The sequence below is a fragment of the Lepidochelys olivacea genome (assembly GCF_965140295.1).
Source record: "Lepidochelys olivacea isolate rLepOli2 genome assembly, chromosome: 11".
NCBI classification, from domain to species: domain Eukaryota; kingdom Metazoa; phylum Chordata; order Testudines; family Cheloniidae; genus Lepidochelys; species Lepidochelys olivacea.
The window spans coordinates 43,436,268-43,580,446 of record NC_140421.1 but is presented as its reverse complement, the minus strand read 5'-3'; the positions used below and the strand labels follow the sequence as shown (position 1 = coordinate 43,580,446).

General features: G+C 41.7%; 1 protein-coding gene across 3 annotated transcripts; it reads left to right on the top strand.

The window, feature by feature from the left end:
* Positions 1-39,099: 39,099 nt before the first annotated feature.
* On the top strand, positions 39,100-124,166 carry LNPK (lunapark, ER junction formation factor). Of its 3 annotated transcripts, none has more exons than XM_084643987.1 (13): positions 39,100-39,189; positions 44,494-44,583; positions 49,253-49,294; positions 50,915-51,102; positions 55,847-55,905; positions 61,507-61,547; positions 71,790-71,873; positions 71,956-72,007; positions 78,603-78,827; positions 99,929-100,034; positions 100,802-100,872; positions 102,531-102,701; positions 123,177-124,166. In XM_084643987.1, the coding sequence occupies exons 2-13, from the start codon at positions 44,557-44,559 to the stop codon at positions 123,374-123,376; spliced, it is 1,266 nt and encodes a 421-aa protein (XP_084500113.1). In that variant the 5' UTR covers positions 39,100-39,189; positions 44,494-44,556; the 3' UTR covers positions 123,377-124,166. The 3 variants fall into 3 exon arrangements, with proteins under 3 accessions (XP_084500113.1, XP_084500112.1, XP_084500114.1); XM_084643986.1 differs by having other exon boundaries at positions 49,250-49,294; XM_084643988.1 differs by lacking the exon at positions 78,603-78,827 and having other exon boundaries at positions 49,250-49,294.
* The last annotated feature ends 20,013 nt before the right edge of the window (positions 124,167-144,179 follow it).

The following is a 144,179-nucleotide window of genomic DNA, read 5'->3' as shown; positions in this document are numbered from 1 at the left end:
ATGGACCATATCTCAGGGGTCTCTGGTGTCCATCCATGCCAGGCCGGGGGGTGCTGGTAAAACACCCTGAGCAACAGAAGCTAGGCCAGTACTCTGCTCACTGCAACTCCAATTAGTTGCCCTGCTGCACACATGACTTTGGGACCTGCTTTCAACCGATAGATTCGGATGGGCTGGAGAGAGTTAAAAGGCTAATTAATTCATTAGCCCAGATGGTACAAAAGACAAAGGAAGGAAGCATGAAGTAGAGGAACAAAGTGAGTGAGTGTGGGTAGTAGAGTTAGAGCCAGAACCATGATGGACCATGTGATGGGTATATTCCCCACACTGACTCCTAAGAAGCTAAATTAGGCCAGGTGAGCCTAACTGACCAATTAAGCAGCTGGTAGGGGAGAGATATAGGCTACAAGGAGGTTGCTAATTAGACTCAGGCACAGCTGGGCAGGAATGGGAAGGACCTGTAAAAAGCCCAGGAGCTGAGGGCTTTGTATTACTGTTGGAATGAGGCTATGTAGTCTATAAGAGTAGTGGAAAAGGACACCTATGCCCTATTCTGAGGACTTGAGTGGTGCTTGTGCAAGGCTTCTAGACTCCTATGGACTTCGCTGGGCTTTGGTTGAGGCCTGAGAGAGAAGTGTAAACTGCATCACTATTCGCTTCTTCTAATACAGCACTGGTTGCCCTCTCAGAGGGTGCTATGCATTTCATTCAGTTGCTCAAGAGAGGTGCTGGGAGGTAGAGAACAAAATGTGAGAGTTAAATAAAATTAACAATAGGCCCGCTCTCAACAATAGACTTGATTGTCCTGAATAAAGCTCTTGTTTTCTAGCCACTTAAGAAAAACTATCTGTATTTTAGAACAATTCAAATCCTTAACAGCTCTTAGAAATGTGTCTTGGGAAACTTTGAACAATATTTTCTTCAGAGATGATTCAGGTGAATAACATTGTCTCCTGATTTTTTTTTAAATTTTATTTATTTTTATTTATTTATTTATTTATTACTAGGAATCTTTGCCCAAAAATAGGAGATTTGGGGCTAGATCCACAGTTGGATGTAGGCAGCTGTAGCAGGGTGGACTTACTCCTACCTACTTTATAGCTTCTTGGAAATGGTCTGGTAAAACACTTCATGCACTTTATTTACAGTGTTCTTGTTCCACTACCTTTACAGACTATGGAGCCTCATCCCAACAGTAGCATAGAGCCCTCCTGAAGAGGGGTAAGTTTCACCTAAGAGAGAAGCATTCTGTCTCTACAGCACCTGCTTTTCACACGTTAAGGAACCAAGACCACTTTTGTGGTCACATAATGGGGAAAGATATGGTATAAATGCGATGTGCCCAATTAGATGGGCTCCACTGAAATAATTTTTCAGTACAATTGGCAAAAAGGTGTGTGGCTTTTTGTCTCTTTGGGGGAAAAAACTCAGGCATGTTACTGAAGGAAGCAGGCACTGGTCTTTTATCCTTTACAATCTGGTATTTACAGGTGAAGCTGTTGGCTGTCTAATTGCAATTTACAGAAACAACATACAATCTCATTTAATCTCTCTGAGTAGTTGCCATATTTAGTTTCCTAAGGGATAGTCTATATTTACCTGAACTGAATTCTAACTCAGGGTGTGGGGGGAAAAGAGAGATGTGATCTGCATTCAAAAATATTCCAAAAGCAGTGAAAACAAACTACTGTACACTTGTGTGAATATTTAGCCCCTGGTAAATGTGTATAAAAGGTGGTTCAAGTTGGGGCCAGCATCAGTTACATTTGAAACCAGCAATTGTTTTATATCTAGAAATGGCCTCGCCATTACTTTAAGCTTCAGGGACAAATCCTAACCTCCTTTTCATCCATCACAGTCCCACTGAAGTGGTGGCATGTAAGTGAAAGGGCTGTAAGTTGGAACAGATTATTTTGGTCCTTTGTTTTTAACCACATAGAGGTAAAATGTTCAATGTGACATGTTGCACTGTCAAGGCAGCAAAATTTACAGTGCATTTGCATTCTAAGTTATTGCTGCCCTAAAAAGCAGTAACTCTCCCTCTATAGCTTTAACAGACCTGGGAGATGATATGGCAGTAAGCCAATAGTGAAGCAGGACCAGGCGTTATAATGACAGTGCTCCCTGGTAGCATGTATGACTGTGTATGGGCTGAGATTCACAGGACAGGGTTATTGTATTGGTAGTATTCCATGCTTTTGCAAGATGGCCATTTTTGGATGCATATCCTTAATCTTCAAAACCACTGGTTCTTGCCTACTTCTCAATACTCTGCTAATCTTTCTAAGTCCACCAGCTTTAAAAAACTCTTTAAAATATCAGAATTAATCTTTCACCTCCTAATGATAGTGAGATGCTGCTTTGCCAAATTCAGGGAAAGGGAAATTTCCCCACACCATATGATGGGTTACAAGAATTGGAGATTCACTTGCTATCTTGGACAGGCTCATGGATGATTAAAAATAGGCTCCAGTGAATGTACATGTTTTGGCTCCCCTGTTTACAATATAAACAAGGCAACCCTACAAAAACAACTGGCACCAGACAAAGGTAGCTGTTCCTCTTAATTATATTTCATGTACATTCTTCTGTGGAAAGAGCATGGTGTGGGCTCAATGTATTTGGCAACTGCAGCCTCAGAATCCACCCGTTATCCACTCCTCCCACAGAACTGTGCTCAAGAACCTGCAGTCTTGGTGTTTAAAATATTGGTTTTCTAGTTCTCAGGGCTCTAAAGACAACTTTGAAAACCAGAAGTGAATACCAATTACAAACAAAGCATTGTTGTTTTCCAGAATCTGCAGACAGACTGGACAACAGCTCTAAGAGGAGTGAACCGGAGTGAGAGGATCCATCTCAGTGGGGTGTTAACTTGGCTACCTAATAACAATTTAAATATCAACACTAATGACTACTTCGCTCCTGCTCATTTTAACAGCTTTATCCCACAACCCCAATCTGCCTCTCAAGGTGCCAAAAGCCCTTACTTAGCCAAAACTTCCAGCTGCCCCAAAAGACAATTTCCATGGCGCACTTGTGTTATCAATACAAAATCTTTTGCATATTGAAAACTAAAATATAGGGTCCCTGTAAAATAAATCACGTTGTATATAAATGTGACTATCATTGGAGTTACTGTACAGAGTATACTATTCATTCAGTTAATTAAAACGCTATGTTTTTAATTTAAATGAAGCTGCTACAGAGTCCAGGGACAGTGCCACTTTTTTTCTTGTGGGACAGCTCTATATCTCATTGGAACGATGGGAGGATCTCATTCTCTAAATTCCCCTGAGCCATCCTAAGGTGCACATGTGAGGGAAACAGGTACATGAAACCAATGGCCCAGTTCTCAAATCTGTTACATAAGTTTTTACAATGGAAATCAATAGAGTTCTATTGCTGTTATGACCCTGGTGCACCAGAGTGGAGAATCAAGCCCTGAGTATTTCTAGCTTTGCAAAAGTGAAGTTATTAATTAGTACTGATAACACTTCAAAGCAGTTCATTTTCTCAATTTTGGGAAATATTTCCTTCAAAGTGTGTGTGTGTGTGTGTGTGTGAAAATTTATACCAGGTCTTAGCTCAGCTTGTGGAGCCCATGGTTGCCTCACTGGTAGGTGTGGAAAGCAGATGCACATTTTTAAAAGTATTTTGCACAGTAGGATTCATTAAGTTCTTGGTTTGCTTCCTGTCTGTCTTCCTGTATAATTTTATTTCATGCTTCTTAAGTGACTTCATTGCCAATTGAGAACTCCTGGATCATACTAGGGCTGTGTTTTGTTGCCTTTCTGGATGTTTCCTCATTTTCCTGTAATCCTCATTTGATCATAATTTATTCATTGTTAGTCACTTAACAATAACCAATGCACATTTGTTGCAGGCTATGGAAGCTCATTCACTGACTGAGATTGGATGATGTAGGGTTATGTATGCTTCAGTACATAGACACAATGGGATGGGGAATTATGCTAGAATTCTCTCCATTTCCTTTCTCCTGTGGGTTTGTTTGATCATTAACATGACTTTAATTCAATCTTTAGATGATTCTCCTTTTATCTACTCTTTACATAAGTCAGCATTACAACAAAGGTCCCTGTATTGTTGTTTTTAACACAGTAGCATCCTTTCAGAGTTATGTCAGCATTTTGTCAGCATTCCCTTTCATAATACTCTCATCAGCCCAGCTTCATGTACTGTTGATCTTCTCATTTTCAGGCGACATTAATCCCCGTGGGGCCAAAAACTTCTGCTGAAAGGACCAATAGCTGTGTTTAACTCACTTTGTTATAAAAATTAAAATTGGAACATTGTTCAATTCCCTTTCAGGGTTTCTTTTTACAATGCAAAGTGCTACTGAAGGCTTGGTTGGCACCTGGAGGTGAGGGAGGAAGGACAATTTAAATCTCACTTTCATCTCCAACTATCTCTTTTCATGCTCCACATTATCTCTGTCTCCCCCTATTTCATTTTCCCCATTTAACATGAAGGGTGTAGTGAATCTTAGTTTTGTTTTTCAGTTATGACATCTCAGATGTGTGTGTTTTTTAGAAGTTGGTTCACAAGTGTGAAGTCATCAAGGAGGCTCATGCTATGTATCAGCTGCTGGCTTTGGGCTGCTGCTTATCTACAGGCCAAAAACAATCAGTGGATGAAACTGGGATTCAAATGACTACATCTATAATCATCTAATAAAACTAAAATGTACCTTAATTTCAAATACAATACATAGTATGTGTCTATGTACTCAGCAACATAGTATTTTCCTCCCAAGTATTTTCAAATAGTAAAAATCTATCTCTCTGTTCCATTCCTCTGCTATCATAGTGTTTAAGTCAATGTTCTATATTGAAGGGCAGTAGAAAAGCACAGTGAGGGCAATCTTCACACAATATTTCCCTTGTTTTTTTTCCCCCCCTGTTACAGAATATTTGGCTTAATAAAAGCATGAACAATTCCATCTGTATCACTTTTCCAGAAGTGCAGAAGGTCCAGTGCAACTTTATGCATTAGGCATTCACTCTGTTGACCATAATATGAGGATTCTTAATGGCACACACAATTTTAACGTACATATTTCCTTTTGATTAATCTCCATAACACATTGGTACACCCATATGGAACTGACAGTTGTCTTTATGCATAACATATAAAATAACACTTGCAAGAAGAACATAGCAAAACAATGTCCTTTTTGTGAACAGGGGCCTAACTATAAACTTTATTGCTTTACCAGAAATACATTATTAAATACGTCTCTGAAGCCTGGCTTTGATCCTGTTCCTCTCTTCCCTGGAATTGTTAGATCCTGTTTCTGTATCCATTGTGCAGGACAGTTTCGTAAGTACTATTTATGTCAACCCACAAATTTTAAAATTAGGGTTCTTGTGATTTTTATCATGCTATAAGCCCTTTCCAATGTAAACCCAAGAAACTTGACAGTTTAAAGCTAAAATAAAATCAATTTAGGCTGTTAATAAAGCTTAAACTGTTGATATAAAATCCTTTTCAGGATTTAATATAAAAATGTGTTAAAAGAGATCAAGGATAGAACATAGTTCTTGGGAGGACAACAACAGATGAGAGATCTCAAAGAACATGAAAAGATTGGAGAAGGCAGAATGTGGTGTCAGGTTCTAGCACAGCAAAGATTTATGGAACTATCTACTCAGAGCTAGTTCCAATCTCCTCTAGAGGTACTGGGATGAAATTGGCCTGCTGCAACTCCATTGCACCTGGTATGAATATCATCCTGGAGACATTCCTGGAAGGAACCTGTTGGTGGGTCACTCTTCCCAGCACAAAGGCAGTGGAAAAGAGCGAAGGCAGTTCATAGTTGTAGAAATGGGTGAAAAATTAATTCTGTGTGTCTTATTCCAGTAATCTCACTACTTTTTCTGTTTATGAAATGTCTACCAACAGATTATATTTTTTTTCATTTTCTGTTTAAATTCAAATATTTTTGGCTAAGAATGATTTTGTCTTTTGCTTGTTTGTGACCATTTAATTGTCAAATTCTACATTCCAAATCCCTAACTCTATATTTGAACACTTAAATAAAAGTGGCTTGACTTTCAGAGGTGCTCAGCATCTGAAGCTCCATATCAGTGGTCAACACTTTTGAAAATAAGGCAATGTATATGCTTAAACTTAGTTCCCGTGCTTTAATTTTTTTAATATTTTGCCATCGGCCACATGGTATGTTTCTGTTCCCTGACTGAGTGTGCCTGTTAGAACCATGGTTCTTGTACTATTACTGACATTTATAAATTTTTTTGAAATTCATAGTCATGTATTGCATGGGGAACCCGATTCTGACACTTAGAGTAGGTCTACGCTTTGAGCTGGGGGTGTAATTCTCAGCACAGGGAGACATACCAGCACTAGCTGTGGTTGAGCTAATGGGCTAAAAATAAAGCATAGTCAGAGTGCTGGGAGGGGCTAGCTGCCCAAGTAGGTACTTAGCATCTCAGATGGTATGTATTGTTGTATTAACTTAGATGGAATAAATGGGCCAAAGATGTTAACCCAGTCACTGTCCAACATTAAACAGTGTTAAACAAGGTCTGGGATAAGAACTGGAATAAATTGCCTAAGAAAGTTGTGGAATCTCCATCACTTAAGAGCAGGTTAGACAAACATCTGTCAGGGATGAGTCCTGCCATGAGTGCGGGGGATTGGACTAGATGACATCTCAAGATCCTTTCCAGTCCTATGATTCTATGATTTGGTATATGGAGATTTCAGCTTGCTTAGTACCATGGCAAACATGCCCTTAAAAATCTTTTAAACTTTTTATTACAGAAAAAAAGAAAAAACAGTGAAAACATCTGAAACGTAAGTATTAAGTAAGGCATTTTAAAAACATTTTTGTTTCCCTTTCTTTTTACCTGGAAAATTTTTTTTAGAAGGAACCCCCCATCTTATTTGATAGTCTTTTCAATGGTATCAAATATAGTAACTATTCTTTGGGTAAAAGACAAGAATTTAGTTGAGATGAGCTGAAGCTGCTGCTGCTAACATCTGATCCCGTTTAATCCCAGACAGTGTATGGGATTCAGCTGGAGCTGGTAGAGGTGATGATGTCCTCAGGATCCCTCTCTCTGGCCTGGTCTAGTCAGAATCAGGATGACACAGGCTCAGGGTCCCAGAATATGGTGAGAGACCAGCCATGAAGGTAAAGCTCACTTCAATAGCCTCTCTGTATTTACTTCTCCCTCGAAGTCTTTCTTTAAGGACCCAAAAGGGGAGTGATGGGTAGAATAGCCCATCCCCTCATTATTTTGTCCACCTTTTGGGCCTAATATCCTACACACCTATTTTGGTTCATTAATTTGGGGACCTGCATCATCTGTTTTTTAACAAGCATAATCTCAACTGTTCTTGCATTATATCATTATATATTTTTGTTTGGACTAATCCAGCCCTTCTGTCTTGCACCTGTTTGTAACATTGTTTATTGAAAATAAATTGACCTATTTTTCATGGTAATTTCCTAAGAAGGCAAAAGTTAGACTAATTGCCACAACAGTAGTTGGGGTGGTTAGCCCCTCCTGTTAGTTATCATGGTAACATGTTAGTGTTACCATGGCTACACTGTATTTTTAGTGCACTAGCTAGATCAGAGCTAGCCTTGATATGTCTCCTTGAACTGGGAATTAGATCTCCAGCTGGAAGTGTAGCCATAGCCTTAGGCTTTCTGCAGATATTCTGCAATGTTTAGTTAAAATTTCCCATTTTTATGCTAGGATAGTCAAGAACGCAAACAGAAGAGGGCCTGTGAATGCCATCAAAGAGAATTCATTTAAACATTAGAATACCTGCAGAATTCCCACCACATACACACCAGATACTTGCCCACCTCTAGTATCTTGCTTCTCTCTTTGGAGACAGCAGGCCTTGGGGGGTGTGTGTGTGCGTGCGTGCGTGTGTGCACACGTGCGCAGGGGATCGAGACTTGAGCTCGGAGAGAGAGCAGGATCATGTGTGTGGAAACTGGATAACTCCTGAAGCACCATAGAGCTGGGCCTTCCAGATTGGGGTTTGGGAGGTGGGATCAGGAAGCAGTGCACCTTTACGTGCAGAAATCAAGGCTTAGAAGGAATAGGGAGGAAAGCATATGCTGCTTGTAGTCTGCTATTCTCTTTTGAAATGAGATGGATCCCTTCTAACAAATTTCCCAATCCTATAAAATCATCATTTGCTTTCCACTGTTGCATAGGAAGACTCTTTTTGAATGTGAGCCTGATTCTGTAATGAATTAAATTCAGAACAACAGTATTTGATGCAACTAATAAGAAAATCATCCTTCTGTTTTTGGTTTCAAAGTTCAGGATCTATAATGTGATAGAATACTGCTGCTTTTAATTTACTTGGGAGGGGTACTTTTTAAAAAACGGTGTGAAAGAACAACTCAGAAAGCAGTTCTTTGACAAGTCATCATAACGTATTAACAGCTCTGGCGTGAATATGGAAAGGCTGTATTGCACTGTCACACAAACCAGAACCACCAATGGAGCTAGCTGCTGATCTTGCTGGAGTCATGACACTAGTGACGAAGACATGAAAATGATTAATGAATGATGAAAATTCATTCACTTCTTCTCCACAGAAAATCTTGATTTGTACATGAATACTACTACTATTCTGTTTTCAAATGAATTATAAATTCATTATAGGTCATGTAGATTGCCCGATAGTTAAGGTTGCCCAACACTTCCCATTATAAGACCCTGTTTTCAGGGGGTTGTGATATTGCCAAACTGAAACCATAAAGGGTGAAATTTCCTGTCAGGTATCTGCCTGAGGCTGACTTCTCTTTTTTTTTTTAAAAAAAAAAGTTTCAGCTTTAAAGAAATAGTCATTTCCAAGGATGAGATTAGTGAAATATATTTGCCCATGTTAAAAATAATCTTACAACAGTTTTGTTGAGAGGCTCTTGTGTCTACATGCTCTGGAGCAACAGCTTGAAATTTGGTAGGGGAGTCACCCTAGGGTCAGACATGTGATTCTTGTCATTCCTGTGAAAATCCATCCAAATTTGACCAGGTTATAAACTTCTGAACAATCTCAGTTCCCACTTGGCAGCTAAATTCATGGAAGATTCCATCTGCACTGAGCATGCTCCATCATCACTTCACAACTCCTGTGTGCTCAGTGGACTCTGCATATGCCATCCCCATATGGTGACAGCATGTTTCAGACCATTTCAGGGCTGATAGGATTTTCCATGCAGTATATTATTCCTCCCAGCAGCTGGGGACCACTGTGGTTCCAGCCACTGAAACTGAGAACAGGGATACTGTCTTTCCTGTGCTCTCAGTACTTCTCCTGTTGGTGACCAGCAGGCTGTGAGGAGGAGAAAGTGGGCACAGACTTCTTGTTCTTGTGTCTTTCCATCACAATCATAGTTTTTCCAGTGTTGGGCACATGACATGGCCTGGTTTATAGAACTGGCAAGATTTTCCATGGTCAACCCTTTCCTCCAGGAGTCGGTAGACCAACAGATGTTCTACGCTTTGTGTGTCACTGCAGTCACATATATTTGGGTCATTGGAATAGCCCCACATCTGCATATTGACGTTTGACCTGCCAACTCTTGTTTGGAGATGATTTAAATATCTTCAACTCTATCAATCTTTCTCTGCACCTCTGGAAAGGCATTTGGCAGTATCAATGTGCATTTTGTTGTCCTCATTTAATTTTTTGAGCTGTGTGCACCACATTTCCAGTTGTGCAGAAATCAGTAATTTTTTAAAAATGGTTGTTGCAGTTAGGAAGCTCTTCTGCAATTTCAGGCACTAACTGCTGCAGTGTGGCTATGTAACAGACATTTGGTATCTTTATCTTTGGTATCTTTCGTAAGCATTCCATTTAGCATGTGACTGCTCTCCTAATAGTCAGTGGAGTTAGTCTGGCAAGCACATAAAAGCTGTTCACATTTGTTGGTTTTAGAGATCCTGTGATATAGAGGTTAGCTGTCATTCAGCATAGGGTCCAGCTGCTTTGCATGAGCTAATCTTTCCCAAACTAGACATGTGTATTTGGCCATTAAATAGCAAAGTGCAAGGGCGGTGGCTTTTAGTACTGCTGAGTTGGTTCCCCGTTTTGAATTTGCAAGCTTCCTGAGTATGTTGTTCTGGATGCTAATTTTGCTTTTTGTCTTCTCCACATGTACCTTGAAGGAGAGAGTGTGGTCTAGCATCCAAGGTAGACAGGATTTCAATACTGGACAAGTGACACCCCATTCCAGGTGATGTTGAGTTGTCTATTGGTCTCACAATTCCAAAGTTGGAAGAGACTCAGTTGCATTTTGGCTGGGTTTGCGCAACAGTGATTCTTGGTGTAATAGACTGAGAGCCCAGAGAGCACTGATATTAATGTAGTTTTGATCTGGAAGAGATCCTTGGCTTGGGCAGGAAAGCATATATTATTAGCATAGATAAAACTTCTTTTGCTGAGATGGGACTAAGTAATCATTAGCGTAGATGTTGAAGATTATTGGCAACCGTATGCTCCCTTATGGTAGACTGTTTTTCTGTTGCTGTCATTGGCTCTGCTTCCTGCATAGTTCACTGTAAAAATGTAAGTTCTCTAGTAGAGATTGCATCAGTCATGTAAGGTGATGATCTTTCATCACGTTGTATATTTTAGTGAGGAGCCTTCAGTGATTCGCTGTGTCAAACACTGCTAATAGGTCAACTAATATGGTGCCTGTTCCCACACACTTTTCAAAGCCATTTTTGAAGTATTGAGTGATGTTCAGCACTTGACCAGTGCATGATTTGCCTTGGCAGAATCCAGTTTGCTCTGGGATTAAGTGCTTTTCGGCGGCTTAGAATGAGATGCTCCTATGGTTTGTAGAGGTGACATAGTAGTGATTATAGGTCTCAAGTTCTTCGGCTCCATTGTGACCTTCTGTGCCTTCAGGAGTGTCACAACATGTGCTTGGTGCCAGATCTTGGGTACTTTGTACGTGGTTGAACATGTCTTAAACAACTTGACTACTTTGGTCCCAAATGTTTGATTTGTTCAGTATGAATTTAGACTGGGAGCTTTGCCATTCTTGAGGGTGTTAGTTCTAGAAATTAATTTGGTCATTGGTATTGTGCCCACAAATTATGTTTTCTTGCTGCTTAAGCCTTGTCTTGGGTTGTTTGTTCAGTTCCCTGCCATTTTCTAGAAGTTGGTGTGTGACCTGGTCTGCAGTAATGTAGTGTTGCTCTGCCTTCCTTGGGTCATTGTTAAGCTTCCAGACCATTATTCGTGCTTTCGTGCTGCTGTGGGTTATGTCCACACTCTGAATGAGATTCTGCCATGACTTCTGTTTTTCCGCCTTTACTGCAGAGACCAATTCTTTGCCAGCTGCAATGGTATACTCAGCAAATAGGTCTGCTTCAAATTTCTGCTTGTATCTTGCATACTGATCTGATAACTTGGATGTTTGCCCTGGTACATAGTTTGTTCTGCAGCCTCATGGAATATGCTTCTTCGAGACAGTGCATGCTACATTGAGAAACTCATCATAATTTTCTGTTGTTGGTTTGTTCTTTTTTACAACGGCATCAAGGTCATTGGTGAAGCCCTTCCATTCTGCTTTCTTAAAATTGAAATGGTGCTGGAATGGTACTGAGTTCGGTGTTATGGCTGCATTGATCTGGATGGCAATGGGTCAGAGTTGTGAATGTGGAATTGGACCCAAAGTTTGTGACCTGAATCAGCTGTGGTGGTGTTGACAAATGCCAGATCAGGGTTGTAGCCCAGTTTCCATCAGCTGCCGCTAAAAGAACTGCGGAGGGAGGTTGTGAGTTAAACTCAAATGATGTGCATCTGACCATGAATCAGATCAGTAGCTGTCATAGTAATGCCAGAAGTATGGGAGGGATTTAATTGATTCTTTCTCTCCCTATATAATTATGCACAATCAGATTTAAACAGGCCTTGCATTGCTGAAACCTTCTACTTTAAGAGGCACCCTCTTAATTCCAGCAATGCATCTCCTGATTGTCACCAATTGTTTCACTTCATATCCAAAGTTCAGCATCATCTCAGAATCTGAGAACTGGGTTTGCAGTGTCAAGCTGACTAATTTTTCTGACCAATTCCAAAACCTTTAGCTGTAGATTTTCATTATAAGCTTCCATTCAGTCCGTACACACTTCTCTTTTGACTGCTACCTTTGTTGTCTTCATCCACTCCATGCCTTCCTGATATGGCTGGAGCAACTTACCACTTAATGTACATCAAGATCCCTCCTTACTTCAATACTTTTCTGAAGACCCACCTTCTACAATTGCATGTTTCTGTGTTTGTTTTGTGCTGTACTTTATAAAGGCACCATAGTGCCTTTATATTTAAAGTCCCCAGAGTAGGGACTTGGTGTTTGTCTCACTTTATCTATTGTAGAATGTCACTTACATCAATGGCAGAATATAAATAATAATAATTACCACTGATCTTTTTGGATCATTAGGGAGATGGAACAAGCCATGTAATTCTATTTAATTAATCCCTTTTACATACAATTTTAATGCCTTGGGGAAGCTGCTGTTGGGGTTATTTCATTTAATCCCCTGGGCAATCCGACTCTTTGTATAATATGAAGCTTGCCTTAGGAGCCCTGGTTTTCAGAATGTTCAGCTCTTTTTCATTGTCTCCATATCCTTCCTCCGAGCACACCAACCTGGCCTTGTTGCAGGGCATTTTGTCTTCCACTTCTGAGATTCTCCTCTGGTTCTTCTGTACTATACTGGCAAATTTGCCAACTGTTGAGGAAATTGTACCACTTTTGGGATCTAGGACCTCTACAGCCACTGCCACTGCAAGAAGAGCCGTGCTTTTGAGGCCTAATCCTGAGAGATGCTGAGCTGTACCTGGAAGTTTCCATGACTTCAGTGGGAATTCCTGGGGTGAAATCCTGGCCCTATTTAACTCAATGGCAAAATTCCCATTGATTTCTGTGGGGCCAGGATTTCTCTCTTAATGTTTAGCACCAGGTTCCATTGCCACAACTAGTTTTTCACACTCGTTCTCCTGTAGCGAGTCTCTTTCAAGGCATGTTTGTTTTAGAACCTTGTTTCTTTGGAGTTCATATTTCTTTATCCATGCTGTTGTGCTAAAACATCTCTTGGGTAGGGATTTCAGTCTAACACTCTAAAAGTGGTTTCAGGCAGATGTTCAATTTGTTATAAGAAAAAGCCAGGTAATGTCCAAGACCGCGACACTGCAATCCTATCTTATGAATGTCATCTTTGCATTTGTTTCAGCTTCTGTTTCAAGGGAACAAAAGTTGGGCTTGTGTATTCTAATGGGGACACGTCTCATTTGGTACAAAGAAAATAACAAAGAGTTCAGACTCTTTAGAACCAAACAAGAGAGAAGCCAGATTTTAGTTCAGAGGAAATAACCTATCAAGTTATATGTTAAGATATAAAGTTCAGAGTCAAGGGGGAATGGTAACATGGAATGTCGTATTGTCAGTCACAACACTACTATAGCTAGTTTAATGTGTGAAAAAAGGAAGGCATATGGAAAACTATAAAGGTAGCTATTTTAAAATCAAATGATTGAGTTATTTCTGGAGAATTAAAATACAAATATATATATACTTTTTCCTGTTACCCAGATGGACATTTATAAATAGTAGGCTGGATTCAGGCTCACTCATTCATGTTAATTTTCATTAGTTTTCTGGTTCCTCTTAATTTCTTAGCATTTGCATATATATGAAAGTTAGTAAAAACAAAATGCTAAAGGTAACTTGGGAATGGAAAGAGGAACAGACTGTTCAACTGAGGATATGTATAATGTAGGTAAAACATAAGTTTTAATGTTAACAGCATACAGAATCTGCACATAAACTTGTCTTCTTCCTCGTAGAATTATGAGCATCTTGCGTGATAATGAGCATTAACTAGTGAAATATATGTACAAAGCTTGAGGCTAAATACTTCTGGAAGGGCCATAGTTTTCTCATATTAGATGAGAAAGTAAGTCTTGCATTGGACATTTTTATTGTACTCATAGCTGGCTCCCAAAATTAAGGTGAAGAGCAAAACTGAACTAGGCATCACTATGGGAGCCTTCAATGAATGAAAAGTTTTATAAAGAGGGAGATTTTCTTGTTTTTTAAAAAAAAGCCTATATGTCTGTGATTTATCCTAGATAATTCACCTTGGAACTCATAGTAAAGCCTTGATCTTGTAAAAGTATTTTTTTCCTTTTTGGGGGAGGAGGGGTCGGGAATAAAGAACCCTTTGGCTTAATTTGAGTTTGGGCATTTCAAAGCAGGTATTTGCAAACTCAGAGAAAAAGATCTTTTCATTAATCCATGATTTTGGAAACAGTCACACTAACCCACAACCACATACAAATACTAAAATCCTAATGGGACTTTTTTTTTACTAAGCCTGTAACAGTTTACATTCACCTAATGGCCTTAGGTTATGAGCAAACTACTCAATTAGAGAATTTAGGCTGGTTGCCCACATATTTTAGAGCAAATTATCCCTTCACAAATGCAGAACCCTCTATATAAAATGCCTAAACAGTATTTCCTGTCAAAAAAGGGGGGAGGAATACTGTTCCCTAAATTCTCACATTAAGCCTACTAAGTAAGTGTGTGTGTGTTTTTATGCTAGTGTAGTGATTTCATGGAGCAATATTTGTTTTTGTCTCTCATACCAGATACTTTTTCTGGCATGTGCTTTAACCTTTAAAACAGCTGAAAATGTTAATGAAATATTTTTAAATAACTTTTTTTTTAAGTAACTCCCCCCGCTACTGATTCTTGAAGAGCAGAGTTCTCTTGAAGGCGTGGTATCCTGACAGCTCTTTGATAACAGATCTTCTGCTTGTGAGGGCTCTCTGAATTCAGAGTTATCATTTAACACGTACTATTTCTTTCTCTGCTTCTTTCATTTAAAAGAGGGATTGATGCTTCCAATCTATAAACACCCATTAAAAGTTCCCCACCCTATTATGCTAGGCTGCTAGTCTTAATTGTCTGCAGCTGGGTGGATCATTTCATTCTGATTTCAAAGGCAGAGATTTTCAAAATGCAAGCCAGCCTGTTATGAACTCCTCATAGCATACTGTCTTCTATAAAAGAAGGCATGTGACTGTCTTTGTACACTGAAAGAATCCTTATCATGCATCTTTAATAGCTAAGGGGCAAATCCAGCTCTGGCTCACTGTGGGTGAGGCATGCTCTGGGTACAATGGAATCAGTATTGTTTTCCTGTGATGGATGGTGGAACCTGCACATTGTGAAGCCCACTTCTGTGGTGGCAGAAACCTCCACCAAAGATTTGGTGGCAGACTGAGGGCATGGCTGTTGGATTCACAGCTACATGGATTCACTGGCCATTCCCTTTACTAAGAGGACTGTGATGGGGTGTCCACCCCACTTAGGACTGACAGGTGTTAAGATGGCCAGGTCGGCCAATTAACTCCACAGGCTGCTGCTGGAAAGAGGGAGGAGTATTTGTAAGCTGCAGAGGCGTGCAGGCTGCAGTCATTCCCTGGGAGGAGGGTTGGGAGCTGGTACACTCAGAGAGAGAGAGAGAGTGAGAAGGGGAAACAGAGTGGTAGGAAGCAGTCCAGGGAAGGAAGAGTGAAGGCTGGGAGAGGAAAGCCCAGAACTGCTGAGCTGAGGGTCCCTGGACTGGCACCTGGAGAGGAGGGTGGGCCCAGGTTCCCCTACCAAAGGCATGGCATAGACCTGAGGCAGTGAATGGGAAAACTGCCTAGGACAGCTGACAGAAAGACTTTGATATATCCTGGAAGGGGGAATGCTGAGTGACCTAGCTGGAGGGCTAAGTCACAAAGAAGACGCTGCAGTTCCTGGAGCGAGAGGGGGCTGCAGGTTAGAGAATCAGAGTGGCGATGGTATACCAACTGTGGAAGGGGGCATCTGCCTCTAGAGCTAATCCCCAGAGTGACCTGGAGGAGGCATGACAGGGCCACACATCCTGTGTACACTGCTGCAGCAGTGGCAGTTGTGCAGTGGCCCTTCTACAACTCTGTGGCTTGGAGGCAGGGATGAGAATTCCCCCACTCACCAGCCCATGTGGGGCTTTACCACCCCACTCACCAAAGTGTTTTACTTAGTATTGGCACAGGATTGAGGCTTTTCCCTTTAGCACAGCCTTTATTATAGGAGCCTCTGAACACACAGCTCCCACTGAAGTCATAGAGCTGTGTGCACTTATCTGAAGAAAACATTTAGGTCTAAAGGCGAAAGTTTACAAATTCTTTCTTTGCCTAGTCTCTTGGCCCCTGTTTTTCATCTCCAAGCATTCTTGTCAAATGCACCTTCTAAGCTGACACCAACCTTCTTCATGTCTGCCTCCACATCTCAAACCACTTTTTCTTGGCCTTTCTCATTGTCTTTGTCATGTGACTACTAGTTCTTGTACTCGTTGGCCAACATATCCCACATGTTATTGTCTCACATGACCCAACCGTCTCCATTGATACTTCCTCAGCTATTCCATGACGGGGGGTTTCTATAATTTCATTGTCTTGGCTATCAGCTCTTGTCTTACCCAGTGTCCACCTGAGCTTTCACATTTTGGTGGTAGTTCTTATCGCTCTTCCTCACTAGCCAGCATTCTGACTCCTTTGGCATGGCTGCCTAATGATAATCTTATACCCTTTTAGTTCACATGGCATATACTTACTGCAGAGAATTCCTGTCAACTCCCTCTGTTTACACCAAGCACTCTTCATGTGGATCCTAATATGCTCATACACATTACCATCATGTCTCAACACTGAAACAAATTACTGTATTTAAACTGTTGCACAGACTTTATACCATTTCATTTTACTGGCTTCTTTTTGTCCCTCTCAATGAAGCATTGTATGTTTTCCATCTTTTGTTGAATGATTTGTAAGCCGTTTTCTTTTAATGCAGGCCTCCATTGTTCTAGGTCACTTTACAGATTCTCTCTCTCTTCATGGCATAAAATGTCATAGGTGAAAAGCATGCTTCATGGACTCTCTTCCCTAATCTCCTGAGTCAAGGTATCCATTACAGTTACAAATAGGAAAGGGTTTAAGGCTGATCATTAATGTAGACAACCCTCACAGTGAATGACTCACTGTAGCCACAGCTGGTTCTCACTACTGTGGTGTTACCCTCCATGATAGCTCGAACATATATCTCTGGTATGTTGCATGACTGCAGGCATCGCCATTATGTTTATCTAGGAACTCTGTCCTAAACCTTATCCAAATCCACGAACATGAAGTGCAATTCTTTGTGTTTTTTCCTGTACTTCTCCTGCAATGTTCAGGCCAGAAACACTGCATTACTCACCTTCCTGGAATAAACCCAAATTGGTTGTGGCATACTTGATTTTTCAGCTCCTCTTAAAGTCTTTTCTCAATAATTCTTTCCACTCATTTCAACATGTTACTCAGTAACTTGATGGGTCAGTAATTACTACATTCTGGCACATCTCCTTTACGCTTGAAGACCGGGACCAGTGTGCTCTTTTGCCACTCATCAGGCATTTTTCTAGTATGGAGAATTAGTCTCATGACCTGTGATGGAGCAAAAAATATGTTAAAATATAAGACTAGATTAAATAGAAAATAACCTTTGTTTTCTTGTAGGTTTTGATTGAAGTAATGTGCCCTCGGGGGACACTTAAAATAAGAGTGTGGCTGTTTTATGGATCAGTTCAAGAAGGGTGTTCCATGTGCAGGGATAAAGGGCTTGCTCTTGTTCTAGTTGAAATTAATGGAAGGTCTCTCACGATTTCATCTGGTAGAAGAAGGAGCAGGCACTAAGAAGAGAATTCATACCATTACTGGAAAGAGAAGGGCAGACAATCAGGATTTTCCCAGATGTGGGCCACCAAATACAAGCAATGGAGTATGGTTTTTCTTCTATTAATTAATAGAATAATAACTTTTCTAATTAAAAACTGGGGTGATATCTATCAAGTACTCTGCAAAAGTAAGCAAAATACCAAAGGAAAATTTATCTATTTTAGGACCCAGGAGCTGCTAAGAAACTCTTGGATAAGCTGAATAAAAACAAATGTCTGATCTCTGTGTGATAGAATTTGATTAAGGATATTGGCCTTATACTACAGTCTTCAATTTGACAGCCCCTACTAAAGCTAAAATTGAATTTCATATGCAAAGCTTATATGGTTATGCTATAGCATTGTCTTCCTTAGAGACATCTGAATTTTGTTTAACTTAAAGATAAACAAGTTAAATGCTGATCTGTGTGACTAAGACAGTTATATGATAAAATTACATTATAAAGATAGTGAATTTTGGGATATATGTTACTTAAAGTCTAATACTCTGGATTTATGCTGTTTTTTGTTCAATGTTCTGTCCTTTTCATATGAAGTTCTGTGTTTCTGGCCAATTTATGTCCAGACTTATCTAATAAAAAAGTTTGTAGGAATGCATTTATAGATTGTTAGGAATATATGTGGTGGTTGTACTTTTCCTAGCGATAACATATTTTTATTGTTTTTGAATTTATAATAAAAACATTATTAATAGCAAAGAAACAATTGGCATAAATTGAGACAAATTCTGCTAATTCATATAATTGACAAGGAGACACAAGCCACGATTTTAGAAAATGTCTGGTGATTATGGGTGCCTTAATTTTGGGATGTCCAACTTTGGACACTTTAAAGAGGCTTGTTTTTCAAAAGTTCTGTGTTCAATAACTTCTGAGATTCAGGATATTTTAAGGTCTGTCTCAAATTGGGCACTCAAAATCATGAGTCACTTTTGAAAATCTTGGCCACAGAGAATTTCTGGGTTTGGTAAATGAGTAAGCAGACACACACAATAAGTAAGAATTCCTATTACAAAATCAACATTAATTTATTTATATAATGCTTAGTATTAATTTGTATATCTTCGTAATATATTTATTATTTTATTTATTATAGAAGTGTCTAGGAGTCCTAGACATGGATCAGGGATCCCATTGTGTTAGGTTCTGTACATGCACAGAACAAAAAGATGGTCCCTGCCCCAAAAACGTACAATCTTAGTATAAGCAGGAGTGAAAGTAACATAAAATTCTTACCGGTACGGGGACCTGGAGCATTCCCCTGGAAGGGGTGGGGCTGGGGGGCTCAGCCTCCCCCAGCCAGCCCATTGGTGCTCCCTGGCGTGTGCTGCCCAGGGCTCCAGCAGTGATTTAAAAGGCCTGGGGCTCCAGCCACTGCTGTGGTAGCGGTGGCGACAGCCTGGAGCCCTGGGCCCTTTTAAATTGCCAGCCCCAGGGCAGCTGTCCCTTTTACTCCCTCTTTCTCCCCGTGTCGGCAGTCCTGTGGGTAGGGAACCTACCGGCAGGGCTGCCGACATGCTGGGGATGGGGATGGTGGTGGCGGCAAAAGGGGCAGTGATGTTAACGTGCTGCTGCGGCAAAGGACCCTCCTTAAAGTGCTGCCTCGGCGGCTCTTTAAAGTCGCTGTGTAAGGCCGGTACTGATATCTTACTAGTAGGCTGTACCGGCCCACTTTCATCCCGAGTATAAGACAAGAGTTTACAGACAGACGGGGGAGCACAAGGAAACAATGAGACAATATTGGTCTGTTAATATTGTGTATAATATTGATGTTTTAGTCTTGAGACCTCACTAGTGCACTCTGGTATTAGATCTTTGCTAAGAAATCAGAGACTACCACCTTTTGTGTTGAAGCTATGGTGTATGTTGATTAGCTGAGTGAGAATTAGTGAGGTTCTGTTGTATGCGAGCTTTTAATTTTCAGAATTAATACACATCTACACTTGGAATTGACAGAAATGTGTATATGTAGAACAAGATTATTCACAAAGATCTGAAATCACAGAGAGCTGTGCACATGTATCACAAGACAATTTGTTTCTCTGGTGTGAAAGAAATACCACCATACAATGTTAACAAATATTACTTTATAAAGTAACTCAGACTTAACAAAAATACATATTTTGTCCTAATGCAAAATACATATTTTGTCCTTAAACTTTGCCATTACCTTCTGTCTGTCTATGTTATTACCTTTCCTGGTAATTTCCCTTATTCTCAGTGGGACTCAATCTCTTGTAAAAATGAGTCAGTTGTTCATTTCAATTGCAGCATTCTGGCTTATCTTGCCTAAGGAACTGACAGTTCATCTAAGACTTTACTCTTTCCCATCTGCCTTATACTCCATCTTTCATTCATTAGCACCTTCATGTTGGTTTTATCTTTCACGAGCCCACCCTGTTGGTTGGTTGGTTGGTAATTTATAAATCAGGCAGCAAGGGAGCACAAGGGTGCTATATTTATACCATGGAAACAGAATTCATTGCATATAAATGGTATCCTAACTTCTGCTAATCTAAACCTAACCATCCTAGGTTACAGCATCATATATTGCTAGACCATGTAGGCCCCCCACATATTTTAAAGCATTCACGGATTAGAAGTCTTAAATCATGTTAAGTTTCTTTGAGTAACCAAAGTAGTCTTGAACTGACCCTCAGTTCTAATATTTGAAATCTGTATTTTGTAGACAGACCAGGGTTCAGGTGAAAAACGTTGATATGGGAAATTCCTCTTTTTATCTATCCTCTACCCATATTTAATAAAATAGTTTTGTTTTAAAAAGGGGGAGGAGTGTTGGCTTTAGCAGTCCTTCAACTCAGGCTCTGATTCACAGGCACATATTAAATATTTATATGTTAAGAGCTCAGTCTTGGAGGCCCTCCGCACGTGGAACTCCTGTCGACATCACTGAAAGTACCACATGTGAAGGAACTGCAAGACTGGGCCCTAAATTATCTGCAACTTTAAATAGTAACAGTTGTGATACAGAACAGCCAACAGTTGAAACCAGTTCTAACCGTCAGCATGCTTTTGAGTTTCATAATCCCTAAGAAAGCTTATTTTATGTCATTGTATGTGAAAAGACAAACAGAAGCTATTCATCTAAATATAAATACAAAGCAATCAGTTACTGTTCTTCAGCTTTCAAAATGTAAATTTGCTTTTAAGGGGAGTTCTAATATTTATCATCTTTTACTGAGTGAAGTACATTGATACAATTACATGTGGCTCTTATTACGCAAATTGCTTTATAAGCCTGCTATTTAACATGATCATATGAATTACGAACTGTGCTTTTATTTCTTTTATAATCTTTGTAGTTCTTGCTATTACTTTTACATGTCTATGTCTGGCATTATGCAGCTTTGAAACTGTGCCAAAAACATTTATTGTCCTATTTCTGGCATTCTGGTATTGCATGGCTCCATTTGGTTTCCAACCAGAACAAAGCTTATTAGCAGATCCAGTTCTCAGTATTTTGCTGAAAACAATTTTATATGTAAGTTTAGAACTGTGTTTTAAAGTAACCTTTTGTACTCTATGAAACAAGTATGAAATGCACAGAATGTTAATGTTTCTCTACCTACCTTTCTAGTCTTGAACAGTTTATCAAAAGCTAACAGTAAAATATATACAACTAATTAGGACTTTTCTCATTGCCTATCTTCTCCAGCTTAACTAATAAGGCATTAAAATGCATTCAGGGTGAAAAAATTGATATCTGGTTTCTACACTTGTCTGTACCCTATACACACAGGTAGCAATCCTGAATGGGAGTTACACACCCAGTAGCAGGGAGAATTGGCTCTCAAGCATCATATTTACTTGGATCCAAATCCTGTTGTCCTTAATGAAGTACAAATCCTATTGAGGCCAGCAGGAGTTTTCTCATTTAAGGACAATTTAGCCCTTAGTTTACCAATCAACCCAGTATATGCAGGGTCAGATTGACCCATAGGCTAATAAGGCTAAAGCCTATTTTTAGCCCTCCTATTTTTAGGCCCTACTGTAGGCCCTCCATTCCATATTGAAGTAACAGCTGAGCAATGGTAGTGGAACCATCAGAAATTTTTTGTCTCATTAGATATTGCTTTGTACAAATTAATCCATCAAGATTGTGAATTCAATTTATGGTGGTTGTGATTTTGTCTTTGTGGGCTAAGTAAGTGTGGGCCCAAGAAATATTTAACTTTGTACAAAATAGGCCTACACTGGACAATAGCAACCATGGCGAAGAAAGGAGGATGGAAGAAATTGAAGGAGGCCAAAGAAAGACTGCAAAGACAAGATGTAGCGCTGAAAGGTACTCCTTCTCTCAACGTTTTTTCCTCCTACTTTTATTTTAAGTCTGGTGATAAGGAAGTCCAGGCAAATGCCAGCCCAAGTGAACCTGCTGCACCTGTGCCTGATGAAAAGGAGCAGCCTCATGTGACTTCTCTAGCTGCAGTCTCACCCCACTCCTCTGAAGACTTTCCCAGTAATAGTAATACAAAAATATCCTTCTCCGTTGATCCAGGCGAGTGGGACATGACTTCTCAAGATCTCATTGCATATTGGATTGAGAAGGTTCCCACAGAAATGCCAGAATTTAGATGCTGACTTTTCATTGACAAAGCGAGAGTACACCAATCCGAATCGTTATCTGATCAAATCAATGTTTGAATATGTGAAGCCTAACAAACAGATTGGCATGCGAGAATGGCTCATCTATTCACCTTGTAAGAAGAAAGTGTACTGTTTTTATTGCCATCTGTTTTCTGATTCCAAAAAGTGGAGAATGTTCTGCAGAGGCTTCAATGATTCAATGGCAGAATGCTGCAAACGTTACTAATCATGCGATGAGTGAGCAGCATACATTGTCAGTTAGCAGCTACCATGCCCAAAAGAAAGTTAGTGGCAGAATTGATACCCAAATGGAAAACCAGTTTTTGGAAGCTCATGCTTATTGGAAGAACATTCTCCAATGCGTAGTTGAAACCATCATTTTTCTTGCTGAGTGTGGTCTGCCATTTCGTGGCTTAGATGAGACTGTTGGATTGAAACACAATGGCAATTAGCTTGGCAAATATGAGTAGCAAATATTCAGGGATTCAGACAAATAAGAGTGCAATGCTTTGGTCGATTACATACCACATGCTGCGCACTCACTCAACTTTGTTGACTAGTCTGCTGTGGATTGTTGTGTTGAAGCAGTTTCTTTTTTCAGATTTGTCCAAGAATTGTACCTTTTTTTTTTCTCTGCATCAACCAGTCATTGGATGATTCTTCGAGATTCACTACCAAAGGGATTCCCACTGCCCAAATCACGCTCAGGGACACGGTGGAGTGCCAATGCTGAAGCTGTGAATACCATTGTTTTGGGATACCCCAACATCTTTGAAGTGCTAGAAAGCATCAGGGATTGCTGGGATGAGTTTCATGCTCTTGCAGTGGAGTCGTGTGCGCTGGTCTAGGGAGAGAGGAAGAGACAGGTGTCTTTCCCAAGTCTGTCGAAAAGGCATTAAGTGCCAGACACAGAGGGGGGCTTTGGCCTGAGGAGAATGGGTTCTGTCACATAAAGTCCAAATGCATCCTGGGGGAGTGCCACACTAGCAGCCTCACGGCACCACATCCAGGTTCAGGAAGAAGTCACTGAACTTATAGATGTTGTAACTGTAAAGTCCATTGCACTTTAGAAACTGCTGCATTGAACATTACTCACATCATTTCCTTACAGTGCTTACATCATGAAATGTCCTTAATATCCAAAGAAAAGGTTTTTGTTGTAAATAAATTGTATATATGTTGAAGTGAATTGCAGTGGTTATGGGTTAAAAGGGTAATGAGTAAGGATAGGAGTATCCTGGAGTTAGGGGCACCCTTGTTCCTTTCCAAGTTGCCCAGGGAGAGATTGAGGTAAACAGCCAAGAACCCCTGGGCTCATTCTACCTGTGTGATCTGAATCCTGTTTACACAGTACCAGGAGGGAAAATCAAGGTGGGCAGGTACTGGGGTGAAGTGAATCAGGGCAGGGATTCGGATCCTTTTATCACTCAGTTCAGCTGGGGCACTGTATGCATAGAAAAATTTCCCTACCATGGTGGGACAAATCCTGTGCTTACACCAGCACAGCAAAATTAAAAGAACTAATGGGAATCACCTTTTTTTATTTTGCCTTAGGCAAATAGACTTTAATGAGACCTAAGCACCTGCTTAAGTGTTGTGGAATAGGGGTACTTTGCTGAATCAGGGTCCAAGTTCTGATGGAAGAATAAACATATTATTAGTAATGGAGCTTGTCTAAACATAGAAGTAACTCTGGAATAAGCTAAGGTGTGGATTTAAAGTAGAATAGTTATTCTGGAATAACTCCACTTGTAAACAATCCCATACAGTAGGAAGTAAAAAGAATATAGCTGATTTTTACATACCATGTGGAACTCCAGCACAAGCAGTAAGAAGAATCATGAAAAGTTAATTTGAAAACTGGGCAAATTTGATTTGGTATTTGACAGTTCAACGTTGCATTTTAAAAAATGTTCTATCATTTTTCAACCCCTGGGGGTGGGGGTCTCCATGTGCTGCCCCCGCCCTGAGCTCTGACTCTGAAGCTCCGATTGGGCAGGAACCGAGGCCAATGGGAGCAGTGCCTGCGGGCAGTGGCATGCGGAGACCTGCTGACCCCGCTCCCATACCTAGGAGCCACTGCCAGAGGGGTGTGTGCAGGTCACTTTGGAAGCCGCACTGCCAAAAGTAAGTGCTGCCCCCCTCCCGCACCCCAACCTCCTGCCCCAGCCCAGAGAATCATAGAATCATAGAATATCAGGGTTGGAAGGGACCCCAGAAGGTCATCTAGTCCAACCCCCTGCTCAAAGCAGGACCAATTCCCAGTTAAATCATCCCAGCCAGGGCTTTGTCAAGCCTGACCTTAAAAACCTCTAAGGAAGGAGATTCTACCACCTCCCTAGGTAACGCATTCCAGTGTTTCACCACCCTCCTAGTGAAATACCTGCATCCCTCACCCAAACTTCCTCCCAGAGCCTGAACCCCTCACCCTCACCCACTCCCACACCACAACCCCCTGCCCCATCCCAGAGCCCGCACCCAAACTTCCTCCCAGAGCCTACCTCCTGCACCAATCCAAGGTATCTCACTTTATTTTCATTTATTTCCCATTACTTATAATGTAGGAGGAGGATGAAGAAAAAAAGAATCAAAAACAGGGGGAGAGGGGAGATAAGAGAGAATGTTCTTTTTCTTGGCTGGGTCCCCAAAAATGAAGCTGCACACAGGACCCTGCTAACTCCAAATCTGCCACTGAGTTTGCCCTTGTTTCAGGGTGTGAGGTCTTAGCTCCCCAGTTCACTCTGAGCAAGGGAGCTCTGCCAGGAGAGCCCTGCATGGGGCTTTTTTTTTAATCCCACTCCCGTCCCGCCCCACAATACCCATTCCCACTCGCTCCCGCATTGTTTCTTGCATTTTTATCCCGTCCTTGCCAGCAAAAACCTTTGATCCTGCAAGTACCACAAGAGAGACAGATTTCCCCAGACTAAAAACAAACCCCAAACCAAAAAACGTCAGTTAAATGGTATATAAACAGAATTCAGATGTGGTTTTTATCACTAAAAGCATACAACAAATCTTGCTTAAACTATGTAAAAAAATACTTAACTCCTATTATAATTGACATCAAATCTCATTCTATCCCTTGCTTAAATTTAAGTATTAAAAGTTTTAAAGTATTTTCCCCACAAATTACTGGAGTCCATTAATTTTGCCCACCCAATCCTGCTTGCAACAAAATACATTTTACCAGGTCCTGCTATTATGACAGTGGGTCCTGCGGGACCTGCAGGATCCCAGTCCCACTGCAGGGCTCTGTCTGCCGGTCCCACTCCAGCCTCCCAGCCTTTCTGAAAAGACCTCCCTCTAGATTGCTTCTTAGCCCCAGTCCTTAAGCTCAAGCTCCTTCTTTCCTGGGGGCAGGGACTCAATTTTTGCTGTGGCACAACTATTGCCAAACATATTAAACAGATAAATGTTTGTTTTATGATTGATTTTTTTCCTTTTAAATAGCTATATTTTATAATGGTTTTGCAGCTTGTTCACCATAATGAAGTCAAACAATTTTATACTGTAAGTGGTTATATTTCATCTTTTAATAGACTGCAAGTCTTGTTTTGGATTCTACTATATAAGATACCCTTTCTAAAAATAATATAATGCTGCTTTCCTTTGGAAGAGGGATGAATAAACTTTATAGATGTGTAAGGAACATATCAAAGGAACCCTTGGATCATCTAGACCAAGTCCCTGTTTTAGATCCAGTAAAAACAGTGAGAAGCTTTCAAGGTAGGGAATATGGGGGGAGAAAATGAATGTGTGGTGGAGTTGCCATCTTTTGCTACTTGTGCAGAACCTTGGATCTGGGTTGGATTTAACTACTCACCTAGAGGTGTCAGATTCTATAACAATTATAGACTCCAGCTGGAATCTGTGTTAAAACTCCCTGTGGCTGCAGTGGGAGCAGGACTGGGTCCTCTTGAGATGTCCAGTCCCACAGCTAATGTCCTTGTCTGACAAGACCAGAATTACTAGTTATCATTTAAGTATCAACAGTGTGATCATGCTGTATAAGACCCTGAAGGAAACATGATCCCTGCCCTGATGAGCATATAATTTAAATTGAACATAATTGGCTTGACACAGATCTGATTTATGCTGGCTTCTGTTAACAGCGGAATGTCTGCCCAGATGAAGCTGTAGCAGCACAAGGTATGCTCAACACCAGGTCCTTTGCTTTGCGGACCCTGTTCTAATGCAGTTCCAAAAGTAAAGTATTAACTCAGTTAGAGGGGTATGAACCGTGCCTCTGAAAATTTTGGGAAGCTTTCACCACTGGGCTCCTATGCATTATCAGAAGTGAAAGCTGCCCTCCCCTTGTGGAAGCCCAGGTAATGAGTGGCAGTGTGACACCTGTTGGCACAAGGAAGCATAAAATCCAGTACTCCAGGTGTGGTCCAAGAAATGCAGCATACAGTAGCATGTAAGTGTCAAATTGCTCTTTCATTGGTTAGTGTCTCATCAGATTGTCCATGTTCTGTTCTTCATCAAAACTTACTCTGCTTCTGAATGAGTTAAATCTATATGGCCTTCCCTAGTTGGAGAAAGAAAAGTCTAAAAGGCTCTACTTTTAAGAGGTTGCTCAAATTTTTTTGGCAGCTTAATTAAAACCATCAAGTGAACATCCCAGTTAGCAACGCTAAGCTTCTCTTAACCAAATGGCATTTTTCTAAGGACATATGGGACCATATATATATTTAGAAAACAAATTATGCTGTTTAATACATACATTGCTGATGCATATATGCTTTATGAATGGAGGGAAATGCTCCTTGATGAAGAAGGGGAAGAACATAGTTCAACTCTTAAGTTACTGGGGAAAAATTCTTCCAAAGAAGTTGTCCTAAAGGCTGCAGATAATTTTAAGTTTATTTCATCTTTTGCTACTTCAAAATGTTTTTGTTGAAAAAAGCTTCTTTTAAAACATAAGTTATTGTTTGTTCAGTACTCTGGAGAGAGTTATAAGTATGACGTATTCTTCATAGGGCCCTACGAAATTAATGGTCCATTTTGGTTAATTTCACAGTCAGAGAGGATTTTAAAAATCATAAATTTCATGATTTCAACTATTTAAATCTGAAATTCCATGGTGGTGTAATTGTAGGGGTCCTGACCCAAAAAGGAGTTGGGGTGTGTGTGTCCAGGCTAATTCCCCATTCTGGCACTTCAAGTGCAGAAAGTGGGGGGGTCGCAAGGATTCTAAAAATTAATACTGGCCACTCCAGGCTTGTATTAAACTCTCAAGGTTACAGCTATTCTCTGACCTTGGATTGATAGATGCTGCCACCACCCAAGTACAGAACCCCTTTGAGAGCCCAGGAAGGCGCATTTGGGAATTTCTTCCTGTAGGGTACCCTCAAGCCCTTTCACTCCCCTGGAGGGAAGAGCTGAGAAAGAAAACAAAAGGAAATCAGCTATTGCCACCGGGTAATTAAACAACATATGCACAAACCTCTTAAGACCCAAAAATCCAATTCTGTTCTTAAAAAAGGTAAATTTTATTAATAAAACAGAAGAAAATACATTTGGGAACTCAGACTATAGCTAGATTTTAAAAGAGCAACTACAAGGACTAAGCACCAAGAATAGCTTTCTTGAGGTCCATCTTAAAGGTTACAAGCAAAACAGAAGCACCTGGGGTTAGCACAAAGGAGTCCATAAGCCATAAAGAAATAAAAAGAGATGAATCTAATCGCATCTTCCTAGACCTTTCCTGATTTACTTACATATCTGGGGTTTCAAATGAGTAGTTTCTAGGTATGATACTGAGGAATTTTTCATACCTGGCCCAAAGCTTCTTACAGCATAGCTGTTGCCTTGTTTGCCTCTCCCCGGGAGAATAACCACAGACAGACAAAAGGGGAGCCTTTGTTCAAGTTTTAAAAGTTCTAGCCTAGTTCTAGCCATTGGCTCTTTTGGCCAGGTGCCCACTCACTCTCTTTTACCTATACATAGCAATGACACTTTTTAACCCCTTACAGGTAGAGCAATTAGAGAACAGCTACTAAGAGGGATTTTATAGCTGCTGTCTGGCTGGGTGTCTGTAAAAGGGAGCTCCTCACCCTTCATTTATCACAGGGTGTGTCAAGGTGTGTCAGGAAGTTTTTTGAAAGCGTAGAGGACAATTTCCTGGCGCAAGTGCTAGAGGAGCCAACTAGGGGGGGCGCTTTTCTTGACCTGCTGCTCACAAACCGGGTAGAATTAGTGGGGGAAGCAAAAGTGGATGGGAATCTGGGAGGCAGTGACCATGAGTTGGTTGAGTTCAGGATCCTGACGCAGGTAAGAAAGGTAAGCAGCAGGATACGGACCCTGGACTTCAGGAAAGCAGACTTCGACTCCCTCAGGGAACGGATGGCCAGGATCCCCTGGGGGACTAACTTGAAGGGGAAAGGAGTCCAGGAGAGCTGGCTGTATTTCAAGGAATCCCTGTTGAGGTTACAGGGACAAACCATCCCAATGAGTCGAAAGAATAGTAAATATGGCAGGCGACCAGCTTGGCTTAATGGTGAAATCCTAGCGGATCTTAAACATAAAAAAGAAGCTTACAAGAAGTGTAAGGTTGGACATATGACCAGGGAAGAGTATAAAAATATTGCTCGGGCATGTAGGAATGATATCAGGAGGGCCAAATCGCACCTGGAGCTGCAGCTAGCGAGAGATGTCAAGAGTAACAAGAAGGGTTTCTTCAGGTATGTTGGCAACAAGAAGAAAGTCAAGGAAAGTGTGGGCCCCTTACTGAATGAGGGAGGCAACCTAGTGACAGAGGATGTGGAAAAAGCTAATGTGCTCAATGCTTTTTTTGCCTCTGTCTTCACTAACAAGGTCAGCTCCCAGACTGCTGCGCTGGGCATCACAAAATGGGGAAGAGATGGCCAGCCCTCTGTGGAGATAGAGGTGGTTAGGGACTATTTAGAAAAGCTGGATGAGCACAAGTCCATGGGGCCGGACGAGTTGCATCCGAGAGTGCTGAAGGAATTGGCGGCTGTGATTGCAGAGCCATTGGCCATTATCTTTGAAAACTCGTGGCGAACCGGGGAAGTCTCGGATGACTGGAAAAAGGCTAATGTAGTGCCAATCTTTAAAAAAGGGAAGAAGGAGGATCCTGGGAACTACAGGCCAGTCAGCCTCACCTCAGTCCCTGGAAAAATCATGGAGCAGGTCCTCAAAGAATCAATCCTGATGCACTTGCATGAGAGGAAAGTGATCAGGAGCAGCCAGCATGGATTCACCAAGGGAAGGTCATGCCTGACTAATCTAATCGCTTTTTATGATGAGATTACTGGTCTGTGGATGAAGGGAAAGCAGTGGATGTATTGTTTCTTGACTTTAGCAAAGCTTTTGACACGGTCTCCCACAGTATTCTTGTCAGCAAGTTAAGGAAGTATGGGCTGGATGAATGCACTATAAGGTGGGTAGAAAGCTGGCTAGATTGTCGGGCTCAACGGGAAGTGATCAATGGCTCCATGTCTAGTTGGCAGCCGGTGTCAAGTGGAGTGCCCCAAGGGTCGGTCCTGGGGCCGGTTTTGTTCAATATCTTCATAAATGATCTGGAGGATGGTGTGGATTGCACTCTCAGCAAATTTGCGGATGATACTAAACTTGGAGGAGTGGTAGATACGCTGGAGGGGAGGGATAGGATACAGAGGGACCTAGACAAATTGGAGGATTGGGCCAAAAGAAATCTGATGAGGTTCAATAAGGATAAGTGCAGGGTCCTGCACTTAGGATGAAAGAATCCAATGCACCGCTACAGACTAGGGACCGAATGGCTAGGCAGCAGTTCTGTGGAAAAGGACCTAGGGGTGACAGTGGACGAGAAGCTGGATATGAGTCAGCAGTGTGCCCTTGTTGCCAAGAAGGCCAATGGCATTTTGGGATGTATAAGTAGGGGCATAGCGAGCAGATCGAGGGACGTGATCGTTCCCCTCTATTCGACATTGGTGAGGCCTCATCTGGAGTACTGTGTCCAGTTCTGGGCCCCACACTACAAGAAGGATGTGGCTAAATTGGAGAGAGTCCAGCGAAGGGCAACAAAAATGATTAGGGGTCTGGAACACATGACTTATGAGGAGAGGCTGAGGGAACTGGGATTGTTTAGCCTGCAGAAGAGAAGAATGAGGGGGGATTTGATAGCTGCTTTCAACTACCTGAAAGGGGGTTCCAAAGAGGATGGATCTAGACTGTTCTCAGTGGTAGCAGATGACAGAACGAGGAGTAATGGTCTCAAGTTGCAGTGGGGGAGGTTTAGATTGGATATTAGGAAAAACTTTTTCACTAAGAGGGTGGTGAAACACTGGAATGCGTTACCTAGGGAGGTGGTAGAATCTCCTTCCTTAGAGGTTTTTAAGGTCAGGCTTGACAAAGCCCTGGCTGGGATGATTTAACTAGGAATTGGTCCTGCTTCGAGCAGGGGGTTGGATTAGATGACCTTCAGGGGTCCCTTCCAACCCTGATATTCTATGATTCTATGGTTCCTTTCCCACTCTGAACTCTAGGGTACAGATGTGGGGACCTGCATGAAAACCTCCTAAGCTTACTTTTACCAGCTTAGGTTAAAACTTTCCCAAGGTACAAACTATTTTACCCTTTGCCCTTGGACTTTCGCTGCCACCACCAAATGTTTAACCAGTTACTGGGAAAGAGTTGTTTGGAAACATCTTTCCCCCCAAAATTCTCCCAACCCTTGCACCCCACTTCCTGGGGAAGGTTTGGTAAAAATCCTCACCAATTTGCATAGGTGACCACGGACCCAAACCGTTGGATCTTAAGAACAATGAACAAGCATTCAGTTTCTGAAAAGAAGAATTTTAATAGAAGTAAAAAGAATCACTTCTGTAAAATCAGGATGGTAAATACCTTACAGGATAATTAGATTCAAAACATAGAGAATCCCTCTAGGCAAAACCTTAAGTTACAAAAAGACACACAGACAGGAATATCCATTCCTTTCAGCACAGCTTATTTCCTCAGCCATTTAAAGAAATCATAATCTAACACATACCTAGCTAGATTACTTACTAAATTCTAAGACTCCATTCCTGTTCTGTCCCCGGCAAAAGCATCACACAGACAGACCAAGACCCTTTGTTTTCTCCCTGCCCCCAGCTTTTGAAAGCATCTTGTCTCCTCATTGGTCATTTTGGTCAGGTGCCAGTGAGGTTATCCTAGCTTCTTAACCCTTTATAGGTGAAAGGGTTTTGCCTGTGGCCAGGAGGGATTTTGAAGGTGTTTACCCTTCCCTTTATATTTATGACTGGGCGGGATCGCAAGTTATTGTAGGGGGGTTTGTGGTATTGCTACCCTTACTTCTGCGCTGCTGTTGGTGGTGGCGCTGCCTTCAGAGCTGGGCAGCTGGAGAGTGGTTGCTGGCTGGGAGCCCAGCTCTGAAGGCAGAGCTGCCATCAATAGCAGTGCGGAAGTAAGGGTGGTATGATATGGTATTGCCACCCTTACTTCTGCACTCCTGCTGGTGGGGCACCAGCTTCAGAGCTGCTCTTAGGCTACCAGCCAGCACTCTCCAGCCACCAACCTCTGAAGGCAGTGCAGAAGTTAGGGTAGCAATACCACGGCCATAGGCGCTGACTCCGTGAGTGCTCCGGGTCTGGAGCACCCAGGAGAAAAAAATGGTGGGTGCTGAGCAGCCACCGGCAGCCCCCCTACCAGAACTTCCCCCTCCCCACAGTGCCTCCTTCCCACCAGTAGGCCCCACAGATCAGAGTCTCCCCCTCCCTCCTAGAACCTGCTACGGATCAACTGTTTTGTGTAACACTGGGGGATAGGGAGAGGAACTAGGGCGCAGCATGCTCAGGCGCAGGAGCAGGGTGGGGAAGGGGTGGAGTGGGGGACGGGCCTGGGTGGAGCCAGGGGGAGTGCTCTCCCTGGCAGATTAAAAACTCAGTGCCTATGACCGTGGCCCCCCTAAAATAACCTAATGACCCCCCTGCAACTCCTTTTTGGGTCAGAACCCCCAATTTGAGAAATGCTGTTCTTCCTCATGAAATCTGTATAGTATAGGGTAAAAGCCCACAAAAGACCAGATTTAATAGTGGGAGACCAGGTTTCATGGTCCATGACATGTTTTTCATGACCACGAATTTGATAGGGCCCTAATTATTTATGATGCAAATTGAATAAACATGCAAATAAATATACACTAGCATTAGGGTGGTTACACAGCATTAGGTAAGTACAGATCGAAACAATTCCACTCTGGTAAGAAGCTATATTCAGTGAGGTATTTATTTAGATATACAAAATTTAAATACTTTGTAGGGGGCAGTTTTAAATCAGACTAATTAATATTTTACTCTGGTTGGATTCAGATTATAATTCCGTATTTGGTTGTATTAGCTTCACGAGAAGTATAACACTGCTTTTTTTTCTTTAAGATGTAATCTCACAGAAAGACAAATCAAGACTTATTGTACACTAGAGGAAAGAGAATGCTGTGTACTATCAGCTAGCAGATACACACTTAAAGTATTGCTTAATTTTGCATGTGAAAGACTCAGCTTTGCACCTACAAATTAATTAGATGTATAATTTTATGCCTCTGATTAGAACTTCATTGGCAAGAACTGCTTAAAAACCAATAACACAATATGGCCCTAGGTCCATGGTTCTCAAACATTTTAGTACTGTGGCTCCCTTCTAGATATTTTAAAACTTGGTGGCTCCCCACAGACAAATATAATTTTTTTACTTCCCCAGGACACTAGATTCAAGAGAGAGACTAGGGTTCGGAAGGTTGAACAAATTTATTCAATTACATGGACTTTAATTATATCATCTGATCTAACCCAGGTTTTTAAAACTACAGTTTGAACATGTGAATTGTTTTGGTATGTTTGGACGTAGCCTTAGAGTTTAATGAGAAAAATGGGCCTGTTTCGAACTGCATGATTGCACATTTGGTGGAATCTCTGATGGCACCAAATGTAAGCCATTTTCCAAGTTTAATGGATTTCTAGGTTTTCTTTTCAGAGAAATTATTGCTGAAAACCCAGAACCACAGAAATAACTGGAAGCAAACGAAAGCAGCACTTTCTTATGTTCCTGAGTTCTCCAGAGTTTCCTTTAACAGAAATCTAGAATTCCTGGATTGTTAGACTTGAAAACTTGGTCTTCAGGAATTCTAAGAGATTTTCTTGAGCTGAGATACTTAGAATTGGAATGGAATCAACTGTTACTAAGAATGGGTTTAGAATTCAGTCAGTATCTAGAGATTCATATTCAACTCCAGGAAAGTATTAATTAAAATAGGAATACAATCCAGACAAATTAGTTAATATTTGGTCTTTAATAACATTTTGATCACATTCACTTTCTCCTTTTAAAAGAAGTCTGAAAACATCTCAGTAACCCTGTTTCAATGTGGCAACTCCAAAGATAAATTATCTTGAATCTCTTGATTTTCTCTTTCATATCTAGTATATTTGTATTCCGACCTTGAAGCATTACATTCAGTGCATTCAATTTGCAGATATGTCCACCAGGTAAGCTAACATAGTCAAAAAGTTCTCATTATATATGTAATCTACAAGGTCTATTGTCAGATGGAGGAAAATTCTGATTGTCTCACAATTCAAAAACAATTAAAATATTTTCACATGTGACAACCACCTGAATTTACTCTGAAACAGAAGCTATGTGGTCAGAGCCCATCTCTTTGCATAGCATACTAAAACAATGTGTGTTCATTACATGGAATTTTAATAACTTTGTCGAGGGCCTTTTGTATTTCAGGTTGCAACTTTAATGTGTAGCTTGGCACTGAATCGTACAGTGTGTCCACATTGCTGCGTGTGCCACTTTCTTTACTCGTACTGCAATCCCCTTTGTCGTCATTGCTGTTGACCCACACTGTACAGCCCTGCCACAACCATAGCCCAGTTAAGATCTTCATCCACTATGAATTTATTGAGGATCTTGCACATTTCCTCACTGATTATTTGGGTTGGGATTTCTTTGCAAAATAAAGGAGTTCTTCAACAGTTGTACCTGCTTGTACAAGCCTTATGTAACAAACGCTGAGCCATATTGGCTATGACTGTGGATTTATCAAGCTGCAGTGCAAAATATTGACTCTTCTTCACGTGTTCTATCAACTGGTCCTGAACATTTTACACAAGGTCATCAATGCATTGATGGATGGTATTATTTGACATAGGAATGGTTTTCAGTGCCACAGCTGCTTGTTCAGATATCATAATTCTACATGTATGTTGCTGTGGGAAGTGGAAGGGTCTCATAAAAACCATTTTGGCTGCAGAATTCCAAAGAACCTGTAAACATACTACCTTCACTTTGTGTGTACATTTATATCAGGGAGGTGGTATACAAACCCATACTATGCTAGGCAAAAAGAGGTTAATGGCCTGTCCTGGAGACAAATTTTTATCAGCTCCACAATCACAATCCTCTGCCAGAAATTTCAAGCCAGGACGGGGTGCACGGCAGCTGCAGTTAGTAATCAAGTGGGAACAGGCTAGAGGGGAGAACATACAGCCCTAGAAGAAGCTTAGTCAGCAGATCTGGGGACTATAGTAAACTGGTGAGATGAGAAGCCTTCCTGGGGAAGGGAAGGCTTAGTCAATGGAATGTTAGACTACTCTCAAGGAAGTGACCAGAGCTCACTGAGGAAAAAGGAAAGCCTAGATACAGCCAGGCTGTTTTTACTTCTGGGATTGATCCCATCCCATATCCATCTTAGTCAACAGTTCTTTGTTGACTGTTTCACTAGTTTGATTTTGAGTTGAGGCATGTCCTGCTTATGGGCCCCAACTGTAGTCAGTTGGTACTCTACTGCTGTGACACCCGTGTGTGAGCAATAAGATTAGCTTTGAACACCTTTTGAGGCTGAAAGGAAGAGTTCCCTAGTGTCAGCAGCAAAGGCAAATGACTTGCAGAAGATCAGACACAGCATCCCTATTTTAATCTCCAGAGTGAACTCTTATATTGTGTTGACTAAATAAACATCAGCAAGACAAACAATCAGCTCCTTGGCCTAAAAGGCTTGAACTCCTCCAGTTCGTTAATGCTATTGCATTTTTGAGCCCCCCCTCCCCCCCAAAAAACCTGAAATATATACATATATCAAACTGCACGACTGTATAGTTACCATTAACTTAACTGTACAGGTTTCAGATGGAGATCTAAAAAAGCTCTACATATGCCCTAGAGTAGTTTTTCTATATATGAAAGCATGACAATCTTAAAGTCCAATATCTCGGCCAATTCCTGGGTTAGAGCTTCAGGAACCCTTAGGAAAGCACTGTCCCATGGTGTCATGAAAGCATCCTCTTAGAATCATAGTATTCTCTTATGGCAACTGTTTGGAGCCAAGGTTATTAAATGATTGTACAGCTTCAACTCTTCAATTCTTTCTGCTAAATCAAACAGCAGTCTATTTCAGAGACATCTTGTGTTGTCCCTGTAGTCTATGACTAATATCTGCTAGAGAATTCTTTTTTGACAGCTAGATGTAGGGCAATGGGATATACTCAGTAAATCACATATCTGAGAATAGCTGAGAACAAGCACCTCATATCCACTGATGTAAGAAATAAGCATTTGAACCACACAAGTCTTGATCAGTGGTAGAAGAGATTTCTTAGATCATCTTGTATGTATATCACATGACCACAATAGATGAGAATACAGAAAAAAGAGCTAATATCAGCACACCAAGTTTCCAAAAATAGAAGTTGTGGGGATTTTTGGAGGAATGTTCAAAAGTGTTCCCATATCCTTTACATCTACAGAGTTGCCACTTACCAGTGTTGTGGGCAACATTAATTTTAAAGAAGATTGAGGTGTCAAGTTTATGGAGTATGGATTAAAGTATTACAAAACTGGTCTGATAGTGATACATTAAAGGAGCTCAATGTATTTAGCTTAACAAGAAGGTTAAGGGGTGACTTGATCACAGTCTATAAGTACCTTACCTAGGGAACAAATATTTGATAGTGGGCTCTTCAGTCTAGCAGACAAAGGTATAACGAGATCCAAATGCTGGAAGTTGAAGCTAGACAAATTCAGATTAGAACTAGGGCATGAATATTTAACAGTGAAGGTAACTAACCATTGGAACAATTTACAAACTGTCATGGAGGATTCTCCATCACTGGAATTTTAAAATCAAGACAGGATGATTTTGTAAAAAGACACGCTCTAATTCAAAAGGAATTATTCTGGGAAATTTTTATGGCCTGTGTTATGCAGGAGGCCAGATTAGATGATCACAATGATCCTGCATACTGCCTTGGAATCCATGACCCCATCAACCTCAGGCAGAATCTTAAGAGTCCTCTAGTCATTTTCTCAGAAAAAAGACAGACTGGTTGGAAGGCAGCATAGAGTGGAATTGGATTGCATAGCCAAGCTGACCTACAGATCCACAGTGATTCTACTCCATGGCCTAAGGAAACATACACCATACTACAAGATTAAACAGTTCACAAAGAAAGAAGAGGAAGGGTGGAAAGTAGATGTTAAAACACACTCTGGATCACTGGGCATAAAATCAAAGCAGACCTATTTTGATGTGCTTCCTATTACCCTGATAAAAAGGTTGCTGTTTTAGGTATTGCAGATGGAAAACAGTACAAGGATACAGAGATAATGCCCTGGTACTGGAAGGCAGGTGATGTGAAGGACTTCTTCCTCTGACAAAGTTGTAGGAGCCTGAGAGACTATCATTCTTCCCTAGCATCTTGGCTCTGAAGAGATGCTACCCCTCTGAATTGGAGATTCTCTTCATGAGCCTGAGCATCAGATGAAAAGCCTAATATCAGACTTGAAGCAAGACTAACAAATGAAATAGTTGGGCCCACTGCCCAATATTTCTGAAGCATTGTGACTTGTAAGACAACTGAGTATGACACATCCTGTAGCCACCAGCTCCTTTGATGTCATTTTCTGTTCCTCTGGAAAGTGATAAAATTAAAATATCACCAGCTCCCAAAGCTGGAATTGGTATCTAACCATAACTGCTTTGTAGTTGGCAGGATGCTTGAGAAATAGTACTCCCTCTCCAAAAGGTCACCGTTTGGCATCCTTGTCCGACATTACTTTTTTCATCCTTTCACTGGCTGCTGACATTTCCAATGTACCAGGAGTGGGAAGAGACTGCAATTCCTGCCATAGCGACTGATATAACAGTGAAAAGCAAATCCCAGAGTCCAGGTTCCCAACTCCAAGCCTCTAGCCCTGCGGCATTTAGGGGCTGTTACCAAAATTATCTCAATAAATCTCTTTTAGCAGCTGTGTGGGAGAGAGGTAGTTTCCTGGGTAAGTAAGTACTAAAGGACATAGGGATTTCTGGCTCAAAATCAATGACTAGAATTACAACCACAAGAAAATGCCGCCTCTGAAAAGTATCTATTATATTTGCCAACAATTAGTGCACATACATATTACACTAGTCAAAGCTTCTGCATGTTTTTTCAGGAATAGCTCCCAATTAGAGACAGAGTAACAATTCACTCCTGAGATATATTAGCAGCACCTTAACAATACTTGTACTAATATAATTTACATCTTAAGAGTTTTGTGCAGGCACAGATAACGTTAGTTGACTGCCTATGAACCCCAACTTCCTCTCTTCATGTGCTGGTCATTTTTCACATTGATTACTGTGAGCTTCTCCTCTCTGGCCTCACTGCATCTCAGTCCGCCCTGGTCAAGTCTGTTCAAAATGTTGCTTCTTAAGTCATCTCCCTCTCCTCCCATGTCACTCCGCCTCCATCACCAGATCAAATTCAAGCTACATTCTCACCTAAAAGGCTTTACCCAAAAAGTCCCTATTTACATCTCTGCTGTGCACTTCTCCTCTTCTCCCCCTTGTTCTTCTCATTCATCTCTTTCCCGATCTTTTTGTCTCGATATATTATGTTCCTATAGCTGTTATTTGCCCCCATTCCTACAACGTTCCCCATGTCCCTGCGCTCTACAAACCTTTGCTTCCCCGGCAGGACCTCAACTAGCTATTCCTCCCCCGCAATTTTGCTCAGTCACAACTCCATCAATATTCCTCTCCCGAATTATCCTGGGTCTTTTCCTCTTCTTCAGGTGTGTTCTCTGGCCTCAAACGGCTCTGTGCGGGAAGCGCAGGGGCAGAGCACTTGACAGCTGTTTCATTTTACGGGCAGGGCAGCGCGGGGAAGCCTGCGCTGCTGCTGTCAAGATGTGAGCGCCGACAAAGCCGCCCAACAACGTGCGTTGTCTTTATTCCCAGGCAAAGACCTGTAAACACGAGCACGCGTGCATCGCCCAGCGACCCGTGGACCCCGCCTCCCTTAACGAAGAAACAAGGCTGCGAACGGCTCAGACGAGCGGGAAGGACGAGAAACACCTCAACCCCCACCCGCGCTTTCCCGGCTCCTTTCCGAGGCCAGGCGGACTGCGCGGCGGAGTGCGGGAGCCCCGGGCTTGCAGAGAACCGCCATCTCGCCCCGCCGGGTGCACACCCAGCGCTGCCCGGGCCCTGCGGGGGGCTCGAGGCGCCCGCGCCGCCCTGACGGCCGTTGGCACAGCAGCGGCGCCGCCCGACAGCTCCCAGCTGCGCGGCGCTCCCCCGTCACGTGATCCGGGCTCGGGGGGGGGAGGGGGAGCGGGGAGCGGCGATTGGCTGCGCGCGGCGCGCGGTGTTTGATGGGAGAGCAGCTGAGCGGCCGGTGGTCCAGTCAGCGCCGGCGGGAGACAGCAGAGACGAGAGCAGGATGCGCGGGGCAGGCCCGCGGCAGGTACTGGGGGCTCTGCTCGGGTACCCAGCGCGTCCCGGGGCTCTGCGCGGGCCGGCGGGGGGTGGTTCCCCAGGCGGCCCGGATGCCCGGTGATGGGTGCCCTCTTTGCCCCGGTCCTCGCCGCTCTGCCCCTGGAGCTTCCCCCGCAACCGGCTTGACAGGCGGCCCCGCTCCCTGGCGCGCAGGCCTGGCGCCCGGCAAGGGCTGGGCTGGGGAAGGGGGGCGGGTCTCGTCGTGTTCAGGGGAGCTAGTTCCCAGTCGCCAAAGCAGCTCCCAGTGACCCGGGAGGCTGGGGGAGTCGGACAGGGTAGCTACAGCGTGACACGGCAGCTTGTTCTCCCTGCGCCCGCACACGAGCATTGTGCCGGTGGGGGTGGCCTCGGGAAAGCCTGTCTGGTTTTGTTCCTACTTCTGTAAAGTACGGAGCAGGTGGTACAGCGTTAGGGGAATCTGCTTCATAAGTGATTTGCAGACAAAAGGTAGCTGCGAGTAGCTTACATTAGCTTCCAGTGCAGCTATATCAGAACAGGTAGCCTCACTGCAGCCTTAGTGTCTTTTGGCTACTGTTTTCATGGGCAGCTGTAGAAAACTAGAGTGAAAAAAGTGCTCAACCAGACCACTCCTTAATTCATTATCAAAAGCATAGTCTACTAAGGACCATTTCGCAACCAGAGTGACATACCATTGCGTAGGGAAGTTCCCATATCTGGCTCAATACTGTGAATCCAGTAAACTCCTTAATTGGTCTCTTTGAAGTCCAGTTTGATCCTAAATCTGTTTTTAAAATAAGGTTTTACAAAACTTAACACCATTATTTATTTCCAATGACATTTAAAAAACTAATCAATAGAAAGATTTTTAGCAGATGTTCCTCTACAGGGTTTGCAACCCAGCACTGGTGCATGTGCTAATCTATAAGAACCTGAAACTGAGGGGGAAAAACAACTAAAATTAAATTCAGGAGTCTATTTTCATTGCTCAAACTGGGATGCAAAAACAGGCAGCCATAATGGTGAAAAACAGAGTTGATTTTAATAACTTGTTTAGTAATTTAAGGTTTTTGCAACATAGATAAGGAAACTTATAAAAAAATGAACAGTATAGTCTCCAGGGCCTATCCATCCTGAAGCTTGAATTGTTTCAGGCTGTTCCACATCTAGTTGTCTTTTCTGCAGGGTTGGCTTTCTTGAATTAAAAAATTATGATGATGAAACTGGCCAAAAATGCATGTTTAAAACTTAGACTCCTAAATCAATGACATAATATAGATTTAAGAACATGATTTAGGCACCACCATATTTGAACACATCAACTGTTTTTATGCAATCTTGACTGTTTTTATAGTACTTGAAGATTTTTTTCAAAAAAAGCTGGAATAAAGATCAAATCATATTATGTGATTCTAATTACAAAGCATTTTGGGGCTTTTTAATCAAGGCTACGAGGATTATATTTTGTTAGTTAACGGTGTCTTTAAAAGATTTTATTTGGATTTAGAGAATGGAATCAACTGAATCAAGCTGTCTAATTCTGGATCTGACTTTCAAAATGGGCTTCCACATTTTTCAGTTGTAGTTGTTGCATTGGCAATGAACTGCCAAGAGAAAGCATCAATGAATTCTGGGTGAAAATGGTTTTGTCATGAAGACTGCAAACAATTGTTTATGTATACTATTGAAGGGGGAAAAAATCCTTGCAATCATCTAATAGAATGTCTTACATACAGTTTTGTAAACTCTTAATAGTCATTAATCCCTTTTGTATATTATCTGAATTGAGGTGACTTTAAATTTTGAGAATATTGTACATAAGTGTTTCAGGTTGCAAAATTAAAGGATCTCAACTCATTTTTTGAGATCACCTGCATTTTACAAAACTCCTATTTATTATAGTAGTGTGGAGAAATCTGAAGCTGAAAATAGGACTTTCCATATAATTTTTGATACCATTTTTTCTTGAATGGCTGTTGGAGGGTCTGACACTTTTGTCATCTTTGCTTTAAGGTTAGGGTTCTATTTGAGTTCTAAAGTAAGACAAAATGCTCATATTTCAGTCTTACCTGAAGAAAGCAATCTGTAATTGCACAATTGTTGTAACAAGTTTAGCAGAACACCAAATTAAGCATGCAAATATTCCTCTGATTTTTGCTAGTTTTTCCTAGAGTTGTTTTATAGAGATGGGGCTTCCTGCTCAGTAGTTGACTGGTCAACTTCCCTTAAAAATAAATAAAGGAAAGAAAGCTTAACCTAAAACTTTCCCTTCTGCCTCATTCAGCCCTTTAATTTTCCCAACCATTCAGTTTTCACATAGATTTTCTTGATTACTATAAAGCAATGTACAGAAGCTAGTTTCTCTGGTTGAAGCAATACTGTCAACATATTTAATCTCTCAATTTAGGAATTGACTATAAAATGTTTCCACATAACTTTTATCTTAAATGATAAGCTTTGGACATTTAAATTATTGCTTTGCCACATTGGGATAGCAAATACTGCACATGGTAACACAGTTGCATTTTCAGTAATATGTGGTGATATTTATGGAAGGTTCTATCACAGCACTGACAATCAGAGTGAAAAGAGGAACTCTGCTCATGCTGGTGGAGACATAGAGAGGCAGAAATAAGCTGTAACTTGCTATTGGCAAGGGCATGAGAAGGAAAGAGGCCTAGGAAAGGGGAAGTTTTGTCAGGATAGATATTAGGATGTTAATGGTGTGCACGTGTGTGTGAGAGAGAGAAGTGATGTGAAGTAGAGTGAGCAAGAGGCCCTTGGATATTCTATTTATGGAGGAGCTGGAGGAAATCTGTCCTGTGGTTGTTTGTGAAAGAGCTGCAGAAGAAAGACATGGGGGAAGAAGAGTGGTACTGGAAGGGCTGGCAGCTAATGTACTTCATGTGCAAACCAAAACAATGGGGAATGCTTAGTCTTTCAAATATAATACATGGCATATAAATAAAGAATAGGAAATTTACTTGCTTTCCTAATTTAGCTGTTCATATCAAATATCATTCCTTTAAAAATGTCTGATTTTTCAGAATAGTACATGTAAAGCAAGTCACATTTCTAGTCCATATGAACGTGTCCATACCCACATTTTGACAAGACTGCTTTCTTTCACAGATATTTGCCAAATAAGTTTCAAAATAGACAAGTGATACTAATAAGGCCAAGTTAAATATATACATTGAGATTGGTTTTGTCCTTTTAAAGAATGCAAACTTTCTGGTGAGTAATTAGACACATTGTAGCTTAGCCCTTCTTTTTTTTTGCAACAAAAACGGCATCTCTTTTTAAAAGTGTTCAAGAGCAAAGTGTCTGCTCAGAATGGTCCAAACATATAATACATATTTGGCATACACCGCCTTACATGTGACTGCCAAGTAGATGTTATATAAACTTTAACAAAACGTTTTTTAGCATTAAAACAAATAGATTATTCTTTCATTGTGAACTTTGTTGTAGAAGTGGCTATCCACAGGGTAAATCTAAGGGACCCAGAAAGTATTTGTGCTTTTCCCTGTCTGCAGCTCACCCCTCTTGATTAGTCATCTGGCAGCAGCAACGTTGATCTGTCCATCTGTTCTTTGCTTTAATTTGCAGTAGTTCAAATACTGATTTTTCTCAGCATCTTTAAGGATTGTTTTCAGAATCATAAGACTTAACTGCATTCTCATAGTTCTGGCTTCCATGGAAATTTTTGGTTTTCTTAAATGGTGAAAGAGTTACTTAGCACTCACTACAGCTAATACTGCTGTGGCTATGTGTACTGTGTTATTACCTTGTTCTGACAACCTCTTAAACTTTTTGAGAAGAAATCTGGATCTAGATGGAGTTTCTGTATCTTTAATTTGGCCAAAGATAATTAGTAATGGTAATTTTAATACCTCTGCTAAAATGAAGGATTTTTTCTCTTAAAGACAGTGTTACTTCAATCTCCTTAGTTCAAAAGACTTGGTACAACCCTTGTTTTTTGGTTGGGATTATTATTATTAACAGGGATCCTAGTTTTCTGAGATTTAAAAAAAAAATTATCTGATAAAAACCATAAAAATCCCAGTGTTTCCCACAATTAAAATGAAATGCTGAACTGTAGTTTCCCTAGCCTTGATATATAGTTATCTGTTGAACATAATGTTTTATTGATAGACTGCAGAACCCCATTTAGCTGAGCCTCCATTATTTGCCTCCTTGTATTAACTGAACCAGAGGTGCCCAAGCCCCAGTCATTGTCAGCGCGGGGCAGCTGCTGGCTCTGTTAATATGGAGAGATGGATAATGGAGGTTCGGATAAATGGGGTTCTGGTATATATAGATATGGTATGTGTATGTATAAATATACACATATACATATACACAGACGTTTATTTTTTTACAAAATGTAAAAATGAAAGATTCTCTGTAAAAATGCAAATTCCACGTTTTTCCATGGCAAATGGCTTTCTAGAATCTCTGGTTATTACAAATAGGAATTTGTAACTTTTTTTTCTCACTTATTTATAGGTAAAAATTCTAAATTGAGGGACTGAAATGGTAGTAAAATATGTAATCTATCATCTGTAAATTCTGTGTGAACCCATCTGGGCAAGCTCGTGGCTGAAGGTTGTTGGTTTATGATTGCTGTTCATTGGTCTCTGAAGTAACTTGGTGGTTATTCCATTTTTCTGTGAAGCATCCACATTATGATTTTTGCTGATCGGAATCCTTGTCAGTCTTGGCAGACAGCTGGACCTGGAGACTGACCTATCGCTGCACCATTAGAAGTATTAAAGGCCATTGCACTGCTGCTGTCTGGATTGTATATATTCTGGGCATAAAGAGAGGCCAATCTGACACTTCACAAGAGCATTCAATTCACATTAAATTTGAATTTGACAATTTTAGATTTTTTTTAACGTGGTCTGAATTTTAAATAATCTGCAGTTGAAATTAATGTACGGCTAATTAAATTACATGGCACTTAAATCATTCTCATTTGCTAAATTATAACATTTGTGGTACTTAAATGAAGACAAGGGCTCTGAGTACTAGTTGTTTTGTATTTTACTTGTAGATAGATATCTCCAAAACAAAACATAAACTTGCCCACAATCTTGGTAAGCTACTTAGTAGAATGACTTAACAATACAAAGAGGTTCTAAAACTGGTGGCTGGAGTGAAGGAGTATGTGAAGAATTTGGAGATGATAGACACCCATATGCAGTGTTACTTAATTTATATTCTAGAATGCAATTGTGAAATATCACCTTAAACATCTTAAAATGTACTTTTGGCGTATTCTTAAACAGAAATGCTTTACTTCTAGCTGTGAATTCCATCAGAAGATTGTTATAAGCAACCAAGTCAACCTATTTCCACAAATTAAAAAATGGGTGGATTAGTTTCCCGATGGAGGGTAAGTAAATCTTGTTATGATATAAAAATCTTTACAGATAGTTCAGGAGACTAAAATACTTGTAAGTCTGAAATATTCTTTTCTGAATAATTTGATATGGTTTAGAATAGAATTCTGTATTTGTTCATAGGTTTCAGAGTGGTAGCCGAGTTAGTCTGTATCAGCAAAAAGAATGAGGAGTACTTGTGGCACCTTAGACTAACACATTTATTTGGGCATAAGTTTTTGTGGGCTAAAACCCACTTCATCGGATGCATGCAGCAGAAAATACAGTAGGAAGATAGATATATACACAGAGAACATGAAAAAATGGGTGTTGCCATACCAACTGTAATGAGACTAATCAATTAAGGTGAGCTATTATCAGCAGGAGAAAAAACTTTTGTAGTGATAATCAGGATGGCCCATTTCCAACAGTTGACAAGAAGGTGTGAGTAACAGTAGGGGAAAAATTAGGATGGGGAAATAGTTTGTACTTTCTGTAATGACCCCTCCACTCCCAGTTTTTATTCAAGCCTAATTTAATAGTGTCCAGTTTACAAGTTAGTTCCAATTCTGCAGTTGCTCATTGGAGTCGGTTTCTGAAGTTTTTTTGTTGGAGTATTGCGACTTTTAAATCTGTAATTGAGTGACCAGGGAGGTTGAAGTGTTCTCCGACTGGTTTTTGAATGGTATAATTCTTGACGTCTGATTTGCATCCATTTATTCTTTTGCGTAGAGACTGTCTGGTTTGGCCAATGTACATGGCAGAGGGGCATTGCTGGCACATGATGGCATATATCACATTGGTAGATGTGCAGGTGAACGAGCCTCTGATGGTGTGGCTGATGTGATTAGGTCCTATGATGATGTCCCTTGAATAGATATGTGGACAGAGTTGGCAACGGGCTTTGTTGCAAGGATAGGTTCCTGGGTTAGTGTTTTTGTTGTGTGGTGTGTGGTTGCTGGTGAGTATTTGCTTCAGGTTGGGGGATTATCTATAAGCTAGGACTGGGCTGTTTCCCAAGATCTGTGAGAGTGATGGGTCGTCCTTCAGGATAGGTTGTAGATCCTTGATGATGTGCTGAAGAGGTTTTAGTTCAGGGCTGAAAGTGACGGCTAATGGCGTTCTGTTACTTTCTTTGTTGGGCCTGTCCTGGAGTAGGTATCTTAGAGCTTGGCTGTAGACAATGGATCGTGTGATGCAGTCTGGATGAAAGCTGGAGGCATGTAGGTAAGTATAGCGGTCAGTAGGTTTCCAGTACAGGGTGGTATTTATGTGACCATCACTTATTAGTGCTGTAGCGTCCAGGAAGTGGATCTCTTGTGTGGACTGGTCCAGGCTGAGGTTGATGGTGGGATGGAAATTGTTGAAATCATGATGGAATTCCTCAAGGGCTTTTTTTCATGGGTCCAGATGATGAAGACATCATCCATCCTGATTATCACTACAAGTTTTTTTTCTTCTTCTCCTGCTGATAATAGCCCACCTTAATTGATTAGTGTTGTTATAGTTGGTATGGCAACATCCATTTTTTCATGTTCATGTATATCTTCCCCCCTGTATTTTCCACTGCATGCATCCAGCAAAATGGGTTTTAGCCCACAAAAGCTTATGCCCAAATAAATTTGTTAGTATTTGTTCATGATACTTTGGTCAAAAAACTGTTCTGAGTCTGAAATTTCTAGTAATCATCTATGTGCTGATTGAAAACCAATAACCAAATAAACATTGGTCATGCTACCCAAATGGAAAACTGTATAACTGATTAGGCCTGGGTTCAGAATCCACTTAGGGCATGTCAACAGGTTTCAGAGTAACAGCCGTGTTAGTCTGTATTCGCAAAAAGAAAAGGAGTACTTGTGGCACCTTAGAGACTAACCAATTTATTTGAGCATGAGCTTTCGTGAGCTACAGCTCACTTCATCGGATGCATGCCGTGGAAACTGCAGCAGACTGCTGCTGCAGTTTCCACGGCATGCATCCGATGAAGTGAGCTGTAGCTCACGAAAGCTCATGCTCAAATAAATTGGTTAGTCTCTAAGGTGCCACAAGTACTCCTTTTCTTTTAGGGCATGTCCTTACTAATAGGCTGTTTTGTGCCTTACTTAGCTTTTATTGCTTTCTTTGTCCTGCCTTTGGACCTTGCTTTGAATTTCTAATAGTTAGAAATGTGGTGAAGATGACTGTCACCTCAGGGATTCCTTCAGAAGTCCCTTTCTAGATCTGATAATCACTTACATCTATCCTGATCCAGTGCTAACAGTACATAACAGATTGTGATTTGGTTGCTGTTCCTGAGCCTTTTAACCTAGGTACTAGTGAATCAATCAAGGAGAGTATCATTCTTTATTTGTCTAGATGTATGTACTAGTTTAAGAGTGTCTAGCAAATATTTAAAAATAGAGGTAAATCTCCCTTCCGTCCCATTCTGCAGGAAAACTAGTATCTTTAGTTTATACATTTGTTGTTGGGATGTGTGAGGAACTTATGGCAAAGCGAGGTCAAATACATGAATGGTGAAGTCTGGTCATTCTTGCCTCTTGCGGGAGTAAGTTCCATAGTCTAGTTTGTTCTTGGTTTTTTAGCATATCTGAGTGTGTGAAAGCTTTCTTTACAAAACACTTGTAAACTGCAAACTATTTACAGCTCACCTAAATTCACTGTATATTTCTCATATGTGTTGCATGCCCAAAGAATGTCTTGAGTTTTTAACCAAAAAATACTGCATAAATCTAGTCCTCTAAAGATTTAACCTGTCAAATTTGTATAATGGATGTTTTACCAGGCCCTTACGGGTAAAATATAACTTTCCTGCTCATGTTGTGCCATCTGGCTGACACCTCTACGTGAGTTTGAGGGGGAACCAAAAAAGATAATGAACAGGTTGAGATGTATCTTCTTTTCTCAAAACTCAGTGTTTTGGAAGATGGACTCTATTCCTGAAAGAAATCCTCCTGGGAGGTGAAAATATTCTGTTTGCAGTTGCTAGTAATTTTTATTTAAAACAAATACACATAGGCAGCAATGTTCACGTGACTTTTTTGTTGGAATGTCAGGTTGGTCTCTGCTGTTCACATCTCCTCCCTTGTTTCATTCATCAATATATTTCCTCTCCTCATTTATTCCATATCCTACATTCATAATAGCTTCAGATCCTCCACAGGTGTTCTTCCTTTCACATGTACCCCCTCTCTCTGTCTTCCTCCAAGTCTCATCTACCTCCCTCCTTATTGCCGCTGTGTGTGTACACCAGATCACTAGCACTGGAAGTGGGTAGGGGAAAGGTGAGACCCAGAGAACAACGAAGGGCAGCTCTCCTGCACAGCAGCTGAGTTCTTAATTTATGATTAAAAAGTTGCTGGGGCTCAAGCAATTAGGTGCTGGAGCTCAACCAGTTTTTTTTTTTTACTTTCATAACTGATGCAGCAAGCTAAGTTCCCTCTAAGCTGCACGGCAGTACAGCTGCCTATTAAGCACCACGCAGGTGCTCAGGGCTGCAACTGGGAGAGGTTCCTCTCCCCAAGCCCCAGACCTGCTGAGGCACCCCTCCCCAGACCTGCTGTAGCCAGGGGATAGTTGCTCCTCCCCAGGCCCTGCCCCAGTCCGTTCCTGGACCTGCCACAGCTTGGGGACAGGTGCCCCTCCCCCAGAACCGACCCGACCCTGCCGCGAACCTGCTGTGGCCAGGGAGAGGCACCTCTCCCCCTTATCCCAGGTGCTGCTGTGGGGAGAGAGAGCAGGGGTGGAGTCCGGGGCAGCTGGGCTTGGGCGAGCTCAGGCTTCAATCCCCTGTCTTGGGGTCCTGTAGTAATTTTTGTTGTCAGAAGCAGTTCGTGGTGCAATAAGTTTGAGAACCCATATTCTAAGGGAATGTCTACATTACAGACTTAAGTCAATGTATGTTAGCTCGACTTCCAGCCCCACAGTAATTAGCATGGACATCAACCACCACGGTACCCTCCTTCTCTTGGTGGTGGATGTCCTCCCAAGGAGTGCTTCAACTAACTGTGGGGTGGGGTTGAGAGCAAGGGCTTTCAGCTCTGTGCCGCTCCCCACCAGGAGCAGAGGCTAGCTGGGTGGGGAGCAAGGCAGGTGTAGCCTGGCAGACAGCTGGGGGCAGCTGGATTCTAGCTGCCTGGCTTTCTTGCCCATTTCAGGGCTCCAGCACCTAGCCCTGAAATGGACAAGACAGCCAACAGCCAATGTAAGTAACACAGTGTCTACACAGACACTGTCTCCCTGACTACACCAACATAAGCTCTACACCTCCTGTGGAGGTAGAGTTATTATGTCGGTGTAGTAGGGCATTTACATCAGCGGGACAAGGCTGTAGTGTGTACACTGACGTAATTAGGTCAACATAAGCTGCCTTACGTGGACCTACCTCTGTAGTGTAGACCAGGTCTTTGTACTAGGTCTGCTGGCAGGGTGCACATCCTTGTTAGTGTGGGGCTTAGGAGAGGAGCCTTTATAAGCAGCTAATGTCAGCAGGAAATGTGCACGGAAAGTGGATAACTAGTCAATTAAAATGAGTACAAAGTAAAAGTACATTTCATTTGTTGGTTTTGAATGAAAACACCTTAATCTGTTGTCACATATAAATACTGCTGGCAGTATGTTGTAAACAGAATATCTTGGGTATCACTGTAGAGTTCGATGACACCTCTTTTCCCTCCCCGAAAGCAGGCAAAGGCTTCGACAGTAGAAGTGTTGGAGAAAATTGATAAGGTATGTATTTTGCCTCTGCACTATTCCTGTTCTATTTACTTTAGAAATAGACATCTAACATCTGGGCAGTTTTTTAAAATCACCAAGCTTGTAACAAATGGGTGGGGGGGTGTTAGGAGAGGAGGTTATGTACATTTTTAATTAGGGTTGGCAGAATTCAATTTTAACTTTTTTTTAGAATTTTATCATGTTATTTAAATCTTTGTAGTTGCAGGAAGTTATCGGCGGGGGATCAGGCAATAATTATTTAATCTCAGTGGAGAGATTCAGAAAGTTAAAGCTTAATAACCATTAAAACACACATGTCAATATATACAAAGTAAATATCATTAAATCAAAATCTAAGTTCTTAAGCAGCATTTTTTTGCTTTGCCTGTCTGTTTATTTTGATTGTCAATGGAAATATTTTTTTTTTTTTGGTTTGTGTGCATACGGTGAAATCAACGTTTACGGATTTAAAAAAAAAAATCAAATCCTTCCAAGCCTATTTGTAATGGAATTAAAATTATAATGGTGCTGATTCCAGACTTGAGCATTGATGTACTAGAGACTTGGAGCTTCAGGAGAAGGAAAGTAGAGAGCAGAACCCCAACATTAAATGATTTTGAATATTAGCACTTCCTCAAGAAATAGCTACATAACTTATAGTCTAAGTCTACATTTCAACAACTTGTAAAGTAAATAAATGTTAAATTGGCCTGGTTGGAGAATCTAATTAAGGGTAATTTTTAGGCTCTCATTTTTATATTCTCCAGAAAATGTCACTAGAACAAAGTCCTATTCATTTGTCTCATTCGAAAAGCTTCAATACAGGTTGTGTTACAACTTTTATTATAAGTGATAAAATAAGATCATGGACAGAATAATTAAAGAGACGGTTCAGTGATCTAGTATGATTCTGGTCAACTATTGTGAAAGTTGTCTGTTTATGGAGCAATGACCTGTTTTGAAATATTCCGTCAGTATTTTCATTGGTCAGATTAATGAAGGTGTGGGTAATCCTGTTGTCACTGAAAGTACAAAGCACTGTTAGATCATTCATCCACCTGCCAAAAAAAACAAAACAAAACAGTGTTAAGATATTCAGGACTGTATTCTTAATGGGAGGGAGTACTAAAACAAAAATATAGTTGAAGTGGCTGCAATAGCTCAGCTTTGTCACAGCAGGAGATGGTACTATTAAAATATAAAAACATATTTTGAAGTTTCACAGATGCCTGTTAAAGCAACAGTACTCAAACTGCAGAACACTTTGCTGTGATCAGAAAAAGCTGGCTGGTCCCATGATGCTGGTTCTCCCCCTTGTTTCCAAGTTAAATTTCATTAAGGCAGCTAAAAATACACATATTCTTAATATCACTCTTGAGTTGCTGTAGTTGCCCAAGGAATGTTATCTGCTCATGAATGAAGGGCAGGTGGTCCATGCCACGGCCAATGTATTAAGGTGTAGTTCATGCTATGAACACTGTTAGATTTGTTGGACAAACAGTGTCAAGTACAGAAAGCCTGATTGCTTTTGTAATGTTTTCAGATGTCATACTGAAATGCTCAACTTCAACAAACCTAATAAAGCATTCGTTACCTTCAGCCACTAGTCACTTAAAAATCCTTTATTTACAGGACATCCAGGCATTAGAAGAATTTAGAGAAAAAAATCAGAGGCTACAGAAGCTATGGGTTGGAAGACTACTTCTCTACTCATCAATTCTTTATCTTATTACTTGTTTAATTGTATATTTGTGGTATCTTCCTGATGAATGGACAGCAAGGCTGATTATGATGCTTCCATTTTTTGCATTTCCATTGATGTAAGTAAAATATGCCTTTTTCCTAACTGCTGTCTCTTTGTTGAAAGGAAGTGGAAAGTGAATCTCAGCAGGGCCTTGGGTTTGTTTTTGTCAACCCTTGAGTTATCACAACTTGCTGGATTTTTCTCTTTAAAATAGATCTGAGTAGTTAGGCAGAAGAGTGTGGTGTAGGGTTTTTTGTTTTTTATTTTGTTTTTGGGTTTTTTTGGTGAGGGAAATGTCTGCTGGGTCTGGGTTTGGAGTGGAACTTAAAGATTTTTCCATTCGAAAAGTGTCAACATCTGAAGATGCTTAGTTTATTAGAATGAGACTCACTCGGGTTATGTAAATCTGAACAGCCTTAAAATCCGTTTCATTTGGGTTGAAGATAAGTTTGTCCTGTTCTAAGTTTTTAAAGGGATATCATCAACTCAAAATCTAGTCCTTTAAAAAATATTTAAATTATTAGGGTGCAACAGCTACTCCTAAATTTCCCGGACTGTTTTTATGGCTTTATTATTGTTTAGGTTTATAAAAAAATTTCTCCCCTCATTGTCTGAAAGAGTTGCACAAACAAAATACTTTGTAGGTAGTCAAAGTGCTGGCGAATGCAAAAACTAAAACTGGGAAAGAAAAATGTTCCAAGTTTTCAGTTTAAGTACATTTTAGGTGCAACTAACAAAACTGTGTAAATGTTCAAGTTGAATTGATTTTTTTTTAATAAAGTTGATGGTGTCCCTTTAACGTGTGGATGAGTTTCACATGAGGAGCTGTTCTACTGGAGTATTCTTGATAGAGTTTTTTCCTATCATAGAATGTTAAGGAGCCCTGATGCTGTTAACTCTTTGAATATAGAGTAGGCAAAATGGCTACTAAGTTGGTTTTAGTTCTGTTTGCTTGAACTGATTACTTTGCTTGTAAAGTGTCTTGTTTTCAACGTTTTGTGTTTAGTTTCAAATTTTACCCAGGGTCGGTGCAACCACTAGGCGAACTAGATGGTCGCCTAGGGTGCCAAGTGGTTGGGGGGCGGCCAAAAGCGCGCTCCGGGGAGGCAGTGGAGTGGAGGTGAGCTGGGGCAGGGGGTCGCAGGGAGGGCCGCCTGCAGGAAGTAACGAGGAGGGGGGGTGGTGCACAGGAGAACCACTCCCCGCCGCAGCTCACCTCTGCTCCACCTTCTCCCCTGAGCACCGCCCCGCTCTGCTTCTCTCCCTCCCAGACTTGCATGCCAAACAGCTGATTGGCGCCGCAAGCCTGGGAGGTGGGAGAAGCAGCGGCATGCTCGGGGAGGAGGCAGAGCAGAGGTGAGCTGGGGCACGGAGTTGCCGCACGCAGCTCCCCGGACTGAGGGGTGGGTGGGAGGCGCAAGGTGGAAGTTTTTGCCTAGGGTGCACAATATCCTTGCACCGGCCCTGATTTTACCCCTGCTGAAATTTAGGCTTGACAGGATTTTCACCTTGGATCATCTTTGGGATCGGAGAGGCATGAAGTCTGTTTAGCCTTTTGGTGCTTTAATACAGATATTACAGCAAGACTGATTTGTGCAGACTGTGGACAGCAAAACTACATGAAGAAGTCTTTTAAAATGCTTTTTGCACATGTAGTAATCTTGCTATTCATAAATATGTACTAACTTGCTATATAATATTGATGTTCACTTGAAAATGGATATATATTTCATGAAATAAAACATGTAGATCAATATACATGTACAGCAATACACTGACTGAACTGATCTATAAATGAAGGCTCAAAGTAGGCTTTGACAAACAGAATGAATAGGTTTCCCCCCTTCCCCGGTAGTATTGTGAAAAAGGCTTTTTACCTAGCCTGCTATTTATGTCAGCCTCCCTCTTATACTCAAATATAGCAAATGAGTTTTGCCATTGTTCAAGGGCCTGTCTTCTTCTACTAGTCTGATCTTCTAATGGATATTTTGTTCTCCTGTTTTTCTAAGTTCAGTACACATTTCATTTTTGAACGATAAGCTTTCATGAAATCCTGAGTCAGGCAACCACCAAGCATATGAATGTTTAAAATTAAATTTAGGCTCTTATGACTTGGAAGGATGTGTCTGATTTTTCTCCTGAGCCCAGTCCTCTTCAGTTTTTATCTGGCAGGTATGAATGGCAAGCAGCTGCCAGCATGTCTTCTTTCTCAGTCAAGAGGTGAATCTATGTTGAATGCCTGGTGCCATCCAGTACTAACTCTAGAGATTTTTCTGCCTTAAGCAAACTAGAAAATGTCTGCCCCCTACCCCCCCAGCCTGCAGTCACTCACTAACAGTACTGTGTTACCTCGCTTCCACAAGGTCTGAGCATGTTACCGATGCTGGTACAGTGAGCTAGGTTCTAGGAATATGTAGCATTTTTAACTTTGAAATACTTACATTTAAATAACTGAAGACTTGAGAAAAATAGTGGCACATAAGAAAGCCTCACTTCTTGAAACTGCAATTACTTCCATTCAGAATTATTTTGTCTTATTTCTTCAGCTGAAACTTTAAATTATTTAAATTCTCTGATAATTAAATTGACAAGATTCTTCATTTAACCTTTTCAATTTGAGAGCTGGAGTGGACATAATAGTCCTAAAAAAGAGAATTTAGAATGGAAACTTCAATACTAATAGCACTATCTGATTGCTCAACATATAGCACTAGGTGGTGCGGGAAAGAAACTTGACTTGGGGAAAAAATAAATAATGGTTAAAGGAAATAATGCTTCTGGGTTTATAGCATACTCTCCAAAACAATTTAAGACTCTACAGACACATGATGCATCATTGTCTCATCACTTTATAGAGAATAAGTGCCACTCACGTGACATATAAGGAATATGTCAGCAATCATTATACTACTTTATAACTGTTTTTAAAATAGTTATTAAACCATGAATTTGGAAGCGGAATGTCAGTATAGTATGCCTTTGTTAATTCTGTCTCTGTTAATGATTTGTTGTCTGTGACCTTCAGCAATCACTTCACCTAAGTGCTTTGACATCTGCATCTGGAAAATTGGGATAGTAGTTAACTAACTCACCTCTCAAGGATTTTGTGACTATTAATTGTTGTAAGCATTTTAGTAATGCAATATAAGATATAAATGCTAAGTATGTGCTTATTAATCAGCGACATCAATGTGTTGTGTTAAAACTTTGTGGAATTTTGCTTATTCTTTTTGATGCTAAACATGAGTTTGGTAACTCTTTGCTTTAACCTCATGCAGACCTCTAATATTTATTATTGGCTTCATTTAATTCTGTGTCTGCCTTTAGATTTTTAAATAGTGCCTATGACAAACAGGGTTTTACATAAAATTCTCAGTGAGGCTTGAAAATCTACTTGCTACTAGGGAGTTGGTAGATTTTCCTGACAAGCAAAAGGCGCCAAAGTCATCACTTTAAGTAGCACTTAAATTTTTTTTAAAAAAAAGAAGTTTCTAATCCTTATGCCTGCAAGGAGAACCTTACTAATGTAAAATGAATGTAGATCAGTGCAGTTTTTCCCTCCTAAGAGTGTAGATAAACTGCTCCATTGTTTCTGCTAATATTCAAAGTCTTATGAAGCAGCTGACAAGATGTGGGTCAGAATCACTGCTGCTATTCAATTTTACAGGGCTCTGACAAGAATAATGTCAGTTTACTCTTCTGCTTGGAAAATGATTTAATGTAGCAAGTGCACAATAGCTGTTTTCTGTGGACCATTCTGGTATGACCCCTCCCCACTAACCTCCCAAATCTTCAGTTTTTTTAATATAGCTGGTAAGTCTAGTCCTCAGGTTAGTATGTGTTTGATAAATATTTCAAGAAGTAACCTGCAAATGAAGTTGTTTGCAGCAGATTACTTGAGCAACATAGTCCTTGAATTTATGATGTTTCTACATGAAAATCAATCCTTGCTTGAATCCTTACATATTCTAATATGTGACTAAATATGTGAGCGTAAAAGTTTATTTTTAAAATTCTTATTATTATAGGTTTTTACTGCTTTACTTTTGGAGGGTAATATATTAAAACTTCCCCATTAAATATGACATTGACATTGTGGCTGCTTCTTCATTAGCTCTTTACATAGTAATAATTTGTTTCATTATATTTTAATAGAAACATTACTGATATGTAAATCAGTGCTGTGATGGGAGGAAATGCTGGAGCATCATTCATAACTTCTCACTTCGTAATATATTTGTGAAGATTTTCACTACTTTCTGCATAGCTGCTAAGGATGGTTTCCTTGAAGGAAGTGATTATAGATAGGTTTCAGAGTAGCAGCCATGTTAGTCTGTATTCGCAAAAAGAAAAGGAGTACTAGTGGCACCTTAGAGACTACCCAATTTATTTGAGCATAAGCTTTCGATGCATCCGATGAAGTGAGCTGTAGCTCACGAAAGCTTATGCTCAAATAAATTGGGTAGTCTCTAAGGTGCCACTAGTACTCCTTTTGATTATAGATGATCTACTTTAAAAACTAGGTGTTACAAGGGGAATGTGACCTAGGAGTAATGTTACTTTTTCTGTTGGTGTCCTTTGCAGCATTTGTAAGAGATGTTGGAGGGGAACAATGCTACCTTTTGTGAAAGTGTTTGACACTAGCTGTTCTCTGAAACTAGAGTTTCTATTAAACCTTCAGAATAGGCTACTTGTAAACCATTTTGGAGGAGTGCTAGTCACTCCATAATTGAGGGAGAAGTTAGCTTCCCATTACAAATTTAACTATTTTCAGTTAGTTTACATTAAGACTAATAAAACAACTTTTTTCCCTTCCCCAGAATCTGGTTTATAAGAACAGTGCTCATTTTCTTCTTTTCCAAAAGAACAGAAAGAAATAGTAAGTATCTTTTCAGTCTTTTTCAAATCCTGTGGAACTATTTAGTAGGAGTGAGACTCAATATAATATTAGCTTCCCGGAGAGGAATGATGATGACCTCTCGGTAGAGGCACAGAGCTGGGACTTGGTAGACTTTTAAATTCTGTTTCTGCCACTTACTTCCTTGGAAAGTCACTTAATCTCTTTTCTTCCCAGCTATAAAATGGCAACACCCTGCCATACAGGGGTGTTGTGAGGTGTAATAGATCAATTCAGGGGCCTTCAGCACCGGTGCATCTTGATCCCTCCTATTCTCTGCCTGTGGCATACAGTAGTTCAATCTCCTGTGGATTTCATTTACTTTTGAGATAAGAATAGATGATCTAGTGGTCCCTTCTTGCCTTAAACTCTCTGATTGTATGTCAGAAACTCATATGGCCCCCTGACTAGTATATAAGATCGTTTGACTATAGGCTTCAAAAGAGTTACTACAAATACTCTGGCAGTATTTTGACTGTCTTAACTTTCTCATGCTGTGTGTAAGGGCAGAGACTGTTTATATGAAATAAGTTCTAATGTCCTTCTTTTGAAGAGACTACTGCAATTTTCATTGTTGTCTGTAGCATGGCTGTAATAGTATGCTATTAAAAAGAAGCAGTGTCTTCTAAATGGAAAAGTGGGACAGGCAAGCATCATTTTCTTGATGTAATATTAATATGTTTTGAGAGCTGCCTATCCACAGCAATGGGAATTCCTGTCTTTTCTATTTATTTATTTAATTTTTTTAAAGTAGTACAGATAGGTGGCATGAGAATAATGCAGAATGTTCAAAAGGGATGGCCAGAGTTCCAATAAAAGGATAAATTCTAAGGCAAAATTTAAAAACAGGCATTTGTGGTGGTGGGTCTATCCATAGTATTTAGAATTAATTAAGAGACCTATTCATTAAAGGTGAGATTGCCTTCAACACTCCTTACTGATGTAGGCAAAACATGAAGAGAATTCAGATTTGGCCCTGTGTTTTATGACTCAAAGGAGATTCAAGAATTGTTCTTAGGTTATTTGAAACACCTTGTAATTTACTACGTTAAGCAACATAACTTTTTGAACATCTTTCCTCTGATTCAACACTGCTTAAATATTTTAGATATAAATATACCTATCGCGTTATTTTTCAATGTGGTCTAGGATTATTTTATTTAGAGATGAAGGCGTATCAGTGTCTCAGGTGCTAATATGTTGCACTTTTTTCACTTTCTACAGTATCTGTGTAGTTTGCCTGGATATTTGAAGCTTACAGATGTTTTAAACTCCACAGATTAATTTTAATACTTTTTGTTAAACCTGTGTTTAACAGACTAGCTCAGACTTCTTTCTCCATACTCTTTTCCTTCTGAGTACAACTGTTAAACTTAATCCTAGTGACAGTGGGGTGGGGGTTTCTGTTTTTGTTCTAGACAGGGTCTATGCTGAGAGGCCATGCTTCTGTCTTGTCTCTTTCACTCTCACAGCAAGCTGTAGTGGGGGAGATCTTATATTTTGCAGGGGAAGGTGAATGGTTTACGTACTGCTTGATATTCTAAATGTGGCTGTTGGGGGAGGATGGACAGTGAGACTGTTGAATTGAGCCACCATCAATTCTTGTTGAAGCTCGGTCTCACTTTCATCAGACGCACGTGGTGCTTTCTCAGTGCTTGGCCAAAATCAGAACGTGGAGGAGAGTAGGATGGCTGAAGATTACACTGACTAAGGCAGAGGTGATGGTAATAGGTGATCTTCAGGTGATGTGGTAGGGGGGATTTCAGTGCCCACTATTTAAAATGTGAGCCAGGAGAATGCAGATAACTCTTCCTTCAAGAGTCCTGCATTTGGGAATACTTAAAGATCTCTGTTTATAGGGTGTCTGGACTCCATGTCACTAGTATCTCTTAATCTGTTTGGGTAGACATTTGATGTTGTTTTTCTGCTCTGGACCTAGTCTAGCCCTTAGGACTTATTTAATAAAAATAAATCCCCAAAACCCCCACACCACTGGTTCCAAAATACTGGCTATCTGGTACTGAGTCCTTGTTGTTTTCATCCGCTAAAGTTAGCTGAGTGCTAAAATATGACACTTTCCTAATCATGACTTCCAGGAATTGCCACTGGAAGGTGCTCCATGAGGTTAACTTGTTGATCACTTTCCTTTCCACTTGTAATCTGTTAAAGTGATCTATGCAATAAAAATGAATTGCCCAAGTTTTAAAAATACTACAGTGCTCATTGGGGCTGCAGTTGAAGACCACTGGGAAGTGGCACTTGGTGAAGAATGCTGCTGCTTGTCTGTTACATAGTATTAACCACTGGAACATTTGCCAATTTTTCAACTGAACTGGCATCCTGTTGCTTCTGGGTGCAGCTTGAGGAGTTGTCATTGATCTGTAAAGTCTTAAATGGTGTGGGCTATCTGGGAGGCTGCCTCTCTAGTGATTTTCTGTGGCAATCAAATTCAGTAATGGTGTATGTGACCATGGTGCCTGGAGGGGTCATATTGAGAGTGCTTTCTCAGTGAAAATGGCAAGGAATAGGGCAGACAATCTCCAAAACTGGTGGCTTATTCTATGATTAGATTCACTAAGCCAGTAGCGAAATAGCTTCTGTAATATCACACTGGTTACCAAGAATCCAAAATACAGTCCCCCTTTAAGCAATCCAGTCTTTGGCTCCCAAGTCTAATATAGCAAGAGATTACTGAAAACCGTTTTCACCATACTTAAAGTCCTGCCAATTCCAGAAGACCGGATACATTGCCCACCAGGTCAATGAATATTTCATATCTCACCCAATACATTCTTAGAGCCAATCCTTATTAACTAAATCTAAGACTTTTTACTAAAAGAAAAAAGGAGAGTTATATATCGTTCAGTATACATACAAATGTGTGTAAAGTCCTTAGGTTAGTTTCATAGCAGAGATGGTGAGACTGCTGATTTGTAAAAGTCTTTCTGAAATCAATGTAAAAGGTTATAGTCCAACAGACATCCAGGTGCCGAGTTTGTTGAACTCCTTTTGTGAGAATTCCAGGGTGAACCCAGAGTAAACCTGGAGGCCTCAGTCTTGTAGCTTAGACTTTCCCTGTCAATGTTTAAGCAGATGTGAGATGAAAAGGATCAGGCCCGAAGCTTCCTTTATAGTTCTTTAGCAGGCTTATAGCCTCTTGACAGCGATCGTCACAGAAGGGCCTTCCTTGGATGAAGACTAGGTAAGGTATATTGTTGCTTTGAAGCTAATCGTATGCTTCCTATACATACATAGGTAACTAGTTTGTATTAATTGACATAAGGCAATTAACCATTCAAGCTATCAAGGCAGTTCATTATAGCATAGACAATGTAAGCTGAAGACGAAGTAAATAACATTTAGTTCCTACAATACGTTACATCTTTAGTCTTTGATTCAGTAGAATACAGTAATGAATCATTAAAAGATAGAAACAGGATTTTAGCATCTACAAACTAATTAGATCACATTGTTAAACTTCTAACAAGATATAGGTAAACACAGACAAATAGTATCTATTCTTGATTCTCTAACAATACAGGCAAAAATGTTAAAGATTCAAGTCTGCTTAACATGGCTTTAATAACTATCTACAAGGAATGGCCCTGTTTACCATTTCAGTGCCTCCTGTTGAGTTGTTATGGATCACACCTAGGGTGACCAGATAGAAAGTGTGAAAAATCGGGACAGGGGAAATAGGTGCCCATATAAGAAAAAAAGCCCTAAATATTGGGACTGTCCCTATAAAATCGGGACATCTGGTCACCCTAGTCACACACCAGTTCACTAGTCTGTCAGTGTCACAGTGTGTGAGCAAGCGGCCTTAATATTTAATCATATGGGGGCTCTATGACTCTGGAAACTACTTCTCCCAGCTGGCCCAACAACAGTGGGTCTCTAGGCCTTGCACCATACCCTATTGCTCTTTTCTGAGGACGAGGTAACTGGATTGGTGATAGCTGTCTTTGTATAAATTATTTTAAATTATGGACGTATGCCCAATTTATACATTTTGGTGCATGTTATAAATTAACAAATAAAATATCCTTGCTGTGATGAAAGAAGCCTACTAAATCAGCAAGAATTGCAATGTTGTCTGAGAACACAAACACTAATGTAAACCCTTTTTTTAAAATTTTGACTAACAATTCATAGATAATGCAAAATTATTCCAGACTTCTTCTTTTATGAATTTGTGATGGCCTAAATAATGGTTATGTAATCCCATAATTTTAGTTTCTTCTTCATCATAGCCTTTTCTCAGTTATGTACTATCTTTGTGAAAAACTGATGCTGACAAAATAAATTTTGAGCCCACAAAATGAGCTGTACCGAGGAAGCTGGATTCAGCTGTTAAATAACACTAAGGGAGGAAAAATTAACTGTAAATACAGTTATATTTTTCGTCTTGTTGACCTATAAAGGAAGTAGCAGAGAATTGGTAGTATCAAGGGAATTCATTCCCTTACTTTGCAGACACCGGCTTATTACAGGGAGTTTTCCATAAGTACTGAACTACTAGTATTGACTTTCAAGAAAAATCCCACATGCATTTGACTTAATTTTTTTTCTTTTAGAGATAAAGGTTAGATGTTATGCCTACTGGCTGTAACGCTGTCCCTTCTATTCTGTAGTAGTGAGATGATCTTCTGGTAGTTTTGTTATATTTTGGAAATGCTGTCAGGATGAGATATATATATCCCATTGGTAAGTTTGGAAATGGTCTAGTATTTGCAACTAGCCTGCATGAGACTTGCATAAAATATATTAGAGACACAGGTTGGGTGAGGTAATATCTTTTATTGGACCAAATGGTGAGAGAGACAAATGTTGCTAAACACTAAAAATCCTGGACTGAATAGAGATGCTGGATTTATGGCTTATTACAACAATTTGTAATCCACTAACCCCTAACCCCCAAGACTGGAGAGTTGTTAATGGGCCACTTCACCGTGAATGGTCCCTTGAAATATGTGTTAACTCCTTATTCTAAATAGTCTTTTCCACCTCCTATTTAGCTGTGACACTCTGAGTACATTTCACAGATCTGAAGAAGAGCTCTGGGCACTTTCGAAAGTTTATCCCTCTTACTAACAGAAGTTGGTCCAATAAAAGATATTACCTCACCAACCTCATCTCTTTAATATCCTAGGACCAACACAGCCACAACAGCACTGTAGAAACTGTATTAAACATGTGAATCTGGGAATCTAAAATGTTTTCTGTAAAGTCAACTGAATCAGCATATTTAAACAAATATTGCTATTGTTGCACCAATTTTAATATAGGTCAAAACAGGACTTGTGCTGTACTAGTTCGTTTAATTAAGTGGTGCTTCAAAAGGCTTTATAATTAAAACTTGAAACTGCCAATAGGTTTAGGTGGCTTATTTAAAACTCTTACATGAAAATAAACTAAGCACAAGAAGGATTTGCTAATGTACTGGGATTACTTGGGGCCAGTGAATGGAAAATATTGTTTGGCTCTCACAAGTGAGAGAAATATTCAGTTAATCTATGCTGAAATATATTTCAATTACATTTTTAATATAAAAACTAACCTAAATCTTGGGGTTTTTTTTAGGTGAAGCATTAGAAGAGCTAAAATCCCAAAAGAAAAAAATAGTGAGTAAATTTTTTTCAAATCTATCCATTATATCTTGTTAAACATTCTCTCTACAGCTCTAACTGAGATTGACTATAGAACATAGTTTCCTTTCTTTCTCACCCTATCTTTTTGTAGTGTGTTTATAATACATAATTTGAGGTCTTGTCCCTCACCAAAAATAACCAAAATTGATTCTTGCATTTGAAAATCAGTCTCACTTTAGTTTATTTGGACATCCCATCAAGCCAATGATCTTGGGACTGTTGGATCTACAATCTGATCCTAGTTAATCAGGGATTGAAAAATTTACCTGAAGCCCACTGGCATGAGGACTAAACCGACTAGTCAAGGTGAAAAATATCTGTGCTGCTGTGTCACTAAAATCACACCCCAATAATTTAAAAATACAGTACACAATTGTATTTAATTGTAATATCGTCAATTAACTTTGTTTGCTTGAGGTTAAAAATAAAATGTAACTTTTGTTACCTTATCTCCCTTTCTGGCTTTGTTCTATTTTTTCTTTTCTGTAATAGATTATAGTGTATCTTTTCCTGCATTGCCTTGACAGTTTCTTCTTTTCCTCCTTTCTCCCTGCAGTGTTCTCTATCTCCTTCCTTTCATTCCCTCTTCTCCAAAATCTCTCTTCCATACTTCATATTTTTTGTCTATCCTATCAGCCTCTCCCTCTCTGAGCTTATCCACTTCTTTTATGTAGCTCTTCAAACAACACTTCCAAATAAGTCTGAAACTGGCACTCGCAAGTACTTTGCTTCACCTGGATCAACACTTAATCTTAGTAGCCTGGATTTTGAGTTGAAAGAGTTCTTGGGCTTTAAGAATTCTTTCTTTCATTATAATGGTGCAATGTTGGGAACTATTCCATTCTGATTTTCAGTATGATAAGGAAGATCGTTGTTCACTTATGCAAAGATTACACTTCATTCTTCTACATTGTGCTATCAAGCATACACTTAAGTGCTAATCATTTGGCTTTGGAAAGAGATTGTCACCCAAGACACTAGACTCCCTTCATAATTTGGTCCTCATATATTTTTCTCTCCAAGTTACTTAGAATCTCTTTGCTCCTGTGGACTTTATGTCCAAGGTATGGAGATGCTGTCTCAGCAGTACTTCTCTAATCTTAAACATGTGAGGTGACCCTCTTTTTTTTCAGTTGCTCTCTACTATTTGAATTCTTCTAATGTGGTCTGATTTGATATGACAGCAGCCAAGCAGGTGGCAGAACTAGAAGCCCCGAATCTTTTCTCCATATGTGCATCAGCCATAACTACAATAGTGTCCTTACAAAAATGCTTCCTTACTGTTCGGTAGCTTAATTCAACCAAATATGGAAATGAAACTGCAAAAGCTGTGAATATTTGTTTGAAACAGATTATCCTAAAACTTTCTGCATTATATCACTTTATGATGGACAGAAGGAGGGCCAAATAATCCATATTTTTATTCTTTCCTACTTAGAAATCAATTATCTAAGAAGCCTAAATGTTTCAGGATATGTCACTAGCATGCTGTATTAAGGCAAGATCTCCAAAAGTGTGTTTTGGACTCATGCCTCCTCCAGTGATATCTGTAAGACAGTCAATTGTTTGGAGGGAAACAGCATAAAGCAGATAGCAGTACCTGTCCATTACAGGGAAAGGTGACCTTACTCATCTTCCACTCTGTTTTCCTTTTTACTGATGTGGGGGTTAAATTGAAATAAAATAGAAACAAGTTAGAGGTAACTGTCCCAATATCCTAGTGAAATCACATCTAATTCTCCTCCTTTGCATATTTAGAGATCTGTATCTGTAAACTGACACTAGTAGGGGACCCATTCAATTAGAGTGGTGGTGGAAGAAAGGGGAGTTCACTTTTTTTCTTCAGAATGGCTTAGATGCGACTGCCCATTACGTTTTTTTTAAATCTCCCCTCAGGAAGATTACATTACAAGTGGACTGTCCAAACAAGTGCTAGTAGGTACAAACAAATAACAGGAGAGTTTCTGAACACTTATTTTCACTCTAAAACTTTCTAAATGTCAGTAAAGCTGCTTGACTTCCTGGAAGCAAAAGTAGTCTTAAATTCTAGTACAGTAAAAGGACTAGTGAGGCTGAATTTTGATTAGTGTACAGTTTTACTCACTTTATTATGATGAAGGTACAACAACAAATTTAAAATAGGAGTAGTCTATTCAGTGCAAGAAGTTTAGAATCTGGATCTGTAGTGAAGAGTCTGGCTTTTGTTGAAGGAGACCTTGGATAAGGGAATGGATGCTACTGAGACACAAGAATGAGGGTGGAATGGTGGGTATGTGGAAAACAACTGAAATCTGGGCATTTCGGCAAACAAGCAACATTTCTTTAAGGTTGAAGTCTGTGACGAGACAAATGTTCTGCAGCCAGTATAGAAATTGAGACTTAACAATGGTAGAAAGGAGAGATTTCTAAAGATTATGCATGTAGTTAGTCAAGAAAATTGGCCTAGTGTGAATAAATATAATTTAAAAGTTGAATTGGAAGAGCCTAGTGTAACTGGGAAAGTATTGTTGATTGATATTTTATGCTTCTATGACTTCTTTCCTCCAAGGGTATGAGTGTTATACAGTCATTCAGTCTCAACCCCTTAGCTCTAAGGACAGGAAAATGAAACACAAGTTGTGATGACAAAGGTCACATGGAACTCTGGGAATAAGAACTAACTCTGACTAATCAGTCTGCTCTAACTACTAAACTGCTGTCTCCCTTGTGAACCCAAGAAATTCAAGGAGGGGTTTCTGTTAACTGAGCTATCACCCCAATTCACTAAATATGTACCCTTTTATGTCCTCACAGCATGTAAATAGCGTCTAACTTGTTTTTCACCTCTACATTCAAATAGCTCCTTAACAAGAGTTAGCAAATCATGGTTCAAATTATACTCTGTTTATATTTAACTAATTATACTTTAATATTTTTGTTAAGTGTGAAAAAATAGTATTTTTGGCCATACTTTACTTCTGGAATGCTTACTCCTCTAAAGAGTAACCTTTTACTTCATAGTGAATATTAGAAGGGTAAAATCATGCTTAATTTTTTAATATTGATGATATGTGGGACAGATCAATTGTCAGCTGACTCACTGTCTTTCGTGAAGTCTGAGGAGGCTCTTGTGTCCCTTGCTCCCAAGACAGATGACGGCACTCTTTGTCCTTCATCAAGTGTGTTTTGTTCTTGGTGCCCACCAGAGGTACAGAGACACTCCAAGAAAGATATCTTTGGAGTACTTGTGGTTGTGGTCCTAGGTCACATCCATGGCCTACTGAAACCTGTGAGCATGCTCCCTGCTTCTAGGCACCCCTACAAGGTCCAGGAGGAGGACGTTAGTACTGAGCAAAACCCTCAAGACCTGCAACCTTTGGAACATCCATCCACTATGCTGCAGGAGGATCCATCTCTGCCTCCTTTCTTTCGTCCTTGTCATTGCCAGATGAGATTGTGGCTCTTAGAGACACCTCACCTGTCCAAGATGACTGCAGGGCTTACGAAGTCCTTTCAAAGAGAATAGTTAATTCTCTTGATATCCCTGTTGAGGTGGTCCAGGAGAATTTGTATAGCCTCATGGATGTTCGGGGTTCAACAGGGCCTTCTAGAGTGGCTCCCCCATCAATGAGGCCATCCTGGAGCCTATAAGAGCCTTGTGGAAAATAGCATCCTCTCTCTCTGCCTCTGACAGCCAAGATATCTGAAAGAAGGACCATGAGCAGTGGAAGCTCCCTAAAAGTGGAAGGGCCACTGCTGCCCGCTTCCCCGAGACCCCTTCCTTGTGCCGCCCCAAGGCCTCCCCCCACGCTCACTCCTCTCTGCCTCCTTCCCCTGTTGCTTGCCCTTGTGGCTGGTAAAGAGTGGGAGGGCATAGTCCTCCCACTTTTAAAAGAGATGGGGTCATGGCTCCCCGGCCCTACCTTTTCTGGCGCTCCTGGAAGGTACTATGTGCCTTCTCAAGGCTGAGAGCATTTTTATATCAATCCCTCCCAGGTTCCTTGATTGTCTCAAAAGTATATGAAAGAGTGCATCAAGGATAGCTTTCTTCTACCCCAAAGGAGAAGGGTGCAAAGAGACTAGACCTTTCTGATAGAAAGATTTATTTCCCAGCTAGCCTACAATTTTGTTTTTCTAACCAGCAAGCCTTACTGGGAAGGTATGACTTATTCCTCTGGGGTAATGTAGTGAAGTTCTCGGACAAATTGCCAGAGGATGCCAGGCAAGACCTCCTTATAAGAGAGCAAACTGGTGGCTAGGACCTCTATGCAGGCTGCTTCAGGTTCGGCAGTCAGAGTTACGGCATCCTCAGTAACTTTGTGCAGATGTTCGTGGCTTCAAACATTTGGGTATACCTCAAGAGGTCTAGCAGATGATCTAGGATGGGTGGGCAAACTTTTTGGTCTGAGGGCCATATCAGGGTATGGAAATTGTATGGCAGGCCATGAGTGTTCACAAAATTGGGGGTGGGAGGGGGAGTGAGGGTTCCGGCTGGGGGTGCGGGTTCTGGGGTGGGGCTGGTGATGAGGGGTTTGGGGTGCAGAAGGGTACTCCAGGCTGGGACCGAGGGGTTTGGAGGGCTGGAGGGGGATCAGGGCTGGGGCGGATGGTTGGGGTATGGGGGGGGGTGAGGGCTCCAGCTGGGGGTGCAGGCTTTTGGATGGGGCCAGGGATGATAGGTTTGGGGGTGCAGGAGGGTGCTCCGGGCTGGGACCGAGGGGTTTAGAGGGCAGGAGGGGGATCAGGGATGCGGCAGGCTGTTGAATGAGATGCTGCAAAGTCTCAAAGAATCAAGGGCCACTTTGAAATTGTTGGGAATTTACATGCTGTTCCCTAAACGAAAACAATTCTGCCTTAAGTCTCTCCAGAGATACCCACTCTTCCCCCTTAGGCAGCCTGACCACCCCAAAAAAGGGGGAAGAAACTGCAGGAGGAGACCTACACTGCCTCAGTTTTTTTCTGTGGTGGGCTCTTTGATGCAGTCTGGGTTTTTTTGACTGCCTTGTTGAGGACAGAGTACCAGATCATATCGTTGCAGTATCTCCCTTCCCTGTTTTTTTCCAAGGGGTTGTCCCATTTCCTATTTGCTGAGTCCCACAGATCAATGGATCCGATGTATTGTGGAACAGAAATACTCTGTAGTTTATTTCCATGTTCTCCTTCCTTCCTTCCTATTTTCAGGGTTCACTCTCCCAAGGTTGCTCTCCAGGAGGTCCAGTCTCTTCTCCATTTGAGAGCTATAGAAGAGGCTCCCCCTCTTCTCCGAGAAGGTTTCTATTCATGTTACTTCCTGATCCCAAAGGCTAAAGGAGATCTCAGGCCCATTTTAGACCTGCAAAATCTGAACAAATATATAAAGAAAATAAAGTTTTGCATGGTCACCCTGGCATCCATAATCATCCTTTCCGCCCCTGATCATGGCAACTGGTATGCTAGCCTCGACTTGAAGGACGCATGTTTCTGTGTGGCTAACTATCAACGCCACAGTAGGTTGCTAAGATATCTGGTCAACAAGGCCCATTATCAGTTTTTGGTCTTGCCCTTTGGCCTGTCTATGACCCTGAGAGTATTTATAAAATGTGTGGTGGCAGTGGCTACATTCCTAAGGAAAGCAGGTGTACAAGTGTTTCCTTACCTGGATCACTGCCTTGTGTGAGGTCGATCCATGCTCCAAGTAGAAGTCTGTCTCTCCAAAATATGGTATCTCTTACATGTTCAGGATATGTAGATAAACAAGGACAGGTAAATATTCTGTTCAGAGAATAGAATTATAGGGGTGATTCTGGATTCTGTGGTAGTCAGGGTGCTCTTACTTCAGGCCAGCTTTGCGATAATAAGTTTTCCATAGGCCTCAAAGCCCATCCGCTTACAAGAGTGAGAAATTGCCACAGACTGCTGGGCCATATGTGGTTTGGCGTGCCAGACTTCATCTCAGGAAATTGCAGGACTAGTTAAGGTCTCTCTACTCCCTGAATCGTCAACCATTGGACATTCTGCTTTGAGTCCTTGCAGGAATGCTAGCCTCCTTGGACTGGTGGATGGACCCAGACAATTCCTTTGCCCCTCCCTTACCCACAGTGACTCTTGTTACAGATGCTTCTTTTCTAGGTTGGGGAGCTCACCTAGAAAATTTATGAAGTCAAGGTCTGTGAGCCCAACAAGATTTGGGTCTTCACACAAATGTGCAGGAGTTGCGGGCTATGGCCTGTTAAACTCTTTTCTTTCACATCAAGGGTCAGAATCTTCATGTTCTCATGGACAATACAGCAGCAAAGTTTTGCATGAACCGGAAGGGAGGGTGAGACCGTCTTAGACAATACGTCTCATAGAGTACAGAGTGTTCACATTTAATGTTGTAGAGTAAAATTAACAAAAAATGCATTTTAATTCCAAATGAATGAATTGGAGGCGTTTGTCTGCTTTTTGATGGAATGTCCACAAAAAAGGGCTAGATTTGTTCACTTTACTGTTGGCTCATTGTGATCTACTCAGAGTACAGACTGTTGTGGCCTAATGTATGCATTTTAGTTCCTATTTTAAATAAAGGATTGCTATATTAACTCATACATTTTATATAAAAGATGTGAATTAATCTTGCAGCTCAGTGAACATTGGATTCTTTTAGTTCTCCAGTTGAACTACTTGGACCATTTGTGGTGGAATGGAATGTTAGCTATTGGCATGGTGTGCTGCTGGTTCTCCAAATTTTTAGCTGATAAATCAAATTTAAAAGAAGCTTAAAATGCATTGATGATGATACTTTTCCAAATATGCAATTGATGTAGTTGCTACAGAAATTCTGTTGGTTGCCAGTTGGAGAGCAGACCATCCATGAAATTATGAATCAGCGAGATTGTAGTCCTTAAGACGATCTCTTTAAGATATGCTTACCATGATGAGCTAGTTTGAAAACCACTGTTTGTAGGATGGTATCAAGGTACAGAGAGATTTCAATTATTTTTGTGACTCTGGTTACTGAGAAGTTGGGCTGTTGCATTTTATACAAATTGGATTTTCCATGTAGTCAACACCTTCAGTCCTAAACGCACTTAATTACAGTAATCTAACCTAAATGTAGAGTATATCTTTGGCTTAATTCTTATAAGAAAGAAATAGACATAGTTTCCTTAAAAGCTGCAGGTGAATGAGATTTCTCACCAATGAGTTGCCATGTGGATGATCAGGAGGAACCTGACTCTACTACCTTGATGAATGGAAGGTGAAGATGCCCTACGGAAGAGAGGTCAATGGCTTGGCTAGCTCTTTGAAGTGCTTCACTTCACCCATTGCTTCATTCTTGCATGGGTCACTTTGAGTTAATTGCAGTCTGTCCATGTGCTAATCTTTGGCAGACATTGATACCTTGGTGACACCATTGATTGCATCTAACAGAAAAGGAGATGAAGTGGATGTAATAGCTATATTGTTGAAAATAGAACCTGTGACCTATTGTAGCCTCTCCAGATGTCTTGTTACATTGAAAGGGAGGTGTGGAGAATGTAGAACTACATGTGCATGCTCTTTAAGATGAAGAGCAGCTGCCTTTCATGATGCTGGGTCCTGCTAGGATCTGGGGCCATTACTAATGGAAAGTGTATAGAGTATAGAGAAATCAAGAAATAAAAGCTATTAGGTTTGACCTCTAACAACAACAATTTTCGTTGTATCCTTAAATGTAACATTGACTTCTTCCAAGATCCTCTGCAATACTTCATTTATTTTAGCACTGTTTAGCACTACACTTCATATCTAGAGGGCTTGCAGTCAGTTTATGCAGACAATACATTTCAGACACAATACACAGGATAACTAGGTGAGAGTCTAATCTTAAAATGGTATAGAATTTATTTTATTTGGCAGATTGTCATTAACAGGCTGTAAGAAAAAAGCATCAGATCATTTGAATGGGGAATCCTCCTTTGTCCATAAAAATAGTTTAATAGAGCCTTGCACTGAAAGTGGACTACCAGGTTTGTAGTCTACTGGAACCATGTAAAAACTTCACTAAGCAGATATTTCATGCTAACTATAGGCCACTGTGATGCTTTGGAGCAAGGCTGCTTATCTGTCAGTGCCTTGCTGATGCTGAGGGGGGATCAGGGATAGACTTTCATTGCTCCCATATTATTTTTGTGGCTGTAGAATCAAGAAACTGAAGGCAATCTAAAGCTGCAGTGGCAGTGCTCCCAGCAAGAGGTCTGAGTGAAAAAGGCTACTATAACCCTTTGATGGCATGAAGAGTCTGTGCTGTTTCTTCACCACCGCTCAGACCGACCCCTATTGTTCCCCAAAGGAAAGCAGAGGGGCATAATGGGAGAGTGTTACTTTCCCTTGGTGATGGGATAGTGTTAGTGTATACTAACTTTCATGGCTGGCTCAGTTTTACAGGAGAGCTGAAACAGTTGTGGAGCCTCTCCTCAGGTTATCTGCTGGAGGAAAATGGAGGTGCACAGAGACCTTTCTAAAGGCCTTTGTGTGGTGCTGGCTACTTGCCTTCAGTTTCCTCTTCTCTTGTGTGGCTATCAAAGATCAATGAAAACATGACACCCATCTTTTAACTGCTCTCCAGTAGCATGAAAAGGAACAAGTAATTAGCCCAGTTTCAGGGCTTCTGAGTTGGGGGAGGAGCCAGAGGTTGACCAAGGTGCTCCTTCATTTGCCTTCATAAAGTGGTATGTCACCATAACTGGCTCCTTCCCAAATCTTTCATCCACATTGAGATTTCCCTTCTGGCCTCCCCTTCTCCTGAGAAATATTATTGAGGGATGTGTATTCTAAATCCTTATTTCTGATCTCATACTAAAGCTCCATTGCACTTTTTGCAAGGATGGTAGGCTAACCCCAATATCCTGCTCAAATTTCAGTTTAGAGAATTGCTTTTTATTTCTCTAATCATTTAGTGGTTTCAGTCGTGCTTAATGTACAATCTGGATAATATTTCATTTCCTGCCTTAAACCATTGCGAGTGTTGCTGTGAGCTGTTAAACAGATGCTGCATTTCCATTGTGAATGAAGTAAATTTTATTTACACATGTTCTGGGATCTATCCGGATAAGAAGGCTTATAGTTGGTAAGCTATTATCACTAATCTGCAGGTGAGAAATGAAAATTGCATCCATCCAACCCTCTACAAACTAGTGGTCTTGAAGTCTCAGTAAATTTATTTCTTAGCAGCGATAAATGACTGTTTGACAGAACTTTAATTTTGTGGTCACTGACCTTTTAAGTTACCAACTGTTCACACCAGCAGCCAAACATAATATGAAACTATAGTACTCTAAACAAAATATTATTTGATACTGGAATATCTGAGGAATAAGATCCGTCTAAGACCCTGTAAAATACATTATATTCACTGTACATATTAGCCATTTGTCTTAACTATGTGTATCTGTGTTCTAAAGTTCAGCTTCTTCTGATGTTGGCTATTAACTGCTAAAAAGATACTTTACTAGTGATTACTTTTTTAATTAAGCCCATGTATTAGCTATAAAGCCACTTGAGTGCATTGTAAATAAAATGCTGTATAATGAAGTGTTTTAATTATGCTCCCTAAAGTATGCATAATACTCAGTAAATTTTTATTTAAATTCTTAACATGTTCAGTTGTTTCTGAAAAGCAGTTTGAACGTAACCGTAAAGATAGAGTTTAGTCTTTAAAGTCACTTGAGCAAATTCCATGGCTGTTCTCCCAGTTAGTGAGTTTTCACAGCATTTGCAGCAAGCTAATTGCTTCTGCTAATAAATAATCTAAAATCAATGCTGACAGCAGTTAATTGGCACAGAGACTTTATTCTGTAAAGCAGTTGGCTAATGACCTTCTTTAAATTAATAGCATTAAGTGCTATGAGGAAATAAATCTGAGGAATTGCCTGTCATTTGCTTGTCATGTCTAATAACTTCCAATAATGATAGCTGATAGATTTTTGCACATTCCATTATTGAAGTTGGTGCATGTAATTATTCTCCTCATTATATGTAAACAATTAGCAATATTTGGTGTTTCTTTGCAATAAAGCTATTGAGTACAAGTTAGAAGTTAGAAACAATTTTTTAAAACTAGATTTTGTTTCCTTTGAATAGAGTAAATCAAAGTGGCTGAGCACAGTAATGCTTGGTTGGACTAAGCTTTACACTCTTGCAAATTTTAATGTGATGCTTGCAAATAGAAAAATAAACATTTGAAATCTTTTTTTAAAAGAAGTCTGTCTTGACCTGTGAAACCTTTGTTTCTAGCTTGAAGAAGTAATGGAAAAGGAAACTTATAAGACTGCTAAATTAATTCTTGAAAGGTTTGATCCAGAATCTAAGAAGGCAAAGGTAGGAATCTGGTATCAATACTAATTTATTATAAAAATGTTTTCTCGATGCTACACTTTTATAATATTACTATAATTGACAGGAGGTTGAACTACCATCTGCTGGAGCATCTGCAACTCCAAGACCTGGACAAGGTAATAGTTCTGTGAAATTGCTGCTCTTCATGAAAGATCAGTATTTATAGCAACAAATTCCACTAGAGGAGTCTGCCTTTTTAATTTTTTTTTTAAATGGGAATTGTGTGGTAAACTGGGATTAAATTTTTGGGTGTATGGAGGGAATTGGTATTAGGTTGTGCCTATTAGTTGCTCTTTATTTAGTAGTGGGTCTGTTATTAGATGAATGAATTTAATGCTTTTTCAGCCAGTTAAATGTTTAATGCTGCTTGATGTTGATATAGTGTATTCTGGAGCCAGATTCATGTTTTGTTTATCTTCAGAGATGAGACTTTTCTGGTTGGTAATCCCTCAGAATGCTAGTTTGCAATCAACAGTTACGTTCAGAGTTTTTAATGTAATGACTGATTTGGTTTTCTTACCAAAGCATTTGTATTTTTCTTTACTTAGTCAAAACACTCCCGGGGTGAAGTTTTAGAGATAAAAGTTAATGCAGAGATCACCTGAATATTTTATGGAGCGCTAAAACCTGACCGTTCTTAACTGTTTTAGACCTTTCCATTTAAAGTTTGTACTACTATGCATGCTAGTGAAATAGAAAATGATTATGTATTAAAAATCATTAGGGAAAAGGCTTATGCTGAGAAACATGCATTCTCCCACCCCAAAAGAGAAGGTAAAATTTATCACATCAAGTGGAATGGCTCTAATTTAGAAATAGGGCTGTAAACACACTAGTCTTTTTTGGAAAACTTAAATTATTCTCCTGGTTAAAACTGATAGCATTAAGTAAATATGAAATGCTACAATAATATTGCAATAATGCTACTATTTCAAATCTAAATGTGTCGTTGAATGAATATAACTGAAGATAGATTGCCTAGAAAAAAATTTTTAAGGACTAATTTGCTTTTAAAGCAATGGGGCTGCATAGGGTCTAGTGTTCACTACAAGTAATTAAGAATCAGAGGGATCTCATTTTTCAATAACAGATTAATGTTTCCAGCTGAGCACATGTGGGAGCTTGGCAATTCTTATATATCTTTGGTGGTTGCATGGTAGCCCTGACTGCTTTTGTGGGAGTCCGGTTGGAAGACTCCTACATAGTCAAACCATTATTTAGTTTTCATCCTGTTCCCACAGTTGCTTATGATCTGTTGAGTTTGGGAAGAAGGAAAGAGCTTGAGGAGGCCTAATCTTAAACCATCATGGCTATTTTAAATCACTTTCTCACATGTCACAGCTTCTGGAATGCTGGTTATGATATTTGTACAACATGAAATAGGTTATAATTTGCCACTAAAGCTGTTTGTATAATTCTCCTTTCAGTTGAATAATATCCACTTTCTTCTGCTTTTGCTCAGTCTTCCAAAATTATCATGATTTTTTTACTAGCCCATCCTTGCTTGCCATTGTTGTGACAATGTGCAGGTCTTGCAGTGTGCTGTTTTCACAAACCGCCTTCTCCTTTGGTTTCCTGATGTCTTGACAACAGTCTGTCTTCTCTTCTCCACTATGTTTAACTGTCCTAATCCTAGAGTCCTAGATTCTAAGGCCAGAAGAGACCATTATGATCATGTAGTCTGATCTCCTGAATAACACCAGCCATAGAATTGCAGTGCAATTCCTGTCTCAAGCCCTAACTTCTGTTTGAGCTAGCGTATATCTTTTATCCATTTAGTCCTCATTCTTTTTCTTGAGTTAGATCAGCAGATGCACCAGAGCTAGATCATCACTGCTCTCCTGAGCGTTTGAGTAGTGGTGGATGAAGAGCGAAGCTGCCTGGAAACGCATTCCTAGTCTCTTTACAGGCATTGCAGCTCAAAGTGCTGTGTGAAAATGGGACTAGTTTGCCTCCAGCCCAGTATCAACTTTGTTAATCTCTGATTTTCTTTAATAGATGTTTCACCTTATAGGTCAGGCCATCAAGAAGAATATTGTTAGGTTCTGAAGTTTTGGCTTGGGTAGTACTATTTAAAGTAGGTAGTAACTCCAAGACGAAACCAGTATCTGCTTCTGGTTTGTGCAGTATATAATTCACTATTGGTGCTATTAAATATCAATTTCAAATTGATCCATATGATAAATGTAAGTCTGCATGAATGTAATTTGATTAAATTAATGCAACATATTTAAATTATGTGCAAACCTTAATTAAGTTTTCTTTTCACTTAAACTAGTCAGAAGTGCAGTAGATATCAGAAACTCAATTATCATTTAAATGTCAATACTTGTAAATTCTGTACTCTTAAAAAGAAAAGTAATGTTGAAAGTGTGGCCAGATTGGTCTCAACTGCACTCATGATAGATTAAAAAAAGAAAATGTTTGAAGAGATGAAAATGGAAACTATAAAGCTGAAGAGCTGTTTACTTCAAAGATCTAGTGGATCCACAATTGCATAGCAGTCATTTGTCTGTAGAAAAGAATTCGTCTAAATGTGTGGAAATAATGCAATGCTGGTTGCTTTTTAAATATATAGTTCTAGTCTTAAACAGTAGGACTAAAAACAACAAGGAGTCCGGTGGCACCTTAAAGACTAACAGATTTATTTGGGCATAAGCTTTCATGGGTAACCCCCCCACTTCTTCAGGTACATGGAGTGAAAATTACAGATGCAGGCATAAATATACTGACACATGAAGAGAAGGGAGTTGCCTTACAAGTGGAGAATCAGTGTTAACCAGGCCAATTCAGTCAGGGTGGATGTGGTCTACGCCCACTCTCTTGGTATTGACACCTCCTGGAGAGTGGGCGTGGACCACATCCACCCTGACTGAATTGGCCTTGTTAACACTGATTCTCCACTTGTAAGGTAACTCCAGGTATACCTGTTTGCTGGACGAAGGGGACTCCTGCTTTTTTTCCCAAGCATTAAATTACTTCATGATCTTTTAAGGTGAATGTGACTTGAATATTACAGCTACTAAAATATTATCTTCTCCCAGTGGGGACAGTTTTCAGTGAAATCAACAAACATTTGTGAAACCTTGCAGCAAAAATTGCCTATGGCATGTACTTTAGGAATAGAAAGATTCAGAGGTTTAGCAGAGAAGTGGTAGTTGGTCTAGGATAGGCATATAAGCATTGTCTACCCTGTTCTTGCTGACTGAGGTGCGGCTGATGAAAGCAGTAAGTGGTAAAGGAGCACAGAAACTTAAAAGGCACCTCGTATACCCACACCACTGAAAACAGTTCTTTCGTTCTGTTCCATCTCCCATCAACCCTTTCGTCCTCTCTAAGCCTGCAGGCCAGCACAAGAGCAGCAGAGCAGTGAAATTGCTTAAACAAAAGAATTCTCCTCCGTACCTTATGCACTGTTTGACAGTCTCTCTATCCCAGATGCTTTTACTGTATCCCCAGCTATCAGTACTCCTCCCTCTTCTCCCTTCTTGCTTCTATTCTGCAAAATCTTTGGAGGCTGTTAGGCTGTGCCCTAAACCCCTGGTACAGCACAAAGCAGAATGCAGTCCTGATAATAAGGGCCCCACTGACCTTGCTCTCCATATGTGGTGAAAAAAATACTACCTGGGGCGAGGGATGAAGGACTGTATAGTGGAGGATGGTGAAAGATAATTACCAAAAAAAAAAAAAGATTTGGCTAAGGAGGAATTCAGAAACAAGACAAAAGGGCACTGGCAGGGAAAGACAAAGAATGGGATAGAGAGATGGAAGAAGGCTGAAATATGTTACACGTGTACTTCATTTAGGATTTTACAAAGGAGATGTAGGAGGGATGGGAAGGTAGAGAGTTTAGTGGGAGAAGCATGTTTGGCACAGTTTATCCCTGGTAAATAATGGTTCATCACAGCTGTCTTTTCTGATGTCTGTTCTCAATCTAGTTTCTTTGGCTTTTTTTGTCTCCACTCTTCAGAGGAGAAAGAGATCTTGCCATACAGTATGTGCAGCAGACACACTGTTACCTCTTGATCTAGACCTGCACTTTTCTGTAAAAATTGCGTAACAGGCTGAAAAAGCACTTGAATGTAAAACATGGTTAAAATTAACTTAATTGCACCAATTTATAATAAAAATTATCAATACTTTCTAGAGCAGTAGGCCCCTATGCCACCCAGTGAGGGTGAACGGAGGTCAGTTAACCTTTTGCCAGCACTGGAGGCTGACAAGTGTTGTCTAAGCTTATGTGTACACTTAAAATGCTTTAGCAGCACAGTTGCAGTGGTGCAGCTGCACCACGGTAATACTGAAGTGTAGCCACTCACGGAGCAATGGGAGGGGTTCTCCTGTCTGCATAGGTAATCCATCTCACCAAGAGACGGTAGACAGGTCAACGGAAGAATTCTTCTGTGAATTTAGAGTTGTCTGCACCAGGGGTTAGATCAGTATAGCTGTGTTGTTCAGAGGTGTGGATTTGTTATACCCCTGAGCAATGTAGCTGGGTCAACTTAACTTTTTAGTGTAGACCTGGCCTATGTTTGATTATTTGAATATACAGTAATCTGTGGCATCTAAGGTTTTGGGAGACAATTCACTCCCTAAAGATAACAAGTGGCCAGTTTTCCTTTGATCTCAGTTAACCCCTGACACAAATCTTCAAATAAGCTGTTGTCACCAAAAATTTTAGTGAATTATCAGTGTAGGTAACAAGGAAAACCATCAAAAAGAAAGTGCCTGCCATGCACGTAATCAGTCATGCACACTACTGGTTTAATTTTCATCTGGTGGACACTGGTGTTCTGTGAGTTTTTTCCCCCCCTTTGGAAAGGGGCTTAGTAAACTATTTATCTGCTGATTTCATGTAAATGTCCACACTACTGCAGTGCTTAAAAATAAATAAAATAAATTAAAAAATTCCAGCTTTACTTATTACTATAATGTGTGTTTCTAAAGACAGACAAGATATGTGAGGTAATATCTTTTATTGTACCAACTTCTGTTGGTACAAAGGACAAGTCTTCACAGAGTTCTTTGGACCTGAGGAAGGGGACCTGAATGTCCAAGCTAAATACAAGGTGGGACATACTGTTAAGCATGAAAGGTTCACATGTAGTACTTAAAATAAAGTGGGAAATTAAGAGTTAGCAGGCAGTAAGGTGTGTTACAATTGTAATGAGTCTTAAAACCAGTGTATTTTTAGTCTGTGGTTTGTAGTGGCTAGCAGAGTTATGAATTTAAGTTCTCAAGATCATCTTTGAAGTTGTTGTGTAGGTTTCCTTTGAGGACGAGGACTGAAGTCAGATTTGGATTGATCGCTGTGTGAAAAGTGCGTGCCCATGGGTGATGGTGTGTTTGTCATTTATCATTTTTCTGTGAGAGTTCATTTGAGAGCATAATGAATGTCTGGTTTCACCCACATTGTTTTTGTTGGGGCATTTGATGCACTGAATGAAGTACATCACATGTTGTGAAAAGCATGTGGAGATCTCATCAATGTATGTCAGGTATATCGTTGGTTTCATGGCACATTTTTCCAGTAATTCTTCTTTCAGGTGGCCCAGGAAGAAGTTGGCTTACTGGGGAGCCATCCTACTGCCCATGATTTGGATAATGTGAAATTGTTGTGGGGGAGGATGTGTTTAGGGTGGATTTCCAAGTGTTGTGCATTATTTTGTAGATATTTGAGACAAGCACTGATGCCTGAAAATGGTTGTGCCAGTGGTAATTAGGAACCAGTGAGGGGAGAATTGTGTGAGAGAGAAATGCTATTTCACTATTAAAGCTGTTCCTGACTTGTATCACTTTTTGGTTAACAAATTTCTGGATGGCTAAGTCAGCAGCTATTCAGTTCTGCCATAAATTGTTGCAACTGCCCAAAGCCCAATGCCGTACCCAAACAAAATTCCTTTTGTTGTAAATGGGAGTTCTGTCTGAGTGAGGAGGACTGAAGATATCCCCTTAAATTGTTTGCCATATTGATGACCTGCCTATAATTCAGTTTGAGCATGCTTTTCGCTTATTTAAAAAGGCAGGATGGGAGCACCATAGTACATCATTCCCCCTCAGTGCATTGTTGCTGCAATAACAAATCAAGCACACTAAAAAAAAAATAGGGTGGTAGTATAGGGTGGATGAACTGGGCAAACTGAAATCTATAGATTAAGACAAGAAGGGACCATTAGATTTTCTAATTTGGAAAATTAAGGGTGTTTACTACTAATACTGCTGGGGAATTCAGACTGAATACTTTACCAGTTGCAGTCAAAATGACTTAGTCTTCCATAGAATTTAAAACAATATTTGGAAACATTTAAACTATAGGGTAAATTAGTGGTCAGTCAGTGTGTTCAGGTTTTCTGTTTGAGTATAGCAGGTTCATTCTAGCAATTAATGTCTCTCATTTTGTATACTAAGATATGTATACTAAGCAATTACCTCTCTATTAGTGCACTTTTGGAGATGCTTTGTTCTGAGTATATACCAGTTGTTAACCAAATACTAGTATTAAAATATAGGATTGTGTATTTGATCAAACTGCTTGTATTGAAGTGCACGCTTAATCAGAGCATGATTGGTCTTTGTAGTGTAGTCTTGTATACATTTATTTGACTTCCTGCTTATTACTTTTCTTACTGATTAAAATAGTAATACTTTGTGTTTTTGTTACTTGCAATATGGTATCGAACATTAAATTCAGTATGTACATGTTCCTGTCAGAAATTCGTCAGCGGACCCCAGCTCAAAGAAATGTGTCTGCAACCACCCCAGTAAGCCCTAAACAGGGATCTCCAAAAGCTCCAGGTCCACTAGCAGCATCTCCTGGTCTGCAAAAGGACGCTTCAGCTCCTGGTGGACCCCCAGAAAGAACCGTTGCATCAGCCTTCCAGTCAAATGTGTTACCAAGACGTCCTGGATCCCCTGCTACTTCAATGCCTGGAATGGGTAAACAGAGCACTTAATGTTATTTACAGTTTATATTGTTTTCTCTGGTTACCAATAAAACAGGCCATTTTCAGACAGTATGGAAATGGCATTTCATTTGGAAATAGCAGAGCAGTTATCTGATTAAGCAGGAGTTCCATATTCAATTAGCCATAACTCTTTACAGCTGGCACCTTGTGATACTGAAACCTATTGCCTGAGCTCATTTAACTGTTATGGCTTCTTTGTTTAAATGGCAATAAAACTTTGCAGTATTCTGTAGTCAACAGAATAACATACCTTTTTATGTTCGTGGTTTAGGAAAGCTCTAGATTTTGTATAAATCAGGTAAAAAGGAAAACGCTTTCAGTATACATTCGTTTCTCACTAAACTCGGCACATATTTTATTATGCATCTTGACATTTATTTAAATTTTTATTCTAGCAGGGATGTTGATGCAGCATGAGTTATAGTATAAAATACTGTGTACCCTAAAAAATCTTTTCTGCTAGATAGATGGATTTTTCTAAAAATGGCATGTTAATTTTATACTGTAGCCCAATAAAAGGGTTTAGCAGCCGTTGTGATGTTTAAAAAATAGTGAGTTACACAAGATACTTCAAACTGTTCACTTCTGAATGGGCCTCCTGTTTTGCAGATGCTTTTTTTCAGCTTAGTTCTGGGTCAAAACTCAGAATGGAATTTCTCCATGAAAAATACTTGCTAACATTCTTTGCAATTTAATCCATATTCTGTGGAGAAGTTTTTGTTCACTTTATACTGTTGCCAAGAAGGTTTTTTTTAGTTGTGACTTATGTCCCCAGTTTGGAGGTTTTATAGTGATTATTTTAGGGTTTTTGGCTTACATTAGGTAATAACATACATCGGTACATTGATTCATTCATTCTCTCTCTCCTCCCCCCGGAGAAAATTGGGCACTTGAATTTTTAAATGGATTTTTACCATACCTTAAAACAACTTAGTGAGATAAGATTTTAAATGGAGCAGGATTTAAACTTCTCACCATATTAAGTTAATTTACACTGGCCTATGATGGTAGCAAATTCTATAGAATGATTAGAGAAGGTACTTTAATTGTAATGCCCTGTTCTTGAACAATTAACTACTTGAAAATGATCTTTATGCTGAGACTAAAACTGAGGTGTTGGGGAAAGTTTTTTTTAGTAAATCCTGATTAGCTTCTTAAGTTACCAAAGTGAAGTTTTCCCACTAATAAATGTATTGCAGTCAGACAGCTCTACTTAATGGCAGCGTTTAACAAGTTCAAACTTGGCATGTACCTAAAGCATATGCTCCTTGTTGGGTTGCTGAAATAATTGGTTAAATGTTTGCTCATATTTAATTATTTAACTGTGTGTAATTTTCCTTAGCAATATTAAGATGTAGGCACATTGAACTAACTTGTGTCTATTTGAATTTGAGCTTCTAAGTATAGAACAGTGAAATAGGTGTTTAATGGATGTATTGCAATGCATAGTTGCTAACTCTTTTAAGTAAAAATAAACTCTTAATGCAAGTTTTGTGGCTAATATTTTACTTTCACAAACTAAATTGTTTCCTTTAGTAACTGACATGTTTCCCTTGCATATATGTAGTTTCTGTCATATATGTATGTGTGTATATGTATATAATATGATGATTCACTTATTTCTCATATACAGAAATTGCAAACCCTGTGTGAGATGTCATGGTTACTGTGGAAGTCAGTCTTTGGATTTCCTGACTCTTGTGCATGTACACTCTCAGTCACAACATTTTAGTCTAAACTAAATCCAATATCAGAGTAAATATCTTTCCACCTAAGTCTATGCATCACTTGCAACAAATATGAATGGGCTTAATTATCTCTAAAGTAAGAATATTCATTCATTTTTATTACTGTATTTTGTAGAAGAGAATCAATTTAACGTGTACCACAACAGAGCTCCCATATGTTTGAAAATTAATAACCAGCAGGTAGTTGAGAGTTTGCCAAGCTTTGCAAAAATGACCAGTCTTCATACAATGATTACTTTTGATGTTTATATTAATTACAGTTGTCCATAACAGCATGAAGACTAAGGTGCATGGTTTGAGAGTTATTAGTATGCAAGTGATTTGAAGATGCTCTTGTGGAGCATGTTCTCATGTTTAATACCTCTAGGTTTCTTTATGTACTTCTCTGCATTGACTATTCATATGTAGCAATTAAATGAGCTTGCAGTATAAAGTGTTATGGAGAGTCTTATAATACTTTAAATGGAGAACTGAATTTTTAAGTATTATTACTAGAATATTTTAGGTGTTCAGTTTCTTTTCTTCCAGACTATAGTATGCCGTCAGAGCGTTCTAAAACTTTATATTCACACCTGTATTCAGCTGTATCCACTCCTTTTTAATGGGAGTGTTTTGTCTCAGTGACCTTAAAACAGTGATTGGCAAACTTTTTGTTTTGGTGACCCCTTTCACACAGCAAGCTTCTGAGTGTGACCCTCCCCCTACCCCCCTCATAAATTAAAAACACATGTTTTGTATTGAACGCTATCTTAAAGTGATATTTGTACATTTAATATCACTTTTCACAACAGACTTGCTAGCTGGGAGGCTGTGAAAAGTGATATTAACATACAAATATCACTTTCTATAGCAGACTTAGCACCCCACTGCCACCCTTTCTTCTGTGCTGCTGCTAGCAGCGGTGCTGCCTTTAGAGCTGGGTAGTGGCATTGGGCCCCATCGACCCTGCCCTTCAGTTCCTTTTTATTGCCCGTGATGGTTGCTGGAACCTCTTGTTGCTTAGGCAATCTCCTCCCTTAGTGGTTTTACTCAAAATTTAGTGTAAATAGTTTAGTAGTTTGTTAGTTTAGATTATTTGGACCAAAGGCTCTCAACCAGAGGTACGTGTACCCCTGGAGTTACGTAGAGGTCTTCCAGGGGTGCATCAACTCATCTAGATATTTGCCTAGTTTTACAACAGGCAACATAAAAAACACTAGTGAAGTCGGTACAGACTAAAATTTCATACAGTCAATGACTTGTTTATACTGCTCTGTATACTATACACTGAGATGTAAGTAAAATATTTATATTCCAATTGATTTATTTTAAAATTATATGGTAAAAATAATAAAGTAAGCAATTTTTCAGTAATAATGTGCTGTGACACTTTTTTGTATTTTTGTTTGATTTTATAAGCAAGCAATTTTTAAGTGAGGTGAAACTTGGGGTACACAAAACGTAAGACTCCTAAAAAGGGGTACAGTAGACTGGAAAGGTTGAGAACCACTGGTTTGGACAACCCCGCTTTTATACAGCGAAGCTATCCTTAGTCCCAGTGCTGAGGCATGACCCGGTTGCTGGTGTTTAAACCTTGAGCTGCATGCAACAAGTCTATGCCTTCGAGCGACTCGCACTCGAGCTGTCTCAGGTGCTTAGGGGAAGTTCATAGGAAAGACCCTTGCCGAATTTGTAAGGACTTTAAGCCCTGGACCCACAAGGACCACGCTCACTTGAAAATTCTACTCGTGGAGGCAGCCTTAACACCGGCCTTGGAGCTGCGCTCAGACTCAGCACCAAGCACCTCAGCCTCAATGCAGCACAATCCCTTCATCTAGAAGAGCTCCCCAGTACCTATCATCTTCATCAGTGCCCAAGAAGAAACGCTTGCAAGTACCTGGAGAAGAGCCGGTCTCTGGTACTTAAGGACAAGGGGGCCAGGGACAGAGTGAGATTGTGTAAGGCCGCTCTTCATCCCTGGCACCGCACCGTCAGGTGCCTATAGCCGTAGTGTAGCAGTGTCCTACGAGGCCTAATCAAGACCAGTGTACTCATTAATTTGCAGTCCTGTCGACCCCCAAAGCGTTTCCATCTGCAAGGGATCGTATGACCATGCCGGAGGGTCAGAACTGCACCAGTTGTGCTCCCAAGTGGCAGGGAGTCAGTGCTGCCACCTAGACCAGCACCGTGCCAGCTGTCCAAAGGGAAGCCAGCATTCACAGCACCAAGGTCCCCTAGATGACCTTCTCCAGCACCAGGCTGCATGACTCCACCCTGGTCTCCGCAGCACACCACCTCCTCGTCAGAAGAGAAAGTGTGTTCCTCTTTTTTCATCCTGTCGCTGAAGTGTCTGAACATGCTGCTCTCTGGGCTGCTCCCGTTTTTTCATGGCACTGAGTTCATTGGGACCTCCGGGTGCCTAGCCATGGTACCTATGGGACCCAACCACCATGTAGAGGCCCTTTTGGAACCTGTGAGGGTTAACCACTGCCTCCAGGGACCCCTTCCAAAGATCCTATTTGGTTGTCTCAAAGGCCAGGGCACTCTGGTACAGTGCACACACACCCCAGGACTGGACTCTGGTACTGAACATGGTACCAAACCCCAGGAGGAAAACCAGGATTGTGCTGGCACCATTTGAGGCTTCCTATCTGATTTTTAGCTTCCTCCTTCTCTCCAGATGAGGTCATGATGGAACCGAGAGACTCTCTGCTGCTGGGTGACAATAAGGCTTATCAAGACCTTTTGGGTCCAGGTGGAGGTGGTTAAGGAGGTGACACATGGCCTCTTGGACATCCTGTCACCAGTGGGGCCGTCCATAGTGGCCCACCACTACATGATGCCATCATGGACCCTATTAAAGCCCTTTTGCAAACCCCTGCCTCCCTTCCACCAACGCTCAGGAGCATAAATACTTTATTTCAACTAAGGGCACGGGCAGCGGGTATAATAGGGAAGGCTAAGCCTTCCCTAGCCTAGCTAAGCTGCTGCCAACCTGCCACCGGATGCCTGAGATGTGTTGGCTCTGCCCCTTCCCCATGGCCCCTACCCCATCTCCTACTGCTGCTGTTTGACATCCTCCACTCCACCCCTCCCTCTCAGGAGGTCCCCACTGGCTTTCCATGTCCCTCCTCCCCCTCTGAGGTGGGGGAGTGAGGAAGGATGCAGCAAGCCTGCGGCAGGTCTTCCGGGAGAATGAGGAGATAGGGAGCCAGCAGCTGGCGTGGGCCAGTTGGGCACTGGGGCCAATGCGGTGCTCGTTGAGGGGGGAGGGTGTTTTGGGTCTGCTGTGCCGGTGCTTGGGGGGCTGGGCCAGCATGGCTGTGGCTGGCAGGCCAGAGTCTTCCAGTTGTGGGGGGGCCCTCAGGGCTTCTCCGGTTATGGAGTGGAGTTCGGGGCTCTGGCATGCAGGGGGTGGGGCCTCAGGCAGAAGGGGCGGGGCCGGCAGGCTAGCCTCCCCAAAGTGGGGCTTCACCTGCTGCCCATGGCTAAGAGGTAGGAGTTTCATTTTATGCATCCCATCTGCCCCCCTGAGATCATTGGTAGTTGCGGTGACCAATGAATGAGACCGCCAGGAACAACTGAGTTCTATTCCCAAGGTGAAGGACCCTAAAAATCTGGACTTCTTTGGGTGCCAGACGTACTCCTCAGGGGGCCTACAACTGAGTATAGTAAATCAGCAGGGTGCTACAACTTCAACATGTGGGAGTCATTGCTCAAATTAAAGGACCTTCTTCCCCAGGATTCCAGACAGGATTTTTCCTCTCTTGTCGAGGAAGGGAAAACTGTAACCCAGGCCTCCTTACAAACAGCCATGGACACTGCTGGCTCTGTGGCCAGATCATTGGCGATCACGGTGACGATGTGTAGGAGCTCCTGTTTGCGATATCGGGACTTCCTCAGGAAGTGCAACACACCATTCAGGACCTTCTTTTTGAGGGTTCGTCACTCTTCTCAGAGCAGACGGATGCTAGGCTGCACAGCCTTAAGGACTTCCAGGTGACCATGAAGTCCTTGGGTCTCTATGTACTAGCAAGTACAAGAAAACAATACAGACCACAGCAGCCCAGCCATTCCTTTCCTCGGGCAGCCAGTCAAGACTGACAGAAGAGAAGGAATTAGAGGGTTTAGGCACAGGCAGCCTCCTCCATCATCCTTGTTGGCCCTTTTGCAACTGGTCTCCAGGCATCCCGAGTTGTCAAAGCACTCAAGGTCAGCATTACAGCCCCTTTTACAATGGATCCAGTTACTCCCCTGTTTTCCAACTGCTTTTCCTATTTCCTGGATACTGGACTCACATTACTTTGGTCCGATGGGTCCTCAACACCATAAAACTGGGTTGCACCATTTAATTCCTGTCCACCTAGCTTTCCCCACCCCCATCCCTCTTCTGGGACCTTCTCAGGAGCTCCTGTTGGAACTTGAGGGGAAGAGGGTTCTCCCCCTGTTACTTACTAATCCCGAAAGCCAACAAGGATGTCAGACCCATTTTAGACCTGCGTGGTTTCAAATGATATCTCAGGAACCTGAAGTTCCTCATGGTCTCCTTGGCCTCCATTATTCCCTTGCTGGATCCCAGGAATTGGTATGCTGCCCTTGATCTAAAGGATGCTGATTTCCATATTGTGATCTTCCCTGGTCACAGATGTTTCCTAAGATTGTAGTAAACCAAAATCACCACCAGTTCACAGTGCTCCCATTTGGCCTGTCCGCTGCCCTGTGGATTTTCATGAAATGTATGGCAGTAGCAGCAGCCTTCCAAGGAAAAAGGGGTCCACATGTTCCTATACCTCAATGACTGGCTGATCAAGCACTGGTCCAGAGCTGAAGTAAAGGCTGACTTATGGTTCATCCAGTTGACCTTTGATATTTTGGGCCCTTTGTTGAACTTCCAGAAGTCCATCCTAATCCTGGTCGAAAGGATAGAGTTCATAGGGGCAGGACTCAATTCAGTACAAGCAAGAGCTCAACTTTCGAACAACCGGTTCCTCGCGATTGCCTCCCTGATAAGATCTCTTCAAAGCCATCTAATTACGACAGCATGACCATGCCTGACCCTTTCCCATCTCAGTCATTCTTATGAACCTTGCCTGTAAATAGTTTACAGTTGTTAGTAGTTTCCCTTTAGTGGAGTGAGTGAGTGAGTTAGTCCCAGATGGGACTCAGCCTAGGGGCAGGGCATGCTCTGATCCCCAGGCTTCAAACCCTGTGACGGCTGTAAAAAAGATGCCCATCAGCGATCCGCATAGTAGCTGTCCGAAGTGCCTGGGCGAGACCCAGATCAGTGACAAGTGTCATATCTGTAAGGGTTTCAAACCTCAGACAAAACATCTCCGGGCAGTCCTTATGGAATCAGCACTGGAACTGGAGCCATCTAGGTCAGACTCTGCTCCCAGCACCATGGCATCGGTGCGGAGCACTCTGCTGGTGCCGTCTTCAGACTGTCACTGATCCTGCCTCCCTCCCCAGCACTGGCTAGAAGGCAAAGAAAGACCATGAGGGGACGATCTACTATATCCCACAAAGGGAAGGAGGGAGCCGGAGGGGAGCAAAGACCCAAGAAGGGCAGGTTCTGACCCCCAAGTGGGAGTCGGGTTCCGGCTCAGGTCGAGCGGGTTAGCCCACCCCAAGACACACCTGCCACCTCGGACAGTGATGTGGGCCCTCGGCACCTGGACGTGTCATCGACGCCTGAGGCCCTGCAGGCTGCGAGGATATACTAGCGCTACCAATTCCAGTCACGATGGTGCCCTGTTCCAGGGGTAAATCGGGCCTGGGACCCTTTCAGTGGTTACCATCGGCGCAGTACCACTCCCCACCACAGGGAGTGTCCCACCAGCGCTTGCCCTGTGTGGAGCTATCAGTCCTCAGACATCAGGAGGCCAGCCCAACGGAGCCCCCACAGGTCTCCAGATTCAGGGCACCGCTTGTCGGGCTTGAGACGCCGATCACCAGTGGCATGGCGCAGGGCCATGGAAGTGCTCCCATCCCTGTAGCCCCAAAACCAGGACCGACCTAGCTGTTCCCCCAGTGTGTGGATCACTCTGGAAACCCAATCCGATGGTCCCAAGCGCCTCACTACTGGCCGCTGGAGCACTGGTATGGGTCACCACAGTTGGGCTGAAGTTCCCTGTTTCAGCAGCTAACATGCTCCTGCTCTCTGACGGACCGGCACCGCTCAAGAAGCATGAGGCGTAGATTGCCAGGCCACTGTCGCTGGTCCGCTGAATGCCATCTGTCTCCGGGAGCTCAACGCAGGGAATCATCACATTCTGACAGATCCCCCATCGCAGCATCGAGATTGGCACAGTCGTGATTGGGATGGACAGTCAGCACTGTCCTGGTCCCCCGGTCGTGATCCCTCCTCCTCAGAGTCCCTACTAGCAGTCCAGGGTCCCACACCAGGGATACCCTCCTTACCAACGGCACCACCCGTCACTTTGTGGCCTGACCCCTCCTACCTTTGGAATACTTGGGGGTTTCTGCAAGGGCTCAAGTTGGTCTTTGGTGCTTTGCATAAGCCGTCGGCCACAATCTCCCACCCAATATGGAGCTGACTGGGGAAAAGACTCCTCAAGTTCACATGGCCCCCATCAAGGGACCAATAGAGCAACCATCAGAGGCAGCAGACCCTCCAGCACCTGCTTCCTCCTCTTCCTCTCCTGATGAGGCGATTTACAAGGGTCCACTCATCCAGTTCCACAGGATGATGTGAAGGCCTATCAGGAGCTACTAAAGAGGGTAGCCTCAAACTTGGTGCTCCATGCTGAGAAGCTGGAGGAACCCTCGGACTCCCTATTTGATATTGTCAGCTCAGCGGCCCCAGCCAGGGTGGCATTGCTCTTACATGAGGGGGTGGCAGACACCCTCGTCGCTTCCCTCCATCTCCAAAAGAGCAAAGCAAATGTACTATGTGTCTGCTAAAGGTTATGAATACCTTTATACACACCCTGCCTCAAGCTCCCTGGTGGTCTTGGTCATTAATGAATGGGAAAGCCAGGACCAACTAGGAGCGACCCCTTCCCCCACCCCCCCCAAGAACAAAGACTCAAAGAGGCTCGATTTATTTGGAAGGAAAACTTATTCTTCCTCAAGCCTCCAGCTATCAGTGGCCAATCACCAGGCCCTGCTTGGCCACTACAATTTCGACATGTTGTAGTCCGAGGCCAAGTTCGAGCATTCACTGCCTGAGGACCCCAAGGAAGAGTGCCACGCAATCCTTGAAGAAGCCAAAGTAGTAGCCAGAGTGGTCCTTCAGGCGGCCTCAGACACGGCGGACTCTGTGGCCAGAACAGTGGCCTCTGCCATCTCAATGAGGAGGCATCCTGGCTACACTTGGGTCTGTCAACAGAGGTCCAACAGTCGATACAGGATCTCCCATTCAGTAGTCAACCTCCTGTTTGTGGAACAGACACAAAACTACATGGGCTAAAGGACTCTGGGATGATGCTGTGGACCCTGGGCCTCTATACCCTGGGCCTGGCCAGAAAGCAGTTTGTCGCCGCAGCCCCAGGGCTCTGGGAGCCTGCCCAGGTTGGAGCCTGCCTGTAAAAAGGGAGAAGCTACAGATGCTGGCAGGGTCACCAGCTGGTGCCCTCTGCCCAGTTGAGCTCCATCCGCAACCAACAGGATGGCAAGCGGGCATTTTGAGGGTTCGCCCAAGGGCAACCTACCAGCCTGTATCCCGGATCCTACTTCCCCATGTTTCTCCAACCTTTCCTCTCTGCATGGGTCTCCCATAACTTCGGGTCCTCAACACCATGGGTCCCCAACACCGGGACGCAGGGTTATACCCTCCAGTTTCTTTCTGTCCCTCCCACCACCATCCCCATCCCTCTTCAGGGACCCTTCTCATGAGTACCTGCTCGTGCAGGAGGAAAAGGACCTTCTGCAAGTGGGGGCTGTGGAGGAAGTCCCTCAGGAGTACAGGGGCAAGGGATTTTACTCGTGGTACTTTCTGATCCCCAAAGCCAAAGGGGGTCTCAGACCCATCCTAAACCTGTGAGACCTCAACAAATATCTTCAAGAAGTTGAAGTTCCGCATGGTCTCCCTGGCCTCCATCATTCCCTCCCTGGATCCAGGAGACTGGTATGCCGTCCTTGATTTGAAGGACGCGTATTTTCACATATCGATATTTCAGGGACACAGATGATTCCCGCGTTTCATGGTGGGTCCTGCTCATTACCTGTTCAGCCTGGCTACAGCCCTAAGGCTGTATGCATGGCAGTGGTGGCTGCCTACCTCAGGCGTCAGGGTATCCAGGTTTACCCATATCTCGACGACTAGCTCATCAAGGGCCACTCCAGGTCTCAGGTCCAGCATGACATCTCAGCACTTCAGGTCACGTGCCATGCCCTGGGCCTGCTGATAAACGAGGAAAAATCAATGGTAATCCCAGTACAAACAATAGAATTCATCAGGGCAGTCCTCGACTCCACCTGTGCCAGAGCATTTCAGCCACAGGACTGATTCGAGACAATTGGTGAGTCTCACTGCCAGTGTCTCTGCATATCCCCTCACCACAGCCCAGGTCTGCCTCAGGCTTTTGAGCCACATGGCGGCATGTACTTGTGTTGCCTGCTGTGTGAGGCTTAGATTGTGACCCCTCCAACAGTGACTGACAGCAGTCTACGTCCCATCCAGAGACCATCTGGACAAGGCTGTTATGATCCCACCGAAGATACTTGCCTCCCTGCAGTAGTGGAATGACCCCCGGGTGGTCCTGGAAGGAGTCCCGTTGGAGAGTCCTTGACACTTGGTATCTCTGATATTAGATGCCTCTGACCTTGGCTGGGGAGCGCATCTCAGCATGTTGAGAACTCAAGGGATGTGGTTCCCGGAGGAGCTGACATTGCACATAAACATCAGGGAACTCAGAGCAGTCTGCCGAGCCTGCGAAGTCTTCCTGCCACATTTTTTTGGTTGAGCGGTATGGATACTCACAGACAACACAGCCTCGATGATCTACATCAACAGGTGAGGGGGAGCCTGATTGGTTGGCTCTCTGCCAGGAAGCACTCGGATTGTGGGATTTGTGTATCCAGCACAACATCCACCTTGAGGCGTCGCACCTCCCCAGCAGCCGGAGTATGCCGGCGGATCACCGCAGCTGGTGGTTCTTCTCTCCCCACGAGTGGTCCCTGCATCCAGAGATCGTTCAACTGCTCTTCAAATGGTGGGGAACTTCCTGAGTGGACCTGTTCATCACCAGACAGAACAGGAAGTGCCAACAGTACGGCTCCTTCCAGGGCCTAGGCAGGGACTCCCTCTCCGATGCTGTTCTTCTGTCGTGGGAGGGAGATCTGATGTACTCCATTCCCACTGATTCCGCTCATCAGCAGGGTCCTAGCAAAAGTCAAAACAGACAAAACACGGGTGGTCATGATCTCTCCAGCGTGGCCTCGCCAGCGCTGGTTCGGCACGCTCATGGATCTGGCACTGGCCCCTCCATGGCCACTGTTCAGCCACCCAGACCTCCTCTCACAAGACCATGGGTAGCTCCTGCACCTGAACCTTCACTCCCTTCACCTCACGGCTTGGTTGCTGCATTGCTGAACCCGCAGGAGAGGGCCTGCTCCAGCCAGGTACAGCAAGTCCTCTTGGAAAGCGGAAAGCAGCCTGCCACCAGAGCGACTTACCTAGCAAAGTAGAAGCAATTCTTCTGCATGGCATCTCACCAACAAGGTCTTTGCAGTCTATCCTGGGTTACGTGCTGTACCTTAAGCCTCAAGCCCCTGCTCTTTCCTCTATCAGGGTGCAGTTGGCAGCCATATTGGCCTTCCACCAGCAGGTCCAGGGAAAATCTGTGTTCTTCCAGGACATGTCCATCTGGTTCCAAAAAGGCCCAGAGTGACTCCTCCCACTGGTTTGGGATCCGGTTCCACAGTGGGACCTCAACCTTGTCCTCTCGAGGCTCACAGGACCTCCCTTTGAGCCCCTGGCCTCTTGTTCCATTTCACACCTGTCATGGAAGGTTGCCTTCTTTGTAGCCATTACCTCGGCGAGGTGAGTATCTGAAATTAAAGCCCTTAATTCCTGACCTCCTTACACGGTTTTCTGCAAGGACAAGGTCCAGCTGTGATCCCATCCCGCATTTCTGCTTAAGGTGATGTTCCACTTTCATGTCAACCAGGATATCTTTCTCCCAGTTCTCTGTCTAAAGCCACACTCCACCGTAGAAGAGAGGTGGCTGCATATCGTGGATGTCTGGCATGCCCTAGTGTTCTACCTGGAGCACACCAAGCCCTTCCCCAGGTCGACCCAACTCTTCATTGCAACAGCAGACCGGATGAAAGGCCTTCCAGTGTCCTCGCAGAGGATCTAGAACTGGATCACCTCTTGTATCCGGTTCTGTTATGAGTTAGCACAGGCTGAACTGCCACCTGTATTGAAGGCCCACTTGACCGGAGTTCAAGCATCCTCAGCGGCCTTCCTAGTGCACGTCCTCATCCAGGACAGCTGCAGAGCCGCCACATGGTTTTCAGCATGCACGTTTGACACATTACGCCATCCCTCAGTAGGCCAGAGATGACACTGGATTTGGCAGAGCTGTGTTGCAATTGACACGCCCATGAACTCCTACACGCCCATGAACCGCCTCCAGTGGTACTGCTTTGGAGTCACCTACAATGGAATGGATAGGAGCAAGCACTCGAAGAAGAAAACCCAGTTACCTTTTCCGTAACTGGTATTCTTCGGGATGTTTCTCATATCCATTCCATGACCCGTCCTCCTTCCCCACTGTTGGAGTTTCCAGCAAGAAGGAACTGACGGTGGGGGGAACCAGCAATACCCCTTATACCGCAGCATACGCGCACCACTCCAGAGGGGACCAGAGCTGGTCCCCTATGGATACCACTGAGGGGAAAACTTCCAGCACCGGTGCATGTGGCGAGCACACACACCTACAATGGAGTGGACATTCTTATGGTCATAAGAACATTCTTATGACATGAGCAATGCATCTCAAAGAACACCAGTTACAAAAAAGAAAAAAAGGTAACTGTCTTTCCTTGGTTGCCCTCCTTACTGTGTATAATTATGGTTCTTGTCTGTCTTCACACAGCATGTAATTAACATGATTTTTCCATATATTGTGTTCTGTTTTAGGTTCTTATACAGCCCCTCGTGACTGTAGTATCTGCTCAATGCACTACTGCAAAAAACTCTCCATCTGATGAATATCTGTCATGTGTGGTTAACTTTTTCTCTCACCTTCTCCCCCCCGGGGGGAAATCTTGTACAGTTTAGTATTATACATTTATAAATTAATACTTGTTGCTTTGTTTTGTTAGGGAAGGCAAAGGTACATTTCACTTAAAGTGGTAGATGCTCAGGTTTGTGGTGGTAGCTAGTTCCTGTGGGAGTTTATTCCGCGGTCTGGGACTGTCCACCAAAGAAGGCTTTATCTCCTGCACGGGCGAGCTTTACTCTTAAAGCAGTAATACTAAAGGTAGTAAGTTCTGTTGCGCCTGAGGAGCAGAGTTGTTGAGAGTGCACTTCCTTCTGGTGCTTTAGGCACTCTTCAATATCTTGGGTCTAGGCTATTAAGCAACTTGGAAGATCAGGATCAAGACCTTGAACTTGATTGGATAGTCTGTGGGGAAACCAGTGTCAAAGCAGAGAGCAGGTTTGATGTGCTTATCGTAACCCATGCTGCTTAGGTGACATGCTTCAACATTCTATACTCTGAGCTTCCTAAGCGTTGATGGCTTCTTGTCTAAGTATATTGCATTGCAGTAGTCTAGCGAGGAGGTGATAAAGGCAGTATAACTGGTCATCATCCATAAGGGTAGGATGGGGTCTTCAAGCCAACTGGAGATGGTAGAAAGCATAACTATTCGTTTTCATAGCTTTCATCAGATTAACTGATTTTTGTTGGAGCTTAAAGTGGGAAACTGAGCCACAAATCCACTTTATCTTACAACACATTATAAGCATTACTACAATTATCAACACTGGTATCCATAATGTATCTTAAAATTAAATGCCATATCTGGATGTTCCCCAATTATATTAATTTGATCCCAGAAACTGGGTGTAACACTTACTCTATATATTGTATTTAATTGTTCTTGCATGTGAATTCAATGGTTTGTATATTATTTTAATAAAGACTTTTAAGTGCAAATTTAATTTTACAAGAGGTATTTTAAAGTTAGGAAGTAATTGCAAAGCCTTTGCAATTAAGCTTAGTTGACTCTTACTACTACTGGCTCAACAAATTTGAGTATAGGTATAATTTTGATTCAATTATAGTTTTGAATTTTAAGAATAAAACACCAATTGAGCTGATTGAATGGGCACACTTTCCCTCCATGATTGTATTTTTACTGTTGTATAACCACACAGTAGTCTTTATTTCACACTTTTTATGTCTATTCTAGGTACTCAGCTGTACTGGCAGTTGAAAAATGATTTCTTTCTTGGGTTTCTGTTTCATTATTATGATCTATACCACAGATTGGTTGCATGGCCCCTAGGGCATTACATCAGCAGATCCATTTGGCTTGCACTTCTGTGCAGCAGTCCAGAAAAGGTGCTTGCCACCATTCATGTGAGTGTCTTCCAGTATGTGAGGTATATGGCTGGACATGGTACATGTTCCTTAAAATTGGAGTCTTTGAGGATGCTTACTTTATTGGTAGTGAAAGTGGGGCGGACAGACTTTTTTTAAAAAAAAATAGCCTTTTGTATAGTAATTATAATTAAGAGATGACATTGTTACCACAGCTAGATTACTGAGGATATTAACCTCTGTGACTAGTTGTTTCATTCCTATACCAGTCCAGCAGATACTTGTTGGTAATGAGGCTATGCATTTTCCCTATGCGGATATCTTTTAAAGCTTGTGAAACATCTATTAATATATATATATATATATATATGCAAACATTGCATTTCACATTACGTATAGTTATAGTGTGATGTTCAGCTTCCTCATTATTGTGACTAACTGATTAGCCCTCTTTGGGGTTTCCATTAGTGCTTGGGCAAATAACAAGAATTGTACTGCGGTGTGTATTGATAATTAAAGATGATGGTCCCACAATATAAGCAAAATGCTTATCAGCCCAAATGTAGCTAACATATGTCTTTCATACCAGGTATATTTCTGTTCTACAGGAGTTAGTGTCTCAATGTGTAAGTAGTTGGTCTGAGTTTTGAATTTCTATGTTGACCCAAGACGACTCCTAGTGCTATTTCTGCAGCAGCTAATTCCAACACAAAAGGTTGTGAATAGTCAGGCTGAACCAACACTGGAACTGAGCTTAATACCGGTTTCAATTTAGTGACTGCTTCAGTCACTTGTGGGTTCCATTCCCAACTACTACATTTTTAAAGCAAACTATATGAAGGAGCAACTATTTCTATATATTCAAATATAAACTCCCAAGAGAAGCCAGTTCCTAAAAACTGCAGTTTTGTTTTAATACAGTTTAACAAGCATTTTAGAAAATATTCCAAGAACCATTTTGCAAAATATTAACAATATTATGCTTTCCCTTTAAACATTTTTAACTGATGAATCTGGATTTTTGATGCTCCTCAGTTGGCAAGTTATGCCACAAATATATAAACTCAGTTTGTATTTGGTTTGAGTGCTTCAAAATATAGGTGCCTACAATATATAAAACAAAAAATTACATATAAAAAGCATAAGCCCCTTTGTTTTCAGTTTAAACAAATTTTTACTGAAAAATTCCCGGGTTTTACAAAAAGTATTCAGTTTTTTTCTGATTTTCAACCTACTTTATATTCAAAATATACAAAAAAAAACTTGTTTTATTAGGAAAATACAATACATTGCATGAGATATATGTATTATGATAATACATTAGTCTGTGTGTGTATATGCAAAGCTGCCTCTTGAAGTAAGGCTATGTATTAGTCTAGAACAGTGGTCACTAATTGGTCAATCGTGATCAACTAGTCGATCCTAAAGGATCTCCCAGTTGATCTTGATCTCTGGCAGTGTAGTGTGGCTGCCGCTAAGGCAGACTTCCTACCTACCCCAGTCCCATGCCACTCCCAGAAGCAGCCAGTGCGGCCCCAGGGGCAGGGGTCTCCCTCCGTGCGCTGGTCCTGCCTGCAAGCACTGCCCCCGCAGTTCCCATTGGCCGGGAGAGTTGTGGGGGCCGGGGCTTGCAGAGAGGGGCAGTGCACTTTGTCCACTTCCGGGAGTGGTGTGTGGCTGGGGTAGGCAGGGAGCCTGCCGTAGCCTCACTGCACCCGCTGCCGACTGGGAGTCACCGGAGGTAAGTTCTGCCCAGGGGGAGGCCGCACCCCAGCCCCCTCCCTGAGCCAGCACCCTATACCCCCTCCTGCACCCTGAAGCCCCTCCTGCATCCCAAGCCCCACCCTGAGGCCCCTCCCAAAGCCAGCACCTGAAATTCCCTCCTGCGTCTGAACCCCCAGCCATGAGCCCACTCCCGGTGCCAGCACCCCATACCCCCTTCTGCACTCTGAACCTCGTCCTGCACCCAAAGCCCTAGCCCTGACCCCCCTCCCAGAGTGAACACCCTATATCCCCTCCTGTACCCCAGCCCCTGCCCCAGGCCTAGCCCAGAGCCCCCTCCCAACCTTTTTCTGTTTCTAGTACAAACAAACAAACTTAACAAACATATTTTCATGGATCCTTGTGGTGAGTGGCATCCCCCACTGAATTTGTCCTTCCATGACTTAATACAAATTTTTAACAATTATAGAGGTCTATAATCTTCTGTGTTACTAGTGGCCAGCATTTTAGCAAAAAGGTTTATAGTTTGAGGGGGAATACAAATCAGAATAACCATTATCTTCTTCCCAAAGGTACAGATGGGACAAGTCCTCACTAGTACCAATATCCTTACGTTTCCTTAAATTCTCTATAGTTTGATTGTACTTTATATTCTTGGACATATTACTGTGTGTTCCGTCTTTCCGTAACTGTACAACAATCTGTGTTGTGCTTAGTTTCTCCCTGTCATAGCTCACTGACTGATTTTTACCAAGAGCAAATACTGTGGTTGTCATTTGGTCATTGGCCACAACCTCTCTATTCTGTACTTGTAACTAGTTGCAGCGTTCTTTAACTTGTTCCTCAGACACAAGATCATTAAATATACTACTTCCATATACAGTCCCTTTTCATGGGAATTTTTATAGTTCTTATTATTCTCAACTTTACTGTTAAGTCTTTTCAGCTATATCCCAAGGTTCTTCCTTGGCTAAGACTTTTCTTTCAAATGCCTCTCTGTGGCAAATTATATTAACATACTCCTCCATTATGATTGAGAACTTACTTTCTTGTCTGGGTGTTGGACAACACCATGGCTGGAGGCCAGGGCACTGTTCTCTATAGCCTTCCAAGCCTTAGGCTTGTATCTGTATCCTAGTATCTGGAGCCTTCATAATCCTGAAGAGCTGGAAGTGACCACAAGGAGCAAGACATCATGGACTCATGCCCACCCAGGGATGCCATTGTTCGATGTCAAAGTGGGAAACTGAGTCACAAGTCCACCCAATTTAGGCTTAATCAATTTTTGCCTTTATTTATACAACTTCAGACAGAAGTATTGTAATTTATAATGTCTGAACATATGCTTATGCCAATAACAGACGAGATAGAATAGGTAAATGGGCCCAAATTACTGCCTTCTGGAGCACTGGAAAGTTCTTCCACCTTCCATGATGATCATCGCCTTCTCTGATCTCTTGGTCTAGTCCTTCAGTCCTATTCCTACAGCTTCTGGTGCAGTCTCTGTAATTTGGGCTTTGTTCACTTGAGTCTTTTACACATTTCTAGATTACTTAATTTTATCCAGTAGGCTTTTACCACATCATCCCCTTCATGTGTGCGTGTGTGTAACCCATACAATATGCACGTGCAAACTTCAGTTACTTAACTTACCTAATTTTTCCTGCTGGTTTTGCAGTTTTGGGGTCATGTCATTCTATGTCACCCTGTTCCTAGCTTTCCCAGAAACCTGGGATTTTATATTTATCATTACATGTTTGTGTATCTTCTTTACATCTTGCAACGTGACACGTTATGTATCTTGCTAGCAATAATATCATTTTAAACAAAACGGCAATTTATATCAAAGAGGGATTGGCAAAACCACACTTATGCCAGGCAAGGCCTTGGCCTAAGTGTTGCCTCATCTAAACCCATTCGGTATCCAGAATTACAAATTATTAAAATAGAGCTAACAAAGCTCTTAATTTTACCATTTTGCAATTCTTCATTCTATATTTCAGTACATGTATGTCACTCTTCTACCCCTTAATCTATTGCAGGAATGGGGAGTTATGGAAAACACAAAAAACCTTTTTGTCAGCATTCTTTATTATCTTAAACATAGGTTTTCAAAGGCCTTTTTCATTCAAAGTACAGTTTTGTTTGTGAATCATTACCAAAAAAAATCGTCAGAAATTTTCCTGTGTTGCATTTTGAGGGATGTCAAATGTTAGGGCCTTGACATTGAATAGTACTGCAACAGTACATTGTAATTAATGTTTGTTAACATTGTTTACCTTAAAATTGGTTATTCACGAATCAGCGTTTGGATTGTAGCTTTAATCTATTAACTTTTATGTTTAACAAATCTGAATTGAAACAATTTATTAAGTGTGGATGAAGTCTGAGCCAAAGGTATTCATCCTTACCACCTGCATTGTTACCCTATTTTCAAAAGCAGTTTGGGTTTTGCTGACTGATGAACGGCTTAAAATTTGGAACAAAAAAAATTTCAGTATAAAGTCTGGACAAACTTTCAAACTCGCTTATGGGACACTAGAAAAATGATATGGCAATGTAAGATTTATTTCTGAAGATTAGAGAATTGCACATTTCAGGACATAGAACTATTTTGGGTTTGAGGCAAATTTCCCTTTAAAATATGGAATGCTACTCAATGTATTTATGTAGGCATCCAGTAATGGGAGAGGAGGCAGCTGGCATTGACCATAGTAAAATCTGTCCCGTATTTGTTATCAGTGTATCACAGGGTATCTGTATTATTATTCATTCAGCTCTTGGCCAAATTTTGACTCTTGACCGCTAATGTGAGAGTTTGGGGAAATGGAATAATAATTGTTAACACTTGACTGGTTTTGTATAATTGAGACTACTTTAGATTTTAAAAATTAATTTGACAAGAATCTTTCCATAATGTGGCTGACAACTTCAGGAGTAAGGAAGAGAAGAGTTAAAGCTACAGGAAATAAAATTTGCAGGTTTTTAAGGTTGCCTATATCTTGTACAGCAGACCCACTGTTCCCAAACTCTGGTCTGTGGAGAGTTGGGTGGTCTTACTTCTATATGTGAGGAGAGACAAAAAGAAGCAAAATCTGATTGTGAGATTAATTCATTTGAGAGGACAAAACACTTATGAAAATTGACTAAAAGTACGTAAATTCTTTCTCATCGCTATTTTTTTCATGTTGCGTCAACTGCTATAGTTTCCAAAAGGGAGATTTCATGATTTCAAATAGGAGGGAGATGATCCATAATATGGCATCTCTATTAGAGATGAAACCTCATTGAAGCAACAGTTGACAGGTTTTCTACCACAGGTGTTCATAAATTTCCAAAAACAATGAGGAGTCCTTGTGGCACCTTACAGACTGACAAATTTATTTGGGCATAAGCTTTCTAGGTCTGTTATTGCGTGACCAGGGAGACTGAAGTGTTCTCCTACTGGTTTTTGAATGTTATATTTGTGTCCATTTATTCTTTTGCGCAAAAGAATAAATGAACACAAATCTGACATCAGTAATTATAACATTCAAAAACCAGTAGGAGAACACTTCAGTCTCCCTGGTCACTCAATAACAGACCTAAAAGTAGGAATTCTTCAACAAAAAAACTTCAGAAACAGACTCCAACGTGAAACTGCAGAACTGGAATTAATTTGCAAACTGGACACCATCACATTAAGCCTGAATAAAGACTGGGAGTGGTTGGGTCATTACAAAACCTAAACCTAATTTCCCCCATACTAATTTCCTCCTACTGTTACTCACATCTTCTTGTCAACTGTCTGAAATGGGCCACTCTCATTACCACTACAAAAGTTATTTTTCCTCCCTTGGTATCCTACTGTTAATTGAATTGTTTGGTTGGACAGACCTCACACTTGGTAAGGCAACTCCAGTCTTTTCACGTATTTATACCTACTCCTGTATTTTCCACTCCATGCATCTGATGAAGTGGGTTCTAGCCCATGAAAGCTTATGCCCAGATAAATTTGTTAACCTCTAAGGTGCCACAAGGACTCCTCATTGTTTTTGCTGATACAGACTAACATGGCTACCACTCTGAAACCTGTCTTAAATTTTCAGTAGTACTCATGGCAATGCAAAAAGTTAAGGCTTGCCCTCTAAAATAGTTTGGGATCGTAAATTTACTTTAATTTTTTTCTGTTTGATCCTTTAAATTGACAGGGAAGAATGCACCAATAGCCTTCCCGAACTACTGTACTGCAGAACGAGATCACTCTTTAGCTTTGCTTAATTTCTTTGCTTATAACAGCATTTTTGTGTTCAATCTTGGATTTCTCATTTGTTCTCTGCAGTACCTATTTTAAATAATGCCATTTTGGTACTAGGAGAGATTGTTGTCCATTGTTGGTATTAAGATGCTGATACGCAAGATTATATTTTTAAGATTCTAATTTTGGGCTGTCTAGACTGACTTTGTCTAACCTTTTGGCTTTTTGGTAATCTACATTTGAGGAGCAGGTGAATTTCTGCCCCTAGTTTCTGCCTAGTCTGGCTAACATAGGCAATGAGAGCAAAAGTATTTTGAAGTGAGATCCCTTATTCCAGCAAATACACAAGCACCAGTGCGTGCTCTGATATTTACACCTACTGTAAGCCTCTCTTTACACTGACAACATGGTGTTAAAGGGCCTTAAGATAAATGAGAATTGGACATGCTGTGTGTTCATACACATTCCTTCAAATGTTTTTCAGTTTACAAGGGTGGATTTTTGCTTTTTTTATAATCCTTTTCCTCAAAGATTTGACTTTTGAACAACAATAACTTACTTACCAGTATTTTTAAATAAGTGGTTTAGAAATCATAACTTTGATTTCACATTTAGTAACTGATAAAACTGAAAGATTTAAACAGCGAGAGCAATTGAATTTTAAGAATAACATGTTGGAGAAAAGAAAACTAGCTGCAGTCCAACTATCTAAAGTGGTACAACTTCCCTAGTGGATTTCACAAATGTGACCGTTTAAAATTACTGCACATATTAATACACGGTATTAGCATGTACAGTAGAACTAGTACGTTATGTAGTACGACTTTGTTGTTACAAGTCAATTCATTATGCTTACTTCATTTGTTAGGTCTCCATCCACCAGGCCCTCCTTTAGCAAGACCTATTCTTCCTCGAGACAGGGGAGCTTTGGATAGAGTTGTTGAATACTTAGTTGGTGATGGTCCACAGAACAGGTAAAATTTTGCTAATGATAGTAAGTAACAGCACATACACGATGAGTTGAAAGTCTGGTTTTTGTTTGTGCAGGATTAGATGTTCTAGAATTCTGCTGCTTATGTTTGTTGGTGGCTTCATATACAGTTTTCCTAATGAACTGGCTCTCTAAAGCCTTGCCTGAACTCTCTTTTACCCCACTCTCAGAAGCGTAAACTCTAGCAGGAGCAGTTTTAAAATGATAGTGCACTAATGAAAAAGAAAAGCCTTATTGAAGCTTGAGTGGGAGAATGAATTAAACCATCACCTAAAAACATCCGAGACTCTTAATTTCTTTTCACATGTATCATCATTTTAATTGCTTATAACTAATTGCCTGCTGAATTGTCCCAAACCCACTTGAGCTGGCCTTCTAACTCTGTTAGAGGAACTATTAATCAGATCATTGTATTTCCTCATAAAAGTTGAATTACCAGTATTTTTGATGTGGCTTCTATTGAGTCTAGTATGAAACAGACACTTAAATTGCAGCTATGTGATAGGTTAAGACCTAACCATCTTGGTTTAATTCTTAAGATTATGATTCAAAATTTGTCTTTTGCTGATGTGTAAATGAAGAGACCCTGCTAACCAGTACATTCTTCATAAATGGATTGGGCATTACTTGTTGTTAACATTTTAACTATATTGAAAGTTGCTCAGCTTTAATACTCTACAGCAGTTCCATTGTCTGAATACTTAGCTTCAACTTAACACCTGTATTTTTACTCTTTTTTTTTTTTTTAAGGTATGCCCTTATATGTCAACAGTGTTTTTCTCATAATGGTATGGCTCTGAAGGAGGAGTTTGAATACATTGGTAAGAACTAACTTACATAGTCTGTTCTTTTAAAAAATAAGTATTGTACTTCTTGAGAGACTGTTACAGTACTGTAACATTTAGATTCTAGTTAAGTACTTAGTACAAGCTAAGAAATGCCACTTATGGTAATTTACTATTCAGTAGCTAAGGATACATTTTAAGTTTTAAAAAAGTACTTTATTACAACCTTCAGGCCGAGTATATTGTGTGTGTAAAACTATTCAGGAGAAATAAGCCTCTTCCAAAACATCCTTGAGAATCACTGTGGGCTATGAATAGCCCTCAAAAGGGTTTTATAGCTAAAAACTATCTGACGTTAAAGTTCTCCGCTTTACCAGAACTTATAGAAAATCTTGTTTTGGCAAGAAGATCTCAAGGAGGCATCAAAACAGGAGTAGGAACAAGCCCTGGAGGTTATATGTCAATTTATGGCTGACAATAACTTAAGACAGACCCAGTTCTTTTTTGAACACAGATGATGTACAAAAGAGGCAAAATAAAACTACAGTAAGTCTAATGTGTAAGAAATAGTTTCAGGCATCTCTCTTCTCTTTCCATTGCGCATGGGGGTCTGTCTCTCTGTTTGGGAGAAAATATACAGCACAATAGGCAATATATTTCATTTCTCACTGATCTGACAGCATGTATTCTGTGTATCCGTCTGAGCAACAAACAGTCCAAATGTGCAAGAAAGAGACTTGTTTGGTCTTCTGTAAAAGTGTATTTTAAATTATTGGACAGCATATAATATTTTTCCAACACAAACGTGGCTTTCCTTACTAAATACTACGAGGGCAGATTATTTTTCAAGTAATAATGGAGTCTCCCATTGAGTCTGATGGATGAGCTACACAAATAATTTTTCAAAGTGGTAGCAAGTTGGTCGTAATTCTCTCATCCTTTTTGGCCATTTTATCTACTGGTGCAGAAGGTTGTAACGGGTGGTCTGCCAAACAAAGATGCAGCACTTTGCAATGTGCAGGAGAAACAATTGAGACAATCATATGCAGATCCCATTGATGGTCAAAGTGACATACTCTGTATTAAAACTGGAGCTAGCCAGTCATGGCCCACAGCCAAACGTCGCTGCAGACTGAAGAAGAAAGTGGCCGCTCCGCCGAAGTCTGTGGGCCATGACTGGCTAGCTCCAGTTTTAATACAGAGTATGTCTTCTCCTAGACGAGCTGCCTACTGGGGCTAGGAGTCTTGTCTACCCCAGCAATGGACTGCTTATTGTCTGGTCCCTAGTCTTTGACCTGGCTGGCTGGAGTGGTTCTACCAGAAGTTAAACTCCTGCTGGCAAAGCTCTCCAGGTCATGAGAACTTTCAAGCCTTCCCACCACATCAAGGTGTAGCCCTCAGTGAAGGAAATGACTGAATAATAATATTTTACAGAATAATTTAAAGGGAATGGATATCCGTACTGGAGTATTTATTTAAAAAAAAAAACACACAAAAAAACCCCAGCCAAACCAAAAAAAACCCCAAGAAACTGGTCTTATAAATCTTTAAGAATACTTTTCTTCCATAGACAATCATGTTTTGTTGATGTTTGTGACACCCCTAGTAATGATTACCCGAAATGTTCACAAGTAGCAACAGCAGAGCTGAAAGTGAGATTATTATTGTGTATGCTTTTGTAATCTTCTGTGCAGCATTTAGGTGTGCGTACTGCTTTTTCCTGAATCCTGCAAGAAAAACTAGACCACAAGCTCCACGACTCCCAGACTTCAGTTGTGAAAAGAGGCAGCCAACAGAATTGCAGACTACGGTTGGACCTTTGCATTCTGGAGGGGTAAAACTACAAGAGAATCCACCAAAGGAAGGTGTGTACTAATCCTGTGAAGGTTGCCATTATTCATGTTCATTGAAATCCTTTTGTCACTGCTCTTCTTGGTTCTGTCTTTTTTCCTTAAAGTGCAGCAGTTTTAAAGCATTCTAACTTTTTTGTTCTCCTGTAGTGTGTGTATTTTGCATTGTTTGTTCCTTAGTGTTTTTGATTTACTCTTCATCTGCATTGCTGAAGGGTTTTTAGCCATACAACCCCTTAAAATTCAGTCTTACTTTACTCATGTCTGGCAAGGTTATTTTCCCTTTGAAAATACTGCTTAATGAAATCCCTGGCTTTTTTATTATTGATAAACAAATATCAAATCTAAACTGTATATTATGTGCATAATTAACAAGATAATCTGCCCCTAAGTGGTTAAATTTCACTGTTTTTTCAGCAGGTCATTTGGTTGAGGTGGGTTGAAATTCCTGCCTTTGTTCCTTAAGTTAGTTTTGCTATTTTCCCCAGGGCAGGAAAATCTAGTAAAACTGCCTTGCTTAAAATCAAGAGTTCAAAGACAAATTGTCAATTTTAATTTAACAAAGTTCCTTTTGAGAGGTTTTATAGTCTGCAAATACAGTAGGTGTCTAGAGTTCAGCCAAGAAGAAGATGCAATGTTTTCAGGAGAGTTTAGAAAAGAGTTGTAATTAAAACCAAAGAATCTTCAGTTAGACTTAACTTTTGATTATTTACTAAAGAGGTATGGATTTCTCTACGGTTCCGTTCAAACCAGACAAGATCTAAAGCATGTGGGGCTAGGGAGTATGGAGCAGTTCATGTCACTGTGCTTAGCTGAAGAGGTTTAAAAGGCAGCTGACTACAGGAAATAGTTCTAGTAGTTTAACAAATAAAACTCCCTTCCTGTTGTAATCTTTTCATGTTGGGGACAGAGTGCCATTGTCTTTCACTTTGTATGTGGCATGAAGAGGCAGGGTGATCATCTTTGCCATTGCACAGAGGACAGATTAATAAATTGGGGGTTTTTGTAGTGGTGTATTAAGATCTTTAATGGCTTAAACTGGTTAAAAACACACACAATTAGTGTCTAATTACTTGCTAATAGTGCTGTGAGTTCTCTAAAAATACCACTTGTACAGAATTCTCATTACTGATGTCTCCTGCCTCAGCATGAGTCATGTGGGAAACTGCCTCTAGGTCTTGAGAAACTTGATCTGGTGAGGCACCTGCAGGCTGGCTTGAGAGCTCTAACTTGCTGAATATGCTCCAACTTCAAGTACCTCAGGGGTATGTTTACACCCAAAGAAAAACCAGAAGCACGGAGTCTCAGAGTTCAGGTCAGTTGATTTGGGCTCCTCAGCATTGGGGTACAGGGCTAAAAATAGAGGTGTAGACATCCCACTCAAGCTGGGGCACAGGCTCCACCACCCCCTCTGGCTTCCAGAGCCAGGGCTCTAGCCTGAGTGGGAATGTTTATCCTGCTATTTTTAATCCTACAGCCTGAGCCAATTGACCTGGGCTCTGAGATTTGGCACTGAGTTTTTCTTTGCAGTATAGACATAACCTTATCCAGAACATTGCAGACAGTTCCTTTCTGATTGGTCAGTGAAGGAACTGCTCAGTGGCTCTGATGTGGGAAGAAGAAAAGGAGTACTTGTGGCACCTTAGAGACTAACCAATTTATTTGAGCTCAAATAAATTGGTTAGTCTCTAAGGTGCCACAAGTACTCCTTTTCTTTTTGCGAATACAGACTAACACGGCTGTTACTCTGAAATCTGATGTGGGAGTGCCTCTTGCTGCTTTAGCCCTTATTCAGGGCCTTGTTGTGTTCTCCAGTTTCTAGTCAATCATACTTAATCATAAAATCATAGAAATGCAGGGCTGGAAGAAACCTTGAGTTGAGGCAGGACCAAGAAAACCTACACCATCTCTGACAGGTGTTTACCAACTTGTTCTTAACAGTGGTGGGGATTTCCCATGTTCCCTTAGTAACCTCTTCCAGAACTTAACTACACTTATAGTTAAAAAGGGTTTTCTAACATCTCATTTAAATCTCCCTTACTGCAGATTCAGCCCATCACAGAAAGGAGGACAAGAAGTAAACATAAAGAGCAATTGATCATCTTATTTAAAATAACCCTTCTGTTTGAAAACTGTTGTTAGGACTTCCTTCAGTCGTCTTTTCTCAAGCCCAATTTTTTTAACCTTTTCACATTGGTCAGGTTAGGCTTCGGCCCGGGCTCAAGCATGGTCTTACGTTGCAGTGTAGACATACTCTAAGGAAAGTGTAGGTTTTCTACTTAACAGGGAAGGAGAGCTAATAACGGATGATATCAAAAAGGCTGAGGTGTTTAATGCCTATTTTGTTTCAGCATTCACTAATAAGGTTAACTGTGGCCAGATGCTTAACAATTAATATTAACAACAAGGAGGAAGAAACCCATGCAGTTTGTCCATCTCTCCACTTTGTGTAGGATTCCTTTTTGATTTTTCATATCATTAAAGAGCTTCTGCTGGAGCCATATTGGCTTTATTAGTCTTCCTACCTTTTAATTTCCTTAGCCAAGAGGTTTCAGGCTCAATCCTTAGTTGCACCCAATAAACTCTGAGTGCAGCTAAGTGAAGGAACTCCAAAGTAGCTGTATACAGCCCTCACTTGCTCTCGAGGCTGATTCTATCGGTAACTTTCCCCCGCATAGATTAGAGCAGCCCAAGGTGTAGTTTCTTTTATCTGTGAACTCAACCTTCATAGAGGGAAAATCTTGCTGGCGAAGCAAACCATTTTTAAAGATACCTTGTAATTCTGCTTCTCTAAAAAGAAGTATTTTTTCTTTGTATTTTCTCATGTATGTTACATTAATATTCCCAATATTATGTTGAACTGTATTAACTATGAGATCATCTTTCAATTGATTTTTAATCATGAAAATCGTGATGGCCATCATTTTGGTTTTACCAGTGTGAACTTGCGTTATATTAGTTAAACGTTGAGTTCTTTATTGAACACAGACCCAGATCTTCCTGCTGCTATTGCAGATAAAATTGTAAAGTATCCCTCCCTTGAATTAACCATTTCTTATTTTCCAAAGTTCTCTGTGTAGATTGCAGAGTCAGAATACAGATAAGCAGGGAAGTCACTGATATAATTAGAAAAGGATTAAGGTGTTTTAAAACAAAACATGCAATCCAGATTGTCAGTAAATTAATTGTCAATAAGTAAAGTATGAAAGTATAATCTATGTGCACCAGACTAAATTTTTAAAACAGGCTGGGGTTTACAGAAAAAGGGAGTTAAGTTCCCAACACCCATTGTTACTGGAATGTGGGTATCTAATTTCCTTATTTTCTGAAAATCTCAGCCATATAATATACTAGATAAATACTGTACCTGCTGTCTTTTAATCTATTACAATAGATGTATAAAACAAAATATTAACTCTCTAACTGTACTATCCAAAAGAAAATGTTTTTTGTACCCATATTAGATGGTGCACTATAGGTTGATGCTAATTTGTAATTTTGTCATTATGCACAAACTGCCCATGACTTGGTTCAAGGCATTTCATTTGAGCAGCTGTCTTATGAAAATAATCTTTTCTCTCAATCTGTCAAAAAGTATTTTCAATGAGCCATTTTTTGTCAGATCTAATTTATAGCGTAAACTCTGCTTACAGGTAGTTTTAACCCATACTGATTTTAAAGGCTTTAATTAATGTGACTCTGTAAACTTAAGCTACTAAACTTTCCTTTTAATGAGGTATAAACTGTAAGCAAGGCTTTTGCAGATCACCTATTAAGACGGAACTCTACTGGCAAAAAAGGGTATGTTTAATTATAATTACAACAGATGTTGGCAACAGGAAAATAACTTCTACCGAAATGTTGACAGCATTCAGAAACATAATTTGGATCAGTAACCCTGTTAAACCATAGCCTTGGAGTAAGGCTAATGCCATTACCAAAATAGCAAAACCACAGTCGCATGGACAAAATGACTAGCCACCTTCAGTAAAGATGACTGGGTTGAATCCCCGCACTCCCTCCAGTTTTGTGTCCAAGTATTCACTAGCCTGCTGCATACTCTTTTGGGGTCACAGACATAGGGGGATGGGGTTAAAGTACCTGTTGACACTAAAACACTAAGGTGATTGCTCTTCTTTTCTCCATGAAATTGCTTCTGCAGATCTCAACTCGATAGAGATTAGCCAGCAGAGATGTGCCTAAGGAAAACTAGTTGAGTAAATTGCTCTCACATGCCTACCATCTTATCTTGCATCTAAATCAAAAGACTAGTGCTTAGTAAATGTTTGAATTGAGCTCCTAATGGCAGCCTCAATATATCTCAGTAATTGAGAAATTCATTAGGGAAGCCATGGTAGCTGCCTTTCCTATAGTAGATTAAAACCTGAGTCATTTTAGTACTAAATCTCCAACAGAATTTTTAAGAAGCTACAAAGCACAGTTTTATCCATTTTGCTCCTCTGGTTTCTTTTGAAGACAGAGCACAGAGTGCTTTAAAGTAAAGTGCTTCTCTTTGTCCTGTTGTTTGGGATCAGCAGCTGTTGGTCTGTGTCTCCAAATGTTCCTGTTGAGTGCGTCATATTTAGTCCCTGTTGGAAAAAGCCAAATCTTGACGCTGAAAATATTTGATAACCAAAAATAGAGCATTATATCCAATTAAAACTGTAGAAAGGCAGCAAATCTTGACAAATCTTGGAAGATCTGTGCTTCTGATTTACTTGACCTTGAGCAACTGGGATTCCAACCTGAGTATGGCACAGAATGCTTTATTGTATTGACAACCACCTGATGCAAAAAGATAAGGTGTTTATTTTAAGATAGGCCTCAATCAGCTTTTTGGTACCTTAAATCATGAGGTGATGTTGAACATGCCTGGGATCTCGGAAGGGAATGGACAGGGCTGCACTTCATTGCCTTAGTTTGTTTTGTTTGTTCCTGATAGACCATGGAGGATAGTAATTGGATTTGCTCTTCCCTCCCTCCCCCTCACCAGGGCTGTCATGGCATACCACAAGGATCTACTTTCTAATCCCTCTTCATTGCATATATGGGGCTGCTAGAGTTAGTGACACCCAACTTTATATGACAGGTTTCAGAGTAGCAGCCGTGTTAGGCTTTATTCGCAAAAAGAAAAGGAGTATTTGTGGCACCTTAGAGACGAACAAATTTATTTGAGCATAAGCTTTCGTGAGCTACAGCCGAATGCATCCGATGAAGTGAGCTGTAGTTCACGAAAGCTTATGCTTAAATAAATTAGTTCATCTCTAAGGTGCCACAATTACTCCTTTTCTTTTTGCCAACTTTATATCTCACCAATCCAGAGAGTATGATTCAGTGTTTTTCCTAGTGTCTGGGTGCAATGAGAGTGAGCTGATTGAGACTCAATCCTGAGAAGACTCAGGTAGTGAATGGTGAGCTGCAGTAAGGAAGCAGACAAGCTGGCGGAAGTTAGCAGTACCCCTGACTGAGTGTGAATCTACAAAACTTGTAACCAAAGTTTGTAGTTTGGTGGTCTGATTAGATTACCAGCTGCTTTTGGATGATCAACAAGTGGCAGTGATAAGGACTTTTTTTCCTCTCTGTTTGATCAGGAGATGGCAGTCCTCTCTCTGATGCTGACCTTGTCCTTGTTTCATATTTTTGTCGCCTGTACTTTTTACTACTGTAATATGCTCTTCAAGGTGGTCATACTTAACATTTGTTTGGAAGCTGAAATTAATGCATGATACATCAGCATGCTTCATAAGTGTGTTATCTCGTGGCGCACATGTGACACCTGTGCTCCAGAATCTGCACTGGGTGCCTATTGGCTTCCATGCAGAGTTTATGGTGTTGGTTTTGACCTACAAGGCCCTAAATGGCCAAGGACCTTCCTGTCTCTTTATGCCATACTGCCACAATTTGAGATCTGCGTAGGTACTCAATTTGAACCTTTAGAGAACAGGCTTCTGGCAAGGCATTCTCTGTGAAGTCCTTTGGGAAAGCATCTTCCTCCCCCCGGCCCGGTGGTACACAGCTTAATTCTAAAGTATCTCAGATCTGACCTAAGCATCCTACAAAGTTTCTCTGAGTTGACATTTAGACCGAGCTGTGATTGTAGGCTTTTTGTTTGGCAGATAATATGTAATATGCTGACTAGTGACTGGTGTGTAGAAGAATTCTGCTATTTTGATTTTATTTTTGTAATTGGCTTTTGTATTGTGCTTTTAGCTGACAGTGAAGGCACCCATAGCCCCAAATGGACAGTCTTTTAAATTTGAGTTTTTAAATAAAACAAAATAGTCATTTTAACAGATATAGCTAATCTCTCCCCATGGAGATCATGTCTTGGAAGAAACAGTGGAAGCAAAATACATTGATTTATGTAGAAGTCTCCGACCCCCTTGGATGCAAAAATGTATCTTGAGGATTTAAAGCCATGTCATCCTTAGGAAAAATAGTGTAAGGCTGAAGAAGAAAGCAGTAGTCTTTGTAGTAGTGCTAATGTGTCTGAAAGGAACATGTATGGTTCTGATGAGTTTTACAAGTGTTCCAAGGGTTGATAGGATTATAAATTGTGATATAAAAATGAGTCAGTTTACTAAGGGAGGAGAGAAAGCAGATAAGCCATAGTAGCTACTGAGAAGCCATCCTAAACTTCTGTTTCAGTTTTTTCCATTTGCAGTTGTCAAGAATGGGACAGAAACTTCTTTCTCTGAGGATAGTTGGAGTAAAACTTCTGCCCCAATAAAGCTCTGGCTCTAGTTCCATGGCTTCTGTCTGGCAGGGACATGAGTTTTCCATTAGAAACTTGTTATAAGAAAGATCCCGGAAAGGAGGTTAAGTTTTGATATGCCATTAACTCAATGTAAACTTTAACTTCCAAGACCCATCAATCAAAGCTGATTGCAGTGCTGGAAAATATTGCAACAAATAATACAGAAGGGTAGAGTAAGTCAAGGAGTTTCATATGGGCTCTAGGTTCCCTAGCCTATCTTAAGATTGTTAATTTGAATACAAGAACCACATTGCATGGACAGACATAGAAGATATAATAGTGTTGAACTTGCACTTTAACCCATAGTACTTTCCAAACCTTAAACTACCACCAGTAAGTGGCATTTTCCAGTATGATTCCCTAATTTAATTCCACCTAAACCCAAGCCAACAGTTGATTAAAAGAAAACATAAGTCGAATGATAAAGCTACATAGTTTAGCACATTAAAATAAAACAAGGACAGTGATATTTGTATAGGGTTCCAAAAATATCCAACTGGAAAAAAATAATCCACTGTATACAACAATTCTGAGGTTGTTAAAGTGATCAATCAAAAGACTGAACAGTGCAAGACATGCTTTCCGAGTTACAAGTTCAAAACAGAAGTGCAAAAGAAATTAAAGCTTTTTTTGTCTGAAGTGATTTACCTTTTAGGATAAGGAAAGCTAGAATATAGTTAAGTATTATAGAGAGCTCTTTTCCACAGCATAAAATAGTTTAATTTTTTTTCATAATAGTGTTTCATTCGAACTGTATCCCACTAAGCCCGTTTTGTTAAAGGAACAGATAACTTTTGTCCAATACTCGATTCATTTTGGCCTATGAACCAGAGGACCGATAGGCAAAAACAGCTGAATTCTCAAGCTTTGGCTTAGCTAGAGTACCTGCAATCTACAGGTAGTAGAAGCAGCAACTAGGCTTGCTTACATACACTTTCCTTTCCTGCAGCTGGTTGACAAATGGTCTCAAGACCTCCTCACTCTCAGAAAATATCTAAAAGCAGATGCTAAGTTATAGCTGAGGACAGTCCTCACTGCACATCAAGCAGGAGGGGATTACTGCACATCTGACCGTTCCTAAACTGCTGATCTGACTGTTTGGGTATCATGTTTTGAGATTATGAAGACCATCTTCCACAAGGGGACTACTAGAAACAAAAAGGTGTTCAAAGTTTTTTTTTTTTAATGGCAGTTGGGGCAGGCCAGGCAATAGGCCAATATGGCAGATGATCTGATACTTTTTATTTTTCCAGGCTCATCTATTTTAGCTGTAAAAAAGTCCTACCCTTCAAAAGGGAGCTTCAGAATTGTAGACTGAAGTTCAGCAGACAACCATGCATGTCTTTAAGACTAAGTGTTGACTCCATTGTTTGGCTACCTACCAGATGCTCCAGAAGAATAGACACTGGTTCAAATGTCAGATATGGTTTTTGAGATACTTGCAGCAGAGACATAGTATCTACTATAGGGGAATAAATTTAGCTCGGTTTGAATGACCGCTCAGAATGACTGTTCAAGAAACTGGATCTGAAAGCAAACTTTGTTGGCAAAGAATTGGCTTGTCTCTTAACCAGTAAGGCTTAATATCCTCTAGCTCTGTAAGGGAATAGCACTAGGGCACCATTTCTTAAACCCATAAGTTATTTTCTTTGGAAGAAAAGCATTTCTGCCCCCGCATGTCTTTTTTGTGTTTTTTTTCTTCAGACCTCCTGACACTGGCACAGAGGACTGAGGAGATTAATCCTATTTTCTTGGATTCAGTTACTTCTAATATGATTTTTTTTTCAGTGTAAAAATGTCCTAAGTTGTTGACCCTTTTACTCAGTTCAGTCTGACTTGCTGAGGAGCGCTGATCTACCTCTTTGGCAGAACTGTCACGGGCATATGGATGTGTAAATGTTAGGCTTTCTCCTTCAAGAAAAACTAAAATGCATGTATTCCTTCCTTCCTCATGGTATAGAAGCCACGCACACAGAATACGTGTGAGACAAATATCCCTCAGGCAGGTATTTGAGACACTGGAAAGTGTGTATCTCACTAGTGCACATTTTTAAAAGTCAGATTATTTCACTGGGTCTGCTAAGGTAGAGAAGGAAACCTAGTCTTAGAGAAAATTCATATAAAGGGCAAAAACTTGAGTTACTTTAAGACCTTTGGTTGCTTTTGTCCACTCCTAAGCTGTCCTGCATTGTACTAAGAATAATAAAAATAACAATGAGTTTGCCCAATGCAAAGGAGCAAATGGAGGTTCTGAGATCACTTCTGCCAATGGAAGGAACAACTAAAGAAATTATTAGAGAGAGTCAGTCGGTCTGTCTGTCTTATTCCTCTGTTACAGAATGTTTCCAGACTAGGTGATGCATGCACTGCCTCTCATGCTTTTACTACTAGTAACGGTTCTGTAGTTTGCAAGTCTGGGCATGAGACTCTTTAAAGTTGGGAGTTGAAGAGTTGATTTAACCCAGTAATCCTTATTTAACAGGTGGTTGGTTCTTCTGAACATTTAAAATTTACTTAATAAAGGGACTTCATACAGCTCCCCAAAATGTGCACTTTGGTTGACTGGCAAACCTCATTCAATCTAAATGCAACACAGTGGAGTTGACTATATGACACAATGCTGATGTCACGTGTGGTCTATAAAACTGAAACCTGGCATTCTGCATTGAAAATAGTTATTTTGCTTTGTGTGTAACTAGATGAAAACTTTCAAATATCTTCCTGTGTCACACTTCACTCTTAGTGAGTAAAATGTGAATCCCTGGACTCTAACTTGAAACTTTTGGGATGACCTTTATTATTTAGAGTGAAATGTTGTTAATAGTGGCTAAAGCGTGGTACAATGCAGAAAAGTTTTTGTATACAGTAACTTGTTCACACAGCTTTTATGTATATCCCTGAACTCTAATTCTGCTGTTCCATTCTTGTCATACAGAATTGACATTCTGTGGAGTGCTAGGCTGAACTGAATAAACTTGTTTCACTTTTGATAACGCAGATTTTCAGAGAATTCTTGAATTTGAAACCATTTAATCACATACTGATTTTTCTAGTTCAGAAAGGGTTTAATTCTCTTGTGTCTGAGGCTTTGTGAACAGAATTATGAAAAGCCAGGATTCTTGAAATTCTGCTGCTAGTGATGGATTCCTTGAGTGTAGAATTACAGGTGGCTGGATGCTATCACTGCTGCAGAAGTGTTACAAAAGTCTCTTGCTTCAGAATTTTAGAGAATAGGCAATGGGTTGTTCTTCTTAGAGTGCTTGCTCATATTGATTCCAATTAGGTATGTGCATACCATGTGCACGGTCGTGAGAGAATTTTTACCCTAGCAACAGCCGGTGAGTCAGCTGTGGAGCCCCCTGGAGTGGCGCCTTCATGGTGCTGGATATATACCCCAACTGACCCAGCGCCCCCTCAGTTCCTTCTTACGTGACGGTCACTGGAACTGTGGAGCTTGGCTTTGCTGCTCTCCACTCTCCCTAGCGTTTTTCCTACACAGTTTAATAGTTATAGTATAGTTGTTTGTATTAGTGGGGATGGAAGCGGTTTTCCCTCCTTCCCATCTTTTGCTTAGGCTCATGCCCAAGGCTCCGGGCTTTAAGCTCTGCAGTTCCTGCTCTAAGTCCATGCCAATGGACGACCCCCATGACTCTTGCCTGAAGTGTCTGCGGGAGTCTCATCAAGCAGACAAGTGCAGGATCTGCAAGGGGTTTCGTCCCCAGACTAAGAAGGAGCAGGACTTTTGCTTAACATAGCTCCTGGCACCGAGTGCTTTGGTGCGCAGCGCCCCAGCAACAGCGGTAGGAATGGCACCGCGGTTGGACTCTGATAGAGACCCGCGGCACCGACGTTCCCCGGCACCACAACCGACATCATCGGTCCAGCACCGCTCCCACTCGCCTGGCCAGAAGTGGCACCACAAACCGGAAAAGGCTGGCCCACCTCAGCAGGTGCCACCCTCCCTGGATCTGTTTATAGAGCCGAGTCCCACAGCCAAGCACCCAGGGCACAAGTGGCGGCTTCTGCACCATTGACTCCAGCATCGAGAAAGGAACCGTTGAGTCCGGTGCGACTGGACTCCCCGACTCTCAGCGTGGTTGAGGTCCAGTTGCCGTCTACTCCAGATATCTTTGTGGCTGCAAGGGGTCTGATTGCCATGACAGTGTCGGCATCCCCTCAGCAGACCAAGGCACCGGCACCTGTTTGTATGGCACCATTCCGGGGCAAGCTGGCTCTTATTCACCCACCGGTACCGTCAGTTGAGCCGCGGCGCTAGTCGTACTCGCGGCACCACTCTGACTCCCTGTACCGTTCTCAACACCGCTCCATACACCAGTCACCGTCCGGGAGTAGATCTTGATTCAAACGTTGCTCCCAATGCCAGTCATCGTCGCGGCCTAGGTCCAGGTCCCGGCACTGCTCCCCGGCGTCACAGTACCACTCTCCACCATCGCGGCACCAATCTCTAGCTTTGCGGTACCGCTCTCCATCGTCTCATCGATGTGACTGTGCGCAGACCCACTCGGCACCACTGTGGCCATCGCGTTCCGCCTCTTGTTCTTCAGAGTCAGAGGCAGGGTCGAGTTTCTCAGACCGCCGCCACTTGCATCACAGCTGCCTGGACTCGGGCTGGACACTGGCAGACACAGGAGCAAGGTTCTGCTCAAGGGTCCACTCAATGGCCCTTTTGGATGCCCTGGGCATACCACCAGGCCCAGGGTGCTCCATCTGGGGCTTCTCGTTCAGCCTCGTCTGAGCCATGAGTGCAAGAGGCCACCACCAGCTGTCCTGCTCCTGGAAGCATGGAGACTGTGGTGTCGTCCTTCCCGGCTCCAGGCCCTCCTCCAGGTCCAGTTCCTGGTCCGGACACCGAGGTCGCGGGCTTAGGGCTCCAGATGATCCTCTTCCTCCCGTGGCGGCCTCCTCATCCTCACCCGATGAGGAGGTGGCGGGAACTGCTATATCGGGTCCCCCTCCAATAGACTTCCGTGCCCACCGGGACCTTTTGCGCAGAGTGGTGTGGAATATGAACCTCCAAGCAGAGGAGGTTATAGAGGTGGAGGACCCTGTGGTTGACATTTTGTCCGCAGAGGCTCCATCTAGGGTGGGCCTACCACTCATCCGGACCATTCAGACGACGGCCAGAACAATCTGGCAAATGCCCGCGTCCATTCCCCCGACTGCTAAAGGGGTTGAGCAGAAGTATTTCGTCCCCTACAAGGAATATGACTGTCTCTACAGTCACCCACAGCCTTGTTCACTGGTGGTGGCCTCAGTGAATGAGGAGTGGCATGGTCAGCAAGCCCCAGTGCCCAAGTCAAAAGAGGCCAAGCACCTCTATCTGTTTGGGTGCAAAGTCTGTTCCTCGGGGGGTCTTCAGCTCCAGATCGTGAACCAGCAGGCGCTCCTGAGCCGATACAATATTAACTCTTTGAACTCCATGGTGAAGTTCAAGGAGCTGGTACCTCCGGAGTCCAGAGAAGAGTTTGGGGCCCTGGTGGAAGAAGGCAAAAGGGTGGCATGGACCTCATTGCAGGCCTCCTTGGACACCACAGACTCTGCCGCTGGGACCCTCTCTTCAGGGATCGCAATGAGGTGTATCTCTTGGAGCTTCAGCAAATGTTGCAGGATCTCCCCTTTGATGGAGAGGTCATGTTTTTGGACAAGACAGACTCAAGGCTTCAGAGCCTCAAAGACTCAAGGGCCATAATGAGGTCGCTGGGCATGCACACGCCGGCTACCCAGCGGAAGCCCTTTAAGCCTCAGCGCTCCTATCCCCCTTCTTGGCCAAGGCAGGATTTTTATAGGAGACGGGGTTGTAATGGCAGGAGGAAGCCGTCCAACCACCAATCCAGGCAGGGCCAGGGCCCTTCCAAGCCCTCGGCAGGTTCTAAGCAAAACTTTTGAAGGGACGCCAGAGGATGATGTACTGGACCTCGTTCCGGATCCTACCCCACCCTTCTTGAATCGTTTATCTCGTTTCCACCGTGCTTGGTCCCTCATAACCACGGACCGTTGGGTTCTTCACATGGTGGAAAGGGGATACTCTCTCCAATTTTCTTTCTCCCCACCCTCCCTCCCTGTCCCTCTTCAGGGACCCCTCTCACAAGCAAGCAACTCCTCATTCAGAAGGTTCAGATACTCCTTGCCATGGGGGCGATCGAGAGGGTTCTAAGGGAGCTAAGGGGCAGGGGGGTTTCCTCCCGTTACTTCCTAATCCCCCAAGGCAAAGGGCGGGCTTCAGCCTATCCTGGACCTGCACGGACTCAACAAATTCATGGTAAAGTTGAAGTTTCGCATGGTCTCCTTGGGCACCATTATACCTTCCCCGGAGACTGGTACGCCACCATCAACATGAAGGACGCATATTTCCACATAGCGATCCATCCAGACGTTTCATCCTCTTTATGGTCAATCGCAAACACTAACCGTTCACGGTCCTTCCATTCGGCCTCTCTACGGCCCCCCAGGTGTTCACCAAATGTATGGCTGTCCTTCGTCGACGACGGATACAGGTATACCCGTATCTCAACGACTGGCTCATCCGAGGTCGTACCAAAGAACAGGTACAGTCCCACCTTCAATTGGTCACGGACACGTTTTGTCGAGTAGGCCTCCTTATCAACGTAGCGAAGTCGACGCTAGAACCGACCCAGAGAATAAAATTCATCGGGGTGGTCCTGGACTCCATGCGACCGCGAGCCCTCCTGCTGGACGCTCGTTTCCAAGCTTTGGCAAGCCTTATCCAGAGCCTTCAAAGCTTCCCACCTCGATGGCAAGAACATGCTTGAGTGTTCTAGGACACATGACTTCCTGCACATATGTGACTAGGCATGCCAGACTACAGCTCTGCTTGCTTCAAGCCTGGCTGGCATCAGTCTATCGCCCAGGTCGAGACAGCCTGAACCTGGTGGTCACCATCCCGAAGAGGGTCCTGGCCTCCCTCCACTGGTGGCTAGACCCCAAGACAGTATGCAAAGGAGTCCCCTTCCTCAGCCCTCCTTGTCCCTTGTCACGGACACATCAGCCCTGGTGATGGGGTGCCCTTCTCAGGGACATCCAGACGCAGGGACTATAGGCCCCATCCGAGCTCTCTCTCATCAACGTGTGGGAGCTGATGGCAGTACGTCTGGGTTGTCAAGCCTTCCAGGAGCGGTTGCATGGTCATTGTGTGGCAGTCCTCACAGACAACGCCACAGCCATGTTCTACATCAATAAGCAAGGGGCTGCTCGTTCCTCCCTTCAGTCAGGAGGCCATTCGATTGTGGGAGTCTGCATAGCCCACTCCATTCACCTAGTGGCGTCTTTTCTCCCAGGGGTCCAGAACATGTTGGCGGACCACCACGAGTGGCCATTTCATTTGGATGTCATCCACTCCATCTTCCTAAAGTAGGGGTTTCCTCAGGTCGACCTGTTTGCCTCTCGGAGCAATCGGAAATGCCCGGCATTTTGCTCCCTCCAAGGTTGCTCCCCAGGCTCTCACAGATACCTTCCTATTCCCGTGGACGAGCCGATTGTTTTACGCCTTTCTGCCGTTTCCCCTGGCACATAAAGTACTGCTCAAGGTGCGCAGGGACAGGACGCTGCCGTTTCTGATCACCGCAGCGTGGCCCAGGCAACATTGGTATACCACACTGTTGGAGATCTCTGTGGATGCCCCAGTGCCGCTGCCCCTTTTTCCAGACCTGATCACTCAGGATCACGGCCGCCTCTGTCACCCCGACCTATGATCCCTCCACCTCACGGTGTGGATGCTGCATGGCTGAGCCATTCAGAACTCCTCTGTTCTCATTTGGTGCAGCAAGTTCTGTTGGGTAGCAGGAAACCTTCCACTAGGGCCACATATATGGCTAAGTGGAAGCAATTCTCATGCTCGTGCACTCACCGTGGCACGCCCCCATCTCCAAGCATCCATGTCTCTCATTTTGGACTATCTCCTGAGGCTGAAACAGCAGGGCCTGGATATATCATCCATCAGAGTTCACCTGGCAGCCATCTCGGCTTTCTACCTGGGAGCGAATGGCCAATCTGTCTTTGCCAACCCCATGATCTGTAGGTTCCTTAAGGGCCTGGACCGTCTCTACCCGCAGGTATGGCAGCCAGTCCCCATGTGGGACCTTAACCTCATCCTTTCCAGGCTTATGGGGCCCCTGTTCAAGCCGTTGGCCACCTGTTCCCTCCTATACCTCTCTTGGAAAATGGCTTTCCTCATTGCTATCCCGTCGGCGAGGCATGTCTCCGAACTTAGGGCTCTTACCTCGGAACCACCGTACACAATCTTCCAAAAGGATAAGGTGCAGCTGCGACCTCACCCTGCCTTTCTTCCCAAGGTGGTATCGACCTTCCATATCAACCAGAACATTTTCCTCCTGGTTTTTTTGTACAAAACCGCATGCCAGTAGTCGGAAGCAGTGGCTACACTCCCTTGATGTTCATAGGGCCCTTGCCTTCTACACAGAGCGTACGAAGCCATTCAAGAAAACGACCCAGCTCTTCGTTGCGGTGGCGGACTGGATGAAGGGCCTCCCAGTCTCCTCTCAGCGGATGTCTTCTTGGATCGCATTGTGTATCCATGTTTGCTATAATCTGGCCGGTGTTCCAACCCCACCCCTCACCGCTCTCTCCACAAGGACTCAGTGGCTTTCCTGGCCCAGGTGCCAATCCAGGAGATCTGCAGAGCCACTACTTGGTCTTCAGTACATACGTTTGCTTCACACTATGCCATCGTCCGACAAGCCAGAGATGATGCAGCGTTTGGTAGAGTGGTCCTGCAATCCACAGTACTTCACTCCGACCCCACTGCCTCGGTAAGGCTTGGGAGTCACCTAATTGGAATTGATATGAGCAAGCACTAGAAGAAGAAAAGACGGTTACTTACCTTTGTAACTTGTTCTTCGAGTGTGTTGCTCATATCCATTTCAAACCCGCACTACTTCCCCTCTGTCGGAGTAGCCGGCAAGAAGGAACTGAGGGGGTGCTAGGTCGGCTGGGGTATATATCCAGCGCCATGAAGGCGCCACTCCAGGGGGCTCCACAGCTGACACACCGGGTGTTGCTAGAGTAAAAATTCTCCGATGGCCATGCACGCAGTGCGCACACACCTAATTGGAATGGATCTGAGCAACACATCTCGAAGAACAACAGTTACAACGGTGAGTGTCTTTTTCTCTGTTCTCTTCTTTTTCCACTCTCCTTCCTCCTGCTGTTCCTCCCCACACTCAATCTAAGAATCTGGTCTCATGTGTCGCTACCACAGCTGCTTAAAAAAAAAAACAAAAAACAAGCTGCATGTTAGATCATACACTTTACACTTGGTATTTACTTATTACATGATTTTTTGTAAACTTTCTCATACCTACCTTCCTAGATAAACTGTGAAATTATAATATTGTGAGCTCACTGGTTGTTGTAGGAAACATTCCCTACTGTAAAGGTAGGACTGCTGACTTCATTAGCTGACTGTGAAGAAGGCTCTGTTTACATGCTTTTGTTTAATACTAAACATTAAGCAAGGATGTTAAGAAATGCATGGCTGTTGGAATCAGGTTTTTGTTAAGTGTTATAATATGGTAATGGCTTTGACATATTAAAATTTGTCTTAAGCAGTCTACAACAGTTGTTGTGTATAAGACCGATATATGTAGGTGTATTTCCCTTCAATTAAATCAAGGCTAATTGCTAATACTCAAAGACTTCAATGAAATAAGAGATTTGTATTGTAATATTTTGTCCTTTTCAATTTAATTTTCAGAGTTTTATCCCTCTATAATTACAGCTTTTACTAGCATTTAAATTGTGTTACTGAGATCTAAATTACTTTAGACATTTACATTAATCATAACCAATTTGTTATGATGTAACATTAAATCCTTGTACTTGCACATGAAAGCTTTAAACATTGGAGTTTGTTATACAATAGGTGGAGCTGTTATAAGATCCTGTTTTTAGTTGCATACAACTTTGCCAACTTTTAAGCATTTATGCTGAAATTTTTTTATGCATAGTGTCTCCTCAGGCTGAATATTTTTTGAAAGTTTCAGCCCAAACAGTTCAGCCCTTTGCCAGAATTATTTTTAATTAATAAAAACTTACTTTTCACTTATTTTTTTCATATTCTTGGAATCTTCTTTTGAGACCTCTAGTGTGCCCCTATGCTTCAGTTCAGGGGCTTGAAATTTGGCAGGCGAGTGGTCTCTGTACCAAGAATGTGCCTTTTGTTTTCCCTTTGAAAATCCACCCAAATTTGGCTGCTATAAGCTTTTGAAAAATTGCAGTTCACACATGCTCAGACTTCTTGGTTGAGCTGCTAAAAATCTCCAGGCTATGGTGCGGCTGGGCACTGGAACTGATAGCAGAAGAAAGGTGTCTCTCCTGTGCTTTCAATGGCACTCCCACCCACCCTGGGGGAAGAGCCCAGGGAGGAGAAAGCTATCTGACTTGAATGCAGAGAGGATAAGAACTGGGCAAGGAACGGAGTAGATTGGAACAAGGAGTCTGAGACTGGGACTGAAGTAAGGCATGAAAGAAAATCTGACTGGGAGTTGGGAGTCTGAGACTGGAACAAGGAGCCAGGGAGTGGGGTGGAGGTAAGAGAGACAAACTAGATGAGGAGTCTGGGGAAAATAATTGGGATTAGAAAACCAGTGCGGGCGGGAAGGACTGGAGGCCAAGGAGGAGCAGAGAGACTGACTGAGGATCTGGGAGATGAAACAGACTGTCTGGTCCAGGAAACTGGGGTTGGGATGAGAAGCCAGAGGAGTGGAGGCTGAGACTGGTGAGGTAAGGAGAATGAGGCTGGGATGATGAGATGGGTGGGGAAGAGACTAGACAGGGACTGGTTAGAGGGAACAGAGCAGGAGTCAAGCTGAAAAGAATGTGCAGAAGCCTGTGCCCACTAGATCACACTCCCCTCTAGACCCTGGAATGGAACCCAAGATGCCTGAATCTCCCCATTCCTTTTCTGTCACCAAATATGTGAACCCCCCTGTCAGTGTGTCCTACCACTCTGGTGCTGATCCGTGTAGAGGACGACAACCTTCTACGGCTACCATTTACAACATTAGCTCAAGTTGCAGAGATCAGTGGAGTGGCTTTAAAGATTCCAACCCTGCCGGTGAACCTCATGAGTGTCAGTATGATGCCATATAATGGAATTTATTTTTATAGCTTGTGTTCTTAAAGACCTAGTCAATTATATTTTTTTAAAAAACCACATTAAAATTAATATTAAGGTTGCAAAGTTTAGCACTCAGAAGTTAGGAAATGCCAGAATTAAGGTTGTCTGTCCAACTTTAATTTTCTCCCTTGTGATAGCCTTATTACATGATCACATATAGTTTTGTCCAGAGGACCCCCTGCCTCATTCAGTGTGCAGGTTAAATGATGCCCAGCTAATGAGAAGTATTAAATATTTTATTTCCTCCTCATTGTTCAGTTAGTGTCCCCATGCCTTTACTGCATGGTATTGAAATTCTCCTGTGAAGACAAAATTATTAATTTGCCCCGGGGGCCTTTCTGTGGCGCTCATCACTATAGTATCTGTGTACATCACAAACATTAATGTATCTTCATAACGCTTGTGAGAGATGAGAGGGTAGTGATATCCCCATTTTAAGGATGGGAAGCTTGGAGATTAGTGGACACTTCTGACCTTAACTTTCAGTGCTCAACTTGAACTGACTAGGATCTGATTTTTCAGAGAATTTAACAGCTCATATGATGAGAGTACCGCTCTGACTTCAGTTGCAGCTGTGAGTGCTCAGTCTTCTTGCAAATCAGATTCCAATCTGGATCTCAAGTTGGGCATACAGAAAATAAAGAACACACAATGAGAGACCACCTGTGAAAAGTTGGTTTAAGTGACTTGCCTCGCACCATGCAGGAACTGTGTGTAGAGGCTGGGATAGAATGCAGTGTTTTCCAGGACAGCATTCTTAACTGTGAGACCACCCTTTCTCTTCCTGCATCTCCTGCCTCATTCATTACACACCTGGACTCTGATCAGAGGGGCCAGGTGGACCCTGCAACTACTGGCCAGCACATGGGGCTTTCCATCCTGCACATTTCCTCTTGTGCACTCCAGGAACTGAGGGCAGCCTTGTTTCCTGCTTCTCTTGCTTTTCTCGAGTGAGTCCTGCAGGAGGATGCTTCCCTCCAAAACTCATCATTAGATCCTTATCCTGCGAGCCTCCCCAGTCACTCCTAAAATGCCACCTGAGCCAACTGCACAACATCCAGCTAGTCTGCCTCCAAACCTTGCCCAGAGAACATCTGTACGTCCTCGTGCTTTATACCATCCACATCCTCACCTTTGTGTCCTGCCCTGACGCCAAGTGGCAGGACCTGCTGCCACCAGAGGAGGGTGAGGAACCCTGGTGGGCCAGCCTGTATTCCACTTTGGTCCCACAGCCTGCCAGGCATTTCAGTTGGTGGCTGTGAGCACAGGCATGTACTTGGTGCAGTTCACAAAATCCCCTGATGCCCGTCCCTTCTGCAATGAGAAGAAGACCCTGGTGCACATCTCTGTGGGTACATCGGGTTGCAGCCCCTCTTCTGGCTCCTCCAGAGCCTCTTGCTGAGGTTCTGGCCATATTTTTCCCCACACCTCTTGATCTATGCATACTGCATCTGTGGCCCCACAAAGTTGCAGGATCTCCTCATCAACCTCCTCCTGGTGCTGGCCAAGATGGTCATCCATCATTCCAGGAGGAGGAAGCTAGACAGAGGGGTGCTCTGTGACCATGGGGCCTATTTTTGGTCCCTTTTCTGCTCACGTCTTTGGACAGAGTTCCTCTGGGCAGTGTCCACTGACTCCCTAAACTCCTTAGAGGAGCAATGGGTGCTGTCTGGGGTTCTCTGCTTTGTGTCTCTCTCTGGAGCTCTTATTCTTTACCTCTGACGTCACTTCTGTGCCCGGTTTTTTTCATTTGTTGTCCCCAGAAATCCACTGTAGTCTGGGCTCATTGGCTCCTCCCCTGTAGTTGAGGGGTTGGGCCTGTAGTTATCGGCAGACCTAAACCCCTCTACCTCCAGTACTATAAATATTACACACCTTTCAGCTTCTGCAAGAGATGAGTCAGGGGTTCTGTGGAAAAAATGGTATGTGAACATGTAAAAATCACAAACTAGTCAACTCAGGTCAAACTGCCTCATCTCTTGCAGAAGCTGCAAGGGGTCCTACAAACAGCTTCCTTCATTGCACAGTTCTGATTCAGTCTGTCTTGTCCATAGAATGACGCAGGGGTCCTGTGGGGAAAAAATGGTATGTGAACATGTAATTAAAGACTATATCATAATGCATATGCACAAGGGTACTGAATTAAGGTTGCATAGGAAACCTTAATTCTGATATTTAACTTTTGAGTGCTTAAGTTTCTGCAATTTTATAATAATGTTCTTGTGTGTAATCTTATATCAAATACGCTCGAATATATAAATGCCTGCCTTGATAGCTTCAAATTTTCAATATCTCTTCCACCCATTGTCTACTTTTCTCTCCCAACAACAAAACTCTGCAAATTCTTACTTTTGGCCTTACCATTAGAGAAATATCAACCCATTGCAAGTTGGTCCTGGTATTTATAAAGAACTTTTATACGGTGACAGTGCTCTAAACGTGTGATTAGAAAATGTTCAAGTGTAAGTTTCCCACACTTCTTTACAAATGTGAACTGTATATTCAGTATTTCTGGAAGTGATCAAATGATTAATTTAATGATTTTATTTTTTCTCAGAACCCATAGAACAAGTTACACGTATTATTGAGGCAGACCAGATAGATGGTGAGGCATCGAGTACTGAGCAGCAAGGGGTTGAATTATCTGAAGAGGGTGTTAAAGAAGAAACAACAAATGAAAATGAACCTTCAGTTACAAAAATCGATTCTGCTGTTCCAACTGAACAAAATGATGAGCCTGTCCTGGAAGCAGAATAAGTACTTCAAGTGCCTTCTGTAGCTAGTCCTTTTAGCTTTGTTCATGCAAGTTGTTACTCTTCAGGTGGGCTTTTCAAAAATGGTATAATTTAAAATCTCTCTTGAGCTCAGACTGCCTCACTACCACAGTACGTCGAAACTATGTGCACTACTGGATATTGAAAATTAAACATGTATTCTTTCAGTGAGCTAATGCACTGCAGAATGTGCAGCTGGTTGAAGTCTAACATAATCACAGGTCGCTTTAGTTTAGATTTGTATATTTGAAAACTAAAATTTACCTACAGGTTTATTTTCCATACACTTAACCAAATGCATACTAAGTTTTAGGTTATTGAACATAAGCTGCAGTAATTGGCAACAACTTGTCAAGTGGAGTTTTGGTTTTGTGAACTTTTAGGATTTTTTTTAATGTTTACCCATTAAAATGGATTGAGTGACTTTTAAATATCTAGATGTTTACATGCTAAAATGTCTTTAGGCATTCAGCTTAAGCAGTATGGAAATGTCGTCATAACTGTAACAGCTTAGTCATTGTCTTAACTTTTTTGACAGAATGCATTTAAACATCACTAAGCTGCATGGTAACTCCTTTGGCATTACCTATGTTGCAGATGGGCCAAAGGCACATGATATACAAAATTAGTTTGTGTTTACATACAGTATAGGAAGTCTCTGCACTTGATTGTACTTGAATACTGAGCGTTATTTATAGCTGTATAATAATGACGATATATAAGTGAATGTTGTGCCTTTGTGTATTTTGTTAAAGGAAAATAAAGACTATCTAGCAGCAATATTTGCTTTGTATTTTCCAGAACTCATGAGAAAACTTTGTGTGCTATATTGCAACTATAACAGTTTATGGAGACTCTTGAAGGAATACGTCAATTTGCTTTATAAAGAGCATGTACTTTAGTACCTATGTGACTTGTTTGGTAGAATTGAACTGGGTTGGTAATTAACCTAGAAGCTTTTTGTAGAGTTATGTTAGTACATTTCACTGTTTTCTAAATGTGCCTAATTTTACAATTCCAGGGTTTTTTTTGGTTAACAGCACATTGAATTACTAAGGCCATGTCTACGCTTACCAGGGATCGACGCTGTGGCAATTGATGCAGTGGGGTCGATTTAGAGGGTCTAGTGATGACCTACTAAATCGACCACAGAGCGCTCTCCAGTCGACTCCGGCTCTCCAGCTCCCTGAGAAGGGTAAGGTAGATCGATGGGAGAGCGTCTCCCATCAATGCAGAGTGGCGTAGACACCACAGTAAGTCGACCTAAGCTACATCTACTCCAGCTACGTTATTCACTTAGCTAGAGTAGCGTAATTTAGGTCAACTTACCCCGGTAGTATAGACAGGGCCTTAGTTGTTTCCACCTAGCTGATTACTGCAGAGCTGCCATTATGTTTTAGAAACAAATAAACAAAACCCTGAAGCACAGTTGAGTGGTTCTGCTGCTGGAGCTGCCCTCCTAAGAGTGGCATGTAAAACAGAAATCCTGGGAGTTGGTGGTCTTTAAAAATTCCATGTACTACTTGCAAAAAGGACTTCAATCCACATTACCCTAAACAATTTCCATATTGGTTAGTTATATTCTACTTGCCTAAAATTATCCTTGGAGTTGTAATTAGTTGCTTTACACTGTTAAGCTGATGTCACATTTCACCTTGAGGTGGTGATGTTTCATTGGTTTGTGTATGCAGAATGTATGACTATTATGTATTCTCTTATATTAGAAGTCTTATTGACATGTTTGGGATGGCCTGAATAAACCGTGTGTCTGATACAGAGTAATACAGGTCATGCCAAACAATTGTCAGTCAAATCTCTTCCGCACCATCATGTGCTCTGCATGTGCCTCATTGCACAGAAAAAATATTTTCAAGTATTGTTAAAATATTAATATTTTCATGAGGTAATATCTTTTATGGAACCAGCTACTGCTTGAGGAAGGAGCAAGCTTTTGAGTTCTTCTTCAGGTCTGGGGAAGGTAACTAGAGTGTCCAAATTAAATAGAAGTTGGGACAGATGGTTAGGCATAAGGGGTTCATGCATGCTATAGGAGACAACTTAAAATGAAGTGGACAATTAAGGGTTAGCAGGCAGTAGTGCATATTACAAATTGTTGTGATGAGCCATGCAGACAGTGCCTCTGTTCGGTCCATGTTTTTTAGAGTCCAGCAGAGTTATGAATTTAAATTTCCAGGCTCTCTTTTGAAGATGATGTGCAGGTTTCTTTTGAGGATGAGAACTAAGAGATCAGACATGGAGTGACCGTTTTGTGAAAAGTGTTCACCCACTGGTGATGGGGTGTTTGTCTTTTATGTCTTTTGTCATTTTTATTGTGTGAGTTCATTTGAGAGCTCAGTGATTGTGTGGTTTCACCCACATAGTGGCTGGGGCATTTGATACACTGAATGAGGTACATGTTGTGATAGGCATGTGTAGGACCCATGGCTCCTTAAAGGTGTGTTTTGCCGGGGAGTGATTAATCCTCCTAGCAGTTTTTGTGTCCAGGCTTGCAGGTTTTGTGTCTGTTGTGCTGGTAGGGTTTGGTTCCACTTTAAGTTGGTATGCCCTAGTCTGTAGGGAGCTTGCTTCTGATGATGAACTTGGCAGATTGGTGGGCAGTTGTTCGAAAGCTACAAGAGGAGGTTTGGAAAAGATTTCTTTCAGGAAGTGGTCCCCATCAAGTATGGATTGTAATTATTTGATACCCCATATGGGTTCTAGTTTGGGGTGGTAGGTGACAACTAGGGGTGTGCAGTCAGTGGGTTTTTTATGTATTGAAGCAGGTTCTCCCAGGGTATTTGGGTGGCTCATTCCATGATATAATCTACTTCTCTGGTGGGCGAGTCCTTGTGTGGTGGAGGTGATTTTTAGTGAGTTTAGGTGTGTATCCCAGATTTCCTCTTTGGAGCAAATTCTGAGTGCCTGTCTGTAGATAAAATATCTTGGTGTATCTGGGGTGGTCACTGGATCTATGGCAATTAATGTGGTGATCCATGGGTTTCTTGTATATAGTTGTGTGTAGTGTTCCATTGCTGAAGCTGATTGTGGTGTCCAAGAAGTTAGTGCTGGAGTGGGAGTATTTCAGAGAGTTCATCGGATGGGTGGTGGTTGTTGAAGTTGTGTTGGAAGTCTGAGGGAGTTCAGGTCATCTGTCCAGAGGATTAAAATATCATTGATGTATATTGTTAGTTTTATGGTGCATTTTTCCACTTCATTTTAAGTGGTCTCCTACAGCATGTGAGAACCCCTTATGCTTAACAATCTGTCCCACCTTGTATTTAATTCGGACACTCTGCTACCCTCTCCAGACCTGAGGAAGAGCTGTATGAAGCTTGAAAGCTTGTTCTGTCCACCAACAGAAGTTTGTCCAATAAAAGATGTCTCACCTACCTTGTCTCTTTCATATCTTGGGGCCAACACGGCTACAACTATGCTGCAAACAACATTTTTCATGTCTTTTTGTCTGCAAAACCAGTTTCTGTTGAGTCCAATTGTATACCAATTGTACACCAATTGACAGAACAAGGTGTAATGGTCTCAAGTTGCAGTTGGAGAGGTTTAGGTTTGATATTAGGAAAAACTTTTTCACTAGGAGGGTGGTGAAGCACTGGAATGCATTACCTAGGGAGGTGGTGGAATCTCCTTCCTTTGAGGTTTTTAAGGTCAAGCTTGACAAAGGATGTTTTAGTTGGGGATTGGTCCTGCTTTGAGCAGGGGGTTGGACTAGATGACCTCCTGAGGTCCCTTCCAACCCTGATATTCTATGATTCTATGACCCCAGGAGGATAGATTAAATTATCTCAAAAAACAGTCTACTTTTCTGGTAAACATGATTTTAGGTTTCATATCTTAACAAGTGAGAGACAGAAGTAGTTTCATTGAAAGCTGGTCATCTTCAGTTTTCAATTGTATGCAATTTTTTTACCTTCATGGTTAAAAGATCTCAAACTTGAACTTGAAGCCCCATATTTGGGAGAAATGGGAAATATTTTGATGGAACATGTTAATTGCAGCCACCTTAAGATGCTCATGGATTGTTAGAAGTATGCCCAGTGGGCAGAGTGCAGATGAGGTCATCAAAAGAACATAATAAATTCAATGTTTGTCATGTGACTGGCTTCACATTGTTTCACTAGCACGTGTACACAATATGCAGATATTGATTTAGTCCATGCTGGTATCCAAAATGTGCTCCCAAAAAAGACACACTGTCTCTGTCTTAAGAATGTACGGTCTCAGACCAGAGGGTGGAGAAAAGGGATACAGTATCCAAGCAAAGTGCTAAGGGGGATACACATACATCTTACTAGTAAAATGTTCAACACGCTAAATTTCCCATCCTAAAATATCAATTTTTTGTAAAGTGTTATGGGAACCATTTGGCTGAAAGTGAACTAAAAATGCAAGAGTGTTATCTTGGAAGAAGTACATACCTATAACTGCAGCATTACTTTGTATTTCAGTGGCTTGTATATGCAAAGTTTACTTTTCAGAAAGGAATCTCAAGGCATTATAACAAATTAACTAACCAAGTTGAGACCATACATTTTCTCTAGCCTCCTTTAGCACTGTTACGGGTAAGGTTTTGTTTGCACTTTGGTTACAGGTCTCACGAGTGGAGTGGCCAACAGGTGAACGGTGTTAGTGTTTCAGAAGTTAAAATTACATGAGTTTAGGTCCCTGCATGCAAAGTACTTAGTTCCTTTGAGAATTGCCTCTTGCAGGTGCCTGTTCTCATGGAGCACTTATCGGGTGTCCTAGAACCATTTGAAAAATAGTAATTGTTAGGGCTGCATGCACAGCCGGTCCATGGAACTGAAGGTTGGAGGTACATTTATAAAAAGTAGAGTTGGTTGAAATTTATCATTTTAATTTTTTTGAAGAAAAATGGCTTTTTCATCAAAACTGGTATTTGCAAGGGAAATACCAATTTTTAATTAAAGTTTTTGGGTTTTCATTGAAAAAACAAGCTCAAACATCGCTTTTGGCTGTTTGAAAACTTTTAAGAAAAAATTCAATACCAAAAAGTAATTAGGCCACAGTCCTAATTGCTGTGGTGTTCTGGTGTAAATTTCAGGTGTCAAAAAAAACACAGCTACCTCTCCTTCAATGTGTTTGTCTCTGTACCCCCTTCATTTTGTAATTTAAATATTTTATTTCATAAAAAATATAATTTCAGTTGCTGCCATCATGCAGTTATTTCTGATCTCTATAAAATGGGAATCCTGAAAGAAAATCGGAACTCATTCATGTGTTTAAAGTTAAAAAATAACTTGTAAGGAGGAGTTATTTTATCTTACAGGGATAAAAGAGGGGCCCTGTGGGTATATCTACGCTGCAATTAAACACCTGCAGCTGACCTGGGCTGCAAGGTTGTAAAGTTGTGGCGTAGACATTCGGGCTCAGGCTGGAGCTCAGAGAGACCCTCTCCCTTCATGGAGTCTCAGAACCCAGGCTCCAGGCTGAGCCCGAACATCTACATTGCGAGTCTCATGAGCCCGAGTCAGCTGCATGTGTTTAATTGCAGTGTAGACATATCCTGTGTCGTCTTAGTACTGTACGTTACCCGTGTACCAGTGGCATCACCTCTGAATAATTTGCCCAGTCATTCCTTCATGCTGCCAGCAAAAGTGCCTGGGAAGTGTTTGCAGCAGAAGGAGGCTGCAGGGAGAGAGTCTGAAGCGACGCTCTGGGAGCAGAGAGAAGGGGAGGAGAAAACCCAAGAGGGAGAATAAGCACTGGGGTTCTAGCCCTGGAAGAAGGGTCAACCCAAAAGAGTTGTAGTGAAAGATAACCTGAGAGGGCAAGGTAGAAAGAAGCACAGGGAAACAGCAGTAAGAGGTAGGACTGTGTGCAGACATTGCTTGCTTGTTATAGGGTCCCTGGAATGGAACCCAGTGTAGCAGGCAGGGGGTTCCCCTAGCAGACACAGGAGCATTGGAAATACCACCAGACAGCTGGTCTGGAAAGTGTTACCCCAGAAGGGGAGGACTGTACAGTGACCTGGCCATAGGGCCAAGTCATGAAGAGGGAACACCCCGAATTAAGAAGAGAGCAAGAGAGGCCCCATGATCAAACGTATTTTAAAAATGCTATACGCTATACAGGTGGTGTGGTCTAATTGACCCCATGTTTAGACAATGAAAATAGATAGCAACAGCAAAGTGGCAATAAATGGCCTACTACTGTGAACAAATGGAGCAAATACGTGACATGTTCTGAACGTACACAGGTTTTACTTTGAACGTTTTTGATGCATTTTTCTGTCTCATTCTCTGGAACAGATGTAACGTCTTCTGGTTTCTTAGGTGCTGGTTCAGTACTCAGCACACTAGATGCTGCTTCTCTGGAAGCCTGAGGCACGGCTGCAATGTTCCTTACCTGCACCAGTGGTTTCACCATTTTGGTATCTGGGTCACTGAGATTTATTACTCAGAGATTTATTGTGCTGTGTGTAATTCAACAAAATCCAACGCTGTATGCATTCGGACTTGCAGCGTGCGTGTGCAATGCAACGAGTCTTTGCCCCAGCAACAGCAGCTGTCAAGTGTGGGCTTGCCAGAAAATGTATCTGACAATTGTGGCTTCCCCAGAAGCTCTTCATAGCAAGTGTAGGCTTCCCAGAAACTCAGTTTGACAGGCTTATCTTCAAAGAAACTCAATTTGCTGAAAAATTGTGATGATACATGAGTCAAGTGTTGTGAGAGGAGTCTCACAGTCCCCCAAGATCGTTTTGGTGCATTTAAAAACTATGCTTTTTGTTTTGTTTTTTATAATGTCTATCAGATGATGGGATAACATGATTTTGGTAATTAATTGATCTTTAAATATTCATGGTAAATAGGCCTAATGGCCTGTGATGGGATGTTAGATGGGGTGGGATCTGAGTTACTACAGAAAATTCTTTCCTGGGTATCTGGCTGGTGAATCTTGCCCATATGCTCAGGGTTTAGCTGATCGCCATATTTGGGGTCGGGAAGGAATTTTCCTCCAGGGCAGATTGGAAGAGGCCCTGGAGGTTTTTCGCCTTCCTCTGTAGCATGGGGTACGGGTCACTTGCTGGAGGATTCTCTGCTCCTTGAAGTCTTTAAACCACGATTTAAGGACTTCAATAGCTCAGACATAGGTGAGAGGTTTTTCGCAGGAGTGGGTGGGTGAGATTCTGTGGCCAGCATTGTGCAGGAGGTCGGACGAGATGATCATAATGGTCCCTTCTGACCTTAGTATCTATGAATACCTACACTAATTAATTTGGGATCTAACTGACCCAAATAGCTTTTGAGTGACATTTTTGCTACACTAAAAGTACAACAGCTATACAGACAAAACCAATACTAACTGGTTGTCCTCATCATAGCTTGAGAATACTTAAAGAAAGAAGAGACAGTGGTTTGACTATCATGTTTTATTTAAATGTTCGTATGTGTTTGGGGTCTTGCTGGTGGGTCTTGCCCACATGCTTAGGGTCTAACTGATCACCATATTTGGGATCAGGAAGGAATTTCCCCCCAGGTCAGATTGGCAGAGACCGCAGGGGGAAGGGGCGTTCACCTTCCTTTGAAGCATGGGGCATGGGTCACTTTCAGCTTGAAACTAATGTAATTGGTGGATTCTCTGTAACTTGAAGTCTTTAAATGATGATTTGAGGACTCCAGTAACTCATCCAGAGGTTATGGGTCTATTACAGGATTGGATAGGTGGTGATCTGTAGCTTGCAATGTGCAGGAGATCAAATTAGATCGGGGTGGGCAAACTACAGGCCTCTGGCAGGATCCAACCCACAAGCCATTTTAAGCTAGCCCGTGAGCTCCCACTGGGGAGCCAGGTGGGGGGCTGCACCATGCGGCTCCTGGAAGCCACGGTATGGCCCTGCTCCGAAGGTCAGGGGTTGCTCAATGCCTGAGCCAGAGAAGGAACATGCCACGGCTTCCGGGAGCCGCTTGAGGTAAGTGCTGCTCAGAGCTTGCACCCCTGAGCCTCTCCCCGTGCCCCAGCCCTGATCCCCCTCCCACTCTCCAAACCCCTCGATTCCATCACAGAGCACCCTCCTGCACCCCACACTCCTCATCCCCAGCCCCACCCCAGAGCCCATACCCCCAGCCAGAACCTGCATCCCTGATCCTCCTCCGAAACCCTCGATCCCAGCCCAGAGCACCCTCCTATACCCCAAACTCCTCATCCTCAACCCTGCCCCAGAGCCTGCAACCCCTAACCAGAGCCCTCTCCCCCTCCCGCACCCCAACCCCAATTCTGTGAGCATTCATGGCCCACCATACAATTTCTATTACCCAATGTGGCCCTCAAGCTAAAAAGTTTGCCCACCCCTGAACTAGATGATCATGATGGTCCCATCTAGCGTTAAAGTCTGCGTCTGAGACAGTGGTTTGCCTATCATGTTTTATTTAAATGTTTGTACTTGTTTGGGGTCCAAGAGACCTCCAAAGAACCTTGGAAGTGTAGTACTTTCATTTTCCCTATTGACTAATATTGAGGGGTCGAACTGATCCCATTTCCTGTTCAGTGACTTTGTTTGCTGCACAAAAACCACAGCAGGTAGGATGATAAAACCAGTGTGGAAAGATTTATTTCATCCTCATTTGAGAATACTTTTAAAGTATGATGGTGCACAGGTTTGGCATGAAAATTCTTATTTACACTTTTGTGCACAGTAAGGTCAGATAGACCCCCAAAATATTAGGACAGTTTTAAAAAAAAAAAAGAAGTTTCTGAAGACTCATGATAAAATTCCTGAGTTGGCAACACTGCAAAACCTAAATCATCTCTGGCTTATATAATAACATTTTATAATCAGGTTCTTTATTCGTATCCAGAAAAAATAAAATACTATTTCTAATCCTAACATGCTTTTTATTCAGCATAAGGCCTGCCACCAGTATAAGACTAGCGTGTTTTAGGTTTACTCCAGAACATACCAAAACAGCAAAGAGATTCTGTAGGGCAGCAAAGAGAATTAATAGACGCTGATACACCTCTCGTTCACATAATGTACTAATATTGACCTAAAATTCCCATCATGTGCATTTCTCTCCTTTTCAAGGCACAGTATTTGAAAAAAGAAAACTTCTAATATCTGGCTAGATGATTGTAAGCTCCCATGCTATGCTTGGGAGCATGCTCAGTAAGAAGTCATTAATATTTTTCCAACCAAGCCTTCCCTTTTGTGACATCATTAGGTATTCTCCCTGCCTTGCCAAAAGGCACTGTGGGGTAGTGGCTGCTGTTCTTTGTCTGTTGCTGGAACAACTTTCACAAGGGTGATTGCAACTGGCTGACCGAAATATATCGAGCAAAATTCTCTAAATAGTCAGGATAAGAGAAAATTTGAGGTTGTAAAAACAGGAGATCTCACAATTTTTAGGGTCTCTCCACATTTTTGTTACATTATGTAAATTTTAAAGTTAAACTTAAAAACTAAATGTGGTTGTCTCTCATTTTCAAAGAGAATGGATATGCAGCTCTTTCATTAACCTAGATTTGTAGAAAACTCTCAGGTAAAATGGGAAGAGTGAAGACTGGACTTCTAAGCTGCCTCATCCCATTCATCTCCATGAGGAAAGTTCTTCCCATTCACTTTAATGAGCTATGAATTCATTTAAAGCCTAATTAGAGCAATTTAATTACTAATAATGTGCATATGAACTTTTTTTTATAAAACACCAAGACAATTAAATTTTAATTGATGGTGGTTTCTGTAATATTGAAGTTGCCTAGTTTAGGATAAAATGTCAAGAAATGCAAATGTTAAGGCTCCTAGTGCAATGTTAAGTCAACTATGTTACACATTCTGGATATATGGTGGTATGGGCTTTAGTACAGTTATTTATTGAGCTATGTCTCTCACCGGAGAAACAGGAATAGAAAATACAACATATGTATAGTTTGGCCCAGTCATGTTGCTGTAATAGCCTTTACATTGCATTAGTATGAGTTTTGTGTGTTCAAAGAATATGTTCTATAAACAATAGCTTTAATCAGATGGGGTTTTTCAACTGGACAGAAAAGTAATTCAGACTCGCTATGGCCCCAGTCCTTATATACAAGTGGATCATATGAAAGTGAATCTCTGTGCTCAAATGGAGCCCCAAAAAAGTCAATTGCAAAGGGATCTACCAGCCCATGCTCTGAATGCACCAAGGTGGATATGCCTTACCATGCCTTATCTTGAAATACCCCTCTCTCTCTTAGTTTCTGTGGATTGCAATCTGCAAAAATGTTAAATTTTTGCTTACCTGTTGAGATCTGGTATATTTCAGTAAAACTCAGTTGTTCTATGTAATATGGTCAGCTGCCTCCTTATGGACAGAGAAGCACCTTGCCTTTGTTTCCTCCTGATCTAGGCTTCTTAAGAACTACACAGCCCACAGTATTTCAAATAAAATTATGCCTCCTGGGTTGGATCTACTTATTTAATCTTGCTCACAGTATCCAGTGGCCCACTAGGCCCAAACCCTTCCCTCTTGACTCATGGAACCCATAGCCCCCCTCCTGGGGCTTGAGGAGTTCTTTTCCCTGGTCCCTTTGATTTGCCTTTCACCTGTTCCTCTCAGGGTGGAAATAGGCTGTCAAAACAGAACTCAGTTGTCTCTCCCCCCTGGCTGGAGCTCAGCCTTCTGGCTCTGCCTTCCAGACTCTCCTGCTGCCTCTTCCCTCAGGAGTCTTTCTCACTCTCTGCAGTTTCCTAAGCTTCCTCTCCCTGTCCCTTCTTCTTAGGGGTGGCGCAGTAGACTCACTTCCTGAGTCTATGACCACCATTCTCTGGATTTTGTAGATTTCCCAGTATTCTTAAAGAATTGAAGACTCGCCATTTTCCTTGTATTTTGGATAGGTGTTACAAAGAAAAAAAAAATGTTACTTTAAGGCTTCTAAGTTTTTTCCATATGAATATCTCCTTTTACTGATCCAGTCTTCACAATTCCATAAGAGATGACCTATCGTTTTATGGACATTACATGTTTCTTATAGTCCATCCTTATGCTTGTTGATTAGAAATAGATTACTACTTAATCCACAATGCCCTGTTAAAATTCTGAATAAAACCATTTCACTCTTCCTCTCAGGGCTTTGGATAACATCAGCATTTTCAACTATTGGGCATACTTCATGGAATTTTTCCCTCTTCATTTATGTGCCCACAGTTCTTGCCACTCCTTCCTTAACTCATTTTTGAAAAAGTGTTTAAATTCCAGTTTACTTAAGGAGATCTCATGCTTAATAGGATTTTTTGTCTGTCTGCCAATTTGTTGCCAGCTATCCCTACATGCACCAGGATCCATGCTTTTCCTATGGTCTTATCCAAATGTGCCAATTCATTGTTAGCAGTAATATTTCATTAAGTATACTGTTTCTGCTGTCAGACTTGCCATTGTATAGTGCCTGCAGCCCTGATAAGGAATCCACTGCCATGGCCATCCTGTCTGACTCCATGTCTAAGGCCCAAATTAGTGCCATCAATGTCCCTGTTAGCTTATAGCTTTCTTGAGTCTGAATGCAAGCACACAGAAAGCTGTTCCCACTCTCCCCATTCCTTCCTGTTTGGAACCATCATTACATACAGTACAGTATGTACACTTACAGTATTCATCTGACACAGATATATTGATTTGCTATATCGTGTATCGTTATCGTTTTTCTCCCTTTGTTTATTTTATTATGCAATTCCATGCCTATCTAAGGGGAGGGGAATAGTTTCCCATAGCTATTGATTGTGGCCTCTTTCAAGCTTTTCTTTTCATTGAGCTCTTTTTATCCACTTACCCACACTACTTACCTAGAGGATTTTTGAGTTTTTGTCCTACCCTCTCTCCACTTAATTCCCAGCAATCAGTATATATTAGCTTGGAGTGTTATCGTCACTACTGCCTAGTACTTTGGCACAAAAGGTAAGTCTAGGAGCTTCATTCTGAACATGATAGGCATTACACTCACAGACACAGGAATGAAGGCACTATATGTTATACACCATGCCTAAACTTGGATATAGTCTAGTTTTCTCAGATTTGTTTTTAATGCTGACCTACAGGCCTGGCAGCCTTATCCACTAAAAGTTGTGATTAGCACTCTGTATATCCTTATCACTGTTTTTGTTTTTTATCTGCTCTCCAGGAGATTTCAGGTGTACTTTTAAGTAAGTTGATTCTTCCTTTGCACTTACTGATCTATAATATTTTCAAGAAGCTCCATCCAAATGGGCTTATTATCAAATATCATACCTCGGAATTTGTACTTTTTCACTATCCTTATCTTTTGGTCACATAGATATAATTGTCTGTCTTTTTGAATCTTCTGTGTTGTGAAGATTGCTCCCTTAGTTTTGTCAGTGAAGAACTTGAAGCCCCACTTTTGCTTCCTCTTTCTGTATTCCTCTGAAGGACATCTTTGATTCGTTTGGTGGTATTTTCAAGGTTCCAGCTTTTGGACCATATGGCACAGTCATCAGCAAATAATGTGATGCCTATTCCTGCACTCATCCCCTTTGGAAGATCATTTATCATGATGTTAAAAAGAGTGGACTAATGACACTTCCCTATGGAGTTCCATTTGTAATGGGATATACATTGGAAAAAGGCTTTCCCTTCTTGGACTCATATAGTTCTTTTGCTTAGGAAATCTCTGATCCATGTATACATTCTTCCTACAATACCCATGGTTTCCAGTTTATATAATAGTCCCTCTCTCCAGAACACATTGTAGTTTTCCCTTTGTCCAGGAAGGTCATTATTATGTGTTTTGTTCTCCTGTGTCTGTCTGCACAATGTGGTCAGTTGCACTCCTACCGCTTCTGAACTCACTTCCATCTATGAGCCTGTTTCCTTCTAAGTATGCTACTAATCTCTGTCACCAGTTTTTCATTTGTTTTATCAAAATGTGCTGTGAGGACAGTTGGCCTATATGTCTCAGATCCGCAGTGCATCTTGCCTGGTTTCCTCACGGAAACAATTATGACATGATTCAGGTATTTCCTTTCCTCCATATGCTATTATATAATTTTAGTATTACCCTTAGGCTTTCATCACCTATGTGTTCGAGCATTTCAAAGCTTATTTCCTCCTTGCTTGGGGCAGTGCTTTTCCTCCTTATTTTCACTTTTTGGAGTTCCCTCATGAAGTTTTCATTTAAAATAAGATCCACATCCACCTCCCAGCTCTTCATCTCAGAATTATCATTAAGGGATGTTCTTTTCCTTTCCCTAATTTCTATCCTCCGATCCTTGTCATCACTGACTTTTTGAAACATGGTGGTCAGAATTTCCACTTTTTCTTTGCTGGAGCTTATTTTCTCCATGGCCTTTCACTGTAAGGCTTGGGATTTTGTTGCTTTCACGCTTTATTCTGTTTATTTTCCAAAGTTGCTTGTGTACCTCTGATGTATTGGTATCTTAATTTGCTTTTCCACAGTATTTCCTCCAGCTTTTCTTTTTGTCCTTTTTATAGCCCTGTGTGCAACTGCCTTACTTTTTTATATGTAATTAATTCCTCACCATTTAGAGTAGTTTTTTGCTTTCTTATAAACCTTGTTCCTTTCCTTAACTACCTTGTCACATTCCTTGTTCCACTACGGTACACTTTTCCTATCTTTAATTAAGGTTGGTATCCTAGGAATAGCCAGGCTGTCTCTCAATAATTCCCTTGGTAATATTACTACAGAATTCCTCAGTTTGCTCACTTACATACTGCTTGCCCACATATTCCTCACTTTTGTGTCTAAAGAGTTTCCAGTATGCTTTTTTTAGGTTCCAAGTGAGGGTATTATTCTTGTCTTCTGTATTTCCTTTTCCTGGACATGTAATTAACATTGGGAAGTGGTCACTACCCATTCCCTCGTCTTTGTAAATTTCCCAGCAGCATTTGCTTGCTATATTACTAGAAGCTATTCCCAGGTCTAGGCAAGAGAACTTTCCATTCGCTGTATTGAACCTGGTAGGTGTTCCATCATTTAGTATGACTACATTATCTTCAAAAAATTGAAGATTTTCCATTCTTATCATTTGTCATGCTTCCCCACAATCTTTTGTGACTGTTCAGATCACTGCAGATAATGTATGGGAGTGTGACATCTGCAATTAATTCTTTCAGTTCTGTAGCCTCTAGTTTTCTGCATGGGTTAGAAGCATTATATGGTCTGAGAGATGCAGAATTGTTTTGTGTCAGTGTATCCACAGCATTCTACTTGAGATTTAGCTTTTTAACATTTACTTCAAGGTAGTTCTGGTTCTCCTTAACAAGGGTACGGACACCCACACCCTGTCCTATATCTCTGTCATAGTTGTCTATGCCACATCCATAGTTTTTTGTATTAGCCAAGTCTCTGGTAGCAGATTTTACCAGGCTTTTTAGTCATATCAGTACTATGGGTCTTTAATTCCTGCTCATGTGCTATAATGCTATGTGCATTCCAGCTAAAAAATAGTCACACCCATTCTCTTAACTTTGAATACTTCCTTCACTTCGGAAAATATGGAGTTATTCTGCTGATAGGTTGCTACCCTGTAGGTACTTTTCAGCAGCTTTCCCTATAATTCTCATTTTTCTCTGTTTTCTTTCCAGTCTGAGCAGTACAATTTAGGACTTCGGTCATAAATGTAACATCTCTCTCTCTTTCTATAAGTAGCATGTCATCTGCTTTTACCCTATGTCATTCATTACCTTCTTCCCAGTAATTTGTTGCTTGATAATCCCTGTCCTCGTCCTGAGTTTTCTTTTTTCCTCCTTTCCCTCCACCCCCCCTAAGGTGTTTCCCAGCAGCTTCTGCATATAAGAAGTTATTAATTTTAGTTTTTTGTATTTTTCTAGCTTGCTTTGCCTCAGTACATCCTCCATATACTGAACTGTGTCTTCCTCCACAGCCACAACGTTTTTTGTTCCATCCCTTCCTCACAATCCATCGTACGAATGGTTACCTCCACACTTGCTGCACCTTAATTTCCCTTTGCAATTATTTACTATTTGACACCTAGAGCATTCCAGTGGAGGAGGTATATACATTTTAGTAACTTTAGGGTATCGGATAATCTGGAGTATCTAGATCTGTCCTTCTCTTAAATGTGACCAGCATAACTGTGGGGGGGCTTGCTATCCCCTCCACTTCTGCTGATTAGCCTCTTAGCATATATCCTCTCATCTTCAACTCCTGGCATTATTGCCTCTTCTGACATTGCAGGTGGCACACCATATACTACCCCTCTCGTTTCAATTAGGTACATAGATAGCTGACAACTTATTTTTAGCTTTCCTAGCTCCCTTCTTTTAAGGAGCTTCCCTACTTGTTGTGGTTTTTTTGAACTCTGTTAACAGATCTCCACCAGGTAGTTTCCTGGCTTTTACTATATTTCCAACACCATTTTTTGAACCACTCTGCAATCCTTAGGGAGCTGACATCCCCTAGCTTTATGTCCTTAGCTAGGGATTTTACTATGATGTAACTTCACGTCCCATTCCTGCCTTCCCACTTGCTGTTCCTTCTGCTGGTTCTAAATAATCTACCCTTTTCTTTTTCCTTGTTTGCATCCAGTTGTCCTCAATGCTTTCTCTATCCACATTTTCTAGCCTGCTTTCAGTATAATTTGTTATCACTTTAGTCTCCTGTGACCAGCCAGTTCAGGCTAGCTAGCTGGTTCTCCCTGTTTCCTGTTCCTCTCTGGCTTTCTATAGGCAACACCTGTCCTCTCTCAGGCCCCAACAAAGCTCTGAATGAGGCTCAAGGAGCCTAGAGCAGTCCCCTCTTAGGGTATTTCTACATAGCAAAGAAAAAAAAAATGTGGCTGTCCCATGCCCTTGACAGCAGACGTGGGCTGGTGGGCCTTGGGCTGTGGGGTGTTCCATTGCTGTGTAGAGTTCCAGGGTCAGGCTGGAGCCCAGGCTCTGGGACCCCTGAGCTCAGAAGTCTACACAGCGATAAAACAGCCCCAATGTCTGAGCCCCATGAGCCCGAGTCGGCTGGCATGGGCCAGCCACAGGGTTTTCTTTCCTGTGTAGACATACCGCTAAACATAGCTTGTAGAATTATTTAGGCCACTGTGTAAATGTGTGTTCTCCTTTTTCTGTCATCTTACTGAAGGAACAATGATTCTGGAAAGGCCACTGAAAGTTTTTTATCGTCTTATCTGAATTATGGTGTGTGTTGAAACAAAGATGTTGCACTGTACATGCTTAATAGTTACCTGTGCTTACAAAATACGGGCTTTGGGATTTGCCCAAATTTTTCATAGGCACGTATATTTAATTCTCCTTTCAATGGTTTCACATTATCTGTGCTCTCTTTCTGGGATGATGTGATTCTTTATTAATAATCCATTCTCCTCTAATTGTGTGTGATCAAATACAATTAGATCTCCTGTCTTCTTAAAGTGACTATGTGTTGTTGACACAGTTTGGGGGATTTCCCCTCAACTTTCCCATCCCCCACCATGACCATTGCATTGGAGGTATAGGTAGAATACAGAAATTGTTCAGGGTTGAGTAGATTCTGATAAGACCAATTTATCTGTACAGCAAACAATTGTGAAAATTGTTGGATCATGGCATGAACAGCCACCTACCCTCTAAGGTAAGGATAGCAAAAAACTACTCAATTTTGTGTGTGCGATGGGGACGGGGCATTCAAGAACCTCACCTGCCTTGATTATTTAGTGCAACTTCCCAAGAAAGTACAGCACTATGAAGCTGCAGGCTTTTGTCCTGGGATATTCCTTTCAATCGACATGTAAACATTTCAGGGTAGGTATTACCGGTTTTATTGTCTCTAAATGGTGATTTATGTCCTTATTTCTGCATTATTGTCCACGAGGTTCTGCCCTATGTCACAGGCCTGTAACACCTAATTTTTGTAGACTGTTTCATTTTCATTAGCGTAGCTGTTTTAGCTTGTGATCATTGTACTGCACCTCATTGATAATCTAAGAGAGTATTCGATTCATAGTACTGCCATCTAACCCTGTCAGTCTGGCTCATTGACCCCTCAGCTTCCGAAACATGGGTTTATTTTTTTCTAAACCCAAGGTAGCCTTCCATCCATTTTCACACACCTTGTGAGCAGTTTAAAGGTTGGTCAGAACCGAATATTGCGCTTTCAAATTTGATAATGTATGAGTACAGAACGGTGACCTTTGATACCTAGTAATACATCAACATGACATGAGCAGTAAGTGCGGCAATTACCTTTACTACACTTGAGATAGTGTGTTAGCTCTCCTCTTCTATGCAATTGTGTCAGGGGGGAAAAAAGAGGATGCTTCTGAGTTAAATATATTTCGCAAATGAAGAAATGGATACAATCTTGGGAAACTTTCTGATTTACTAAATGTGATGGTGAATTTTTTTCAAGAGAATCCTGGCTTTTAAATTAACATAGTTCAGTAGCAGAAAGATGTGAGCTCTTGCTCCTGGGCAGTTGGCATTTTGTTGCAATACTGTTTTCTGCGAGAGGTTATTTTCTAGGCTGTTTAATGCCGTTGTTCCAATACAGTGAAAAGCTCTATAGCATTATCCCTACTCTGGTTCTTAGCTAAGGGGCCAATCCTGCAAGCACTTACACTTCCAACTTTATCTGCCTTGAATGGGATGACTCACATGAGTCAAGTTACTCGTACACAAAAATGTTTGCAGGATAAGGCCTTATGTTTGCAAAGACCAATTCCTAATTTTTAGGTGAACTTTATTTTTTAAGCGATGTTTAGGACTCAATGATCGACCAAAGAGAAACATAGATGGGGGCACTGTGAGCTGCCCCAGCACTGTGTCTCTTCTTTAATCTGTACAAACCAGTTAGTTTAATGTCTGTGTCCATTCCTTCCCTAACCTATTTTTGTATTGTGATAGCACCTCTTGGTCCTAGTGCTTCTGGGTTAGGCACTGTACAAACCCATGATAACAAGATGGTCCTGTCTCAAAGAGTTAACCATTTCCAGACACTTGTAAAATGAGTGCCGGGGTGGCTTCTATACTGTGGACACCTGTCCACTAAGAATTAGACTGAGGTCACCAGGTCATTTTAAACAAGCAACTGAATAACTGTCAGTGCCTTTCTATCACAACTGTCATGGACAAAATTCAAAGTGATGATCTAGAAGTAAATCCCATTATCATTCTGAGCTGCCTGTTTCATTACCTAGGCACACATTATATACACACTTTTTTATTATTACCTCAGTAGTATTACTTGCTGTGCATAATACATAGCTCAAATATAAGTGTTTGCAGTATCAACTCTAAAGCCTGGATCTGCAGCTGTTCACAGATGAATCACCCAGAAGCAGGGCTCTATCACATTCATGGCTGTGAAAACTGCACAGTGGAATGTGAAATCTGATCTCCCCCATGAAATCTGGCTGTTGTAGGGAGACCAGATTTCACAGAAGTGGGAGGTGGCTGGGAACCCAGCTTTGAAGGCAGCAGCACAGAAGTGAGAGTGGCATGGTATGGGGTGGAGGGGTCATTAATTTTTGGCAGGGGCAGGGCTGGCCTTACACTTGGACAAGTGGGCTACTGCCTCCTGGTCAGGGGGGTGCTGTGGTCACTCACACCCCGACATACACAGTCACCTTAAGACTCCTTTAACTAACAAGCGTTGGGGAGGGGCAGGGCTGATGGTGCCCCAGCCAAGAGCTCCTAGTGTGCGCTGGGCTCCAGCTGCCAGACCCAGACTTCCTCTTCCTCTGCACAGGCCGCTCCTGAGGCTGCGTCAGACCCATCTCTGGAACCTCCCCCCTGCCCCCCGACTTCAGGAAGCTCTGTGGCTGCTGGCTGGGAGCCCAGCTCTGAAGGGAGCGCTGCTGCCAGCAGCAGCACAAAAGGGAGAGTGGCATGGAATGGTTTCGCCACCCTTACTTCTGCACTGCTGCTGGCAGTGGTGTTGCCTTCAGAGCAGGGTACCTGGCCAGCAGCTGCCCTTGGCTGCCCAGCTCTGAAGGCAGCAGCACAGAAATAAGGGTGGCAATACTGTGACCCTGTAAAATAGCCTTGCGAGGCCCCCCCACCCCATGATCCTGTTTTTGGGTTGGGACCGCCATGGTTACAATACCATGAAATTTCAGATTTAAATATCTGAAACTGACATTTATGATTTTTAAAATCCTATGAGCATGAAATTGACAAAAATGGACATTGAAATGAGAAGCCAGTGGGCACAGGGCTCCACCCAAGGAGGGGGGAGGGCTAAACATTGCAAGTGGGGGGGCTAAAATGAAACTAAAGACAAAGCACAGTGACAATAAGCTGAAGGACTCTGGAGAGGACAGAACACAAAAGGAGGGATGCAACCCTTGGGACACGGAGCACAGTAAATCCACATTTGCGTTTATGTAAAACCAATGAGTCTCTGAAGGCAGCTATTTTGGGCAACTGCCTAAGAGTAGCCATATCTGGATGTTAAGTGTGAAACTTTAAGAGTAATAATTTGTATTCCTGTATTCACCCCTTGCACACCGTTGTAATAATCTTTGTCCAAAGCATACCCCGTGAGGTATCATTTGAAAACTCATAATATGCTGGTCATTATTGTCCTGGTAAAATATGTATAGCAACATTGTAAATAGTTATAAGATTTCACTCTATGATGTTACTAAAACATGTCCCAAGTCTGGGGAGTGGCCAAACCAGTTCCTCAGAGACAAAGGGCAAGCTGACACCTCAGCTAGTTTTAAAACAGTCATTTATCTGTTAAATAGCCATTCTTTGGCAGGAAACGGGGTGTGGGTGAAAAGTCTACATTTTAGCAAAGAAACAGCATGGGGTTCCCATCCACACAGACTGCTGGTTGCCATGATCCCAGCTGGAGATGCTTATCAAAGGGGGGAGAGGACTATAAGAAGAAAGGGGAAACACCCCAGAGAATCTCTTCTCCTTGCTTGCTCTCTGTCCATTGAGGCACTGCACCAGAAGGAACAAAGGAAGCAGCCACTACACAGAAGAAGGGGTCCTGGCCAGTAAAACTGCTGAGAGTATGTGATGAAAAAAACTTCACTTTGAATTTATCGTAGTTTAAGTTGAGCGTTAGTTTAATTTTTATATTTTTTGTAACCATTTCTGACTTTTCTGTCTCATTACTTGTATTCACTTAAAATCTCTTTGTAGTTAATCAACTTGTTTTATTGTTTTATCTAAACCAGTGTGTTTGGATTGAAGGGTTTGGGAAACTCCATTTGGGATAACAGGATTTGTGCATATCATTTCTATTAATGAAATGAAGGACTTTATATGACGCTGTACTGTCCAGGAGAGGGCTAGGCAGTACAAGATATACATTTCTAGGGGGACATCTGGGGCCTGGAAGGTGTTCGGGTCACCTTCAGGCTGGCAGGTTGCAGTCACAGGCAGACGTAGCTGGGAGTAACTTACATGCTGGAGACTGTTTGTGAGCAGTCCCGAAGTGGAGGCAACAACAGCAAAGCAGTGTAAAGGGCACCCCAGGTTAAAAAGAAGGGGTGACAGTCACAGCTACTCACTGCTCTAGATTGTACCCTGGGTATGTCACACACAGTAACTATGGTCTCCCCACACTGGCGTTGCCTTTTTATAGGGACTTTTCCCAGTGTTACTTTCAGAGGGGTGGCCCTTTAAATTTGGCTGAGCCGAGCATTAAAGTAGCCATTGCATAAATGGTGGTGGTTTCTTGCTGTGCTCCAGCTAGTAAGTATTCACAGCTGCTGTCCATGTTTGCTCTTTTTTATTCCTGAGGCAACAGCACATTCTCACTGTCTGTTTCTTCAGACCCCTAACAGCACATCTTCCTCCTGGCAGAGGGCGGTTTGTTTGCTAATGAAAATAGGCTTT

Bases quoted from the DNA above. Each gene is read 5' to 3' on its own strand.
- LNPK (XM_084643986.1), top strand. From the start codon at position 44,557: ATGGGTGGATTAGTTTCCCGATGGAGG. The intron at 72,008-78,602 runs GTAATAGTTCTG...TGTTCCTGTCAG, and splicing joins AACTCCAAGACCTGGACAAG to AAATTCGTCAGCGGACCCCA. The intron at 78,828-99,928 runs GTAAACAGAGCA...TTCATTTGTTAG, and splicing joins TACTTCAATGCCTGGAATGG to GTCTCCATCCACCAGGCCCT.